The sequence below is a fragment of the Bos indicus x Bos taurus genome, chromosome 24 (genome assembly GCF_003369695.1).
Source record: "Bos indicus x Bos taurus breed Angus x Brahman F1 hybrid chromosome 24, Bos_hybrid_MaternalHap_v2.0, whole genome shotgun sequence".
Lineage (NCBI taxonomy): Eukaryota > Metazoa > Chordata > Mammalia > Artiodactyla > Bovidae > Bos > Bos indicus x Bos taurus.
This window is the reverse complement of record NC_040099.1, coordinates 27,439,875-27,584,053: the sequence shown is the minus strand read 5'-3', so window position 1 is coordinate 27,584,053 and position 144,179 is coordinate 27,439,875.

Here is a 144,179-nt window from a genome sequence, read left to right as displayed (position 1 = left end):
TGTGGAAGATGATTATGCTAAGTAAATACTCAAATTTAGCATCATTATTGCATATCCTCATAGGTATTTTTTTACAGTTTTCAAATTTAGAAATGTGAAGAACTGAGCATTTCAATAGCTCCTGAGCTATCTTTGGAGGTAGGCTTATTACTCACTTGAGGGAGAATTTTAAACAGAAGTTTTACCTGATTCTTCATTTTTAAGTGTGCGTCTGTCAACCTTCTCAAGAAGAAAAGAGTCTAGAGGTTGTTCAGAATTTGTTTGAGAAGAGAAAATACGGATACTGAAATGGCCTGCAAGCACTGAAGGAAGAAGACATCTGACCTCCATTGTGTCCTTATACTGATTTTCACTAATTATCATACAAATAGGGGCTTCCCAGTACTCTTGCCTGGAAAATCCCATGGGCGGAGGACCCTGGTGGGCTGCAGTCCATGGGGTGGCTAAGAGTCGGACACAACTGAAAGACTTCACTTTCACTTTTCACTTTCATGCACTGGAGAAGGAAATGGCAACCCACTCCATTGTTCTTGCCTGGAGAGTCCCAGGGATGGGGGAGCCTAGTGGGCTGCCGTCTATGGGATCGCACAGTCGGACACGACTCAAGCGACAGCAGCAGCAGCAGCAGCAGCAGGTGGCTCACTAGTAAAAATCTGCCCGTCAATGCAGGAGACACTGGTTCAATCTCTGACTCTGGGTGGAGAAGATTCCTTGTAGAAGGAAGTGGCAACTTACCATTTTCCTGGGAAATCCCATGGACAGAGGAGCCTGGTGAGCTACAGTCCATGGGGTTGCAAAGAGTCAGACATGACTTACCAAATAAGCACACACACACACACACACACACACACACACACACACAAAGACAGCAAATAAGTCCAACAAAAATAATCATATAGGCAGTAATAGTCTTATAAAGTAGTAATAATTTACTACTGTGCTGCTAGAAGCTAAACAAAGCTTAATTTCTAGGCCATAAGAAGAAAAAGTCAAAGAAAAATTACTAGATCAACTGGTTCACATAGTACTGAATAACTTCCAAAATATACATCTTTATTGTTGCTGTTTTATCCTTTTTAGAAGCCAAAAAATGGCCTGAGAAAACTAGAAGGCCTAACTTATCTTCAATAACTAGTATTAGCTCTTCTTATTTCTGACAATTTTGACTACACACTGGTGAATTTACTTGAGAAGCAGATGGTAGTTTTTAAATTCTAGCAATCCCCAAAGAAAAGAACGTATTGTTGATTTGAAGACTAATATTAAAGTGACACTGAGCCTTTTGTCTGACTGCCCTGCTGTGCTCAAACTTTCAAAGCATCCAGCACTGAACTCTGGTTAGTTATCACAGGAATCTGAGCTTCACCTAGACCCCAGCTCGTTCTCTCTCTAATCCAGTGGCTCCTTCAGACTTGCACGGCCTTTAATATTATTTCTGAAGTTTGGTTTCTTACCAAACTTACACGAAATATTTTTCAATTTATCCTCCCCATTTCCTCATACCTTATCCTCCATCATTATCAAAAATACCTAGGACTTGGTATCTCTGGATCAATTCAACTTATAATATTTACTATATTTTCTAATATTTTAATGAGTAAGTTATCTCTAATCAAAGTTGATTATTGCCATCATTGCTTTTCAGGGATATATCCGTATTTCAGAGAGGTTTTGAAACGAGCCATTTTTTCAAGAATTTAATTTTTTTTTCTCCTTTGGGAAGTTAGAAAATTCACCAGAATAAGCTGCCATATGAAATATCTTAATTTTTTTCAAAAGTAGATAACATGGTAGAGAGAGTTACAAATGTATTCTCAACAGAACGAACAATGGGAAATAAAGCACAGAAGTAAGGAAAATATAGCGGGACACTGGCTTAAGTGGGTTTATTTAAATGAAGCTAAATACAATGTTCCCCTTTCTCTATATCACTTTCTGAACATGCATTTGTGTGTGTGCAGGCATGCTGGAACAAAACTGGAAGAAAATCTGTATCATTACTAAGATACGGTTTGAGAAATATACTCATCTAAATATTTAACAAATATTCGGTGAGTACCTAAAATGTAGTTTTGGAGCTGTGGTAGTTTTGGAGCTGGTGAATCATTGGTGAAAGTTAGAAGTGCTTGATCTAACTGGTAAATTGGTGAAATTTCACAAGAGAAGATAGATTTGATCAAGTCAGTTTATATGAGACAATTTCCAAAAAGAGTTTTGGAAACAGTGAGAGGGGATATGTATGGATAATAAGATAAGGAAAAAGTTGCTTGTTTTCTTTTTAGACATTTGTTCACTGGAGGAATTGCCTTCACATTAGAATCTGTGCAGAGTTCTTTTTAGGCCCAGATAACAAAGTGTGCCCTTTTCTTCAGTTCATGAGGTTCTCACGGCAAGTATACTGGGGTGGTTTGCCATTCCCTCCTCCATTCCCTCTTGGCAGGAAAGCTATGGCAAACCTAGACAGTGTATTGAAAAGCAGAGACATTTCTCTGCCAACAAAGGTCCATATAGTCAAGGCTATGGTCTGCCCAGTGGTCAAGTATGGTTGTGAGAGCTGGACCATAAAGAAAGTGGAACACAGAAGTATTGATGCCTTCGAACTGTGGTGTTGGAGAGGACTCCTGAGAGTCCCTTGGACAGCAAGGAGATCAACTTAGTCAATATTAAGGGAAATCAACCCTGAATACTTGTTGGAAGAACTGATGCTGAAGTTGAAACTCCAGTATTTTGGTCATCTAATGGGAACAGCTGACTCATTGGAAAAGTCCCCGTTGCTGGGAAAGATTGAGGGCAGAAAGAGAAGAGGACGTCAGAGGATGAGATGGCTGGATGGCATCACCAATGCAATGGACGTGAATTTGGGCAAACTTTGGGAGATGGTGAGGGACAAGGAGACCTGGCGTGCTGCAGTCCATAGGGTTGCAGAGTCACACACGACTGGGCGACTGAACAACAACAACAGTGTGAAATGGAGTCAGAGATGATGGGTTTTCTTTTTATTTACGTTTGCACAGAAGAAATCTCGGCTTTGAAGTCTGTATAAAATGCAATGATACCTTAGAAGCTTGAAAATTTGTAGCTTTTGGAGTAAAGGTCATGATATCAACACCAGCTCTGTTAGCCTAGATTATACAAGGCTATTAAAAATGGTAAAATAAGTGCCAAGCCTCCAAACCACTTCCTAGAAGAGGTGGGTGAGATTTTCTGGGTAAAGGCATTTTAAATTTATAGTTGCTAAGAGACTTCCTTTGTTTTCACAGAGTGTTGGATTTGAGTTCAACTCTGTCTTACTTCTGAGTTTTAAAACATTTTAAAAATGTTTTAAACTAAATTTCATCTTTATTATCAGTAACATGAAGATAATTAACAGATACAGTCTTTAGGGATTGTTTTAGGACTACATTAGAGCAGGTAAAGTAATTAGTATGGTGATAAGAATAGTGTAAATGCCTTCAAAATTAAAATTTTTAATTATTAGTAGAGCATCATTTTAAAAATATGAAGTAAAATATTAAGAACAATAATTTCACTTATGGATTCATATTAAGCAAACATGGCTTCCCTGGTGGTTCAGCAGTAAAATAATCTTCCTGCAATACAGAAGATGTGGCAGGAGCCTTGGGTTCAATCCCTAAGTCGGGAAGATCCCCTGGAGAAGGAAATGACAACCCATTTCAGTATTCTTGCCTGGAAAATTTCATGGACAGAAGAGCCTGGTGGGCTACAGTCCATGGGGTTGCAAAGAGCCAGATAGGACTTAGTGACTAAACACACAACACTTATTAAACAGATATATCAAGAAACAACCTCTAAAGCATTATGCTGTATATAACTGACTCATTCACTTATTCAATAAAGTAATGTATTGAAGATATAAACATGGAATCTTCTCTTCCTTTTAGAGATATTATTGAACACAATATACATAGTAAACGATTATTTAAAATGAATTATGATTAATTACATGAGAAAGGTGTATGCAGAATGATAAAAAAAAAGGAACAAATTATTTCATGGAAACAACAAATTCCAAATGTGCCACAGATTCTGCTGAGGACTGAAAGCAAAATGAGACTGAACTGAATGAAAACATTTTATGAGTGTTAAAGGTACAGAGAATAATATATGGAGAAGAAAGAAGTTAAATATAAGCACTATAATAAACTTTAGGCTCTGCAAGTAAGCTGACTCCATTGGGGTAGAAATGGGAAAAGAGATATTAGATGTGTCAATGACTTATCTCTGCTCAGTTCAGTTCAGTTCAGTTGCTCAGTCTTGTCCAACTCTTTGTGACCCCATGAATTGCAGCATGCCAGGCCTCCCTGTCCATCACTAACTCCCGGAGTTCACTCAGACTCACGTCCATCGAGTCAGTGATGTCATCCAGCCATCTCATCCTCTGGCATCCCCTTCTCCTCCTGCCCCCAATCCCTCCCAGCATCAGAGTCTTCTCCAATGAGTCAACTCTTCGCATGAGGTGGCCTAAGTACTGGAGTTTCAGCTTTAGTATCATTCCTTCCAAAGAACACCCAGGACTGATTTCTTTTAGGATGGACTGGTTGGATCTCCTTGCAGTCCAAGGGACTCTCAAGAGTCTTCTCCAACACCACAGTTCAAAAGCATCCATTCTTTGATGCTCAGCTTTCTTCACAGTCCAACTCTCTCATCCATAATACATGACCACAGGAAAAAACATAGCCTTGACTAGACGGACCTTTGTTGGCAAAGTAATGTCTCTGCTTTTGAATATGCTATCTAGGTTGGTCATAACTTCCCTTCCAAGGAGTAAGTGTCTTTTAATTTCACGGCTGCAGTCACCATATGCAGTGATTTTGGAGCCCAGAAAAATAAAGTCTGCCACTGTTTCCACTGTTTTCCCATCTATTTCCCATAAAGTGATGGGACCAGATGCCATGATCTTCTTTTTCTGAATGTTGAGCTTTAAGCCAACATTTCACTTTCCTCTTTCACAATCATCAAGAGGCTTTTTAGTTCCTCTTCACTTTCGCCATAAGGGTGGTGTCATCTGCATATCTGAGGTATTGACATTTCTCCCGGCAAACTTGATTCCGGCTTGTGCTTCTTCCAGCCTAGCGTTTCTCATGATGTACTCTGCTGCTAAGTCACTTCAATCGTGTCTGACTCTGTGTGACCCCATAGATGGCAGCCCACCAGGCTCCTCTGTCCCTGGGATTCTCCAGGCAAGAACACTGGAGTGGGTTGCCATTTCCTTCTCCAATGCATGAAAGTGAAAAGTGAAAGCGAAGTAGCTCAGTCGTGTCCAACAGTGGTGTCTGACTCTTCGTGACCCCATGGACTGCAGCCTACCAGCCTCCTCCATCCATGGGATTTACCGGGCAAGAGTACTGGAGTGGGGTGCCATCGCCTTCAATATATAGCCTTGATGTGCTCCTTTTCCTATTTGGAACCAGTCTGTTGTTCCATGTCCAGTTCTAACTGTTGCTTCCTGACCTGCATACAGGTTTCTAAAGAGGCAGGTCAGGTGGTCTGGTATTCCCATCTCTTGAAGAATGTTCCACAGTTTATTGTGATCCACACAGTCAAAAGCTTTGTCATATCTCTGCTAGACTCCTGCAAACCCGTAAGTACAAAGGAATTTGAAGAATATAGTATTGCTTTTTAGTGAAATGGTTTGCCATTCAGAATATCTTTAATATGGCATATGATTTTTATAATAATATTTGGGTCCTGTAATGTATGGATGTGAGAGTTGGACTGTGAAGAAGGCTGAGTGCCGAAGAATTGATGCTTTTGAACTGAGGTCTTGGAGAAGACTCTTGAGAGTCCCTTGGACTGCAAGGAGATCCAACCAGTCCATTCTGAAGGAGATCAGCCCTGGAATTTCTTTGGAGGGAATGATGCTAAAGCTGAAACTCCAGTACTTTGGCCACCTCATGCGAAGAGTTGACTCATTGGAAAAGACTCTGATGCTGGGAGGGACTGGGGGCAGGAGGAAAAGGGGATGCCAGAGGATGAGATGGCTGGATGGCATCACAGACTCGATGGACATGAGTCTGAGTGAACTCCGGGAGTTGGTGATGGACAGGGAGGCCTGGCATGCTGCGATTCATGGGGTCACAAAGAGTCATACAGGACTGAGCGACTGAACTGAACTGAACTGAATTCCTGCTTGGGATATATAAATGACATTGATGATATGTGGGAAATTCTTTAGGTTCTAATTACATTACACAATGAGTATTGGCATTTAGAGGTAATGGTATGTACTTTACCCCAAAAGTTAAGCAAATGTACATTTATGAGTTCTGAATTTTAGGAATGTTATTTTGTTAAGTAAATATTGGTTGTAGCTTTAATTGTGGTATCTAGCTTACTTGTGTTTTTTTCATTAGCATAGCAATTTCATGATCCAGTGACATGGAGACCAGAATTTTATTTCCTGAATAGATTTCTCATAGACTAGAGAGTCTCTGTAAAGCATATGTAAACCAGAGTGGCCATTATTTGGTACATTTTATCTATGTAGATAGTAAATATGAATACCTTACAGGCACAAAATGACATTTTGACAACAATAGCAACTAATTTGCCTTGTAAATCTATGGCTATTTTTCAGTATCTGAGCTTAGGATGCTATTGATATATTTATATCAATTTTATTTATAAATTCAAAATTATGGATCCCCATGTTTAAGTTTATCATATTGGAAATTCAATAGCTTACATATCTGCCAAATATCTTCCCACTGATAGCCAGGTAGATATTACTTAAAAGTTTTGAAAATTAAACATTCCTTGTGCAGTATAAGTGCTAAATATAAAATCTGGGGGCTTCCCAGGTGGCTCAGTGGTAAAGAGGCCAGCTGCCAATGCAGGAATCTCTGGAGATGCAGGCTTGATCCCTGGCTTAGGAAAACTCCCTGGAGGAGGAAATGGCAACCCACTTCAGTATCTGTGCCTGGAAAATCTCATGGACAGAGGAGCCTGGTGGGCTACAGTCTATGGGGTCACAAAGAGTTAGACACAATTGAGAGACTGAGTATACATGCAAAAAACTTTCAGAATGGCATATATAGTAATGGGTTTATTATGAACAATGGCATTCACTTGATCTACTTTATTGAAAAATCCACCTTATTAGTGAGACTTGAGTTATAAACATTGTCATTGGGAGTTAGATAAATGCAAAACACATCACAAGGAATTATCTATGGAGATTCAGCAAAACTGCTGTTCACCTTTCTTGTTACAGGCAAAGTTCTTGAAATGGAATTTAGAGTTATAACAAAGAAGACTGTTTGTATGTTATATTATGAAACAATATAACGCCAAAGTATATAAACTATATAGCTAATATTTTATACTATTTGAATAACAGTAGAACCTTTTCAATTTTAAGACTGAAGAGCATGTTGATGTATGGCAAAACCAATACAATATTGTAAAAAAAAAACAATAAATAAATTAAATTAAATTAAATTTGTCTTAACTTTCAGCTTAAAAAAAAAAAAAAGACTGAAAAGAAAGAGAAGAAAACCTCAATGATAACTTAAAGCTAAAAATTAATTTTCAATCAATAAACCTTCACTTTAGAGTCTCAGATGACCTTACTACTGAATAATATTTTGATTTACAGGGAACATTTCAGAGGTTGCAGTATCATTCTTAGGTGTATATATATATATATACATACATACATACATGTATGATCTTAGTTCACAGCCATTCTCATATACATTCTCTATGTATATCTGTATTATCTATATACATATTTATACTCACAGAGAGAGATGGAAACAGAGAAAGAGAGGGAAAGAGAAAGAGGGAGAGAATCGAAACACTTTCGATTTCATTGTTGTGGTTTGTTTTTAAGCCTGTCTTAAAAACTGAAATGGAAAGTCCAAGGAAAACTGTTTTCCAGAATATGACTTTAGGAGGTACCCTTTGGTAAACTCCCTAATCCTTAATTCAGGGCATAGACTGCTCAGAAGTTATTTCCATAAGTGAACATGTATTTCACTACAGAGTCTAACTAGCCAACATTTTAAAAAAATTCAATTTAACCTGGAAACCTCATACTAAGGCAATTGAAGAGATATCCTTGGTCATATATGCTCTTCCTGCTGCTAAGTCGCTTCAGTCATGTCTGACTCTGTGCGACCCCATAAATGGCAGCCCACCAGGCTCCCCTGTCCCTGGGATTCTCCAGGCAAGAACACTGGAGTGGATTGCCATTTCCTTCTCCAATGCATGAAAGTGAAAAGTGAAAGTGAAGTCGCTCAGTCGTGTCCGACTCCTAGGGACCCCATGGACTGCAGTCCACCAGGCACCTCCGTCCATGGGATTTTCCATGCAAGAGGACTGGAATGGGGTGCCATTGCTTTCTCCGTGGTCATATATAGGATAGGTTTTATGATTTTCATGAAGGGTAACATGTCCTGTAGATCTTTTAATTGTAAATACAGGCATTTAAAACTTGGTCCACATATATCTGAACTGAGGACCAACTTATAAAGTATTGGTAAAGGTCTGGGTCTTCACCATTGCTAAAGGTGTACAGAAAATTGGAATAATATGAAACACTACGTTTCTCTATTTGAGACAAGAACTGTATCCACATAACCCCCTATTTCTTTACCAATTCTTAACACTCAAAGTAATTGATATCTGATAGATAAATATTAAATCTAAAATATTAAGTATTGAAAGAAAATAAAAAGGGGTAAAAGTACTAAGGAAAAAAAAACTCTGAATGCAAATAGGTAACAGACATTATGGTAATCCAAAATTTATAGGTAGGTTTACAAATAAATTGAATGTATAAATATGTAATTATTTTCATCAACTTACACAAAATTAATATTTTAAATATTTATGCAACATGAACTAAAGTTGAATATTAATAAATGAATTACATAAAAGCAATTTGTAATATGAAATTGTAAGGTCTCATATTCTTAAATACAGACAACCTATACCAGAGATTGACCTAATTTACTGGGTTTCTGAGGACTTAGTATATTTTCAGAATGATATTTCTTATTCTCAGATTGATGCTAACTCAAATTTCTCATATTTACAGAGTGTATAAGTATCCTCAAGCTTGAGAAAACAGGTAATCTGATACTCTTTCTGCAAGCTCTGTGGACATAAAGGGAATTCTCAGGTAATCATCAGGTAACATTCCCTTCTCTTACAGCCCTGATATGGCACATAGGTATACTGGAAACATGACACAGAGAGGAAGTATAAACATCTTCAGGCTGTATGGGATAATATGCTCTTATTTCTAACTTAAGTTGTTCTTTAGAGATTCCAGAATGTTAAAGCTGCAAGCCATGATTTGAAGAGTCTGATAATTTTATTGTTATGTTCACTGAAGTCAATTTCTCCATGAGGGATAGGAGAGATATTGTTTTTAATTCATGTATAGAATGAATATCTTTTTCTGTGATTATTCAGATAATGTTGCATTTCTTGAATTTCAAATGATTCTCTAAATTAAAGGCAAAGTTGTTATAGTAGTATATTTGCCATGGGCCATAACCATGATCATGGTTTCTCTCTGTAACTGTGTTATTTCAGATATCATCTTAATACAGGATGCAAATGGCATATGTTAATTAGATGTGAATTTTAGTATTGTCAATAATGGAAAATGGAAAAAATCTGTCATGCCATAATATGATATGCACAAGTTCCATGGATCTCTTAAATACAACTAGATAAAATAAATGTATACATTTCAATTAAAACAGCAATATATTGGCTCTATAACTGATGGTTTTCTAAGAGATTTTATCTTTACTTATCTTGCTATACGAAAGTTAAGCTATAGCTTTTAATATTTAGCCCAGTGAAAAGAATGTTTCCTGGCCTTTGGGTACTGAAGTGCTAATAGATTAAGGAAAGTAGGATTCAGGTTTTCCCCTGGGTATTTGGATATCAGTTACATGTATTCAGCGGCTTCTGGGACAGATATTAATAGAACATTGATCAATAGAGAATTAAATAAAGTTCCTTTCAGTTATTCTGAATGAAACCTTTAACATCCTCAAAGACTCCTTTTTGACTCAGCATATATAGTTGCTTGTAGTTCAGATCATCAGCCGCTCAGTCGTGTCTGACTCTTTTTGACCCCATGAATCACAGCACGCCAGCCCTCCCTGTCCATCACCAACTCCCAGAGTTCACTCAGACTCACGTCCATCGAGTCAGTGATACCATCCAGCCATCTCATCCTCTATCATCCCCTTCTCCTCCTGCCCCCAATTCCTCCCAGCATCAGTCTTTTCCAATGAGTCAACTCTTCGCATGAGGTGGCCAAAGTACTGGAGTCTCAGCTTTTGCATCATTCCTTCCAAAGAAATCCCAGGGCTGATCTCCTTCAGAATGGACTGGTTGGATCTCCTTGCAGTCCAAGGGACTCTCAAGAGTCTTCTCCAACACCACAGTTCAAAAGCATCAATTCTTTGGCGCTCAGCCTTCTTCACAGTCCAACCCTCACATCCATACATGACCACAGGAAAACCCATAGCCTTGATTAGATGAACCTTTGTTGGCAAAGTAATGTCTCTGCTTTTGAATATGCTATCTAGGTTGGTCATAACTTTCCTTCCAAGGAGTAAACGTCTTTTAATTTCATGGCTACAGTCACCATCTTCAGGGATTTTGGAGCCCAGAAAAAAAAAGTCTGACACTGTTTCCCCATCTATTTCCCATGAAGTGGTGGGACCGGATGCCATGATCTTCGTTTTCTGAATGTTGAGCTTTAAGCCAACTTTTCCACTCTCCATTTTCACTTTCATCAAGAGGCTTTTTTAGTTTCTCTTCACTTTCTGCCATAAGGGTGGTGTCATCTGCATATCTGAGGTTATTGATATTTCTCCCGGCAATCTTGATTCCAGCTTGTGTTTCTTCCAGTCCAGCGTTTCTCATGATGTACTCTGCATATAAGTTAAATAAACAGGGTGACAATATACAGCCTTGATGAACTCCTTTTCCTATTTGGAACCAGTCTGTTGTTCCATGTCCAGTTCTAACTGTTGCTTCCTGACCTGCATACAAATTTCTCAAGAGGCAGGTCAGGTGTTCTGGTATTCCCATCTCTTTCAGAATTTCCCACAGTTTATTGTGATCCACACAGTCAAAGGCTTTGGCATAGTCAATAAAGCAGAAATAGATGTTTTTCTGGAACTCTCTTGCTTTTTCTATGATCCAGCGAATGTTGGCAGTTTGATCTCCGGTTCCGCTGCCTTTTCTAAAACCAGCTTGAACATCAGGAAGTTCACGGTTCACATATTGCTGAAGCCTGGCTTGGAGAATTTTGAGCATTACTTTACTAGAGTGTGAGATGAGTGCAATTGTGCGGTAGTTTGAGCATTCTTTGGCATTGCCTTTCTTTGGGATTGGAATGAAAACTGACCTTTTCCAGTCCTGTGGCCCCTGCTGAGCTTTCCAAATTTGCTGGCATATTGAGTTCAGCACTTTCACAGCATCATCTTTCAGGATTTGGAATAGCTCAACTGGAATTCCATCACCTCCACTAGCTTTGTTCATGTGATGCCCACTTGACTAAGGCATTAGTCAAGGCCCACTTGACTTCACATTCCAGGATGTCTGGCTCTAGGTCAGTGATCACACCATCGTGATTATCTGGGTCGTGAAGATCTTTTTTGCACAGTTCTTCTGTATATTCTTGCCATCTTTTCTTAATATCTTCTGCTTCTGTTAGGTCCATGCCATTTCTGTCCTTTATCGAGCTCATCTTTGCATGAAATGTTCCTTTGGTATCTCCGATTTTCTTGAAGATATCCCTAGTCTTTCCCATTCTGTTGTTTTCCTCTATTTCTTTGCATTGATCGCTGAAGAAGGCTTTCTTATCTCTTCTTGCTATTCTTTGGAACTCTGCATTCAGATGTTTATATCTTTCTTTTTCTCCTTTGCTTTTCGTTTCTCTTCATTTCACAGCTATTTGTAAGGCCTCCCCAGACAGCCATTTTGCTTTTTTGCATTTCTTTTCTATGGGAATGGTCTTGATCCCTGTCTCCTGTATAATATCACGAACCTCATTCCATAGTTCATCAGGCACTCTGTCTATCAGATCTAGGCCCTTAAATCTATTTCTCACTTTCACTGTATAATATAAGGGATTTGATTTAGGTCATACCTGAATGGTCTAGTGGTTTTCCCTGCTTTCTTCAATTTAAGTCTGAATTTAAATCTTTCCAAATTTACATCTCCGGGTTCTCTTGCAATTTTCTTCTCATTTTAATCCCTTCCAGGCACCAATCCATGGCTTCATCTTAACGTAATAAACTAACCTCCTGATCAGTTTCTCTTTTTGTCCACCAGTGTTTCATCTGTCATCATTTTATTTCCCCCCTCTATATTCTTCCATTATTTAATCCATATGCCTCCTATAGTATAAGAAATTTTGATTTCATGTGTGTATACATGTAGATGGATAGATATAAATTTACAAGTATATGTGTATAATTAAATACATACAACGTTTTTTCATAATCATGTTTCCACTTAGAAAACATGCTCTCTCAAGTATGCTCATAACGATTCCTCCCATTCATCAAGGTACAGTCCTAAATAACTGAGGGGAGAGAGAAACGAGAGAGAGAGAGATTTTTAAACAACATCAAGAGGTCATGGTATTATGTTTCAGGGAGTCACCTGATTGAAGAGGAATGGCTCCAAGCAACAAGAAAAGCATTTACTCTAAAATACGATTATTATTAAATGTGTATTAAGCATTAACTATGGACCAGGTGATTCTAGGAACTTAGGAGAAACTATTTGGCCTAAACTCAAAGAACTAGCAAATAATAAAGACACAAATTGTTCTAATGAAACTACTTCTTTAATGATTCCAACAATTTAAGTTTAATCCCACTGATAAATCAACTTGATGCCTTGTCTCTTCTTGCTCTCTCCATCTCCCCGGGAATGAATGCCTTTCCTCACCTACCGTTGACTTTATGGTCATTTGTCCTGGGGAGAATTCATCACCGTTACCGAAGCCTTTGTTGTTACAGATGTGTCCAGCCCTTTGGCAAGTGTGCTCCCCTGCGGTCTTTGTACAGCTCTTGCTGTCCATCCTTGCATTTTTGGATGTTTCATTTTCCACAGGGATCTTGGTGTGTTATTGGATCTGCCTGGAGATAATTGAAATCAGTAGGAAAAACTGTGGAAACAAAAAGTTAATTAGCTCATTGATAGCTACAAAAATTTTTACCATAATCTCTATCTTCCTAACTCTATCACCACTATTCAAGTGAATTTACAGTGTTTGAAATATTTTCAGGCCATTCTGCGACCAGTAGCCGTTAAGAAAAACAAAGCAGCCATTTAATTTTTGTCAAAGTTCAATTTCCTATACCAAACCCATATGTAGACGGAATGTCATTTTAATATTGCTAATTTTATCACCTTTTGTGCAAAATTATATTATAAAGACTGTTCTTTAGCTATCTTAGAGACATATGGGGTGTAGAGAGTGAAAATTAATTTGTTTCTGAACGAACGTTTCTTTGCCCAGTATACTATAACTGCTACACTTAAAGAAAACTCTTCAAGTTTCAACTGTTTGGCATTACAATAGATTGTCTAGCGTTGTTGAGAGCATTTTCGAAGTTCAGCAGGAGCAGTGAAGTCAGGCTCACTTGAAACACAAGGCATAGCTCGGAAAGAGGTGTTATCAAAACACCTAGGATGTGAGAAGGATATCATAAAGTTGCTTCTAAAACTTTTGACTCTTAGGTGTACATTTCAAGTCCTTGGATGGCTCTAAGCTGTTGCCAAAGAGTTTTATGTGAATGGAAAACAATTACGAGGAGCAAGATACTGCAGCGTAGAGACTCCTTTTGAGGGTACATGGTAATGGCAGGGGGGCAGGGAGGTCCACGGGTGGGTGGGGCTGGGGGTGTGTGTGTAGAAAAATTGAATTGCTGACTCACATTGAAGCTTCTGATTATAAAATATTTTAAAATAAATGAGGATCTTTTTACAAGACACTTTAGCTTAAATTGTAACTACATTTATAATGAAAATAATTCATTCTGAGTTCTTGCGTCCATTTGCCCCACAAATATTCAATTTACACTGACCATATGCTAGTGAGTATTCTAGAAACTAGGGATATAGTGACAAAGCCCACAGAGAAGACAGCTAATCCTGTGAAATGTTCTGTCCATTTTATAATTTAGGAATGTTAAGCAGTTTCTAAGAACTTCTAAGAATCAGAATAAGGAGCACTGGCATTCTGGAAGTCATAGGGAAAATGTTAGCTATATGGGAAATTAAATCACACAACAACAATTGGATATTATAAAGAAAGAAAAATAGTACCTTAATTGAGATGGAGGGTAAAATGGCATTTACTAGAGGAGAAAAATATCAAGGGTAAAATACTGGAAATCACTATTATTTTGAATGATTATTTAACTCAAAAATCAAGTAGTATCACAAAACAGGTTGTTAGGGGAGATGGGTTATCTGGTAACAGAACTTTTGTCATTACTGGAAATGGCCAAGAGAAACAATGAAAAGATGAAAGTTTAGTAGGCCATAAGTTTTTACTTTTTTCTCGCTTGAAATCACCACCTACTTGAGAATAGAGTGAATTTAATAATTCTTATCAATATTTTCATTCATGTTACTCTCTCTGAAGAACAATGTGTCTTACTCTGCATCCGTATAAGTGAATATTTATCATTTTGGCAGAGTGATCATCTGAAATAACCTTTTCTCAGCTGGTAGACATATGCTATTTGATCAAAGACATGAAACAGATAGCTGCTAAGAATTTGAAGAATTCAGCGTCAGGCTTTTTGATCCAGTGTCAAGAAATCTTCATAAATGGTTTTTTTTCTATTAAAAAAAATGATCAATGTCAACATCACCATATCAATATTTTCTCTTCTTTTGGATTAACTTGAGTTCCTTTTAAGTTGAAGCTTTTACTCAGTAATAAGATATACAACTTTAAGTCCAGAAATATGCTAAAATATCAATGCCAAGAAATATTTTGAACTTGTTCTTTTTATACTGAAATTTTGTTTGATTTGTAATTTTTACCCTTTTTGTCCCTTTCTTAGTTGCTAGTAACCTCTTGCCTTGCATGACTTTTATCATGGATAATGTATCTTTTTCATATCATAGAAAACTGAACCACTATCCTGACTTAATTGACAGAATAATCAAGCTTTATGTTATTGCCTTATTACAGTTATGAAAGTATTTGCACTCATAGAATACAGTTTGCCTAGTTATCACCTTTCATCTAAATCTCTATACATATACCTTATATTTAACTTGTATTTTTGACATTCTGTGTCTACAAATTTAAAATTTTTTCAACAAGAATTGAGAATAAGAAACATTTGTGACAAACAGAAGGTATTGAAACATCATTACTGAGTTGAATGAAGTCTCAAAAATGGCAAGTCTTTGTTCTATGATCCTTAGTGGAAAAAATTAATGTGAAATTGTGGATCAATAATTAATGAAAATAAGCTATACAGCCATAAACCTATTGTGGTCTACTCTTCCAAAATTACTAAAACTGTATAGGCCATATGTTAGGCTGCTGCTGCTGCTGCTGCTAAGTCGCTTCAGTCGTGTCTGACTCTGTGCGACCCCATAGACGGCAGCCCATCAGGCTCCCCTGTCCCTGGGATTCTCCAGGCAAGAACACTGGAGTGGGCTGCCATTTCCTTCTCCAATACATGAAAGTGAAAAATGAAAGTGAGGTTGCTCAGTCATGCCCAACTCTTAGTGACCTCATGGACTGCAGCCTACTAGGCTCCTCCGTCCATGGGATTTTCCAGGCAAGAGAACTGGAGTGGGGTGCCATTGCCTTCTCCTATGTTAGGCTAGGCACCAAGAAAACAAAGACAAGATACAGTCCTTAATTTTAAGAATCACATAGTCTAACAGTAAGTACAAATGAATAATTAAAACACTTTATAGGGGGACTTCCCTGGTTGCCCAGTGGTTGAGAATCCACCATCCAATGCGGTTTCCGGGTCAGGGAACTAAGACCCTACATGCTGCAGGGCAACTAAGCCTGTATGCCACAATCAGAGCAGCCAGCTAGCTGCAATTACTGAACCCATGCTCTACAACAAGAGAAGCTGGTGTGCCTCAACCAGAGAAAGCCTGGGTGCTGCAATGAAAACTCAGTGAAAATAAAAAGTAAACAACAACAAAAAAGACACTTGATAAAAACTGCTACTTGTAGGTAAATACAGATATGACAATTTCCCCTGTGATGCAAATGTAGCAAATGTAGAACATGGCGTATGATTTGGGCATTGAAGGCAAGTTTGCATCTCTGTGAAGAGAGAAGAAAGATGAACTCCGGTAGCAGAAGTCATGTTGATAGAGGCACTGAGGTAAAATAGAGAATCTTACATGTTTCTTGAACAATTGAACCTGAGTTTTATACGGATTACTTGGAGGGATCAATCTTGTTGGATACATAGAGAAAAGGGTACATAGACTACATGCAGGTGCCAGGCTAATTAATCTGGATTTTGGAAATAAAATGCTGGTGATAGAATTAGAGCATCTAAAGAAAAAAAAAAGAGAGAGACATTTAACAAAATGCAATGAAGATTGGTATTTGCAAAGTATAATAAGCCTGTAAGAGATTCCTCACTCAGTCTCCAAAATTTGAATACAAATGTATTTCAAATGTTTGAAAAATACTAACCGTCATAGCCAAAATCCTAAACTTCACATATTTCTTAAGTGAAATTAAATTCATAGGGTTTTTTGCGGGGTGGGGGGAGGCAGCACCACATGTAGACTCTTAGTTCCCCAACCAGGAATTGAACTCATGCTCCCCGAAGTGGTAGTGCAGAGTCTTAACCACTAGGAAGTCCCTAGATATATAGATTTTTATATGTGTTTTCTAGTTTTAGTTTTTACTATCAGAGATGTAATACATAGCAGTTTCCTTATCAACCAAGAAACAGACACTGGGGTTTTCTAGGAAAATAGAAATAAAACTTACACCTGCCAGTGCAAAGACAAATATTACAAAAGTAAGTAGACGGCACAAAGCATTTACTATCAGTGTTCAAGATAAGAGGGTGTAGACCAATGCAGCATACCTTAGAGATGCGACTTCAAGTCACCACAATAAAACAAATATCACAATAAAACATGTGACAGGCATATTAGAGTTTCCCAGTGCATATAAAGTTGTGCTTATACTATACTGTACTGATTACGTGTGCAACTGCATTATGCCTAAAAATGCAATGTATCTATCTTAATTTAAAAATATTTTATTGCTAAGAAAGGCTAATCATTTCTGAGCCTTCAGTGAGTCCTAATCTTTATGAAACAGTAATTAAAATCTCTGATCACAGATCACCATAAAATACAACAAGGAGCGAGTCTGAAATGTGAGAATTACCAAAATGTGACACAGATATATGAAGTGAGAGAAATGCTGTTGGAAAAAACAACTTGCTGAATGTGTGGTTACCACAAATTTTCAATTTGTGAAGAATGCAGTATTTGCAAATCAAAGAGCAGTAATACGAGGAATATCTGTAATATAGACTTTAAAAACAGTGCACAGACAGATTTTATTGTGAATGCTTTGCTTGCCCTCACTCCCAAATACACAAAAATGAAAGAAAAGGTGAAAACTTGCAAACAACTTGAGAATATATTTATCAAGGTACTTTAAATTAGTAATTAAGCCATGGATTTAATTGGATATCAGAAAGAAAAAATAAGTACCTAAGACTGAAAAAAAAAAAAAAGTTGACTTTTTATGGTGGGTGGTGTTTTCTGCTTTTTTTTTTCCACATAGCACTCTATGCCAGAAAAGAATAATTTCTGTGACATGTTGAGAAAGAAAGTAGGCTTTCCATATAATGGATTAGAGATATGTCATCTAACTACCTTAATAATTTTTAATATTTTTTCCAGCTAATTATTCTAACTAAGGCAAAACTCAAAAATCAATCTATCAGGAAAGAGGAGACGTGATATTAAAAAATAGTGTCAGTGACTATTGGATTTATCAAAATACAAAACAAAGGCTAAAAAAGTTTGAGACATTATTTACATAATGTAAATATCATAATACTTCAAATACATATTGTGGTATTTAAAATTGTTACATATAATGTCTTAGTACAACTATTGCTAAAGCTTCATAAAAATTTTGGGAGTCCGAAATGATTTGGGGAAAGTGTGTGAAATGAAATAGAAAATTATTCCTTAAAGCAGTAAATGAAAATATAAACGTGGTTATATTAATTAAATCTGTAAAAGTAATACTAGAGAAACTAAAAGTAATATCTATCTATCTATCTATCTTTCCAGGCTCCAAATAAGACCCAACAAAGTACACAAGAGGATAACATAAAGAAAAACAATATATATGGAAATTCATTTTCAGTTAAAATCTCTAGAAAGCAACTAGATTTCACAAGGGGTAATCTCTCAGACTGTTAAAACACACCAGGGAAGCAGTAAAAGTAGTTTAAAAAAAAAAAGAAAGAAAAAAAATAGCTGCTTCACATCTTCTGGTCAAAGTAGTCTCCTGACTGCAATAGGGCCCTCTCCCCATTGCAATAAAACCTTTTATCAACATTGCAATAATTCCTTTAAATAAAGTATCTCTTTAATAAAACAACAACAATACAACAACATAAAACTTTAAACAACCCAAACACTAGAGAGCTGAAAATACAAATTAAGTGGACTAAATTTCAGAAAGTGACAAGCCCTTCATAGAAGAAAAAGGAAATACTCGGCTTATTCCAGGATGAGCTGGAATTCCAAGAAAAAGGAATCTAATACAAATGGGGTTAAAAATGCCAATTTTTTATTATGGCAAAGATTGTGATTTTGACAAAAATAGTTTAAAGAGGGTACAAGGCTTCCCCGGTGGCTCAGCTGGTAAAAAATCTGCCTGCAGTGTGGGAGACCTGGGTTTGATCACTGGGTTGGGAAGATCCCCTGGAGAAGGGAGCAGCTGCCCACTCCAGTATTCTGGCCTGTACAGTTCCATCTACTGTATATTGCGTAAGGTCAGACAGGATAGAGCAACTCTCACTTTCACAAGAATCATGCCAGCATTTTTTAAAGATCCATTTTGAAGCCGTTTTACTTGCTACTCAAAAAATTAATGTTCTATGATACAAAAAAGATATATCATAGAACTAAAAACAAAAGTCCAAGACATAAAGACTGGAAGAAAACAGGATAATACCTTTGCAGTGTTTGAATAGCTATAGGTATATTGGACAGAATAAGAAGAAAAAAAAAAAACAAACAATAAAGGAAAACCACAAATTTGTCTTCTCAAAACCAAAACATTCTATTGATCAAAAATAACAAAATGAATAGACAAGGTTCTGATTAGGAAAAAGTTATACTGATTAGGATACAAGTTCTAGTATATGAATCTCACAAAGCACTTGCATCTACTTTTTAATAAAGACTCACAAACAAAATAAAGACAAATTATTCAAAATGAAATAGGCTAATCAGACTTTCTTAATAGTTCAGGAATTACATGCAGATGTAGATGGGGAAACAATGGAAACAGTGAAAGACCATTTTCTTGGGCTTCAAAATCACTGCAGATGGTGACTGCAGCCATGAAATTAAAAGACGCTTGCTTCTTGGATGAAAATCTAGAGAGCTTATTAAAAGGCAGAGACATCACTTTTATGACAAAGGGCCTGTATAGTCAATGCTATGGCTTTTCCTAGTAGTCATATACAGATGTGAGACTTGGACTATAAAGAAGGCTGAACACTGAAGAATTGATGTTTTTTTAACTGTGGTGTTGGAAAAGACTCTTGAGAGTCACTTGGACTACAAGGAGATCAAACCAGTCAGTTCTAAAGGAAATCAACCCTGAATATACACTGGAAGGACTGATGCTGAAATTGAAGCTCCAATACTTTGGCCAACTGATGCAAAAAGCCGACTCATTGGAAAAGACCCTGATATTAGGAAATACAGAAGACAGGAGAAGAAGGGTATGACAGAAGACGAGATGGTTGGATGGCATTACCAACTCAACTGGACATGAATTTGAGCAAGCTCTGGGAGATGGTGATGGACAGGGAAGCCTGGCATGCTGCAGTCCATGACCTTGCAATGAGTTGGACATGGCTGAGTAACTGAACAACAACAATTAAAAAAAAATATTATATATATATATATAAGCACCTATAAACAACATTTAAATGCACAAAATTGACTGAGCAAAAATACTGATTGAACTAAAGGGAAGAATGTGTATGTGTGCTTGGTCTCTCAGTTGTGTCTGGCTGTTTGCGATCCTATAATCTGTAGCCTGCCAGGTTCTTCTGTCCATGGGATTATGCAGGCAAGAATACTGGAGCGGGTTACCATTTCCTCCAAAGAGTCAGACATAACTTAGGGATTAAACCACCAGGTGAGGAACAGACTCACGATGCCCACTGCATTTTTCTAGCCCAGGGAGGCTGTGACGCTGTGGTCACTATTATTCAAACTCAACTATACTGGCAGCGCAGAGAGAAGCAGGCTGTGGAGAAACTGTAGAATCAGAACAACACCGTTTTTAGAATAGTTTTGGAATATACACTGGTTCAAATTGAACAAATCAAGAATTCTATATCCACAAAACATGTATTCAATTCTCTCATTCCATGGGCCAATCATTTTAACACTTCATTTCATTAATTAATACTAATTTACACCAAATAGTCCATAAAACATTGATGTTTATTGGCATAATATTCATGAAAGAATGGACAGAGAACAGGCTGGATTGTTTCATTGAATAAAACGCATGTTTGCCACATACATACTCACCATATCTTTTACAAGAATCAGAGAGTTTTGTGACCCTGACCAAGAATAGTCAGGGTCTAGTCTCTTTAGACTAGAAATGCTGAATAGAGAGTTTCATTTCCTGATCTCATTGACAGTGAGAGAAACTCAGCATGATCAGTTCATAGGACCCTGATCCTCTGACCACAGGGATGATAACACATATCAAGCTAGGCCAACATGTAAAACTGAAACTTTGAAATCACAAGAATTGGAATGAAGACAGAGCTGAGAAAATGACACTGGGCCAGGAAATACTGTGAGACCACTTGCCAGGAAAACATACCAGTGTCTTAGGTTAGTATCCTTTCCTAAGCTTGATAATTCTGTTTATCTTTTGATTATGTGGGCTAATAACTTCCTTTGGCTGAGGTTTGGCAGGGTTGGTTTATTTTGCTTTCTTTCAAAAAGTACTTTGAAAAAGTAATTTCAATGAAATTATATTGTGCGTGGTTGTTATGTTTTTTTTTCAGTAGAATTCAATAAGAAAAAGAAACACCTAAGCCTATATTGATAAATATGTAATATCTGCCTTTCTGTAATTGTGATGACTTGCACTTCATCAAGGTCAGTCAGAACATGTGCACTAAATGTGTCTGCCTGAATTAGCTTTCACTTTAAATTTTATACTGATGTTGAATGGTAGCTCCCCATTTATTCTCTACATAGGAGCATAAAGGGGAAAAAAAAGAGAAAAATGTCTGAACTATGTAGACAGAACAGTGTTTGTTTAATTGATCTAGGGTAGTCTTTTGCAAGAATAGATGCTTGTAATTTAGTACACTGAAAAAACAGCAGTTCCTATATTTATCTTAGTTTAAATCAAAACCAAAATCCAATATAAACATATGTTAAAGAACAGAATTTATCTGTCAGTAAAGCATGTCATGCCTCTAATCCCTGAGGATAATTGTGATGAGCTATATAAGTGCAAAATACTGCCCCATTGCAAGAACAGTGATTGAAAATTTTCATGTCAAAATAGTTGGTAGATTTTGATCACCAATTTATGAAGCAGACTATTCAAGGAAGTTATCAGAGTATTAGGAATTTTAATGAGACAATGAAAATAAAATAAAAACACAATGAAAAATTTATCTAACACCTCTATACAATTCTGGATAAAAGTGAAGAGAGCTAAGATATGTGATACAGGTTTTGACATTGCCCATTGGGTAAAGATGTGTCGAGTAGATTATTTCATCCTCTTTGTTTATAAAATAGTGAAGTTAATTCCTATCTTATTACACATGCTGTTTTGATCTTATATTATGTTAAAGTGTCTTGAAAAATGAAACAATAATGAAAAATCATTGGCTACCTGATGTGAAGAGCCAACTCATTGGAAAAGACCCTGATGCTGGGAAAGGCTGAAGGCAATCAATCCAAGGGGTAGCGATGAGTTGGACACCACTTAGCAACAACAACAACAATAACAATGAAGAATCACCTCTGGAACAAGAACTGCAAAAATTAAAAACAAAAACATGTGTTTCTCTAAATATAATGATAATACTTTAAAAAATTTGATCAAATCAATAAATCAACCTTTTCAGATCTCTGGATGTTAAACAAAGACTTGTAAAAATCAGAGAAGAATTTATTCAAGAAAAATAGATGAATCTCAGTAAAACCACCGAGCTTTAGGGTATCTTGATACACTCTATTCTCAACCTCTGTCCCCAGCTCCAAGACACTGTTTCAACAAACCTTGGAACTATGGCCAGCATCCTAGCAGCTGTAGGAATTGAATGAGTTGAGATCCTCCCCAGAGAATTATTACTATTTAATCCATTTGTACTCATGGAAGTGGCTTGACAGATACATTTCAGGGTTTGTCTTTATTTTACTTGACTTAGAGCTCTCTCGGAGAAGGCAATGGCACCCCACTCCAGTACTCTTGCCTATAAAATCCCATGGATGGAGGAGCCTAGTAGGCTGCAGTCCATGGGGTCACTAAGAGTCGGATAGGACTGAGCGTCTTCACTTTCATGCATTGGAGAAGGAAATGGCAACCCACTCCAGTGTTCTTGCCTGGAGAATCCCAGGGATGGGGGGGGGCCTCATGGGCTGCCATCTATGGGGTCACACAGGGTCGGACACAACTGAAGTGACTTAGCAGCAGCAGCAGTGCTCTCTCTGTGCAAACAGCAGCTCTATCCCTAAGGTATTTGGGAAACATAATCAGCAGAAAGTGTTTAACATTGTAGCTGACTGAAGTGGCAACAAGAGTTAGGGTTAACAGGAGGGTGATCAAAATACTTAAGGAAAAACTGGGAATGATGAGTCTTGGAAAAGCTCCAAAAAATTTGCCGGAATCTAGAAGGCCACAGCATATACACAGCTGTAGACGTTTCTAGAAAAGATATGAGAAGGCCCTAGGAATTCACCTCTGGCTGATCTTGAGCCTCTGCAAAAGCAAGTGGTTAAGCTTAAGGCAGAGATGGAGGACCAACTCCCAGAACACACAGAATTCTCAGCAAACTCTGGGAGACTTACTAGTTCAGGACACTTAATGAAACATCTGTCCAATGACTAGCTGACCACCAGGCTAACTGAACACAGATTTCAGTGGCCCTGTATGACAAAGAGTTCAGACTTCAGAGAATTAGGCCAGAAAAGTCATTATTTGTTTAATTTACAAATAACAGTTATAGCAAGCTGCAATAAAATATCCTGAGTAAGAAAAAGAACCCTGTATTCAGAGTGGTCACGTTATGTTATTTAAAATCCAACTTTCAACAAAAGCATATGAAAATGCAATGAAACAAGAAAATATAACCCATACACAGAGAAAAATATAGTCAAAATAAACTGTTTCTAAAAAAGCCCAGACATTGGACTTTCCACCCAAAGGCTTTAAATCAGCAATTCTAAGTTTGTTAAAAGGACTAAAGAAAGCTATGTCTAAGTATTAAAGAAAAATGACAAAAATCTCTTGCCATGTAGAGAATATCAATAAAATGATAAATGTTATCTTTAAAAATCGAAATGATGGAGTTATAAACACAACTGAAATATTTATTACAGTGGTTTAATAGCAGAATGGAATCAGTAGAAGAAAAAAATGAATTTAATAACAAAGAATGGTTAAGAAAATATTTTAAAACTATAGAGTAAAAGAAAGAACAAAGAAATAAAAAAAAAAAACCTTGATATTATCTGATCTTCGGAGTAAAAAACCTGAGATAGTCATTTTAAGGCCTATACAGTTGACCCTTGAACAATGCAAGGGTTAGGGATGTCAATCCTTTGTGAAGTTGAAAATCCCCATATAACTACCACTGGCTCTTCACATTTTTACCTCCACATATTCAAACAACAGCATATTGTGTAGTACCATAATAGATACTTATTGAAAATAATCTATGAATGCATACAGTTCAAACATATGTTGTTCAAGGGCTGACTATATATATTTAGGTTTATGATACATTGATTTAATAGTGAGGGAAGAATTTCAATGGGGGAAATAACAGTCTTTGCAATAAATGGTGGTAAGACAACAGATGTCTAGATGTCAAAGAACACACTTGAACCCCTCCTCACACTATGCACAAAAATTGACTTAAAATGGATTATTCCCCATAATATAGTGCTACACTTGCAACATCATTAGAAACAAATATAAGGGTAAGTCTTCATGGGCTTCCCTGGTGGCTCAGTGGAAAAAAATCCCCCTGCCAATACAAGAGATATAAGCTCAGTCCCTGGGTAGGGGAGATCCCCTGGAGAAGGGAATGGCAACCCATTCCACTATTCTTGCCTGGAAAATCCCATGGACAGAGGAGCCTGGCAGGCTACAGTCCATGAGGTCGCAAAAGAGTTGGCTACAACTTAGCAACTAAACAACAACAAAAATCTTCCTGACTCAGATTTGTTAACAGATTCTTAGATATAACACCGGATAGTAAGAACCAGCAAAAGAAAAAACAAATATAACTTCATTAAAATTAGAACCTTTTGTCCTATAAAGAACAAAATCAAGAACATAAATTCAACCCACAAAATTGGAATAAAACTATGTATAATCAAATGTCTAAGGGACTTGTATGCAGAATATATAAATATATGAAATATGTACTTGTATGCAGATTGTATTAATACAAACAATAAAAAGACAGATAACCCAATTTAAAAGTATGCTAAGCATCTTATAAGAAGATATACTAAACAAAAGCACATGGAAAGATGGTCATTAGGGAAATTCAAATTTAAAAAACTCAAGGTATCACTTCACATCCACTAGAATATCTATGGAAAACAGTTTAGAAGTTTCTCAATTGGATAAACTAAGTTACCATATGAATCATCAAATCTAACATCATGTGTATAACTAAAAGAATTTAAAACATTTGCTTATCATTATATTAAAAAAATTAAAAAACTTTGCTTAAAATCCATATATGAGTATTTAGAGCAACATTATTCATAATAGTCACAAAGGTAGAAAAACCTACATGGCAATCAACCGACGAATGAACACTGTGGTATATCCATCCAATGAAATATTATGTAGTCAAAAAAAGGAATAAAACACTGATATATGTTGCAAAATGGATAAAATTTAAAAATATTATCATAACTGAAAGAAATGAGTCATAAAAGACATATTGTATAATTTTAATTTACATGAAATGTTCAGAATAGATAAATACATAAAGACTGTAGACAGTAGATTAGTGGTTGCCTAGAGATAGGAAGAGAGGGAATAAAAAATTGGTATGGGGTGGTGAAAATCTTCCATAGTAAGACAACAGTGATGGTTGCATAGTTCTATGGATGTTGCAATAATTACTTAATTGTGCAATTCCTTAGAGTGAACTTTATGGTTTATGAATTATATTGTAATAAAGCTGTTAACATGAAATCATACTGAACTCCTTGTCAGGTCCCCACCCCCACTCAGCCAGGGGGGGTGTGAATATCTTAATTTAGGAAATTGAAGTGAATGAATTTAAAAATAAAGGAAAATACTTACTGCAAATGAAAAGAAACAATTAGAGCATATACGTTTCTAGCAGTAATGATTAAGCATTTACATGTAAAAATATTGCCTCAAATTAAAATTAATATTCATTTATGTTAGCCAAAATTGATTATTTCATAAGTTCTAGGCAGTATGCATGATACTTTGCTTGCTTCTCTTTTGAGTCTTAGAATACTTTGAAATTTATTCTCTTAGTTTTATAGATAAGAACTTGAATGAAATTTTAACCTCACTAGTGTGTCTAAACAGTTCATAAATGGCATCATCAAGACAGGAACCCACATCAATTAATTGTAAAGGTAATACTCTTGCCTATGAACCTATAGCTTATTATTTTTATTCAAGATTAAATGAATAAGAAAATTTGTTCTCATCAATGTTATATTTATAGCTGTAATATACATATTCCAGGAGAATCATTGTTTGAAGTAGAGTTTAATTGGATTATATATGTCTATATCAAAGAAATGTTGAGGAAGATTTTCAGGATTTTTTTTTTAAACCATGAACTCTCTTCAACTTTCTTCCACTAGGGCTTCTCTGGTGGGTCAGATGATAAAGAATCTGCCTGCAATGCAGCAGGAGACCTGGGTTGGATCCTTGGGTAAGGCAGACCCCCTGAATACTGGCAATCCACTCCAGTATTCTTGCCTGGGAAATCCCATGGACAGAGGAGCCTGATGGACTGCAGTCCAGGGGATCACAAAGAGTCAAACATGACTGAGAGACTTTTACTTCACTCTTGAACTCATCATTCCTAGACTAACCAAGGTCACTTATCTGAAAAGTCATTTTATTTCAATATGTCTGCATATAATGGGAAGCAACAATAGGCCACAACAATAAGCATTAATCTGATGACAGATAGAAAGGAAAACCTCAAGTAAACAATTAGTAGAAAATAGATAAACAAATGTAGTAATTAAAATGGGAAGATGGCATTTTCAAAGTGAGTCAAGAAAAGGTAAGGGGTTTACCTGAAATCTAAATTCTTTAATGTCACTTTTCTCCAAGCTAACCGTTAGAGTCAGGGTTTGAATGTTTTATTTAAAATCTTCTTGCCTAAATTTTATTTTTTATCCTGTTTTAACTGTGGTCTCTTTGATCTGCTTCTTTATTTCCCTTGGAATAATTTACTCAAAGTCCCTTTGGTAAAGTGTCTCTTACTGATGGTCATAAAGCCTCTAGAATTTTAGACACAAGTCTTAGAGGCCATCTGGTTCAATCTCATCATTTTACAGGAGAAGAATTTGAAGCCAGGATAGGTTAAGACCCACCCAAATATTTTTCTTCAAATTAAAAGAGGCTTTCTTCCATGGACTTCTCTATGGAAAAGCCTACCCAGTTTGATTATAAATCTATTTCACCTATTGTGTTTGAAGTGTTTAATTTACTTGTATTTCTGAGATTTTTCTTGTATTCTTAAAGATTTTCTTCTTTAAATATGAGGTATTTAAAACTATCTTGTGCTGCTTTATTCTCATCTTAAATGACGAGTATATATACAAACTCATTATATGTCAGAACACAAGGTACAGGGTTGTTTTTGACCTCTTTGTACTCCTTAGTACTGAAAGATTCCAACCTTTCAATCTTAAGAAATCTTTGAAATCTAAGCATTAAGAGATTTTTAAAAATAATATTGTTGTGTGGGAGTGAGAATGGATATCCTCACTTGCCTTCTATCTGGCCAGTTGTATACAAAGATTGTAATTTATTCTCCATAATTTGAAGCAGTGTGAGGTTCTACTAAGGTCAGAGAAAGTACATGCAAGACTACACTTACAACTTACAACGTATATTGTGAAAATTTTTCAATACCCTGTAACACTGCCATTATATTTGCCCTCAAATTGACTCCCAACAGTTTTAAGTAGGACATCCATTGTTCAAATAGAAACTGTGCATAAATAATATGTCTGTCTTCTTCACCCATTTTATATGTGCATAAGGTAAAATTATATCTTATAACCCACATATGAAGGGCTTGCAAAAGTTAAATGAATGATTTTTACTAGTATTCAACTCAAAAACCTCCACAGCATCAGTGAAAGGCAAGAATGCTTTAAAAGGAATCCCATAAAAATTTGTTCAATTGAATTGTATTATAAAATCTTTACTCAATCTTGAAGAATTTTTTTTCTATTTTCCCCCTTACCTAAACTAGTAAAATCTATAATATCATAGTACAAATTCATTCACCCTCATTCTACATTCTGAAGTTTAAAGAGTACATAGATTTAGATAAAAAATAGCTGCATCATTCTAAGTTGCTGGAAGCACAACGTGCTCTGGACTGACCTAGAGCCACTACACTTGGAGTAGAGGGATGCCCGCAGTATTTGAACTTTATTTTCAGAAAGGAATCCAGAGTCACAAAGAGAAATAATATGACTTAAAAACGTACACTAAAAGAAGAGAAGCCCCTTGGGGAACAAAAGAGAAATAGGATTTTCTTATTGGAAGCTTTGTTAGTCTGTTAAACTAATTACAGACAAGTAGGTAGTTAATTACAGACACATAGACATGCACACAGAAAATGGACATGGTTTAAATGCAGTGTTCACGGCATTGTCTATAATTTACTGATTATATTTTATATGCCATGTCAATTATTATTAAATTTATATCCAGTGTTGCTCATTAAAGAAAGAACAAATGAATCAGCAAAAATCACCCCAAATAGAGTGAATCTAATGAAATCAATTATTTGAATGATAATGCAAACTATTGACTTCATTGCTCTTTCCTCCCTGGCTAAATTCTCTAGTTTCAAACTCTTATTTCTTATTCTCCATTATACGCTTAGTAGTTCAGCTTTCTTTCTCAGGCACTCGCTTCTCTGATGTCTTATATCCTAGAGTGAACACAATGCCTGTCCACTATGGCACTGTGGTGTATATTGATTTTACCGAGGCCCTGCCTGCTCTTTGACAACCTGCAAGCAAGATGTGTAGTTATTTCCACGATGTGTCTTTAGACCTTCTCAGCTCAAGACATTTTTGTCCTAACAAAGTGCAAGATTGAAGTAATCAATTAAAGTATTGTTAGAGAATGGGACTGTAAACTGTTGTCCTTAATTTTCCTGAAATTTCAAAGAATAAACCAGATGAGTATGCTTTCTAAAAGTTTAGATCAGAGAAAATGTTGTTTGCAGCAAATTATTTAGTGAGTCTCTATAAGTCATTATTTCAGCTGTTTGGACAGGTCATTTTTGAGAAAGAATAGACTCAAATTTTATTTTTTATTGCAATTCCATCATCTAATTATCCTGGAACCACACAGATGTATTCTCAATGGATTACTATTTTCCTGAAATTTTAATGCATGTTTATTCATTTGTAAAACAGCTCTACTTTTTCCTCTATATTCAAGATTCAAATGAATCTTTATAAAACTTCTAGTCAATATACAGTAGAAAACATAGTTTTGGTGGAACTGCAGAGAAAACCTGGACCACAACATGCAGGATTCTGTAGATACTCTGAAGACCTTGGACAGCCATGCCAGAGCCATGGAAAGCAACTAAAGGGTTTTTTAAGTGTTAGCTGTTTAGTCGTGTCCAGCTCTTTGTGAACGCATGGACTGTAGCCTGCCGGGTTTCTCTTGAATTCTCCAGGCAAGAATACTGCAGTGGGTTGCCATTTCTCTCTCCAGGGGATTCCCTATCCAGGGATTGAACCTGGGTCTCCTGTACTGCAGGCAGATTCTTTGTCATCTGAGCCACCAGGGATGGCTCAAGAGCTTAGTTATCCCACAGCATGTGGAATCTTCCCAGACCAGGAATCGAACCCATGTCCCCTGCATTGGAGGCTAGATTCTTAACCACTGGACCATCAGGGAAGCTCAAAAGAGTTTTTCACTTCAGTTCAGTTCAGTCGCTCAGTCGTGTCCGACTCTTTGCGACCCCATGAATCGCAGCATGCCAGGCCTGCCTGTCCATCACCAACTCCCGGAGTTCACTAAGACTCACGTCCGTCGAGTCGGTGATGCCTTCCAGCCATCTCATCCTCTGTCGTCCCCTTCTCCTCCTGCCCCCAATCCCTCCCAGCATCAGAGTCTTTTCCAATGAGTCAACTCTTCGCATGAGGTGGCCAAAGAGTTTTTAGTTATAACTAATTGATTTACAATTCATGCCTCACCATGGAGGACAGAATTAAAGGTAGCCTCATATAATGCAATAAAAAAAGTTAACTATAACTACAATGATTTAGATAAGTTTGTTTCCCGTATATCTGGATTTATAGTAAGGGGAAATACAATTGTTTTATCTGTTAGTAAAAACCTTACCTGTAACAGTATAGATAACGCTCTACGACTAAATATAGAAGGCTTAATTTTCCTTGGCCTCTGGGATGCAGAGTGTTTAAAAACACTGGTTTGGAATCAAATGCCAACTCTGGAACTCTACTGTTTGCAAATTCTATAACCCTGGGCAAACTATTCACAAGGGAAGGAAGGGTGGGGGTGAAGAGAGGCAAAATGCTACTGAAAAAGTCCTTATTGAATAAAAGATACACATTTTTTCAAAAAGTGTAATGCGCTTTCTGTAAAGAAAAAGCACTTCGGCAAAAACATTAAATTCTACTTAATTTACTTAATCAAATAGGGGTTTGTTTTAGAAATATCAAATAAGTTTAAAATTGAAATCCAAAGATATAGCATCAATTTATAGGAAATTTCCTTTTGTGGAATATCTCATTCTGCAAAAAATTAAACATGACTTTACATCAGTGGTGTCATATGAAAACATTCAGTGAGTCAACATCTATTTATTGATCTTCTAGTCTGTGTGGCTTGGTAGATTTGAAACTTCATAAACATGCATATTTTTGGCTGATAGGATAAAACTTCCCCAGTTTTATGTCTTAGTCATTTCCAATGCTGATTTTAATTATGTTTGAATTTATGGATTAAGCATTTCTTAATGAGTTCATGAAAGCGATAAGTTTATGCTTCCAAGAATGATATTTATGGCCTTGCAAGTAACCATAAAGCTTTCTTGCTAGAAATACAAGCAGTTTAAAGGAAAGAAGGATAACAAAAAACAACTCTCTCTTTTCTCAACTAAATCTGATCCATTTCTACTACTAAAAATGTTGTTATTGGTTCTGTATATGGACACATTTTTTTTTAACCAGTAGAGAAAGCTACTGTATCTGATATTGGATTGAAAAGGATGTTACAGCTTTTAAGGAGAAAAAAGAAAAGAGAAAGAGACACAAGATGCTTGTTCCTGGGGCTAATTTGCTGCCTCTAACCTTGTATTTGTTGACCCTCACCTTTTGTCCACATGTTCCTCACACCACGAGTACGCTCTCATAAATTTCAGTTCCCCGGCTTATTGCATTTGAGATGGTAACATGCCGGGAGCTATGGTGCTAAAAGTGCTGCCTCTCAAACAATTTTCCCCAATGATATTAACCTTGAATGCAAGACATGTAAGTGACTGAGAGTTTACAACACCAAATAAGTTAGAGTGCGTTTAGTCTAAACTCTTCATTTAAAGGGAAACTATACAATCACACTATTATTCCTGGCCCATTGATGACTAAACTATCACAACAAAAATGAAACCACTATGATTTTAGATGTCTTCATTTAGGAATTTGCTGTTAAAAAAAAAAAAAAAGAAAAGGTCAATCTAGTGGAGGACTAATTCAGATTACACTATATGACGCATACATATATGTATAAATGACACCGTACATATGATGGTCATTTACTGTACAGATGTGTGAGACATAAAATTTGGTCTGTATACACTGGCTGCTTCAAATTTGAGTCAATTAAACCCCACTGTTTTAATAATTATAGATGCCTTTACAATTATCTAAAGTAAATATTCTGCATTTTAATGACTTCATGTAACGTGTGAATATTAGTATTATGCTTTCATAGCTCAAAAATATATAGAAATCAACCAAATTCATTAAAAAAATTTATAAAATCAAAGCGGTTATTTTATAAACTAATAAATCATTCAATGTAAACTTTGAAAAATTTATAAAAAATTTTCCAAATACACATTTTGGAGGTATACTAAAACAAAAAATGCATATCATTTGCTTAGATTTCTCCCATCTGTACCAAGTCTCAGTCTCCCCAGCTTTAGAAGTGTTGATTGCTGATGGCTCACAGCTAAGTCTCTGCTTGGGACTAGTGTTATATAAGTGTGTGTGTGTGTGTGTGCATGTGTGTGCACATACTGCAATCAGTCACTCAATCATGCCCAACTCTTTGCAACCCCATGGATTGTAGCCCACAAGATTCCCCTGTCAATGGAATTTTCCAGGCAAGAATACCGAAGTGGGTTGCCATTTCCTACTCCAAGGATCTTCCCAACCCAGGGATTGAACCCATGTCTCTTGTGTCTCCTGCAATGGCAGTCAGATTCTTTACTTGGCCTCAGCCAAAGAGAACTAATTGGCTTGATTAAGGGTATGTGCTCTTCATGGGAACCCTGCATCCAAGGACTGGTTGACTTGATAGTACAAATAATCAAGGCTATTGCCACAATTCAGGACAACTCGATGTCATTCAAGTTTCAGAGCTTCCTGTGGGAATGACAGATATTTTTTCATTGCATTGCATTTCAACTTCTCCCCTCCGCCTGATCTTGTTAGCGTGACTCTCTCAAATATTATACCTTGGAGTACTCCACAATAAGTTTAATGCTTATCAGTCTCCTTATCAGAGTCTTTTTCCCCAAGGAATTCACCCTAAGACAGATGGTGATAGGGGTGGTCCAAGAAATTAAGCTTTATTTTATTTTTTTTTTTAAAATTTACTTATTTTTATTTACATTTTATTTTATTTTTTTAAATTTTATTTTATTTTTAAACTTTACAAATTGTATTAGTTTTGCCAAATATCAAAATGAATCCACCACAGGTATACCTGTGTTCCCCATCCTGAACCCTCCTCCCTCCTCCCTCCCCATACCATCCCTCTGGGTCGTCCCAGTGCACTAGCCCCAAGCATCCAGTATCATGCATCGAACCTGGACTGGCAACTCATTTCATACATGATATTAAATATGATTTTGCTGTAGGCTCACTCCATAGACAGCTGGCAAGTAGGGTCCCATGAATAGTGTCAGCTCTTGGGTGCCACAACAGAGCAGTTGTTAAACAAAGAGTTCCCTGTTAATGGAAAGGGATGAGATGTTAGGGGAAGATCATGCACTGACACTGGCTGTTGTAATATCCCAAGCATTTTAGAGGTTCTCCGAAAGAAGAGATAGTAGGTGGTATTGAGTGAAGTAATTTACAACAACAAAGACCAAGACTATGAATGACATTGTACAAAAGAACAGAGGGTGATTAATGAAAAAAAAATGTAATTCAAAATATGAAACACAATGTCTGTTTGCCAACACATATATACTCTTCTCCCCTTCTGCCAGAGAGTAGAGAAGCTAAAGATCAACTCCAGAGCTTAACTGAAAGGCTTGTATAAGTCTACAAAGTCATTCATGACCAAAATGATGGCCTTAATTAGACAGAAGAAGGTTCCTGAGAATTTCAATTGTTAACATCTGAGTTGAACCTGAAAATTTCAGATCTAAAACCTCCTTTTAGGGCAGGAGTGCCATGCTCCTCTCTCAATGGCTAGTGCTTTCTGAAGGTGAAGCTGAGAAGGCCCTCCACAATATACCCTAATCTCTTCTCCTAGACACCAATGAGTAACTACTTTCAAGTCACAACATAACCCCAGCTAGAGAAGTATTGGACCTACTAAGGAAGGAAATTGATGATATCCCAAGGTTGCTACAGAACCTAGCTCCATGTACAGTCAGGAATTGGACAGTATATAAAGAACTGGGTTCTAAAGGTGCTGGAAGAAGGGAGGGGGCAGAATGCAAAGGCAGATAGGAGTGTTCACAGGCATACTCTTTCAACCTGGCAAGAATCCTGAAAGATAGTAGCAGCACACCAGTAGCTTAGCTCCATAGCCACTATATAATTACTCTCAGGGGTGTCCTGAAATGCAGTGAGCGAGGGGAAATCCTCCTAATGAGTAGAGTTTTCAGCTGTGTCTGTAAGTATCCCTTTGTGGGGAAAAGAGATAGTCCAACTTTATAATATAGATTCATAAGTATATGTGAAATTCACTCAGTCGTGTCCAACTTTTGCGACCCCATGGACTTTACAGTCCGTGGAATTCTTTAGGCCAGAATATTGGAGTGGATAGCCTTTCCCTTCTCTGGGAGATCTTCCCAACCCAGGAACTGAACCCAGGTCTTCTGTAGTGCAGGCGGATTCTTTTCCAGCTGAGCCACAAGGGATAGTGGTAGATGGCTGGAGAAAGACTGGGTCAAGAAGGTCTAAGGAAAGAGGCATGTGGATACACTTAGGATTGCAGACAGTAAACTCAGAGCTTTGTATCACCTGTGAATGCCTTCCAAGGAACATCCACGATGGGGGAAGAACTAAAACTCAAGAGTGTGTATGTGCTCAGTCGCTAAGATGTGTCCATTTCCTTCTCCATCAGAATCAATCACTGTACTCACAACAATCTGACGACTTGTTATCAGCCAGCCTCAGTCTTCAGCTTCCCTAGTACTGATATGACGCAAGCATGAACAGAGTAGCTTTGTGAGCAGAGGTAAAGAATATACATTCCTAGCATGTATCACCAGCATGGGTTTCCATTCAATTCAATGATCATTACGTGGTTGGTATCCCTCAAATTTCAAATAGAATAATCTTAGGGGTGAAAGTTGGAGCAACCCTGAGTGTTAGTAATTTTATTACTGCCATGACAAAATACCACAAACACAGCAGCTGAAAACAACATAAATATTTTCTCTTATAATTCTGTGGCTCAGAAGTCTGTAATGGATCTAGCTGAGCTAAAGTTAAGGTACTGACATGATATACCAGTGCCCCTTTCCAGAGGCTCTAGGGAATACTCTGTTTCCTTGCTTACTTAGGCAGTTTTCAGAATCAGATTATAATCTTATGATTGTAAAAATAAAGTTCCTGTTTCCTTTGTGGATGTTAGCTTAGGTCTGTTCCTGACTTCTAAGGGGCCACCCACATTCTTGGGAATGTGGCCTTCTTCTTCCATATTCAAAAGTAACCATGGTGCATCAAGCTGTTCTCAGGCTTCTAACTTTTCCTGCCCCATTCTCCATGACAACATCTCTTTTACCTACCATTCTGCCTTCCTTTTCCTGTTTTAAAAGCCATGTGATTATTTTTGATCCACCTAGATAATTAAGGCTAATAGCCCTATTTTATCATCAGCTGATTAGCAGTTTTAATTCCATCCCATCTGAAACCTTAATTTCATTTTTCTCATGTAATGTAACTTATTCACAGGTGTAACACCAGAGGGTGAAGATGATGGGGCACAAAATCCTGTCTACGAAACTTAGCTTACTATTGCTCCCAGTGACTTACTCTGTTTCCTATTCTTCCAAGCTGGTCTCTGTGGACTTAGGTTGATTTCTAGAAAGAAAATCCTGTCACCAGAGGATTCAGCAAGATTCCCATAATGTTTCAAACTACTTTATTGGTTACTCCAATAAAGTGTGCAAACAACAAGGGAAAAGGAGCCGCCATCATAGCAGTGTAGTTGGCTCTAATGAAGAGGAAGAGGTAGAGCTACTGATAGACACTAAGGTCAAGTAAGCTTGATCTTATGCTTGGTACCTAGGTAATACTTGGAGGTGTATTTTTATACTCCTTGTCCAAAAGTGACAGTGTGTGACAAATGAAGTAGCCATGATCCAAGTATGTCATTGACTTGGACCCTTGAGGGATGAGAGTCTGTGTCATCAGTTCAGTTTAGTTCAGTTCAGTCACTGAGTCATGTCTGACTCTTTGTGACCCCATGAATCGCAGCACGCCAGGCCTCCCTGCCCCTCAACAATTCCCAGAGTTCACCCAAACTCACGTCCATCAAGTCAGTGATGCCATCCAGCCATCTCATCCTCTGGCATCCCCTTCTCCTCCTGCCCCCAATCCCTCCCAGCATCAGAGTCTTTTCCAATGAGTCAACTCTTCGCATGAGGTGGCAAAGTACTGGAGTTTCAGCTTTAGCATCATTCCTTCCAAAGAAATCCCAGGGCTGATTGCCTTCAGAATGGACTGGTTGGATCTCCTTGCAGTCCAAGAGACTCTCAAGAGCCTTCTCCAACACCACAGTTCAAAAGCATCAATTCTTCAGCGCTCAGCTTTCTTCACAGTCCAACTCTCACATCCATACATGACCACTGGCAAAACCATAGCCTTGACTAGATGGACCTTTGTTGGCAAAGTAATGTCTCTGCTTTTCAATATGCTATCTAGGTTGGTCATAACTTTCCTTCCAAGGAGTAAGCGTCTTTTAATTTCATGGCTGCAGTCACCATCTGCAGTGATTTTGGAATCCAAAAAAAGAAAGTTTGACACTGTTTCCCCATCTATTTCCCATGAAGTGATGGGACCAGAGGCCATGATCTTCATCTTCTGGATATTGAGCTTTAAGCCAACTTTTTCACTCTCCACTTTCACTTTCATCAAGAGGCTTTTTAGTTCCTCTTCACTTTCTTCCATAAGGGTGGTGTCATCTGCATAGCACCAGGCAATCATTTACAGCAGTGGATGGTAAAGCCAATCTAGAATGGATACTAGAGAAGAGGCATGATGAGCATCAGCAGAGTTTGTGAGATCAGCTCCAGCAGTGAAGTCTATGGATCAGTCACTAACATTCCTCTTAGAGATTTCCCTGCAAAAATTAATCAACCAGAATTCCAGATAAGATGAATCTATCATGTGTAGAAGTGGCTCTAATTGTTGCAACGTGGTGGACTCTGAGTATGTGCTGTGGTAGACCGACCAGATGCCTTTATTCTTCCACAAGGCAGATATGATTTCATGAGACTTGCTCTCAAATGAAGGGAACCGCCATATCTAAAGCTATCCTCCCTTACTGGGGGCAATCCATATTGCAACTGATAGTTCAATTTAGGGGTACAGATACCTTAGTCATTTTACCTCTTTTTGGAAAAACCCTGAGGACCTTCCCAGCTCCAGATATCCCCACAGGATTAGCCAAAGCTTTTACTGTGACTGAGTCATTTTTAAACTGCTCAGTTCTGCTTCCTTTACCCTCCTGGGTGTTAAGGTCATGGCTGTTTCTCAGAAAACTTCCTGCAAGCGAATTTTCAACTCAAAGTATAGTTTATCAGAAACCTCACTGAAGACATCTTGTTTGCCCATTGAAATGCTTTCTTAGTAGACTTTCCTTCAAATGTGGGTTCTGAAAAAAATGATTTATTTGCTTTGAAGTGGTGCTTTTTCAAAATAATCAAGGTCAGTTATTTTAACATTAAAAAACTATGTAAGCCAGTGGCAAGAAAACACACTGGGTATCAAAAATACGCTTTTAAAAATGTTTCCATTGGCCATAAATTTTGGCGATGTATACTTCATAGTGTTACTAAAAATAATTTTCATGCTAATTCCCTTTTGAAATAGATAGGGCTATCTTTAACAGCAAAACATTTTATATTGTGCTTTCATCGTCATTCCATTTATTAACATGACTCCTTAAGAAACAGAGGAGCCATTTAAAATCATTGCTGGCAAAGTACTGGGTAAAAATAATAAACATTAAAAACAGGAAAAATATGACTGGAACCACACTGCAAAACCAGCAAAAGACTTCTCACTTGTTAGTCAACGTGGTAATTAGATAAAAATTAGACACAGCGATAGGCACTTGGAATATGAATGCCTTACTAAGAGACATCTTTCTTATGTTCATAGAATATTCATAATATATCTGCAGGTCCCCCAAATAATATCACAATTCCTTACACAGGTACTCTGCTTTGACTATTTATGTGGCCTTGGAAAAGTCATCTAATTTTAATTCTGCTTCTGGGGGAAGCCAACTAGTGTTCTGCAAGGACACACAAGTAGACCTATGGAGAGGTCCCCAGCATGGGGAACTAAGCCTTCCTCCAGCCATGCATGGGTGCCATCTTGGAAATATATCCTCCAGACCCAATCTTTTCTTTAGATGATTGAAGATTCAGCTGAATCAAACCTTAGAGAGACAGTGACACAGAATCACCCTACCCAGGTGAAGTGTTCCTAAAGTCCTGAAGCACAAATACCAAGATAATAGATATTTATTATTTAAAGCTGCAACTGAATTTTGAGATAATGTGTTATGCAAAGACAAATAACAAATGTAAGCCAGTTATTAATAATCTCTGAGCCATGTGACAAAATTAGCTAGCCAAAATAATCAATGAGGAATACTCTTTAGGAGCTACAGAAATAAAATAAAACAAAACAAGTTTTTCAATAGTTGCATTCCAGTTATTTACATCCTTCCTATATTAAAATAGAATATATAAAAATCTTCAAAATACAAATTCCTATTTCCCTTCTTTTCCCTGCACTCTCTTGCTGTTTTGCAGATTATTTATATAGTTGAATATGTGGCTAATTGAACCAAAGATGTGGGTATGATCACCTTAAAGTCTACCTATCTTGAACAAAGGAAACCTCTTTTTAATATCACTAATTCAGAAAACTACTTTTTAAAGATTATGATGTGCTTAACTTGCCACTGGCCTCGCTGAAAACCATATGAGAATGTACGTTGCCTAGCACCAACCATTTCAACAATACAGGAAAAATAGTGGAAAAGTTCATGTCTAAGTATGTTGGATACATCATTATCTTCTTATACAGGTGAAAATGTATATAATGAAAACACTTCTATGATTTAAATGGATCAGAAAATTAGAACAATTTTTATGAATGAGAAAAAGGTTTACTTAGATTTCAAGTCATCCTTTTGTGACCAGGGCTTCAAAACATAATTTAAATTATTAGCTAGAATCAATATTGCTGGGAGAAATACCAATAAACTCAGATATGCAGATGATACCACCCTTATGGCAGAAAGTGAAGAGGAAGTAAAGAGCCTCTTGACGAAGGTGAATGAGGAGAGTGAAAAAGCTGGTTAAAACTCAACGTTCAGAAAAGGAAGATCATGGCATCTGGTCCCATCACTTCATGGCAAATAGATGGGGAAACAATAGAAACGGTGACAGGCTATTTTCTTGGGCTCCAAAATCACTGTAGGTGGTGATTGCAATCATGAAACTAGAAGACACTTTCTCCTTGGATAGGAGAGCTACAACAAACTTGGACAGCATATTAAAAAGCAGAGACATTGTTTTGCCAGCAAAGATCAGTCTAGTCAAAGCTATGATTTTCCAGTAGTCATCTATGGATCTGAGAGCTGGACCATAAAGAAGGCTGAGCACTGAATAATTGATGCTTTTGAACTGTGGTGTTGGAGAAGACTCTTGAGAGAGAGTTCCTTGAACTGCAAGGAGGTCCAACCAGTCAATCCTAAAGGAAATTAATCCTGAATATTCATTGAAAGGACTGATGTTGAAGCTGAAACTACAATGCTTTGGCCATGTGATGTAAAGTGCCGACTCATTAGAAAAGACCCTGATGCTAGAAAAGATGGAAGGCAGGAGGAGAGTGGATGACAGAGGATGAGATGGCTGGATGGTATCACTGACTCAATAGACATGAGTTTAAACATTTTCTGGGAGATGGTAAAGGACAGGGAAGCCTGGTATGCTGCAGTCCATGGGGTCTCAAAGAGTTGGACATGACTGAGCAACTGAAAAACAAGTATCTATATACAGCTTCTGCTTTATTGACTATGCCAAAGCCTTTGACTGTGTGGATCACAATAAACTGTGGAAAATTCTGAAAGAGATGGGAATACCAGACCACCTGATCTGCCTCTTGAGAAATTTGTATGCAGGTCAGGAAGCAACAGTTAGAACTGGACATGGAACAACAGACTGGTTCCAAACAGGAAAAGGAGTTCGTCAAGGCTGTATATTGTCACTCTGTTTATTTAACTTTTATGCAGAGTACATCATGAGAAATGCTGGACTGGAAGAAACACAAACTGGAATCAAGATTGCCAGGAGAAATATCAATAACCTCAGATATGCAGATGACACCACCCTTATGGCAGAAAGCGAAGAGGAACTCAAAAGCCTCTTGATGAAAGTGAAAGTGGAGACTGAAAAAGTTGGCTTAAAGCTCAACATTCAGAAAATGAAGATCATGGCATCCAGTTCCACCACTTCAGGGGAAATAGATGGGGGAAAAGTGTAAACAGTGTCAGACTTTATTTTTCTGGGCTCCAAAACACTACAGATGGTGACTGCAGCTATGAAATTAAAAGATGCTTACTCCTTGGAGGGAAAGTTATGACCAACCTAGATAGCATATTCAAAAGCAGAGACATTATTTTGCCAACAAAGGTTCGTCTAGTCAAGGCTATGGTTTTTCCTGTGGTCATGTATGGATGTGAGGGTTGGACTGTGAAGAAGGCTGAGCACCGAAGAATTGATGCTTTTGAACTGCAGTGTTGGAGAAGAGTCTTGAGAGTCCCTTGGACTGCAAGGAGATCCAGCCAGTCCATTGTGAAGGAGATCAGCCCTGGGATTTCTTTGGAAGGAATGATGCTAAAGCTGAAACTCCAGTACTTTGGCCACCTCGTGTGAAGTGTTGACTCATTGGAAAAGACTCTGATGCTGGGAGGGATTGGGGGCAGGAGGAGAAGGGGACGCCAGAGGATGAGATGGCTGGATGGCATCACTGACTCAATGGACGTGAGTCTGGGTGAACTCCGGGGGTTGGTGATGGACAGGGAGGCCTGGCGTGCTGCGATTCATGGGGTCACAAAGAGTCAGACATGACTGAGTGACTGATCTGATCTGATAGATATATAGATATAAACAGAGTATAGATTAAAATGCCATTGACTTGCTTTTATATGGTTATTACTTTTACATAATTGTTTGGCAATATACATTTGTAGCAAGTTTTCAGTAAAATAGGGGAAGCCATTTTTTTAGACACGTCATGTGCATGAGCCCTGGCATCTCTCTGTAACATGAACCACTGTAGATGCGCATGGATCCATTTAGAGGTATGGGTAGCATTGAACAAAACAAGGGGCAACAAAATAAGTGAGAAGCAGCTTGTGTTCTAATCTTGGTTCTTTCCACAATCAGACTTATTCAAACTATTGACCCTTCAGTTACTACTATGTTCAAATAATAATAAAATGATGGGGCAAAACATGATATTCTTCTATTGACACAAATTCCAAGTTAAGCCGTTGCTTACCTGTTTTGCTTTTAAGCAGTTAGATATAGGATCTCAGTACACTTAAATAAAGGAATCCAAATGGAAAAATAAAGAAATGGAATTAAACAATATTACATGATGGTATACAAAAAGAAAAGAAAACAAATCTTTATCAGGTTCATTGAAAGAAACTTTGAGAATAATGCATTGACTTCAGCATTAACATGCGCCAGGTACTTTGTTAAGAAGGAACAGGCAATCCACTTCAGTATTTTTGCCTGCAGATTCCCATGGACAGAGAAACCTGGTAGGCTACACCCCATGGGATAGCAAAGAGTTGGACACAATTTAGGGAGCAATTCAAAGATAAATAATATATGATTGATGCACTTATGTAACTCCTTATTTAGTATTAAAGGACAGATGTTAAGTAAAAGTGTAACAATGTAATAATATAGACCAAAGCTGTGTTATTGGTAAATTAGGTGGAATTCACATCTTGCTCTGAATGAGTCACAGCATATTTCATGAAGGCTAGGATACTTGAGCTATTTTCTCAAAAATGAATAAAAAATCACAGTTAAAGAAGAGGGAATACACCAGGTGAAATGAGAGCAATAGAGACCTATTTATGTTAAGAGAGAGGTATATGGAGAATTGAGAGTTTGGAATGAGTATAGGTTAGAAAACATGTCAGCGATGAGACAGCAGATGGGATTGCAATGTGTAGTTCAGGGAAATGAGAATACTGTTTGGTTTTTAAAATGATGCATGGGGCATGTCAGGAACTAAAGATCATTTGCTCCACATAAAACACAAACCTGTTCTGTCCAGTTTCCAAGAATGTAGGCCTGTTGTTCCCTAATTTTCTGATGCATCAAGAGGCAATAGAAACTTAATATTTTATTTCCTTATTTGTGAGGAAGTTAGTTGTGTCAGTCAATGTGCTAGTAACTTTCATTGCATATCAGCAAAAGTTTTATCATTACTGTAATTAGTATTATACAATAGGGAATGGAATAGGTCAGTTTTCATTCGAATCCCCAAAAAAGGAAGTGTCAAAGTATGTTCAAACTACTGCACAATTGCACTCATTTCTCAGGCTTGCACAGCAATGCTCAAAATTCCCCAGGCTAGGCTACAACAGTAGGTAAACTGAGAATTTCCAGATGTTCAACCTGGGTTTAGAAAAGGCAAAGGAAACAGAGATCAAATTGCCAACATCCTTTGGATCATCGAAAAAGCAAGAGAATTCCAGAAAAACATCTACATTTGCTTCATTGACAACACTAAAGCTTTTGACTGTGTGGATCACAACAAACTGTTTAAAATTCTTCAAGAGATGGAAATACCAGACACCTTACCTGCTTCTTGAGAAACCTTATCCCCAGGTCAAGAAACAACAGCTAGATCCAGACATGGAACAACAGACTGGTTCAAAATTCGGAAAGGAGTGGGTCAAGGCTGTATACTGTCGCCCTGCTTATTTAACATCTATGCAGAGTACATCTTGTGAAATGCCAGGCTGGATGAAGCACAAGCTGGAATCAAAATTGCCATGAGAAATATCAGTAACCTCAGATATGCAGATGACACCACCCTGATGGCTGAAAGTAAAGAGGAACTAAAGAGCCTCTTACTGAAAGTGAAAGAGGAGAGTGAAAAACCAGGTTAAAACACAACATTCAAAAAAACTAAGATCCCACCTGGTCCCATTATTTCATGGCAAACAGAAGGGAAAACAATGGAAACAGTGAGAAACTTTATTTTCTTGGGCTGCAAAATCACTGTACATGGTGACTGCAGCCATGAAATTAAAAGATGCTTGCTCCTTGGAAGAAAAGCTATGATGAACCTAGACAGAATATTAAATATCAGAGACATTACTTTGCTGACAAAAGTCTGTCTAGTCAAAACTATGGTTTTTCCAGTAGTCATGTATGGATGTGAGAGTTGGACCATAAAGAAGGTTGAGCCCCGAAGAATTGGTACTTTGAACTGTGGTGTTGGAGAAGACTCTTGAGAGTCCCTTGGACTGCAAGGAGATCAACCCAGTCGATCCTAAAGGAAATCAATCCTGAATATACACTGGAAGGATTGATAATGAAGCTGAAGCTCCAAAACTTTGGCCACCTGATACAAAGAGCCGATTCATTAGGAAAGACTTTAATGCTGGGAAATATTGAAGGCAGGAGGAGAAGGGGACAACTGAATGATTGAACAACAACAAGAACATCCTATCAAAATATAGGGCTTCCCAGGTGGTTCAATTCAGTTCAGTTGCTCAGTTGTGTCCAACTCTTTATGACCCCATGGACTGCAGCATGCCAGACTTCCCTGTCCATCACCAACTCATTGAGCTTGCTCGAGTCATGTCCTTTGAGTTGGTGATGCCATCCAATGATCTCATCCTCTGTCATCCCCTTCTCCCCCTGCCTTCAATCTTTCCTAGTGTCAGGGTCTTTTCCAATGAGTCAGTTATTCCCATGCAGATCAGTTCAGTTCAGCTGCCAAGGTGACTGTTCTTCGCTCGGTTTGGTTCTTTGCATCAGGTGACCAAAGAATTGGAGTTTCAGCCTAAGCATCCATCCTTCCAATGAATATTCAGGAATGATATCCTTTAGGATGGACTCGTTTGATCTCCTTGCAGTCCAAGGGACTTTCAAGAGCCTTCTCCAACACCACAGTTCAAAAGCATCAGTTCTGGGTGCTCAGTTTTCTTTATGGTCCTACTTTCTTTGTTACTCCAGGTATCTCTTGACTTCCTACTTTTGCATTCCAGTCCCCTATAATGAAAAGGGCATCTTTTTGGGGTGTTAGTTCTAGAAGGTCTTGTAGGTCTTCATGGAACCATTTAAGTTCAGCTTCTTCAGCATTACTAGTTGGGGCATAGACATGGATTACTCTGATACTAAATGGTTTGCCTTGGAAATGAACAGAGATAATTCTGTTGTTTTTGAGATTGCATTCAAGTATTGTATTTCAGACTCTTCCTGACTGTGAGGGCTACTCCATTTCTTCCAAGGGATTCTTGACCACAGTAGTAGATATAATGGTCATCTGAGTTAAATTCACCCATTCCAGTCCATTTTAGTTCAGATTCCTAAAATGTTGATGATTATTCTTGTCATCTCCTGTTTGACCACTTCCAATTTACCTTGGTCCATGGACCTAACATTCCAGATTCCTATGCAATATTGTTCTTAAAGCATCAGACTTACTTCCTTCACCATCCACAACTGGGCATTGTTTTTGCTTTGTCTCTTCATTCTTTCTGGTGTCAATTCTCCTCTATTCTCCAGTAGCATATTGGGCACCTACCAACCTAGGAAGTTCATCTTTCAGTGTCATATCTTTTTGCCTTTTCATACTGTTCATGGGGTTCTCATTGAATGAATCCTCAAATGGTTTGCCATTCCCTTATGGCCAGAGTGGGAGTGCCCCAGGAGTTGCTTGTGGTAAAGAAGACTGCCTGCCAATGCAGAAGACATAAGACATTGCCCAGGTCCAGCCCCAGCTGATCCAGAGAGTTAGAAGGGGAGACGGCTTCGGCGATCAGGATACGATAGCTTTAATTAAATATTAATTAGAGATATAAAGAGTAATAGAATGAGGATAGCTCAGAAGGAAAATTCAGTGGAGAAAAGAGGCTGAATAACTTGGTTTACATGGAAAGCTAATAAAATTCCAAGGCAAGGAATTTACCTCACCTATGTAGGCCGCAGGCATCCTCCCATTCTCCCAAAGGAGAGGAGACACTAAGGCCTCCCCGGTCAGATCTTAGAAGCCCAGGCATAATTAGTAGGCTTGATGAGCCTCCACATTCCATATGGGGGTTCAGCCAGAAGGTGAGAGAAAGAACGACATGGGAAGACCAGTCTTTCGAGGAACTGATCCCATTTTTTTTTTCCAGGGTCTGTTTTTATACACTGAGATGTTATACAAAAGTCACGTGGGGTCAGCAGTCCTGACTTTTACTAAAGTCAGGTGCTTCATACAGATGTATACAGAGGTCGTAGGGGTGTTACATCATTTTCTGGCCAGGGGGCCTGCTGACAATTTATGATCCTCTCCTTGTGACAGTGGTCAGTCAACCAGAAGACTTATTTCTCCAGGGGTGATTATTCTTAAAACAGACGCCACCTTCCGAAGGTACCAGATAAAGTTACATTCCTATAGGGTGAGGGTGTAGTGGGTTTTAATTAAGGAAAGAATTTGCTTAGCCTAAGGTCTAACGTGATTAGTATCAAAGGTTAATACTTATTTCTTCTATATATTCATTCATGTGTATAAGGGCAGGGGATGGGGAGACTTAGCAGTAAACATTGGCTCAACAAATGATAAACCCTTCACCAATACAATTTCTAATCAGCCAACTATACTTATGCTAATAGTTTTCTAACTTTTCTAAGGAACCTGTTTTTAGAAGGTTTAAAGCATCTCATGCCTCTCACGGTTGGGAGGCTGTGAGCAATCACATGTGGCCAGACAAGCCTGTCAGGCAGGCTAGAGAACCTTCAGAGGAGTTTGTAGGTTGAAACACTCCTATCACGCTCAGGAATTATTATTAACTGGAGCTCTAAGTTAACTCCTTCTCCGAAAGAGGGGGTGGGGGACAGCCCCCCGTAAGGTCAGAGGTGTAGGTGAGAGCACAAAGTAGTAAAGTAGGCAGACTCTGGTTTTGGGGGTAGATGATCGAGAATTTCCAGGGGGACTCCTGAGGCTCGATCCCACCTTTGCGTATGTTGAGCCTCCTTCCTCATGCCTTTGCCATGGGTGGAGGTCCTCAAGCCGGCTCCCGGCAAGACATAAGACTCTCTGGGTTCAGAAGATCACCTGGAAGAGAGCATGCAACCCATTCCAGTATTGTTGCCTGGAGAATCCCATGGATAGAGGAGCCTTGTGGCTACTGTCCATATGGTTGCAAACAGTCAGATATGACTGAATTGACTTAGTACATGTGCATGATAATATAAACATCTCTTGTATTTCATAATATCCCAATTTATACTTTATCAACAAACACAATTACATATTTGATAACAGCTATCCATGTTTCTAGGAAGTGCTTTGAAAGTCATCCAGGCTTCCCAGTATTATATGTGCTTTTAAATATTATTTTCTTTCAAGTGCAGAGACAACATTTCCAGATTTAAAATCATTAGATATGACCCATGTGATCCATTTCAGTAAGAAAACTCAAATTGAATCATAAAAATATTGGCAAATCCACAATTGTCATTGTTGTCTTAATTATATTAAGGTCGTGGTGTAAAATACATTGAATAAATGAGATTTCATCTGGTTTTTGCTTTTAAAAGAAATAACATCTTAATTATGCAATGGATATGCTTAATGATATACTAACAGCATGATGAGAAATCTTTCCCCAAAAAAGATAGGCATCTTAATGCAGATTTTTCCAAACATAGAATGTACTTGAAGGCAATTTAAAAAAACACTAGAGTAATCCAAGATGTGAGAAGAAATATGAGCTATTCATCAAAATATTAAACAAGGGTTAATTTTAGAGTTGAGGAAAAGGGTGGGGGCTAAAATTTGTATAAAGTAGAATTGGGAGTTCCATCTTTAGTTTAATTACTAGCAATACTGTTATTTGAAGCAACTCCAGCTGTGTGAGCTTGGTAAAGGCCTTCAGCAAACAAGTTCATTTCTCTTGTTTTTCTTTTTGAAAGAAGTAATACATTTATAGGTCAGAGAGAACGTAATTAATGTCAATGAAGAAATTAAAAATGAAAAAAAAAATAGGGTAGTAAGTGTCCTTTCCCCTAGAAGTTAGAAGCCTGGAAACAAAGAGCAAGAAAATTCGTTAGTTTTAATTACACTGTGGACTTTGTCCCTCATGAATTTCCTTCCCAATCTATACTGAATAAAACAACTGGTTGTTATATAAAAGCAATGGTTGCTTATTATGGTGTGTGTGTGTGTGTGTGTGTGTGTGTGTGTGTGTAGGTGACCGAGAAAGAGACAAAGAGACACTGAGACACTGACAGACAGCTGATATACCAGTCAAATAGTGCTCTACAGAGACTGCATGCATTACACAAATAACTATTTCATTCTCCACCTTCTTTTTCTAATTAGTCAAAATTCTGAAGAACCATCCCATTTATGTAGAAAGGGTATGAAATAAGAATGTTCTACTTTAGGGTAAAAAGTGCTTATCACTTTATACTCCTTAACAAATTTAACATGAACACACAGTGACCACTGGTGCTTTTTATCTATTATTAATTAAGAGTCCTTCCTCCACTAAAATGGAAGAATCTTTGCCAAATCTAAGGTTTACCCCTTCTGTCCAATTGCCAGTAAATTTAGGCCTGATTCATTATAGATGAAGATTATTTGACCTTCTGTTAACCCATTTATCAGAGAAGGCAATGGCACCCCACTCCAGTACTCTTGCCTGGAAAATCCTGTAGGCGGAGGAGCCTGGTAGGCTGCAGTCCATGGGGTCGCGAAGAGTCGGACACGACTGAGCGATCTCACTTTCACTTTTCACTTTCATGAATTGGAGAAGGAAATGGCAACCCACTCCAGTGTTCTTGCCTGGAGAATCCCAGGGATGGGGGAGCCTGGTGGGCTGCCATCTATGATGTCGCACAGAGTCGGACATGGCTAAAGCAACTTAGCAGTAGCGGTAATCCATTTATTAGCAGAATTGTTCCAGTTCCATCCTCAACTAGCTTCTATATTTCAATATGGTCCATTAAAAACACTCACCGAATGTTTTCTATGTGTTTGCAAAATCTTTACAGGAAATTGTAGTTTCTTTTTTTCTGATTTAATTATCAAATTTATTAATACTAGAGTCCCTCTTCACTTTCAGTATTATAAACAAAGGCACAGGAAACTAAATTCTCTACATTTTCAAAATTTTCTGTGATTTATATTTTCATTTTATAGCTGATCTTTATACAACTTTGGGATTTTCACAGAACAGACATGATGATTGTTCACTCTTCAAATGAGAAAGCGATGATTCAGACATGTTGTCACCCACTTTATCCAGATAAAAACTTGAATATTTGAGATTCAGCACCTAATGTGAGTGAAATGTAATGCTTCGAATTTACCCTGCATCTGAAAACAACTTAAGAAAATTCGCTTAAAGTTTCTAAACTTCGGTAAGTTGCTTCAGTCATGTCTAACTCTTTGCAACCCTGTGACTATATAGCCCACCAGACTCCTCTGTCCCTTGGATTTCCCAAGCAAGAATACTGGAGTGGGTTGCCATGACCTCCTCCAGGGGAGCCTCCCAACCCAGGGATGACACCTGTGTCTCTTATATCTCCTGCATTGGCACCAGCGTTCTTCACCACCAGCACCACCTGGGAAACCCTTCTAGTCCTTCTAAACTTTTTTCCTTATTTTATATTCAACCCAACTGACCTGTCTATATTCAGTAATGTTAGCCTGCCCTTCATTCACCTCTTTCTTTCCCTTTTATTTCCGTTGCTTACATTTAGTGCCTTCTTTTTACTATTGTCTGAGTAAGAGTCATATTTATCATGAAACTGTGGATAACAAAGAACAGTTCTTTTAAAGTTATAAAACAAGGGGATACATTTTTTTCAGAAAATGAAAATCAAATGGAACAGCAGCAGTAACAGAACTAAAGAGCATATTGGCCTTCTAAGAATTTATTTTCTAGTGTATTCCACTATTTACTCTAATCAGAGAGAGAAGAATCTGGTCTCCAGAAATGTTGGAGAGACAGTTTTGGCTGAAGTGATGGATCATTCAGTTCAAGAAAGGAAGTCTGGGGGAATGCTTGCACGAAGACATTGTTAACCCAGACAAGGAAGTAAAATCAAGTTTTAAGAAATAACATCACTGGTATAGCACTTACATGCTGCTATTATTGAGAAGTCATATTCCAAAGGACTTCATTTTTTTTTTTTTCGGTTAGGAATAAGTTCATAAATAGTCCAGTTAGAGACTCAGATATAACTCATGGACGTGAGGTATTTGATTTGAGTTATAGCTAAATTTATAATTCAAAAATTTGTATTTTGGATAAATTCTGTGCATTTCAAGTCTATCACCAACTGTAGATACTGGTCTTCCATTTCTACTGTTTACTCTTGGCATAAACTGCTACTTAGTAATCTGCCATATATTATAATTTAAGGCAGTATTTCAAATATTTTTTCTGGCAATATTGAGACATAACTGACATATAACATTGCATAAGTTTAAACTTTATAATGTGATGCCTTGATACACATACATATTGTGAAATGATTACCACAGTAGGGTTAGCTAATGATTACATCACCTCATACACTTGTTTTTCTGAAGTGAGAATTTGTAAGAGCCACTCTCTTTCAAGTATATAACACAGTGATGTTAACTATAGTCATGAGCTCTACATTAGATCCTCAGATCTTTTAAGTGGGAATTTATACTGTTTCACAAATATCTCCCCATTTTGCAAATCCCTCTGCCCTGGGTAGACACAATTCTATTCTCTATTTCTGTGACTTTGGCTACTACAGATTCCACGTATAATGAGACCACACAGTATTGGTCTTTCTCTGTCTCAGATTTCACTTAGCATGGTACCCTAAGGGCCCACCTATGCTGTCATAAATGGCAAGATATCTTTCCTTCTCATGGCTGAATTACATTTATATATGTATTATATCTTTTTCTATATATATGTGTTCTCACATCATTATCCATTAATCCACTGAATATGGGCGTATAGGTATGTCTTTGAGATACTGTTTTCAACTCCTTTGGAGTTACACCCAGAACTAGAATTGTTGGATCATATGGTAGTTCTATGTTTAATTTTTTGAGAAATCTCCAAACTGTTTTTCCTAGTGGCTCTATTAGTTTACATTCCTACTATCAGCCCACGGGAGTTCATTTGACTCAACATTCTTGCCAGCACTTTTTATAGCTTGTATTTTTGATAATGTCCATTCTAAAAGGTAGGAGGTAATATCTCATTATGGTTTTCATTTGCATTTCCCTGATGATTAGTGATGTTGAGCATCTTTTTAGACACATGTTGATCTTCTACATGTCTTTTTTGGAAAAAAAATTGTCTATTTCAGTTCTCTCATATTTTAAGTAGAACTTTCTTTTTCTTTTTTTTTTTGGTCCTGAGTTGTATGAGATCCTTCCATGTTTACATCATTAACTCTACATGTTATACGGTTTGCAAAAGCTATCTCAACTAAAAATAAGTTCCTTATACACAGATAACTGGAATGTTAGGTTCATGAATCAAGTCAAATTGTAAGTGATCAAACAGAAGATGACAAGAATAATCATCAACATTTTAGGAATCAGTGAACTAAAATGGACTGGAATGGGCAACTTTAACTCAGATGACCATTATATCTACTATTGTGATCAAGAATCCCTTGGAAGAAATGGACTAGTCCTCACAGTTGAGAAGAGTCTGAAGTACAATACTTGGGTGCAATCTCAAAAACAACAGAATTATCTCTGTTCATTTCCAAGGCAAAGCATTCAGTATCAGAGTAATCCAAGTCTATGCCCCAACCAGTAATGCTGGAGAAGCTGAACTTGAATGGTTCCATGAAGACCTACAAGACCTTCTAGAACTAACACGCAAAAAAGATGCCCTTTTCATTATAGGGGACTGGAATGCAAAAGTAGGATGTCAAGAGATACCTGGAGTAACAAGGAGAGTTGGCCTTAAGTACAAAAAAAAAAAAAAAACCAAACAGGTCAAAGGCTAACAGAGTTTTGCCAAGAAAACACACTGGTCATAGCAAACACCCTCTTCCAACAACACAAGAGAAGACTTTACACATGGACATCACCAAACGGTCAATACCGAAATCAGATTGATTATATTCTTTGCAGCCAAAGATAGAGAAGCTTTATCAGATCAGATAAGATCAGATCAGTCGCTCAGTCATGTCCGACTCTTTGCGACACCATGAATCGCAGCACACCAGGCCTCCCCGTCCATCACCAACTCCCGGAGTTCACCCAAACTCACGTCCATCGAGTCAGTGATGCCATCCAGCCATCTCATCCTCTGGCGTCCCCTTCTCCTCCTGCCCCCAATCCCTCCCAGCATCAGAGTCTTTTCCAATGAGTCAACTCTTGGCATGAGGTGGCCAAAGTACTGGAGTTTCAGCTTTAGCATCATTCCTTCCAAAGAAATCCCAGGGCTGATCTCCTTCAGAATGGACTGGTTGGATCTCCTTGAAGTCCAAGGGACTCTCAAGAATCTTCTCCAACACCACAGTTCAAAAGCATCAATTCTTCAGCGCTCAGCCTTCTTCACAGTCCAACTCTCACATCCATACATGACCACAGGAAAAACCATAGCCTTGACTAGACGAACCTTTGTTGCCAAAGTAATGTCTCTGCTTTTGAATATGCTATCTAGGTTGGTCATAACTTTCCTTCCAAGGAGTAAGCGTCTTTTAATTTCATGGCTGCAGTCCCCATCTGTAGTGATTTTGGAGCCCAGAAAAATAAAGTCTGACACTGTTTCCACTGTTTCCCCATCTATTTCCCATGAAGTGATGGGACCGGATGCCATGATCTTCGTTTTCTGAATGTTGAGCTTTAAGCCAACTTTTTCACTCTCCTCTTTCACTTTCATCAAGAGGCTTTTGAGTTCCTCCTCACTTTCTGCCATAAGGGTGGTGTCATCTGCATGTCTGAGGTTATTGATATTTCTCCCAGCAATCTTGATTCCAGTTTGTGTTTCTTCCAGTCCAGCGTTTCTCATGATGTACTCTGCATAGAAGTTAAATAAGCAGGGTGACAATATACAGCCTTGACGAACTCCTTTTCCTGTTTGGAACCAGTCTGTTGTTCCATGTCCAGTTCTAACTGTTGCTTCCTGACCTGCATACAGATTTCTCAAGAGGCAGATCAGGTGTTCTGGTATTCCCATCTCTTTCAGAATTTCCCACAGTTTATTGTGATCCACACAGTCAAAGGCTTTGACATAGTCAATAAAGCAGAAATAGATGTTTTTCTGGAACTCTCTTGCTTTTTCCATGATCCAGTGGATGTTGGCAATTTGATCTCTGGTTCCTCTGCCTTTTCTAAAACCAGTTTGAACATCAGGAAGTTCACGGTTCACATATTGCTGAAGCCTGGCTTGGAGAATTTTGAGCATCACTTTACTAGTGTGTGAGATGAGTGCAATTGTGTGGTAGTTTGAGCATTCTTTGGCATTGCCTTTCTTTGGGATTGGAATGAAAACTGGTCTTTTCCAGTCCTGTGGCCACTGCTGAGTTTTCCAAATTTGCTGGCATATTGAGTGCAGCACTTTCACAGCATCATCTTTCAGGATTTGGAATAGCTCAACTGGAATTCCATCACCTCCACTAGCTTTGTTCGTAGTGATGCTTTCTAAGGCCCACTGGACTTCACATTCCAGGATGTCTGGCTCTAGGTGAGTGATCACACCATCGTGATTATCCGGGTCGTTAAGATCTTTTTTGTACAGTTCTTCTGTGATTTCTTGCTATCTCTTCTTAATATCTTCTGCTTCTGTTAGGCCCATACCATTTCTGTCCTTTATCGAGCTCATCTTTGCATGAAATGTTCCTTTGGTATCTCTGATTTTCTTGAAGAGATTCCTAGTCTTTCCCATTCTGTTGTTTTCCTCTATTTCTTTGCATTGATCGCTGAAGAAGGCTTTCTTATCTCTTTTGCTATTCTTTGGAACTCTGCATTCAGATGTTTATATCTTTCCTTTTCTCCTTTGCTTTTTGCTTCTCCTCTTTTCACAGCTATTTGTAAGGTCTCCCCAGACAGCCATTTTGCTTTATTGCATTTCTTTTCCATGGGGATTATCTTGTTCCCTGTCTCCTGTACAGTGTCACAAACCTTATTCCATAGTTCATCAGGCACTCTATCTATCAGAGCTAGGGACTTAAATCTATTTTTCATTTCCACTGTATAATCATAAGGGATTTGATTTATGTCATACCTGAATGGTCTAGTGGTTTTCCCTACTTTCTTCAATTTAAGTCTGAATTTGGCAATAAGGAGTTCATGGTCTGAGCCACAGTCAGCTCCCAGTCTTGTTTTTACTGACTGTATAGAGCTTCTCCATCTTTGGCTGCAAAGAAGATAATCAATCTGATTTCGGTGTTGACCATCTGGTGATGTCCATGTGTAGAGTCTTCTCTTGTGTTGTTGGAAGAGGGTGTTTGCTATTACCAGTGCGTTTTCTTGGCAAACTCTATTAGTCTTTGCCCTGCTTCATTCCGTATTCCAAGGCCAAATTTGCCTGTTACTCCAGGTGTTTCTTGACTTCCTACTTTTGCATTCCAGTCCCCTATAATGAAAAGGACATATTTTGGGGTGTTAGTTCTAAAAGGTCTTGTAGGTCTTCATAGAACCGTTCAACTTCAGCTTCTTCACCGTTACTGGTCGGGGCATAGACTTGGATTGCTGTGATATTGAATGGTTTGCCTTGGAAACGAACAGAGATCATTCTGTCGTTTTTGAGATTGCATCCAAGTACTGCGTTTCGGACTCTTTTGTTGACCATGATGGCCACTCCATTTTTTCTGAGGGATTCCTGCCTGCAGTAGTAGACATAATGGTCATCTGAGTTAAATTCACCCATTCCAGTCCATTTCAGTTCGATGATTCCTAGAATGTCGACATTCACTCTTGCCATCTCTTGTTTGACCACTTCCAATTTGCCTTGATTCATGGACCTGAAATTCCAGGTTCGTATGCAATATTGCTCTTTATAGCATCGGACCTATACAGTTAGCAAAAACAAGACCAGGAGCTGACTGTGGCTCAGATCATGAACTCCTTATTGCCAAATTCAGATTTAAATTGAAGAAACTAGGGAAAACGACTGGACCATTCAGGTATGACTCAAATCAAAGTCCTTATGATTATACAGTGGAAGTAACAAATAGATTCAAGGGATTCGATCTGGTAGACAGAGTGCCTGAAAAACTGTGGACAGAGGTTTGTGACATTGTATAGGAGGCAGTGATCAAGATCATCCTGAAGAAAAAGAAATGCAAAAACGCAAAATGGTTGTCTGAGGAGGCCTTACAAACAGCTGAGAAAGGAAGAGAAGCTAATGGCAACGGAAAAAAGGAAAGATATACCCATTTGAATTCAGAATTCTGAAGACTAGCAAGCAGAGATAAGAAAGCCCGTCTCAGTGATCAAAGCAAAGAAATAGAGGAAAACAATGGAATGGGAAAGACTACAGATTTCTTCAAGAAAATTAGAGATACCAAGGGAACATTTCATGCAAATATGGGCACAATAAAGGACAGAAACGGTATGGGCCTAACAGAAGCAGAAGATATTAAGAGGCTGGAAGAATACATAGAATAACTGTACAAAAAAGATCTCAATGACCCAGAAAACCATGATGGTGTGATTACTCACCTAGAGCCAGATATCCTGGAATGAGAAGTCAAGTGGCCTTAGGAAGCATCACTCAGTTCCAGTTGAGCTATTTCAAATCCTGGAAGATGATGCTAAGAAAGTGGTGCACCTAATATACAACAAATTTGGAAAACTCAGCAGTGGCCAGGGAACTAGAAAAGGTCAGTTTTCATTCCATTTCCAAAGAATGTTTAAACCACAGCACAATTGCACTCGTCTGCCACACTAGCAAAGTAATGCTCAAAATTCTCCAAGCCAGGGTTCAACAGTAATTGAACCAAGAACTTCTAGAAGTTCAAACTCAATGTGGATTTAGAAAAGGCAGAGGAACCAGAGATCAAATTGCCAACATCCAGTGGATCATCTAAAAAGCAAGAGAGTTCCAGAAAAACATCTACTTCCACTTTATTGACAATGCCAAAGCCTTTGACTGTGTGGACCACAACAAAATGTGGAGAGTTCTTCAAGAGATGCGAATACCATACCACCATACCTGCCTCCTGAGAAATCTGTATGCAGGTCAAGAAGCAACAGTTAGAATTGGACATGGAACAACAAACTGGCTCCAGATAGGAAAAGGAGTACATCAAGGCTGTATATTGTCACCCTGCTTATTTAATTTTATATGCAGAGTACATCATGCGAAATGCCAGGTTGATGAAGCCCAAGCTGGAATCAAGATTGCTGATAGAAATATCAATAACCTCAAATATGCTGATGACAGCACCCTTATGGCAGAAAACTAAAAAGATAAAGAGCCTCTTATTGAAAGTGAAAGAGGAGAGTGAATAATTTTGCATAAAACTAAACATACAGAATACTAAGGTCATGGCATCTGGTCCCATCACTTCATGGCAAATAGATGAGAAAACAATGGAAACAGTGAGACTTTGTTTTGCAGGGCTCCAGAATCACTGCAGATGGTGACTGCAGCCATGAAATTAAAAGATGCTTACTCCTTGGAAGAAAAACTAAGAGCAACCTAGACAGCATGTTAAAAAGCAAAGACATTACTTTGCCAGCTAAGGTCTGTCTAGTTACAGCTATGGTTTTTCCAGTAGTTGTGTATGGATGTGAGAGTTGGACTATAAAGAAAGCTGAGCATTAAAGAATTGATGCTTTTGAACTGTGGTGTTGGAGAAAACTCTTGAGACTCCCTCAGATGTAAGGAGATCAAACTAGTCAATTCTAAAGGAAATCAGTACTGAATATTCGTTGGAAGGACTGATGTTGAGGCTGAAACTCCAGTATTTGACCATCTGATGTGAAGAAATAACTCTTTGGAAAAGACTGATGCTGGGAAAGATCGATGGTGGGAGGAGAAAGGAATGACAGAGGATGAGAAGGTTGGATGGCATCAATGATTCGATAGATATGAGTTTGAGTAAGCTCTGTGCGTTGGTGATGGACAGGGAAGCCAGGTGTGCTGCAGTCTATGGGGTCACAAAGAGTCGGACATCACTGAATGTCTGAACTGACTGATACAGTTAACTAATATTTGCCAAGGGAGATAAGAATACTCAATGGATGAAGGATAGTCTCTTTTGTAAACGGTGCTGGAAAAATCTAGATTATCACATGCAGAAAATTTAAATCGGTTTTCAATTTTATACCCCTTCACAAAATTATCTTGAAATAAAGACTTGAATTTTGAAACTCTAAGACTCCTTAAACAAAACATGGGGGGACAAAAAGAAAAAAACTTTTTGACATTGGTCTTCACAATGATCCTAGTGTTTGATATGACACCAAAATCACAAGCAACAAAAGCAGAAATGAGTAAGTGGGACTACATCAGACTGAAAAGCTTTTGCAAAGCAAAAGAAACAATGAACAAAATGAAAACTATAGAATGAAAGGAACTATTTCAAAGATTCTTAATTTAGGAATTCAAAATCAAATATCTACAAATATGGTGAATTCTTTTGAAATGTGTCTTTTTTCTAATGACAGATTGTTAACAAATGTCAACATATAATTATTAGATTATTCTCTATTTAACTTGTTATTCTAAACTCTAACTTATTTCCTGGTAGTTTGGTTGAATGTAAGGTGCAGAAATACATGATTGTATTTGGAATTAGATTGCTTCAGTTGAAATCTTAGCATCTGTCCTTCACTTGCTGTGTGACCTTGGATATCTATTCAAATTCTCTAAGACTCAGTTTTTTTTTTTAATCTTTTGTAAAATAGGGATACTAGTAGGGTCTACCTCATAAGATGAGGCGGAGAAGGCAGTGGCACCCCACCCCAGTACTCTTGCCTGGAAAATCCCATGAACAGAGGAGCCTGGTAGGCTGCGGTCCATGGGATCACTAAGAGTTGGACACGACTGAGTGACTTCACTTTCACTTTCCACTTTCACGCATTGGAGAAGGAAATGGCAACCCACTCCAGTGTTCTTGCCTGGAGAATCCCAGGGACGGGGGAGCCTGGTGGGCTGCCATCTATGATGTCGCACAGAATTGGACACGACTGAAGCGACTTAGCAGCATAAGATGAGAATTTAAAAAGGTTAATTAATGCAAATTGTTCAAAACCACCTGGTATAACATGCAAGTAACAGATGTTAAAGATTAATTTTTATTATTAAGGTTTTTTATAGTTAAAAACAGACCTATATTTATATCTGTTTATACTATTGTTGGCAGATAGTTTTAAAGAGCCAGAGTAAATATTTTAGACTTTGGGAACCATATAATCTCTTTTTGCAACAACTTAACTCTGCCTTTGTAGCAGGAAAGCATCCACACGCAAAACATAAATGAATGTGCATGGTTATATTTCAGTAAAACTTATCTGCAAAAACAGTCACTGGATCAGATTTGGGCTGTAGGCTATGGTTTGACAACCATAGTGTCTGTGCTTAAAGAACCAATGTAGTGAGTCATGATTTAACAGGACTTATTTAATACATCCTTAAGACTGTAAATTTGTAACACATGTTTAAAACTTCCAAGAAGTTATTTCTTTGCTCGCAATCCTCCATGTAGTTTATTTTTGTCTAAAATTCCATGTCAAGGTATATAGTTTCCTCAGCAAAGGATAGAGGCCATCACAAGGAGAAATTGAATTTTTGTTAAAAAATTAACAATGTCACACAGCAGTTTGTCCATTGTATATTCGGTGCATATTAATAGCATTCAAAGCATCTCCTAGGATTAGTCAACACATGAGAAATAGCACAGAACAACAATAAAAATGTAAATCACCCTCTTTTGGCGACTTATCCCTTTGTGTATAAATGAAACATTTCCCCCCCCCCCCCACCTTAGGTCAGAGAAAAGTGAAATTATAAAACAAAAAAGAGGTGGAGGGATTTAGGAAATTGATATCCACTAATGCAGAAAGATATTATGAAATGCTATTGCAAAACTTGTTTAGGTAGAATAACTACATTCCTTTAACCTGGGCCAGCTGCTGCATAACTTACTGAAATGTGAAAGCCATGACAAAATACCAAGGGGTGATTTATCAACACACTTGAGAATTTGTGATGGAAGGTCTGGAGGATCAATTTAACAGAGGATTTTGGTAAGACATGAAAACTGATGATTCTTAATATAAAGATATGAATGTTTCAAATAAGAATAGCAAGATTACATCAGCTGCTAGCAAATATGAATACATTTCTTATGAGTTAATTTGAAAAAAAAGATTATGTATTTTATGTATTGAACCAGTGGACAAAGAAGTTTACTTTCATTTCTATTGCATTATTTTCTACTTACTGTCTCTAATTTACATTATGCAATCCAGTAGTAACACTTCCATACATACCAAATAAATCTAAACTACCTGACATTTATCCCAACCCCATGTACTCACAGTTTCTTCCATCCTTCCCCTCCTCTTTTCCTCTTTCTATCCTTTCTTTTCTCTCTCTCTCGTGGAGGCATGGGATAGACTTTATATTACCCAGAAATCCTATATCGAGGAATTAAAGCATCGCACAGAATGATCTTCTTGAAATAATTTCAGATGAGGGTCAAGTGCTTCCTTTCTCCAAAAGGTAATATTGTTTTTTCTTATTTCACACGTTGTCTTTTTAAACAGGCTGTTTAGCATTAGTATTCAGAAGCCAACCAGGTGCAACAAGCACAGAGTACAGTACAAGGCTCCAAAGACATATTAGAGTTTCTGAATAAGTTTCTTCCCCGGATTATTTTAAACATTAAACATCTGTGGAAGAGTTGGAGAGGTGCTCAATCTACTTATTCATCCACGATATATGTAATTGATTTTAAGGTGAAACATTCCAACAGATAGCTTTTGGGACACTCACTCTTAGATGGGGTGATATTATGTATGCTGCAATGCCTTGAATATCATCCAGATTATTAACATATGACACATGGCTCATCAGCATGATATGAAATGGAGGCAAAACTTTTGAGTGTACTACCTAATTTAATTGAAATTTAATGAGATAACTCATTGGAAGGTAAAATTCTCATTATCATTATCATGCTTTACTTCTCAAGCATAGTGTTACACGTGGTACAGACAACACATTTCAGAGTCTTGATTTTTTTTTTTAATGTTGAATAAATCTCATAAGAGTTGCATGCACTCAGAAACCGCATATCCTCTTACACTAGTGAATGTTCCCTCTTTGTCTATCTATCTATATACAGAGAGAGAGAGACAGACAGACAACCTGAGAATGTAGAATCATAGCAGGACGTTCAGAGCACAACTTATGGGATATGGTGCAACCAGATTTTAATAGCTACTATGTTCCTTAATAGCTCTATATTCTTGGACAAGTAATGGAACCTTTCTGAATTTGAGTTTCTACATCTGGTATAAAGGGGATAATGACAATCTTCATAAGAATTAAATGAGCTTTGCTAAATGCACTCTTTGTAACAAAATAAATATTCAAGAAATGTTTGGTACTGCTTTTTGCATCATACACTGGTATCATGACTATTTGTCATAAATGCTGTAGTCAGAGTGTGGGAGGAAATATGGAGAAGGCTGTAGGATGGATATTGTTTAGAGTAACTGGACCTGAAAGGGTGTACTAGCCCCTAGTACTAGTAGGTTCCTGGAAGCGACTGCAGCTGCAGACTGGGAGAAGAAATCTAGTGAGGGTGAAAGTACGTAATATTCCTATACTTAATAATGTCTGTCTTCACAAAATAAAAGTGTTACCAGAGTATCACCCATGAGTTTAGCATCCCAGCATTTAATTCCTGGAGTACCAGTCTAGAATATCTGCCTGCCCACGTAGGCTATGGCTGTCTTCCTAGTAGTGTTCTGGCTCAAAGTAGGTTACTGCAGTTATGGTGATAGAAATTGTTTAACGATAGGCAGAGACAGAATTTTAAAAAGACAAGTGATGCTAAAGGGTTTGGATCTCAGTTAAGTTAATGGGGATTCACTATACTATTGTGAACTGATAAATGACTAGATGGAATAAAATGATTGGTCTAGCAGAAGGGTGGAAGAAGATAGGTCAGAAGATGGAGTGGATCAAGGTAGGGAATATATCAAGAATCTGGGTGAAAAATTAACTTGGGAAGGAATTTTAAAAATAGGATATTTAATAAATAATAAGAAGCTGGATTCATCATGAGGCAATTTGTTAAGGACTAGAGCTTCAGGCAGCAGGTTAGGATAGGTTGGGGAAGCAGCTTCAGAGGCTAGATAGAGGACTTCCCTGGTGGTCCAGTGGTGAAGAATCCACCAGCCACTGTAGGGGACACAGGTACGATCCCTGGTCTGAGAAGATTCCGCAGGCTGTGGAACAACTAGGCCTGTGGGCTACAACTACGGAGCCCTAACTCTAGAGCCCAGGAACCCCAACTACTGAAGCCCACGTGGTGCAACTGCTGATTAAGGATATAATCAAAGATTAGTGGAATCTAATTGAGAATCAGCAGTGAAGCCTCATATTTAAGGTTTAAATTATTTCCAACAAATTTTCAAAAAATAATTCAGCAGGGAAAATTAGTTTCTTCAAATAATGGTTCTAAGACAACTGTATATCCACATGGAAAAAAAAAATTATACTATATACAAAAATTAGCCACAAATGTATTATAAATCTAACATAAGAGCTAAAACCATAAAACTCTTTCAGATATATATAGGAATAAATCTTCATAATCTGTGTTAAACAAAACATCCTTAAATATTATATCAAAACCAAAAGGAACAAAGAAAAAATTGGCTTCAACCAAATGAAGACCATTGTGCCTAAAAAGACACCATCATGAAGTGAAGGCACAATCCATGAAATAGGAGAAAATATTTACAAATCTTATATCAGAAAATAAGTTGTAATTATATAATAACTACTACAACTCAAAAATAAAAAGGCCAATGAGCAAAGGATCTGAAGGAGTTCTTTTTCCAGGGAAAACAAAGAAAAGGACAATAAATACAAGAAAGATGTTCAATTTCATTAGTCATTAGGGAAATACCATTTAACATGACAAATGAGATACCACTTCATAGCCAGTAAAATGGATATAATAAAAATGGAAGATAAGAAGAAATGTTGACAATGGTGTGAACCAACCAAAACTCTGATACGTTTTTGGTAAGAATGTACGATGGTGCAGCCACTTGGGAAACCTCTGATAGCTCCTCAAAGGTTAAACCTTATGACTCAGTGAATGTACTCTTTTGCATGTATCTAGGAATAATTAAAATATTTGTCTATACCACGTCTTCAGCACAAAGGAGCATTAATCATTGTAACCCAAAGTAGAAAAAGCCCAAATTCCCATCAATTGATGAATGGATACATAAAACACAGTTTCTCCAGACAATAGGCTATTATTAAGCAATAAAAAGTAATAAAGTATTGGCTACAGTAAAATGAACTTTGAAATGATCATGCAAAATAGACAAAGCCAGTTGCAAAACAACATATATCTTATAATTCCATTTATAGGAAGTATCTAGAATAAGCAAATTTACAAAGACAGAAAATCAATTCACAATTTTCCCAGACTGGGTTGGGTGAATTTGGAAGGAAATGAAAAGTGGCTACTAGTGATCAGAGGATTTTGTTCTTTCTTTTGGAGTGTTGGAATTGTACTAAAATTTATTTTAGTGATGATTGTACAACTCTGTAAATATACTAAAACATCCACTGTATTGTACACTTTAAATGAGTGAACTGTATAGTATGTGAATTATCTCAAACTGATAAAAATAATCAGTAGTAGTATACGTACTACTGTATTGCTATCAGCATGAATAATATATTTGAACAAACATTATTACGGTGTAGATAATTCTCTGTATTATTTAAAAAGCATTACTTATTATAGTCCTATACAGTTCAGTTCAGTTCAGTTGCTCAGTCGTGTCCGACTCTTTGCGACCCCATGAATCACACCACGCCAGGCCTCACTGTCCATCACCAACTCCTGAAGTTCACTCAAACTCAGTCCATCTAGTCAGTGATGGCATTTAGCCATCTCATCCTCTGTCGTCCCCTTCTCCTCCTGCCCCCAATCCCTCCCAGTGTCAGAGTCTTTTCCAATGAGTCAACTCTTCCCATGAGGTGGCCAAAGTACTGGAGTTTCAGCTTTAGCATCATTCCTTCCAAAGAAATCCCAGGGCTGATCTCCTTCAGAATGGACTGGTTGGATCTCCTTGCAGTCCAAGGGACTCTCAAGAGTCTTCTCCAACACCATAGTTCAAAGCATCAATTCTTCCGCACCCAGCTTTTTTCACAGTCCAACTCTCACATCCATACATGACCACTGGAAAAACCATAGCCTTGACTAGACGGATCTTTGTTGGTGAAGTAATGTCTCTTATATTTAATATGCTATCTAGGTTGGTCATAACTTTCCTTCCAAAGAGTAAGCATCTTTTAATTTCATGGCTTCAATCACCATCTTCAGTGATTTCCCCATCTATTTCCCATGAAGTGATGGGACCAGATGCCATGATCTTTGTTTTCTGAATGTTGAGCTTTAAGCCAACTTTTTCACTCTCCTCTTTCACTTTCATCAAGAGGCTTTTTAGTTCCTCTTCACTTTCTGCCATAAGGGTGGTGTCATCTGCATATCTGAGATTATTGATATTTCTCCCCACAATCTTGATTCCAGCTTGTGCTTCTTCCAACCCAGCGTTTCTCATGATGTACTCTGCATATGAGTTAAATAAACAGGGTGACAATATACAGCCTTGACATACTCCTTTTCCTATTTGGAACCAGTCTGTTGTTCCATGTCCAGTTCTAACTGTTGCTTCCTGACCTGTATATAGGTTTCTCAAGAGGCAGGTCAGGTGTTCTGGTATTCCCATCTCTTTCAGAATTTTCCACAGTTTTTTGTGATCCACACAGTGAAAGGCTTTGGTATAGTCAATAAAGCGGAAATAGATGTTTTTCTGGAACTCTCTTGCTTTCTTGATGATCCAGAAGATGTTGGCAATTTGATCTCTGGTTCCTCTGCCTTTTCTAAAACCAGCTTGAACATCAGGAAGTTCATGGTTCATGTATTGCTGAAGCCTGGCTTGGAGAATGTTGAGCATTACTTTAGTAGCGTGTGAGATGAGTGCAATTGTGTGGTAGTTTGAGCATTCTTTGGCATTGCCTTTCTTTGGGATTGGAATGAAAACGGACCTTTTACAGTCCTATGGCCACTGCTGAGTTTTCCAAATTAGCTGGCATAGTGAGTGCAGCACTTTCACAGCATCATCTTTCAGGATTTGGAAAAGCTCAACTGGAATTCCATCACCTCCACTAGCTTTGTTCATAGTGATGCTTTCTAAGGCCCACTTGACTTCACATTCCAGGATGTCTGGCTCTAGGTCAGTGATCACACCATCGTGATTATCTTGGTCCTGAAGATATTTTTTTTACTGTTATTCTGTGTATTCTTTCCATCTCTTCTTAATATCTTCTGCTTCTGTTAGGTCCATACCATTTCTGTCCTTTATTGAGCCCATCTTTGCATGAAATGTTCCCTTGGTATCTCTAATTTTCTTGACGAGATCTCTAGTCTGTCCCATTCTATTGTCTTCCTCTATTTCTTTGCACTGATCACTGAGGATGCCTTTCTTATCTCTCCTGTCTATTCTTTGGAACTCTGCATTCAGATGCTTATATCTTTCCTTTCCTCTTTTGCTTTTCACTTCTCTTCTTCCCAAAGCTATTTGTAAGGCCTCCTCAGACAGCCATTTTGCTTTTTTGCATTTCTTTTCCATGGGGATGGTCTTGATCCCTGTCATCTGTACAATGTCACGAACCTCGGTCCATAGTTCTTCAGGAACTCTATCAGATCTAGACCCTTAAATCTATTTCTCAATTCTACTGTATAATCATAAGGGATTTGATTTAGGTCATACCTGAATGGGTTAGTGGTTTTCCCTACTTTCTTCAATTTCAGTCTGAATTTGGCAATAAGGAGTTCACGATCTGAGCCACAGTCAGCTCCTGGTCTTGTTTTTGCTGACTGTATAGAGCTTCTCCATCTTTGGCTGCAAACAGTATAATCAATCTGATTTCGGTGTTGACCATCTGGTGATGTCCATGTGTAGAGTCTTCTCTTGTGTTGTTGGAAGAGGGTATTTGCTATGACCAGTGTGTTCTCTTGGAAAAACTATGTTAGCCTTTGCCATGCTTCATTCCGTACTCCAAGGCCAAATTTGCCTGTTACTCTAGCTGTTTCTTGATTTCCTAATTTTGCATTCCAGTCCCCTATAATGAAAAGGACATCTTTTTTGGGTGTTAGTTCTAAAAGGTCTTGTAGGTCTTCATAGAACCATTCAACTTCAGGTTCTTCAGTGTTACTCGTTGGGGCATAGGCTTGGATTACCATGATATTGAATGGGTTGCCTTGGAAACGAACAGAGATCATTCTGTCGTTTTTGAGATAGCATCCAAGTACTGCATTTCAGACTCTTTTTTTGACCATGGTGGCTACTCCATTTCTCCTAAGGGATTCCTGCCCACAGTAGTAGTAATATAGACTTATATGACTATGTGTGTCATGCAATGTGAAAGTGCACTCAGTCGTGTCTGACTCTTTGCAACCCCATAGACTATAGCCCTCTATACTCCTCTGTCCATGGAATTTTCCAGGTAAGAATGTTGGAGTGGGTTGCCATTTCCTCTTCCAGGGGATCTTTCCAACCCAGGGATTGAACCCACATCTCTTGTGTCTTCTGCATTGGCAGAAAGATTCTTTATTACATGGAAAAATGAATATAAGTCTGCTTCACTATTTTTTACACTGAAATTATTCTAATAAAATATTATTTCTTGAAACCCATGTATACTTATGAGTTCAAAAAGAAAGAAGATTATGACTGAAGAGTCATCTAAAGACAAAAAAAAAAAAACAAAACACAGTTTGAATAACCATTCTTCCCCATACATTTCTTATGTTCAAAGGTATGAAAACAATATTGGCTCTGAGGACAGAATTGACTCTAGGGCCCAGGAAGAGAGAAAGGGAATACATTATGAAACACCCCTGACTAAAATAGAACAACAGAGCCAGACGGCGTATGCCTAGATGGATCTCAGTGATAATTAATTACACATGCAGTGTTCAGTGTTTTCCTTCCTGACAAGACAAGAGCAACACTATTGTATCTTACCGAGAGAAATTAAGGCCAAGAAAGCTGACCCTTTAACAGTCTCTCTGATGTGTCATGTGTAGCCAGTGTTCTCTGTAATGAGCACGACCAGAGCAGGGCAGGCCTTCAGCAAAAACAAACGTATCATACAAACTGAAGAATATATGCAGATACATTTTAAGGATAGCCACAGCTAGTATTTCTGACAATGATCTCTTTTCTAGTGATGTTGCACTCACTGTGTTACTTGGGTGTGTGTTTTCACCTTGAATTGTTTGAGATGTTTCTGTAAACTAAAATGACATTGTGCATTCCTGGGCCACTGAAAGATTAATATGTTTGATAGATGAAATAAAACTGAAATGATGTTATCCCAGATATGTGGAATCGAATTCCTTAGATTGGTACCATTATGAACAGCAACATTATTATAATATACTGACTACACAGTAAGAAATGAAATCTGCAAATTGCAGCTTTAAAGTTTCCAGTAGTCTAACTGTTATTATAAAGGGCTTTCTTCTTCCTGGTACTGACATAATATAGCTCAAAATGTGAGTGTATTAGGTTAAAGGGAATGATTCTGATTTTGTATCCTTGTTTTGCCATTTGTAAACTTTTTAACACAGGATGCTGTATTTCTGGGTTTTGCTTATTAATTTGGATATCATGCTGGTAACATCTAATTTATAAGGTTATCCAGAGGATCAAGAAAGATATTGCTAGTTTCAAATACTGTGACTTTCCCATAAAATAGGAGGCATTATTTTCAGTTACATGCAAAAATATATTTTGGAGCCATCAGGCTGGGAAACTAAGATTTAGTGACAAATAGACTAAATCAAATATAACTGTTCTTTAAAAGATTATACAGATAAGAACATTCCTGTAGCCCTGTTAGATGTTGATCATGACATTCACTATGGGATTTGGCAAGGGCCGGTATGCTAATAAGTATATATCAAGTTGTTTATTTTTGGCACCCGCGTATCTCTCTTATTACTTTCTATTACTGAGACTGTGCAAGTGAAGGAAATCGTTCAAGGATGTCAGCTGTACTCTTACTGCTCACCTAAGCCAGATGTTATGCTGCTCCATCTGTTCACTCATTCTCTGCCACGATATGAAAAACAACTGGGGACCATGAGGTGACATAGTAATTAACCTTGTAAATGACATTAAGATCACAAATGAAGTCAACACTTGGTTTTGTGACTTTCATCAATTAGCAGCAATTAATCTTAGTTGCCTTGCATAATCTCCCTTTAATATTTTATAATTTGCTTAATGGTGGATGCTGTAAAATCATGGTTCTTTGCCCCACTTTTCTTGATATTTGGACTTCTCTTTGTGTTATAATGAGCTTTGCAAATATCGCTTTTTGTTTGCAATTGTTTGGAACAATTCTTTTTATCCCCTTATGAATTATTAATTTGCTTAAAAAGCTATAGTGATTTCTCAGTGTCCATTGAATAATGTTAAAAATAGTTAACTATGCACTAGCATTATTATGAGTCCTTTATCAAGCCTAAAAAAAAAGATTCTTTAAAAAGATCCTGAAACAATAGTTAACTTATAGAAGTGAAAATTTATACAACTGAATAAAGAAAAACTGATAGATTTAAGAACAGATTAAACACAGAGGAGAGAATTAGTGAATGAGAATATGTAATTTGAATACGAATCAGTGAAGTTGTGTATGTTTAAAATATACACAATAAAATATAAGCATTTCAATAAACCTATAAGAACAAGAGAATAAAGAAAAAAATGACATAAAAATATTGAGAAACTTGTTGACAAGCATAAAATAAAAGAAATGTTAAAAGGTGTCCAGAGAGAATGAGATATATCCCAGATAAAGAAAGGGAATACATTATAAAATATTTTTGAAGAAATAAATTTTAAATCTGAAAATTTTAGTGGAAAATATTTACTTATAAATATGTGAATATCAGATATCTCAAATATAAAGAAAATGACAACTAGCAGCTCAGAGAAAAGCTGTTGAAAATGAAAATATGGAAAAAATTTTGTAAGGAATCAGAAAAAAACATCACATACATGAAAACAAATTTATGAATGATGGCTAAGTTTGAACTAGAAAAAATAGAGAGAAAAATATAATGGAATTCTAAATTTAAGAGCTTAAAGAAATGAAAGAAAACTAGAAATCTATTATTGGGACTAACATATTAAAGATGAAAATATCACATTGAAAATATTAAGTAAAAATATTTTTCAAAAATCTAGTCTATAAAGGCATTCTCAGCATAATGTTGAGAGATTTCATTTCCAATAGACCTTCATTTTAAAAATTGCTTAAAGAAAATGCTTAAGTTGAAAGAATTTCTTTACAAAAATATTGATGGTTGATAGCTAAAGTTATGGCAGGGTTATAGGTGGTTATAGTATACATAAAAATAAATATAAAACAAAATTGATGGCTTTAAGAATAAAAATCTTAATTGTTCAAAGTAAAAATAAAGACAATTCAGTAAGGAGTTATACAGAACAGTGGGCCTTCCCTCATAGATCAGTTGGTAAAGAATCTGCCTACAACACAGTAGACTCCGGTTCCACTCTTGGGCTAGGAAGATACCCTGGAGAAGGGAATGGCTCCCTACTTCAGTAGAATTGCCTGGAGAACTTTATGGACAGAGGAGTCTGGCAGGCTACAGTACAGGGAGTTGCAAAGGGTGGGACATGACTGAGAGACTTTCACTTTTACTTTATATAGAACAGTAAAATGCAAAATAAGAAGAGAAGACATGAGAGGAGGAAAAAGTAATGTACTATTGTGAGATACTAACACTGTTAAGAAAAGTATTTTATTTCAAGGTAGATGAGAAAACCTAAAGATGAATATTTCAATATTTCAATCCTTAGGGCAACCAATTACTAAAACTGAAAATAACAGGTATAGCCAAACAAACAAACAAAAATTCAGAGATAAAATGTATTCCTAACACTATACAAATAACAAAAATGAAATTAGGAAAAGAAGTATAGAGGGACAAAATAGTACTTTCAGTTCAGTTCAGTTGCTCAGTCGTGTCCAACTCTTTGCGACCCCATGAATCGCAGCACGCCAGGCCTCCCTGTCCATCACCAAATCCCGGAGTTCACCCAGACTCACATCCATCGAGTCAGTGATGTCATCCAGCCATCTCATCCTCTGTCGTCCCCTTCTCCTCCTGCCCCCAATCCCTCCCAGCATCAGAGTCTTTTCCAATGAGTCAACTCTTCGCATGAGGTGGCCAAAGTACTGGAGTTTCAGCTTTAGCATCATTCCTTCCAAAGAAATCCCAGGCCTGATCTCCTTCAGAATGGACTGGCTGGATATCCTTGCAGTCCAAGGGACTCTCAAGAGTCTTCTCCAACACCACAGTTCTTTGAAAAAGCCTCAATTCTTCGGTGCTCAGTCTTCTTCACAGTCCAACTCTCACATCCATACATGACCACAGGAAAAACCATAGCCTTGACTAGATGGACCTTTGTTGGCAAAGTAAAGTCTCTGCTTTTGAATAGGCTATGTAGGTTGGTCATAACTTTCCTTCCAAGGAGTAAGCATCTTCTAATTTCATGGCTGCAGTCACCATCTGTAGTGTTTTGGAGCCCAGAAAAATAAAGTCTGACACTGTTCCCACTGTTTCCCCATCTATTTCCCATGAAGTGATGGGACTGGATGCCATGATCTTTGTGTTCTGAATGTTGAGCTTTAAGCCAACTTTTCACTCTCCACTTTCACTTTCATCAAGAGGCTTTCTAGTTCCTCTTCACTTTCTGCCATAAGGGTGGTGTCATCTGCATATCTGAGGTTATTGATATTTCTCCCGGCAATCTTGATTCCAGCTTGTGTTTCTTCCAGTCCAGCGTTTCTCATGATGTACTCTGCATATAAGTTAAATAAGCAGGGTGACAATATACAGTCTTGACGTACTCTTTTTCCTATTTGGAACCAGTCTGTTGTTTCATGTCCAGTTCTAACTGTTGCTTCCTGACCTGCATACAAATTTCTCAAGAGGCAGATCAGGTGGTCTGGTATTCCCATCTCTTGAAGAATTTTCCACAGTTTATTGTGATCTATGCAATCAAAGGCCTTGGCATAGTCAATAAAGCAGAAATAGATGTTTTTCTGGAACTCTCTTGCTTTTTCTATGATCCAGCAGATGTTGGAAATTTGATCTCTGGTTCCTCTGCCTTTAGGGTAACTTTAAACCTAGACATATCAATAAATATATAACAAAAATAAATTGCATGAAAATTCCACTTAAAAGCTAGAAAATCCCAGTTATATAGACTATCAAGAACCTATTTCATGCTCTTTATAAGAAACAAATGTTAATATAAATGAGAATGAAAATTAAAATGTAGCGAAGGATCCAACTGAAAATACTATAAAGGAGCTAAAGTGCTTATGACTATATTAATATAATAAAATTATTTCTATACTAAGATTTTAAAGAAATAAAGGGAAACATTTTATGATTCTTACTATTTAAAATAATATTATATGTATAAGCATCTAAAAACAGCATTTAAGTGCACACAAAATATTGACTGAAACTAAAGGGAAGCAAGTGTGTGTGTGCTCAGTCGCTCAGTCATGTCTAGCTCTTTGCAATCCTATAGACTGTAGCCTGATGGGCTCTTTTATCCATATCATTCTTGCTGTATTCAGGCAAGAATACTGAAGTGGGTTGGTTGCCATTTTCTCCTCCAGGGGATCTTCCTGACCCAGGGGTCGAACCGATGTCTCTTGAGGCTCCTGCATTGGCAGGCAGATTCTTTACCACAGAGCCACCTGGGAACCCCAATTGGGAAGAATAAATCTAAATGAAATAATTTAATATTTCTCTTTCAGAAATTGATAAATAAGTGAATAAAAGCATCAGGAAATATGTTAAGTATTTGAAAATAACTGTAAAATAAACTTTTATTGATAATTTTATTTTAGAATATTTTACCTAATAAATACAGAAATCAATTATTTTCAAGTATACGTGGAACTTTCCCTAAGATAGACAAGATGCTAGATTGTAAAACTAGAAACAGTATACATCAAATAATTGCATTCTTACAAAGCACATCTCCAACCACAATGTATTAAATTACAACAGTAAAAATCAGTAACAGTAAAAATCCAGAAAACTACAAAAATTTTGAAATTAATACAAATGTAAATAAACAACAGCTACAAGAATAAATTTTATTAGGAATTATAAGATGATTTAAGTGGAATTGTAATTTTTAAAGCTACTTATAATGCCTGATGTAGCAAGGTTGCTCTGAGATGGAAATTTATAGTTTTATATGTATGTATTGTAAGACTTCCCAGGTGGTGCTAGTGGTAAAGAACCTGCCTGCCAATTCAGGAGATGTAAGAGACACAGGTTCATTCCCTGGGTCTGGAAGATCCCCTGGAGAAGGGCATGGAAACCCACTCCAGTATTCTTGCCTGGAGAATCCCATGGATAGAGGAGCCTGGCAAGTTACAGCCCATAGGGTTGCAAAGAGTGGGACACGACTGAAGTGACTTAGCACATGTATGTATTAGAATAGAAAAAAAAATCTGAAATCAACAATCTAAGCTTTCACCTTAGGAATCTGAAAAATGAAAAGCAAACTAAACTCAAGGCAAGCAGAAGGAAGGGTATAAATGATTAGGAAAAAATCAATGATGTCAAAAACAGAAAATACTAGCTAAAATCAATTAAGACAAAATTTGATTCTTTGAAAAGATCAAGCAAAATTTGCAACCCTTTTCCAGGAATAACTAGGAAAAAATATAGAAAATATAGATCAACAATTGGACATTGGTATATGCAGATGGTGACTGCAGCCATGAAATTAAAAGACGATTATTCCTTGGAAGGAAAGTTATAACCAACCTAGACAGCATATTCAAAAGCAGAGACATTACTTTGCCAACAAAGGTCCATCTAGTCAAGGCTATGGTTTTTCCAGTGGTCATGTATGGAGTCGGTGATGGACAGGGAGGCCAGGCAAGCTGTGGTCCATGGCATCACAAAGAGTCAGACACGACTGAGCTACTGAACTGAACTGGACTGATACATAGTAACACTGATAAAACACAACAATACACACAATGACATGGGTAAAATTTATAAAAATGTTGATTGAAGAAGTCAGACACAGAAAAAAATATATTATGATTCCAAGTATAATTTTTTTTTAAGTACAACTCTGTTTCAAGGATGCATATTTATAAAGAAAAAATACAAGTGACGATGGTGGTCATCTTTGTGGAGAGGAATGAATGTGACTAGGGAAGAAGGATGGCATCTGAGGATTTGATAATGTTCTAATACTGTTTTGGGTTATGGTCCTATGGATATTCACTTTCTGATAAATCACTGAGCTGTACATTTTTATCATTCTTAGCGACATACATAGCACTTCATAATAAAATGTTTAAAGAAAATTCATAGTTTATATTGAATACATACAAACTGCCTTTCAAACTAAATATTTTCTCTAAGTAGACTCTACAGTTGCAAAACCAGTAACAGCTGTGTGTACATATTGACTCCAAATCAATAATCTCTTTTATATGGTCTCATTTAAAATAACACCTTCAGTTTTAATGTTACTAAACATAAGGTATTCAATCAAAGTTAAGATGTGTGTGTCTGTGTGTGTACATGTTTTGAGCACACACTCTTGGTTCACTGTTCTTTTCAAAACTAAGGACTGTTACCTATTTGACCATTTAGAGGGCTCTAATGAATGAATTTGAATCTATAAATATAATCATGTACATGTATTAACTGTAGTAAGGCATTTATGTGTGTGTGCCTGAATAAATTACCTGTCAAGAACTCAACTAAGTTTAAAGAATCAAAGGCTGCTTCCTAATGAAAGTTCAGAGTTATGAGGAACATTTAAAACAAATGTACCAAAAAAGCAACTGTTTACATTAAGGATAAACTATCAATATTCCTGGGAATGTCTGAATAAAAGCTATATGCATAATTTCAGATCATTATAGTAAGCAAATCAGATTGAGTGAATAAACATAGTGAATGCTATATGTCTTAATGTCTAATAGCTTTCATATGTGAGAGTCAGACCATTATTCTTACTGTTTTATATTCACTAATTCTCAAAGTTAAAATTTCCCAAGAGAGAATTTGTAATCTTCTAACAGATTTAAGGCAATAAAGACTCAGAGGAAAATGTGTTATTTACATCCCTAAAGCAGCAAGACTGACGTTTAAATCCTCGTCCACTTTCAAAGACTTTTTATTGTCTTGAAAATGAAAGTCACTCAGTCATATCAGACCCTCTGCCACCTCTTGGACTATACAGTCCATGGAATTCTCCAAGCCAGAATACTGGAGTGGGTAGCCTTTTCCTTCTCCAGGGGATATTCCTAACCCAGGGATTGAACCCAGGTCTCCCACATCGCAGGTGGATTCTTTACCAGCTGAGCCACAAGCGAAGGCCAAGAATACTGGAGTGGGTAGCCCATCCCTTCTCCAGCAGATCTTCCTGACCCAGGAATTTAACTGAGGTCTCCTGCATTGCAGGTGGATTCTTTACCAACTGAGCTATCAGGGAAGCCTTTCATTCTGTCCCTGGAGAAGGAAATGGCAACCCACTCCACCCCTCTAGCCTAGAAAATTCCATGGATGGAGGAGCCTGGTGGGCTACAGTCCATGGGGTCGCAAAGAGTCGAACAAGACTGAGCAACTTCACTTTCTTTCTTTGTTTCATTGTCTATTCTATCTTTATTATCACTTTCCATAGCAATACTTTCATATATCTATATCCACTTCATTCTTTTATTGGATAAATATTGTGTAATATAAAATGGAAATTCACAGCAATCTCCAAGGCAAATATGTGCTCAAGTTCTTCCACAAGGAGATTCCACTTGAGTAACCATTTACATTTCTCTCCCTCCTGAATAGCCAACGGAACAATTTATACCTGTACAGCTACACTAGAGCAGTTTTAGGGTTTTTTTTTTTCCCCTAGTGGTGATTTGACAATACTTCACTTGTATACTCAAAGCCAACAGAGATTTGTGAGTCTGTATATCTGTTCTAGCATCTTCTATTTTAAGGGTTGAATTGCCACTTGGGTAAATCACTCTTAGTCTTCAATAAGACAAAAGAAAAGAGTATTTGCTCAAAAAGCCTCACAATTTCCCTTGTGGTTTATGAAGATGCTGTACAGAATTTAAAAACTGCATTGGAGAAAAATGCAACTTAATTCACAATGAGCCTCCTTCATGTGAAAGAACAACCTCAAAAGGAATGATGTTTGTTGTCTTTTTCTTCTTTCTTTAAAATAACTTCTGATTAAATCTAGGAAATACATATCTAGTTAGATAGCATATGATTGTTGTTGATGTTCAGTGACTAATTTGTGTCTGATGTCATGCGATCCCAGAGACTGCAGCAAGCCAGGCTCCTCTGTCCTCCACTATCTCCTAGAGTTCACTCAAATTTATGTCCATACTGCAGACAGCATACTGTTTATGACAAATCTTATGTTACAGTCATCTGAAAATTCCAATGACTATGATGATAGAAATTTCTCTAATCACTTATTCCTTCATTTTAATAAAGACAGTCTTTTTTAAATAAGTATTATAAGGGTAACTTGTTTAAACTGGATTGGACTTTTTCTGGTCATCTTTGAGAATAATTTATCTTGTCTGTTGCAGTGGGGACTGCAGATGGTGACTGCAGCCATGAAATTAAAAGACACTTGCTCCTTGGAAAACAAGTTTTGACCAACCTAGACAGCATATTAAAAAGCAGAGACATTACTTTGCCAACAAAGGTCTGTCTAGTCAAGGCTATGGTTTTTCCAGTGGTCATGTATGGATGTGAGAGTTGGACTATAAAGAAACTGAGTGGGAAAAAATTGATGCATTTGAACTGTGGTGTTGGAGAAGACTCTTGAGAGTCCCTTGGACTGCAAGGAGACCCAATCAGTCCATCCTAAAGGAAATCAGTCCTTAATATTCATTGGAAGGACTGATGCTGAAGCTCCAATTCTTTAGCCACCTGATGCAAAGAGGTGACTCATTTGAAAAGACCCTGATGCTGGGAAAGACTGAAGGCAGGAGGAGAAAGGGATGACAGAGGATGAGATGATTGGATGGCATCACCGACTCGATGGACATGAGTTTGAGTAAACTTCAGGAGTTGGTGTTGGACAGGGAGGCCTGGCGTGCTGCAGTCCATGGGGTTGCAAAGAGTCAGACACGATTGAGTGACTGAACTGAACTGCAGTGGGGACAGTGTTCTTAGGTTCTGTTTGGCTACCTATCACCTTTCTCTCCTAAAGGTAGCTCTTTGCTATCTTTCATAGCTATTAGCTGAGAGGCAGCCCTGGGAAGTTTTTATGCACTGTTCCCTAACCTTGTCATGGTTGTTTATTTATATCAAAAGAAAGGAAATATGTTCCAAAGTCACCCAACCATAGATATATTAAGAAACCAAAGGAAATGGTTATGCGAGAGCTTTGTACCACAGTTCTGATTGCCTATATTGGTGTGTTTGAACAAGAAATAAACTACAGGTCATCAGGAATAGAAACAGAAACGCACTCAGAAACAAGTTAAAGATGGAATTGACAGTTGGGTCAAGTTAATATATCTCAAATACTGCAGTTAGGAGAAAGAGATACAAACACCTCTGAAAGTTTTACCACTAGAATTTTGGCGAATCATCAATGAGTGTTTAGCTATTGGACCATTTGGTTTGTCGAAAAGATTTACTAGACTTTATGATGTCTCTTATTATAAATAGACATAATAATGCCAACTTATGTTCAGTGAGATGAAGGAAATATCAAGGGTAAAATAATGGAGTGTTAATAACCTCCTTTTGATAGGATGCCCTGAAAAGCTTTTGTAAGGAGCTGATATTTGAGGCTATATTGATGGATAAAAAGCACTGATATGCAGGAGAAGGCAAAAACAAGTCTAAAGGGCCTGGGACTTTAAAGGACTTGCAATACATAAGGAAAAGCAAGAGAGCAAGTGTCTGGAGAGTGGTGATCAAGGGGCCCAGAATATCAAAGAAGGTTGAATAGGTAGGCAAAGGCTAGATAATAATGATCCTATTTAGGGTATGCTTAATAGATTTTTGGTCTTCTCAGGTGGCACAATGGTAAAAGACTCTACCAATGCAGGAGAGGCAGCAGACCTGGGTTTGATCCCTGCATCAGGAAGATCCCCTGGGAGGAGGAAATGGCAACTCACTCTAGTGTTCTTGCCTGGAGAATCTCATGGACAGAGGAGCCTGGTGGGCTACAGTCCACAGGGTCACAAAGAGCTGGACACGACTGAGCGTACACGCACAATAGATCTTTATGTTAAGGAAAGGAGAATTCACTGAAAGATTTTAAGAAAAAAAAAGTCACAATAGCAAGTCTAGCTGCTAATTATTTGCTTAAAGCATTTAAAAAAATTATTAGAGTATATTTGCTTTATAATGTTGTGTTAGTTTTTGCTGTACAGAAAAGTGAATCAGTTATACATTTTTCATATTTACAGAACTTAATTTTTATACCTAAATTTACAATATGTATAAATAATACATATGTAAAATAACAGTGTGGTTCTGGCATTATTCTCTAATTTATCTGGGTAATAGTGAAACTCTTAGAAGAAACTGTGTATGTTTGGGTTCTTGGAAGGCTCTCCACTGTGGCGAAAACAGTTCTGAACTTCCATTGATTTGTGCCCAATCTAAGTGCCGTTGTGGGCCATGGAATTTCACTGGCCATATTCTTTCTAGAATTCTATCTGTGATCATTTCTCAATAGCCTGTAGATTTAAAAATTTTATTTTTGAAATTTTAATCATTTTATTTCAAATGCTCTAAGTATTTATAGTTCCATTTACCTTCCTGTGAAGTGGTGAACATCTGGATATATGATTATTGTCTAACTCAAATGCCTTATGCTACTATCCTCTGAAGATTCTAATGCTAAAGGCTTTATACATTCAGAAGTATACAATGAATGCCAATCAAAATCTCAAGGGACTTTTGTAAAGATACAGAGAAACAATTATTTTTTTTTGTCTCATCTTTTTTTTTTTAATTTTATTTTCTTTTTAAACTTTACATAATTGTATTAGTTTTGCCAAATATCAAAATGAATCCACCACAGGTATACATGTGTTCCCCATCCTGAACCCTCCTCCCTCCTCCCTCCCCATACCATCCCTCTGGGTCGTGCCAGTGCACTAGCCCCAAGCATCCAGTATCGTGCGTTGAACCTGGACTGGCAACTCGTTTCTTACATGATATTTTACATGTTTCAATGTCATTCTCCCAAATCTTCCCACCCTCTCCCTCTCCCACAGAGTCCATAAGACTGTTCTATACATCAGTGTCTCTTTTGCTGTCTCGTACACTGGGTTATAGTTACCATCTTTCTAAATTCCATATATATGCGTTAGTATACTGTATTTATGTTTTTCTTTCTGGCTTACTTCACTCTGTATAATAGGCTCCAGTTTCATCCACCTCATTAGAACTGATTCAAATGTATTCTTTTTAATGGTTGAGTAATCCTCCATTGTGTATATGTACCACAGCTTTCTTATCCATTCATCTGCTGATGGACATCTAGGTTGCTTCCATGTCCTGGCTATTATAAACAGTGCTGCGATGAACATTGGGGTACACGTGTCTCTTTCCCTTCTGGTTTCCTCAGTGTGTATGCCCAGCAGTGGGATTGCTGGATCATAAGGCAGTTCGGAGAAACAATTTTTAAAGGTTAACTAGATGAACAAATAAGCAAAGCTTGCAAAGATAAGCAAGAAGATTATATTACCCTAGCAGGATTGAAAGACTAGTAATACATGCCCACAATAAAGAAAGTATAGTTGAATATTTGTCATATTTGTGGATGAAGACAGATATTTTATTGATATATCAACAAAAGAAGTCACAAAACAAAATGGTTGAAACAAACAAAGTTTAGCATTCCTTAAACAAATATTTATTGATCAACAATTATGTACTGTTCTGAATGTTGGGATTCATCAGTGAATAAACTATACAACGACCCTGCCCTTATGGAGTCTATGTTTTGGTACAGATGGAGAGAATAGTTAAAAATAAAGAGTAGTAAAGACAGACTTCATTGATACACTGAGATTTGAGTAAGAACTGACAAAATGTATACTGAAAATAATGTGCATAAAGTCAAAAGCGAAATGAGATTCTACAAAAATTGTGACAAATAAATTAGATAATTAGTTAACATCATACAATTATATAATTTAAGTGGGTTTCCCTTGTGGCTCAGCTGGTTAAAGAATCAACCTGCCATGCAGGAGACCTGAGTTCGATCCCTGGGTTGGGAAGGTCCTCTGAAGAAGAGAAAGGCTACCTACTCCAGGATTCTGGCCTGGAGAATTCCTGGAGAATTCCATGGACTGTATAGTCCATGGGGTTGCAAAGATTCGGACATGACTGAGCAACTTTCACTCACATATAATTTAAGTAGACAAAAGTTTTCATTAAATTTTAATGCATGTATATTAAAATAATGATTATTTTAATCTATAATCTCAGTCAAGGTTTAAAGCTTGATAAAGTGTTGTGTTAGTCTCTTCATTGTGTCTGACTCTTTGCAACCCAATAGACTACTGCCTGCCAGGCTCCTCTGTCTGTGGAATTTCTCCAAGCAAAAATACTGAAGCAGGTAGCTATTCCCTTCTCCAGAGGATTTCCCAACCTAGGGATCGAACCCAGGTCTCCTGTACTGCAGGCAGATCTTTACCATCTGAGCCACCAGGGAAGTTTAACAAAATGGACAGTCAATACTGTGACTTTTTTTCTTATTTAGTTGACTGTAAATGCACATCGCCACATCTTTTCTGGAAAAACAAGTAGTCAATATATGCTAGCATATATTTAAAATATCAACACTCTTTTACTAGTAATCTGACTTACAGAAATTTATCCTAGACAGTAATTGAAGAGATTGTCAAAGATTTATGCACTGAGAAAACTGCTGCAATAGTTAAAGTAATAATGGGGGAAATCTGAAAAAATTCAGAGTACCTAAGAAGAAAGAAATGAAAAATAATTTTTGGTTCATCCTTTTATTCTAACCCACTCTGTAATTAATCATTACTATAGAGATTTACTACCACCACCAGTCTATTACATTGCCATCATTTAATGATAAGTGATAATCTCCTAGATGTTTTCTTTGTATGTACTGTGCAATGAACTCCATGACCAAAGCACTCTCAACAGGGAAAACGGAGATCTTTACAAAATTAAATCCAACATACTCACGACCTTGTATAAAATACTCTAAGCCCTCTGGTTTGTTTTTAGAACAAGGAACAAGTCATAGATACACCCTACTTCATCTTTAATATATCCTATAATTCCCTACAGTCCCGCCCTGACCTGCTACTCAACTTACACTCACACCACATTTCCTTCTTCTATTCGGAGTTCTGGTAATTCTTGCAGTATTTCAGCTTATTACTCAGCTATAAAAAGAATGAAATAATGCCATTTGCAACAACATGGATGGATCTAGTGATTGTAACACTGAGTGAAATAAGTCAGGCAGAGAAAGACAAAAGTCATTTGATATCGCTTATACGTGGAATCTAAAAATGAGTACAAATGAACTTATCTACAAAACTGAAATAGAGTTAGATATATAGAAAATAAATTTATGGTTACTAGAGGGTAAGGGGTGGGGGAGGATAAACTGAAAGATTGGGATTGACGCACACACTACATAAAATAGATAACTAATAAGGACCTACTGTGTGGCACAGGGAACTCTATATTATATATGTGTAACAGATTGACTTTGCTTCACCTGAAACTAACAAAACATTATAAATTAACTATATCTTTATAAAAATTTTTAAAGGATCATGCATACCTCTGGATATAGCATATACTGCTCACTCTGGCATACAGCAGGTACTCAAATACTTTAATGAAAAAAAAAAAAAAACCTAACGAATGAGTGCACAGTCCATGGGGTCACAAGAGTCGGACATGACTTAGCGACTAAACCACTGCAATGAATGAGTGAAAAAATTAGTGTAGTTCATAATGTAATAAAATACAAAGAATATAATCCCACATTTTAAGTCATAGTGTCTGAGATAATATAACTGATGACTTGAAGGGGTGTATTTGAAATAAGAACTAAATCTTGTAGAAAGTCATAGACACATTGATATTGATGATATAGTACAATATTCAATAGACACCAATGATCAGGTTAAAGGAATCAGAGTTCAGATATGAGAGTGAGATTGGGTATGTAAATGTTGGATTCCTCTTCTTGGGTGAGATTATTTCAGCTGTCAGCAGTTTAACTCAAGATGTCTTTTTAAATTTCTGATTGTGTTGCAGACATTCTGTTTGGTCATGGAAAAATAAAGCTGAAGAAGGCACATTCCCTAATATATTTTAGTCTAATAAGAAGGCTATATTATAAAAAGAGAAAGAATATTAGAGTACAGAAAATGAATGCAGTACCTGAACATCATAAGGAAAATAGAAACTGTTATAAATATAGGACCAGGAATATGTATCTATTTTCCTAATTTAAGTACACTCAATTTACCAAAATCTAGAAATCTTGCTGAATATAAATAATTTCTGGATTATAAGAGTTATGAATATATAACTAGCTCTTAACTTATTTTGAAAAGTCAAAATGAAGTGCTGTGATTTGATCACAGAATTTTTTTTTCCTTCAAATGTCTAGTCTTTGGGGGGATTTTATTAAGTACAAAAGACAAGGTCAAAAGAAAAGCTAAGAAGTGCCAAAGAAATTCTTTGTGCTTGATGTCAGAAAACTTACTGAGCCTTCTCCCCCAAAAGAATATGCTGACACATTTGAGCTGAGGACCTGGAAACTGGGGACTACAAATAAGGAAGAATGTGAAAGTTCTTTTCTTTAAGATTTATCTTTCCTTTAAGGCATGATTAATCCATCACATATTTGACACACTTTTGTATCTATGTGTCATTATCTAAAGCAATGGTCTTATGAAAAACACATGGGTCACTAACTTAGTCAGTGAGTGTGGACAGATTTTGCTCAACTAGCTGAGTGACCTTGCACAAACCATTTAGCTACAGCGTGCCTCAGTTAGCCAGGTGTGAAAGGACATTTCTGTAAATAACTCCGCAGTTCATTCCTGCTCCACAAAACAATCTGTAATAATACATTAAAGAAAAAATGTAAATAATAAAATATACAACTTGAGTCAGTATTAAAATATTTACCTAAAAATTGAGAAAACCGAAGAGATAACAGTGCACAACAAAATAGTTTCTCAAAAAGCTGAGAGTAAGAACTATCATGTTAAAATAATAAAGAAATTTAAGAAATACAAATTAACTCATAAAATAACCCCTATAATTGTTCCTATTTAACACTATAAAACACAATGATTCTGGGCAAATTAAACTTCCCTTCAATACATTAACATTGTAGAAGAGAAATAAAAGCACTGGAAAAAAAAATGAGGACTTAAATAATGTTCCTATAGGTTAAATCATTTCAATTATTCTTTATTAATGTTTAAATTTAAACAGATATTTCTTTACAGTTTCTAAATTATGTTCACATATACTGGTATTCCTCCAGTTTTACAGAAGAAGAAACTGAGGTTCAAAGAAGCAAAATGATTTGTTTATTGTCAATAGTAAACGGAAAAAACAAAATTAAGTTCACATGTTAAAGTTACAAATTTAAGTTTTCTCTCTATTTTCAGGGTTAATACTTCCATTTCATAAAGGAAGGACAAATTTTATGTCACTAATATAGTCAAGGATGTTTCTTTCAAAACAAATACATACAGCTGACCCTTGGAAAAAGCAGCAAAGCATGGAAAATCCTTGTATAAATTAAAGTCAGCCCTCTGTATCCACAATTCCTGCATCTGAGAATCCAGCTAACTGTGGATCTGGTAGTACTGCAGTATTTATTATTGAAAAAAATATAAGCGGACCCACACAGTTCAAACTTGTGTTGAGGGTTACTTGTATATTTCAACTGATATAGAGTACATTATACACACTATATCCATTAATATGGCTAAGTCAAATAAACGACAGTAATAGGAGAGGGCTTCGCTGATGGCTCAAATGGTAAAGAATCCACCTGCAATGTGGAAGACCTGGGTTTGATCCCCGGGTTGGGAAGATCCCCTGGAGAAGGGCATGGCAACCCACTGCAGTATTCTTGCCTGGAGAATCCCTATGGGCAGAGGAGCCTGGTGGGCTACAGTCCATGGAGTCGCAAAGAGTCCGACACCAGTGGGTGACTAAGCACTGCACACAGCACAGCAATAGCAGAAAGCTATAATAAATTAATTCCAGGGCTCATTAAGAGAGGCAGAACATTTTATTATAAGCAGTGGCCTCAACATTTGCTTTATGACACAGCACAGACTAGTATCCTGTGCACTTTTGCCCTCTATCCCACCAAACACAGAACTACTACTTCGTATCTGATCAGATTATAATATAATGTAATATGCAGCCCTATGTAATTTTATCAGCTTTATCTGGAAATAAGAGTCAATGGGCCTGCCTGGTAGAGTTTACTTTGTCAGTGAAGGAAGAGTGATAAGTCATAACCAGCGCGGTGTGGCCTTCACAAATGTACACGGCCCGCGCCACACAGTCCAGCCTCCGTCCCGAAGAAGTCACAGAAGATGGCTGCTTAGATGTGAAACACTGCGAAAATAGCTGTCTCTGTATTTCACAAGGAAAGATAAGTTTTCTCTGAGAAGGGATTCTAATATTAGTATTTGTCACTGGTCTCTGAATGGGTTATACACTTTTGAAAACAGTAACAATGAATCAACCTGGTTTTTAGTTGAGATTATCCAGGGATACTGTGCCAATAATTTGCTGAATGATCACAGGCAATCACTGTTCTTTGCTACATGAGCAAACGGGAGTATGGTAACTATCAGATATACCAAGTTATCATGAGGAAACTGCAGTGTACTAAATAGAAGATTGCCTTGAAAATTACTGCGCTACATATACATCAATATGAATTCTTACTATTTCTTCCTTATCAGCACTCTAATAACGCTGTTAAAAGTGTAAAATGGTACAGCAACCTTGGAAGACGGTTCGGCAATTTCTTACAAAACTAAACATACTCTTACCATACAATGCAGCATTCACACTCCTTTGATATTGACCTAAAGGAACTGAAAACCTATATTTTCACAAAAACCTGCACCTGGATGTTTTCAGCAGCCTTATTCAGTATTTTAAAAACCTGGAAGCAGTCAGGATGCCCCGCAATAGGTGAATGGATAAACTGCGGTTGATCCAGGCAATGGAATGTTATTCAGCATTAAAAAAAAAATGAACTGCCAAGCCATGGAAAGACACAAAGGAAGCTTACATTTATATTACTAAGTGAAACAAGCCAGTCTGAAAAGGTTCCATACTGTATGATTCCAACTGTATGACATTCTGGGAAAGGCAAAACTATGGAAACAATAAAAAGATTAGTTGTTGCCATGGAGCTGCTGGGGCAGAAAGGAATAGGCAGGGCACAGATTTTTAGAGCAGTGAGTATACTGTATGATATTATAATGATAGATATAGGCCATTATATAGTTGTCAATACCCGTAGCGTATACAACACTAAGTGAACCCCAATGTAACCTATGGACTTTGGGTGATTATGATGTGTCAATTTAGATTCCTCCTGGTTTAAAAAAAAAAAAAGTGCACCACTTGATGAGTGATATTGATAAAAGGGGAGGGTATGTATGTGTTGGGGCAGGAGGTTTTCTGGAAATTTTATACCTTCCTCTCAATTATGTTATAAACCTAAAATTACTCTAAACATTAGTCTTAAAAAAAACACTATCAGAGACTTCCCTGGTGGTCCAGTGGTTAAGAATCTGTCCTGCAATGCAGGAGATCTGGATTCAATCCCTGGTCAGGGAACTAAGGTTCCACATGCCTTGGAACAATGAAGCCCACTCCCGACAACTACTGAAGCCCACGTGCCATGACTAGAGTATCTGTATGCTGCAGTGAAAGATCCTGCATGCTGCAGCTAAGACCAGATGCAATCAAATAACTTATTTTTTTAAAAAAGACAACCTATCGAATGGAAGAAAATATTTAAAAAAATACTACTACATTATATGAATGAAAATACAATTATGACACATGAATTGGGCAATTCTATTAAAAGCTGAGCTGTCTTTTAAACGGTAGTATGTGTACAAACAACCCCGTGCCGTATAAGGCATTGCAGTTCATATTAATAGTCAATATATTAAAGCTTTACTACATGGTGGTCTGTGTGATAAACAATGAATGTCAGTTATATCACTAGATCTTCTCCTACAAACAGGGTGCTAATTCAGTTTCATTACAGAGGTAATCAGGTCTTAGAGAAATAAAGCTACTTGCTCAGTCACCAGAGTCAGAAAGGACTAAAGTGCTTTCCTGAGGATTTAGTATGCCAGACTCCATGTGCTTAACCACTAATAGTGGTATTTTATACAAGTTAACTATATGATTCAGAGAAGGCAATGGCACCCCACTCCAGTACTCTTGCCTGGCAAATCCCATGGATGGAGGAGCCCGGTAGGCTACAGTCCATGGGGTCGCTAGAGTCGGACACGACTGAGTGACTTCCACTTCTCACTTTCATGCATTGGAGAAGGAAATGGCAACCCACTCCAGTGTTCTTGCCTGGAGAATCCCAGGGACGGGGAAACCTGGTGGGCTGCCGTCTGTGGGGTCACACAGAGTCAGACACGACTGAAGTGACTTAGCAGCAGCAGCAGCAACTATATGGTTTTTGAAAAAAAATTATCAAGTGCAACATTGTAATCAGGAAAACATATTTTATCCCTTTCTCCTTACTTCTCAGTCTCTGCTGTTATATATGTTGGTTTCCTGCTGACTGCTACTGGATACTGGAACAAGGAGGGATTAGAGGCTGAGAATCTTGAAGATACAGGTCTTTGTTGATGTAACTCTCCAGAAAAAATTTTCATCTCTTGGTCAACTTTTTCTTGACTCAATCTCCAAAAATTTCCCCTCTGGTTCCTTTCACAATATACCACTTTCTATTTAAAAATAAGATTTGTCTCCTTTTCTAATCCACTGTAGAATAGCCATAAAGATTTTTCCAATCTGCCTTTTTTCCTCCAAGATCTTTGGAAATTTTGTTAAAGCTTAGTGTAGATGGCAAAAAGTGAAATAATTCTATTTTCAAAGTGAAAATATTCTCCCACAAGGAGATTAACAGTAACGTCTGCCTCTAGCATTTATTGGAGAATAAATGGAGTTGTTACTCATGTTTGAGTCACTCCACGTGCTAATGTGTGAGTTTGTCAAGTGTATGAATCATAAAATAACAACCATTTGTAACAATACTTCACTGAATAAACTATTAAACTATCCTCTAATGATAAATCTTTCTTTGAAATATGCGAGAACATTAATTCATGAGTCCTTGTACTGTTTAATTCCTGAACTCTTACAAATTGGTTGTAAGTTAAGCATCCTTTATCAGTTACAAATGTAAAGCATTTGTCAAACTTGATGGAAGTGCCTTCATGTAACTGTGCATTTATTACTATTTTTTTACATAGATCTAAAATTTTGAAATGATCTTCCCATTTTCATGATAGGAAAATAAGCATTTTTTTTTTACTTACATACAATTAATACTGATCTTTTACATGTAGGAGCTTCTAAATATTTTCCACATTTTATAAAATATTATTACATTTTTCATCTTGTGATCAATTAAGTATGATCCATAATTAGAATATTTGGAAACACTTTTTATCTTCCAAACCATTAGAATTTTCAGTTATTTTGAGAATTAAACATTTAACTATCCAGTTATCAAAGAAGCTAAAATAATCTGATATTAGTTTGAAGTTTTATTTTATATATCAGGATTATATTCCCTAAATAAGAAATTGGTGAGAACTGAGATCTTGACAAGAGTGAGTCTTCCAATCCATGAACATGGAATGTTTATTTATTTGTTTTGATCTTCCTTTATTTCTTTCTTCAGTTTTATAGTTTCCACATATATATTCTATATATATTTTGCTATATTTATACCTAAGTACTTCATTTTATGATGCTATTTTAACATTTTAAAAATGTTATTTTTAAAACTCCAATTTTCAACTATTGACATAAAGGAAAACAATTGAATTTTGGATATTGACCTGTATCTTGTAACTTTGGAATATTTGCTTATAGAAGTTTTGTTTTGATCCAGTACATTGTTACTATTATTATGATCTAAAGAGCTAATTTTATATCAATAATTAATACTACCAGTAATTGATTTTACCTTGCTTTGATTGGAAGAGGGTGTTTGCTATGACCAGTGTGTTCTCTAGCAAGTGGAAAGACTGATGCTGAAGCTGAAACTCCAATACTTTTTGGCCACCTGATGCCAAGAACTGACTCATTTGAAAAGATCCTGATGCTGGGAAAGATTGAAGGCTGGAGGAGAAGGGGACAACAGAGAATGAGATGGTTAGATGGCATCACTGACTCAGTGGACATGAGTTTGAGTAAATTCCGAGTTGGTGATGGACAAGGAGGCCTGGCGTGCTTCAGTCCATGGGGTCACAAAGAGTCAGACATGACTGAACGACTGAACTAAACTGAACTGAATGCCATTCTTCCTTTTTTTATGTAGATTTAAGTGTCTGATCTAATCATTTTCTTCTACCTGTAGACTTTCTATTAATATTTCTTATAGGGCATGTGTGCTACAAATGCATTCCCTCAGCGTTCAGTAAAATTTGGTTGGAAACAAGAATTCCAAGATGATGATTTTATTTATCAGTTCAGGTCAGTTTAGTCACTCAGTCGTGTCCGACTCTTTGCGACACCATGAATCGCAGCACGCCAGGCCTCCCTGTCCATCACCATCTCTCGGTGTTCTCTCAAACTCACGTCCATCGACTCGGTGATGGCATCCAGCCATCTCATCCTCTGTCGTCCCCTTCTCCTCCTGCCCCCAATCCCTCCCAGCATCAGAGTCTTTTCCAATGAGTCAACTCTTCGCATGAGGTGGCCAAAGTTCTGGAGTTTCAGCTTTAGCATCATTCCTTCCAAAGAACACCCAGGGCTGATCTCCTTTCGAGTGGACTGGTTGGATCTCCTTGCAGTCCAAGGGACTCTCAAGAGTCTTCTCCAACACCACAGTTCAAAAGCATCAATTCTTCGGCACTCAGCTTTCTTCACAGTCCAACTCTCACATCCATACATGACCACTGGAAAAACCATAGCCTTGACTAGATGGACCTTTGTTGGCGAAGTAATGTCTCTGCTTTTCAATATGCTATCTAGGTTGGTCATAACTTTTATTTATAGACCTTTATATATTCTACTCAACTCTCTCACTTGTGTGCTTTATAGAGATGTTCAATGTAATTCTCATACCTATTAGTAGTCTCATTCCCTCCTGGCTGCCTACTTTCAAAATTTTGTCTTTGTCTTCAATATTCTTCAGTTTAATATGATATACCCAGGTACAGAAATGTTGGTATTTATTCTGCAATGTTACATTGCTTGAACTTCCTGCATTTGTGGTTATGTATTTGTCATTAAATTTGAAATAGTCTTTGTAATTATTACTCCAAATATTTTCTTTGTTCTATACTTATTCTTCTTCTGGTATTCCAATTATGGATATTACATCTTTTGAGATTGTCACACAGTTGTTGGATATTTAGAGCTTCTTTCTTTTTACTTGTCAACATTTCAGTTGTAGGCATTTCCACTGACATATCATCAAGCTTTCTGATTCTTTCCTCAGCTATGTCCATTCTATTGATGAGCCCATCAAAGTATCCTTCATTTTGTTACAGTGTTATTTCCAACATTTTTTAGACATTCAATATCTCTCTATATACTACCCATCTGTTCCTACAAGTTGTCTACTTTTTTTTTTTTTATTAGTCTCTTTAACTTTCAGAGGTGTTTTCCCTCTACATAGCTTTCTCCCCGCTGCTACTTACTTGCTTCCCTAGCTATATCATTCTCAATTTATGTCCTTGAAGTCTTTACCCCTTTAAACTGAAATTTTTCTTTTTAGGTGAAATTTTTCTCTTTACATGAAAGCTGGAAGAATCTGGAGTAAGCAGGAATTGCCTACCACTAGCTGAGATAACAGTTTGTAAAAATTCTTTCCCATGGAATGTAGGACTTTGTTACATGAGTGCTTGGTGGGGTTCTTGGTGGTGAATCACAAAAGTCATGGAGTTTTCTTAAATATGTACTATCTAGGATTTTTTTCACACTTATACTAGTCCACAGCCAGCCTCTGCCAATTTTATCAACATGCCAATTAAATGCTTCTACCAGCTTACATCTTTAGCCACTTTTATTTTATGTTAGCACATCTTGGTTTTATCTCTCTGAATGCCCGTCTCTTCCAATTTGAGGTGATAGGTTTTTTTGGTGTCTTTAGTTCCCTGACAGGCCCAAGAAAATTATACATTTTTCACTTTGTCCAGAAGTTTTCTCATAGAATGGTAGTGATCACCACATATATCTGTTTACACACTGGAGTTGAAACAAGTAACTCCTGCTAATATTTTTAATGACTTTTAACACTGTAAAGAATGTGCATTGTAATGACATAATTCTAATAAGTAACCTCCTGTAGCACCACAGTCCTGTAATAGGAAATTAACTTTCCCTAGGTAATTCATATCATAAATTATTTCTTCATGGTCTAAACTTAATTTCCAAGCTTGCTCCTTCTGGTAATATCTAAAGTAAATGCCCAAGACTTTTGTCATAAACTTACACTGGGAGGTAGGGCTAACAGAAAATATCATAGATCATGTATTTTGCCATGTTGTACACAAGCAACCACAACATAAATTGTGACCCCATGGGCTGTAGCCCACCATGCTCCTCTGTCTATGGAATTTTCCAGGCAAGAATACAGGAGCAGGTTGCCATTTCCTCCTCTAGGGATCTTCCTGACCTAGGGATTTAACCCACAAGTCCTGCACTGGAAGGCAGATTCTTTTACCACCGTGTCTGTGGGAAGCCCTCTATATGGATACCTTAAAATACCCATGTCTATATGGATACTATATAAGTATTTTTAACATGAAATGTTAAAACCTGAATTCATCACCATTTCCCACATAAGGAGAAAATACAGAACAAAGTAAAAACAATGCAGACAAAAAAAAAGAAAACAAACATTATAATGCTCTTTGTTTCAGTGGATAGTAATGTTATTTACCTATCTGTGCAAAGCAGAAATCTGAGTTTTTCTTGAGTTCTTTCCTTCAGATCTCCACATCTGACTAGCCACTGTGCTTTACAGACTTGACTTTTAAGTAATCTTGACTTAATTCCACCCCTATGATCTGTGTCCTATACCAAGTTCCCATAATATCTTGTCTAAAGAATCTTCAATAGTTGCTCATTGTTCTTCATCTAAACCCAAACCTTGTAATTTGAACATGAAGGGCAGAAAAATCTAAATATTGCCAACTTTATAATACTTGAAAGAAAGTGAAAGTGAAGTCACTCAGTCATGTCCAACTCTTTGCAACCCCATGGACTGTAGCTTACCAGGCTCTTCCGTTCATGGGATTTTCCAGGCAAGAATACTGGAGTGGGTTGCCATTTCCTTCTCCAGGAGATCTTTCGGACCCAGGGATTGAACCCGGGTCTCCCACACTGTAGGCAGATGCTTTGTCATCTGAGCCACTTGATTAAACTACCCTTGTCTTATTCCTTTAATGGCTATACTATTTTCTGTTTTGGATCCTTACTACAAGCCATCCCCTCTTTAAGAATATTCTTCCCCATTTTCAGTTAATTCAGACTAAATTATTCACAGCTTACCTAAGATAACTCTTTCTCAAAAAAAGTTCCACTGAACATTTAGTCTTGATGTGGTCCTTTTCACATATGCCACCATAGAATCCTGTTAGTATGCACTAAAATTGTTTGAAATAACTGATTACATGTTATTCAATATCTGTATCCCTGTTGGAGTTACTTTCCAAGAGAGCAGGGATTATATACTTATTTTTCATTGGTTTAATGTTAGTAAATAGCATAGACTTGGCTCATAACAGTGTATAGGGGCTTCCCTGGTGGCTCAGATGGTAAAGAGTCTGCCTGCAGTGTTGGAGATGCAGGAGACATAGGTTCAGTCCCTGGGTCGGAAAGATACCCTGGAGAAGGGCACAGCAACTTATTCCAGTATTCTTGCCTGGAGAATCTCAAGGACAGAGGAGCTTGGAGGGCTACAGTGCATAGGGTTGCAAAGAGTCAGACATGACTGAAGTGACTTAGCACATGGTAGCACAGTGTAAAATAGAGCATTAATATACACTATCAGTATTTCTTAAATAACAGTGATTTTATTAAAACAAATAAAATTATAATTCATTTTTCTGTAGACAATTTCTGACACATACTGAAGTGTCTACATTCTAGCCAGGATTCTAATAATTAGATACAAGATGATGAAACTTTAAGTGATTTAGAACGGCTATACAGGGCTTGTAGTACACCAGTGATGATAAACAAAATAAATTGCATTTATATGCCAAAATCATTTTAGTTAGCACTGAAAGGTATATTAAAATTTCCTTATGTTTATGCAGAATTATATAAGTGAAGGAAAACAATCATATAGATATATATAATTCAGTTCATTATATTTTATACAATATATTTACATGCCTATAAACTATAAATAAAACCTATGTAGATAAATATATATTCACGAATGTGACACATTAATATAAAATAAATATAGTATATTATAATTATATAAAGTTTATATAATAAATTTGCATTCTCTATAGTTACTATTAGTATCTTTTATAATATATAAAATATATGTATAATAAAAGTTTTTGTTATATAAATTAATATATATATACTTATATAGAATTTACATGTTTGATTGAGATTAGACACATTTTACATATTTTCCCACTTTATTAGATATGATTTAGTCTAATTTCTCTGAGCATCTCTTTGAGACTCATTAATTTGAGTCAAAGCAGAGACATCACTTTGCCGACAAAGGTTTGTCTGGTCAAAGCTATGGTTTTTCCAGTAGTCATGTATGGATGTGAGAGCTGGGCTATAAGGAAAGCTGAGCATCAAAGAATTGATGCTTTTGAACTGTGATGTTGGAGAAGACGCCTGAGGGTTCCTTGGATTGCTAGAAGATCAAACCAGTCAATCCTAAAGAAATCAGCCCTGAATATTCATTGGAAGGACTGATGCTGGAGCTGAAATTCCAATACTTTGGCCACCTGATGCGAAGAAATGACTCATTTGAAAAGACCCTGATGTTGGGAAGATTGGAGGCAGGAAGAGAAGGGGACAACAGAGGATAAGATGGTTGGATAGCATCACCGAATGGATGGACATGAGTTTGAGCAAGCTCCACGAGTTGGTGATGGACAGTGAAGCCCGGCATGCTGCAGTCCATGGGGTCGCAAAGTCGGCATAACTGAGTGACTTACCTGAACTTGAGACTCATACAAACTACTGCTTTTCTCTAGCTCTGTTATTTCCATTTTTCAATTTAAAAAATGATTTGATTTTCAATATAATTAAAGTAATTTTATGACATGTTAAAATTTTAATTTGATAATAAAGAAAACATCTAAGCCCCTAAGACTCTTTAAATGTAATATTTTCAAATATATTGTCCATTTAATTGTTTTTAACCCTTAATGTAACAAATCAACACATATAAGACACATCTGATTTTTAGCTGATACCACTCCCAGAATACTACTACAAAGTTTTTAAATCTCCAAGAATAAAAGTAACTTCCTCAAGAAGTACTGCTAGAGAATATCTGGGATTTTATCTTTTGAGTTTTTTATTAGGCTCCCATTGAACTTTCATAAAAGCTTGAATTCAGGCTGCATTTTCTGAACTCATTTTTCCTGGGAAGTGAAATGCCATTGAACTGTCATTTGACCAAAAATTTGATCTTTTAGTTGCTTCATAGTGGAGAAGAGGTTAAGTAATATCACATTTCTCCATGTTTTTCTTTGGATAGCATTTATTCTACTTCCTTCAGTAATCTCTGTGAGATCCTTAAATTATTATTGCTTATTTCTAATTCTAATATTTTTAATACAAACTCTAAGTAAATGTTTGACTTTTTAGTTATTTTTCTGAGATCTTATGATAAATTTAAATAACATGATAAAGAGTAAGTCTACATGAGTAAAAACTGACATTCTCTACATAACAGAAAATTAATCTGAAGTAGTTACATACAAGTTACATACAATATAGTTTTCTTTTAAAATATATGATTTAAATCATATTAACTGTAATTAGTAACAAATGGTTTATCAACAAATTGCTAAGTTACTATTCAGCCTGTTTTAATAAATTTTAAAATATTAATTCAAATTAAAGGAGATTGATAAACAGTTTTAGCAATTAGCAATTTTAGCAATAGTTTGCTTTCCTTGGTAGCAAATCACTCTTTCTCACAAAATTATTATTATGCTTTTTATAAACACAATTCCAAAAATTCTTTGCTACTATTTCCATTGAGGAGTCCTCAGTGGAATTCTTGGTCTCTGGGAAGAAAGCCTACATGTGAGGAGTCTACCTACACTGAAATGATAAGATTACTGCTGTAACAAATACCTAAAAAATATGGAAATGACTTTGGAATGCAGTAGTGGGATTAGACTCAGAGAATTTTGAGAAGCATAAGAGTAAAAATCTAGATTGTTTTGAATAGACAGTAAGAAATATCCTAAAGTACTGCTATGAGGGTTCTGAAGTCAGTGAGAAAAATGCTTCCGGAAATGGTAGGAAATAGGATCCTTGTTATATAGTTTCAGAATGCTTAGCAACATTGTGTCCTGGGGTTATACGCCAAGCAGAATGTGTAAGCAACAAATATGGTTATTGAACTCAGAAGATTTTCAAAATGTTAAAGATACTGCTTACAGTAAAACAGGAGAGTGGAAAGAAAAATTCAGAGACTTGTTAAAGAAAAATGAACCAGAACTTCACAACTGGGAAATATTCAGTCCATTCAGATGACACACTAAAATTTGGAAACTGCTTCAGAAAATGTGACAGTGAAAAAACAGTGGGTGTGGTGGTAAACAGTTTCATTAACACATCAGAAAGATCAAGAGATCAGAGGACTCAGTCTCAGAAGGATCTTCAGAATCTCACAGATCACCTAATCAAGTCGGAGGCACTCTAGACATTTTAAGGTCCATCATCCATTTCAGCAAAGCCAAAAGTCAAAAGGGATTATTTCAGAAAGATCTGTGGAGCAGGCTTTTTCGAATGGTGTGACTCCCTGTTAAATCCACACAAAATCCACAAGTCTCTTGAGAATTGCTTCTCAGCCTTTTGGCTAAGATCAAATGTAGTATGAGGGCTTCCTAAGTGAGACAGTGGTAAAGAATCTATCTGTCAATGCAGGAGATGTGGGTTTGATCCCTGGATCAGGAAGATACCCTGGAGAAGGAAATGGCAATCTGTTCCTTGCCTGAAAAATTCCATGGACAGAGGAGCCTGTCCCCAAGGTCCCAAAATAGTTGAATACAACTTAATGACTAACCACCACCACCAACAAGCTCCCTTGAAGGGTCTAGGGAAGAATCTTTTCTTGCCTCCTTCCTAGGTTCTAGTGGTTGTTGGTGACCCTTGGTGTTCTTGCTTTGTGTCTTATAAGGACCTCTCAGTTCAGTTCAATCACTCAGTCGTGTCCAACTCTTTGCGACCCCATGGACTGCAGCAGGCCAGGCCTCCCTGTCCATCACCAACTCCCAGAGTTTACTGAAACTAATGTCCATTGAGTCAGTGATGCCATCTAACCATCTCATCCTCTGTCGTCCCCTTCTACTCCCACTTTCAATTTTTCCCAGCATCAGGGTCTTTTCAAATGAGTCAGCTCTTCTCATCAGGTGGCCAAAGTATTGGAATTTCAGCTTCAGCATTAGTCAATCAATATTCCAATGAATATTCAGGGCTCATATCTTTTAGGATGGACTGGTTGGATCTCCTTGCAGTCCAAGGGACTCTCAAGAGTCTTCTCCAACACCACAGTTCAAAAGCATAAATTCTTCAGTGCTCAGCTTTCTTTATAGTCCAACTCTCACACATCCACATGACTACTGGAAAAACCATAGCCTTGACTAGATGGGCCTTTGTTGAAAAGTAATGTATCTGCTTTTTAATATACTATCTAGGTAGGTCATAACTTTCCTTCTAAGGAGTAAGCGTCTTTTAATTTCATGGCTGCAGTCACCATCTGCAGTGATTTTGGAGCCCAGAAAAATAGTCTGCCACTGTTTCCACTGTTTCCCCATCTATTTTCATGAAGTAATGGGACCAGATGGCATGATCTACATTTTCTGAATGTTGAGCTTTAAGCCAACTTTTTCACTCTCCTCTTCCACTTTTATCAAGAGACTCTTTAGTTCTTCTTCACTTTCTGCCATAATAAGGCTGGTGTCATCTGCATATCTGAGGTTATTGATATTTCTCCCAGCAATCTTGATTCCAGCCTGTGCTTCCTCCAGCCCAGGGTTTCTCATGATATACTCTGCGTATAAGTTATATAAGCAGAGTGACAATATACAGCCTTGACGTACTCCTTTTCCTATTTGGAACCAGTCTGTTATTCCATGTCCAGTTCTAACTGTTGCTTCCTGACCTGCACACAGATTTCTCAAGAGGCAAGTCTGGTGGTCTGGTATTTCCATCTCTTTCAGAATTTTCCACAGTTTATTGTGATCCACCTCAAAGGCTTGGCATAGTCAATAAAGCAGAAATAGATGTTTTTCTGGAAATCTCTTGCTTTTTTGATGATCCAGCGATTGTTGGCAATTTGATCTCTGGTTCCTCTGTGTTTTCTAAAGCCAGCTTGAACATCTGGAAGTTCACGGTTCACCTGAAGCCTGGCTTGGAGAGTTTTAAGCATTACTTTACTAGCATGGGAGATGAGTGCAATTGTGTAGTAGTTTGAGCATTCTTTGGCATTGCCTTTCTTTTAGATTGGAATGAAAACGGACTTTTCCAGTCCTGTGGCCACTGCTGAGTTTTCCAAATTGGCTGGCATATTGAGTGCAGCACTTTCATAGCATCGTCTTTTAGAGTTCGAAAAAGCTCAACTGGAATCCCATCACCTCTACTAGCTTTGTTCATAGTTATGCTTCCTAAGGCCCACTTGACTTTGCATTCCAGGATGTCTGGCTCTAGGTGAGTGATCACACCATTGTGATTATCTGGGTCATGAAGATCTTTTTTGTACAGTTCTTCTGTGTATTCTTGCCACCTCTTCTTAATACCTTCTGCTTCTGTTAGGTCCATACCATTTCTGTCCTTTTTAAGGACCTCTACTCATCTTATAAGAACTGCGGTCATACTGTTATTAGAGCCCACTCTAATTTAGCATAACCTCATCTTTAGTAATATATCTTCAAAGGTCCTATTTCTAAATAGGTCACATTCTGAAAATTCTGGGAAGGAAATCAATCCCAACACTATACTTACTAATCAGTTAATTTTAAAATAAAGAGATTTCCCTGAATTATCTGGGTGAGCCCAGTGTGATCACAGAAACCCATAAAAGTAGAGCTTCTCTCAGTTGAGACCAAAAGACAAAGTCAGAGAGATTTAGCAGAAGGTAAAATTAGAGATTCCTAGTGACTTTGCTAATTTACAGACACATGGAAGACATGAGAAGGAAATCTGTTCTTCTAAAAAAGTGCAATAAGCTTCAAAGTGAATTGTCCTTTGGAGCCTCAAAATAAGAGCCCAAGTCAAGCGACATGTTGATTTGGGCCTCATAAGACCTTTAGAACAATACTAATCAAGCCTACATGAAAGTCTGACTTATAGGACAGGGAGATTAGTAAATGCCTGTGCTTTTATAATGCTAAATCTGTGATTATTTGTTATGGTATTAATGTAAAACTAATACACTCTTATTTATATTTATTTATATATAAAATTATTCATATAATTTTTAAAAGAAAAATAATGCAATGGATTAAAGATGGCCATACATTCTGTGCTATTCTGTTCATTGAGAAACTTACTAGAATACTCATCCCCAGGGAAATAGCCTCCATGTTAGAAGTCTACATTGAATGGCCACACTGAGGATAACCAAAGACCAAAACCACATGGAGACAGACTAGAGAATAAGACTGTGTGAAAAGATAGGCTAAGGAGACTTGAGGACAGAAATATGAAAGAAGGAGTCACGTTGGAAGTGGAGGCTCGTCCTCAGTTACCCGGAGCTAATACCAGGTAAATGTACCAGGTGATGCACCTCATAGCTGAGCCTTCCCGAATTCCAGCCTTAGAAAAGCCCAAGCAAAATAACAGATTGTTAAGGCCACTAACTTTGGGAATAATTTGTTATGCAGTAATAGACAACCTGAACAGACCCTATTTTCTTAGCCAACTACTCTGCTCGTGGTCTGAACTATACTTTTACATACATTATCCATTGGTATCTGTCTGTTACTTTTTTTCAGAGGTCTACAGTAAGTGAAGTTACTAAAGGTAACTTCCCCTTATATAAAATCTCTCCATCTATCACCAGTTAGAAAATAACTTTGGCAGTTTTGCAGCTATTCTGACAAAAGGTACTAAAAGAATGATTGCATAACAGGCAGCTTTAGAAGTTAGAGGTGGTATCTCCCTAAAGACAGAGATGTCGGGAAAACTTGGAGCCAGTAAGGTTCTACCCTCCACTGCCTACAAACATCTGCTTACTTTCCAGGGTAATAAAGTAGAGAGGAAAATTTACTTAATATGTAATTTCTTCAAAGAGGAGGAGGAACAGAAGTGCCAGCTGCCTTTTATCAACGCAAGAGTGTTCTAACCACAGAGGTCCTTTCCTGTGGTGCGTGTGTGTCCTCAGTTGCTCAGTCGAACTTGACTTGATGACCTCATGGACTGCAGCCCCCAAGTTCTTCTGTCCATGGGATTCTCCAGGCAAGAACACTGGAGTGGATTGCCATTTCCTTCTCTAGGGGATCTTTCTGACCCGGGGATCAAACTCACATCTCCTGCATCCCCTGCATTGTAGCAGGATTCTTTTACCCAGTCAGCCTTCAGGGAAGCTGACTACATATGCACGACAGTATCTGGCTTTCATCATGTTGCTCTAGGGGCTTGGGTTTTGGGGAATCAACACAAAAGTATTGCTCTAACTGCTGCATTTTCTGATAAGTAATAAACTGCCTGCCTGTATGATCTAAGTCTCCTGTCCTGTGTCAGAAAACATATATGACACTGTGCAGGCTAACTCGGTAGTAGGTACGAAGAATAATGTCTTAAACTTTTCACTGTTTCTGACTTGATGGCAATGTAACCAACACTACTATCATTAACTAAGTCAATATATTTATTTTTTTTAATTTTATTGATGTATAGTTGATTTCAAATGTTACATTAATTTCAGGTGCACAGTAAAGTGAATCAGATATATATATACATATATCCACTCTTTGTTAGATTCTTTACCCATATAAGCATTACAGAATATTGAGCAGAAAGTCAATATATTTCTAATTGCAGTACCCGCATATATTCTGACCCCATATTTTCTAAGGGAAATGTTTAAATATTTATCAAAAAACAATATAATAAAATCTTGAAACCTTGATAGAATGAAAGAATTTCAGACAGCACTTAATTACGCAGCAACAAATTGATGATTCCCCTTCACAATCCACCTACATCCTTTTTTTGTGTGTCAGCACATGTTGAAAAACAATAGACGACTATGACATTTGCAGGTACTGTAAATGGATGGCAATTAGACATTAATATTAAGAAAATAAGGACAACCAAAGCAAAGGAATCTGGATCATAACTTTAGAAACAAATATCCTAGGACTGTACTTCTGTCCATTTGTTTTCGCTGAACTGGAAACTGTGTCTGCAAAACTATCCAAGGCTTTTACTACTCTCACTTTCACCATTCTCTGGTAGTGTCTATATGCACACATGACCGCCCCTACATGCTGCTGATGTACAAATCTTCCTTTACCAATGAGTCCTCCCCTGACTCAAGCTTTTCCCTTCTAAAAGCCTACTGGAAATCACACTCTAAAACATGTCACAGATACCTTAAAGTCAATATATCAAACACTGTTCTCATTAGCTCCCTCCTTCAATACTTACCTTTCCTTTTTGTGCCTACTTTTTGATGAACAGCATCATTGTTCAACCATTTTATCTATCTAAAGAGCAGAAAGTTTTATTTAACTGTGCCCCTCCTTTGTTATCTTCACAACCATTTCCTTAACATTTGACAAACTAGCAATTCTAAAGTCAATTACTCCATTTCTTCTTTCATTTAATAAGTATGGACAATCTAAGTTTCAGGCACTGTTCTATATTATGAAGTTACAGTATTTTGATGTTATATTTTAGGGAGCAGAGAAACAATAGCTAATATTAACAAATAATCAACATTATTAAGATTGATGCTATGATAGATTTTTTTTCCACAATATATTCTTAGGTGAAGTCGCTCAGTCTTGTCCGACTCTTTGCCAACCCATGGACTGTAGCCTGCCAGGCTCCTTTGTCTGTTGGATTTTCCAGGCAAGAATACTGGAGTGGGTTGCCATTTCCTTCTTCAGGGGATCTTCCCAACCCAGGGACCAAACCCAAGTCTCCCACATTACAGGCAAACTCTTTACCATCTGAGCCACCAGGGAGGCTTGTTTTGTAAAATTGAACTTAAGAGGGCAACATATTTTCTGCAAAGGAGATTGTGCTGTGAGAGCAAACAATAGGGAGATTGACATACTTTTGGGGGATCAGGAAGATATGCCTGACAAAGTGATGAAGGAAAGCAGGATGATTAAGAGTAGATAAAAAAGATTTTAGATGAATATAAGGTAAATCTTTTAAGATGGGAAGAATAAGCAAGTTACCCTATTTATCACTCAATTTCCTCATCTTTAAAATGGGTATATAGAAATAACTGAATACTTGTGAGGGCAAAATGAATTAGTGCATATTAAGTACATGAAAAAATGTCACATATGTAAGCATTGCTGCTGCTGCTGCTAAGTCTCTTCAGTCGTGTCTGACTCTATGCGACCCCATAGATGGCAGCCCACCAGGCTCCCCCGTCTCTGAGATTCTCCAGGCAAGAACACTAGAGTGGGTTGCTATTTCCTTCTCCAATGCATGAAAGTAAAAAGTGAAAGTGAAGTCGCTCAGTTGTGTCTGACCCTCAGCAACCCCACGGACTACAGCCTTCCAGGCTCCTCCATCCATGGGATTTTCCAGGCAAGAGTACTGGAGTGGGGTGCCATTGCCTTCTCCATGTAAGCATTAGGTGTTATCAATGCTATTATTATTAAATATGTGGTATATGAAAGCCACTATGCAGAGTATGCATACTCCAGTATGCAGAGTATCCGGAGAAGGCAATGGCAACCCACTCCAGTGTTCTTCATGACTGAAGCGACTTAGCAGCAGCATGCAGAGTATCATGAAAAAAAAAAAAAATGTATGTATAATTTCAGTAGCTGTTCTTCTCCACAGTCAATAGATCTACATTTTTGAAGGCTTCTTTGAGTCAAGGCAGCCTTCAGAAAAAATTTTTCAATTGGACAAGTGCAAAGCCCCAGTCTTCATGGTCAGAAACAGTAACCTAAAAGTAGGGCAAGAATGAATGCTTTCTGAGAATTTTTTTTTTAATCCTAAATTGATTAAACCAGTCAATCCTAAAGAAAATCAACCCTGAATACTCACTGGAAAGACTGATGCTGAAGCTGAAGCTCCAATATTTGGCCAGCTGATGCGGACAGCCGACTCACTGGGAAAGTCCCTGATGCTGAGAAATACTGAAGGCAGAAGAAGGGAATGACAGAGGATAAGATGGTTGGATGGCATCACTGATTTAATGGACATGAACTTGGGCAAACTCCAAGAGATAGTAAGGGACAGGGAGGCCTGGTGTGCTGTAGTCAATGGGGTCGCAGAGTTGGACACAATTTGTCAACTGAACAACAACAACAACAACAACAATCAATTTTAAATTCAATTTCAATTTTAAATTAAATTTAATTAAATTCTAGAGTTTTAAATTAGATCACATGCACACACACACACATACACAAAACAAAGCATATTTTTTTCTACCTGGTATTACCTGAGATTCTGCTAGTGAAATAAGAACTTAGCCAAAGGCTTTCTTTTCAAATAATAGTTATGTTCCTGGCCTGTCCATCCATTGGTCTGCCCATCTATTGTATTAAAGGCCTGGATGAATTTATTTATAGCCATAATCTTTTCTTTGGATAATAGCTAAAGCTAATGGCTTATCACCGGTACAACCCCGACAGTCTATCTTTCCTGATTCCTTAGGGTAGCTTTCCCCTGCACATCATCACTCTGTAGGATCTCTGAACAGACATCATCCTTAAAATCCCATTTGTACCATTTGGATCAGGTCAGGAAGAGTAATAGCTCTAATCTTCTTGGAGTGATATTATTAATCTTGAGCAGGTGAACTCCAAGGTACTTTCTCTAACCTACACATTTAGAAAGCAGGAGCTTTAGGGCTGTAATGAATAAAGCTAAAATGGAAGCCTGCAGCATGAGCGGAAATGATTGCAAGATTAAGCTGTCCTTCAGGTCTGTACCTAACCCTTGTTTACTCTGTTAAATCAAGAGCTTTGAGAAAACTAAAGAGAAGTATTAAATGACTTTCCATTGAAGTGAGTCCTAATATTATTCTATTATTAATGGTATTCATTTTTTAACAGAGACTATATAGAAATAACAGTTAAATAAAGTTGAACATGTTAGTCGCTCAGTCATGTCCAACTCTTTGTAACCCCATGGACTGTAGCCCACCAGTCTCCTCTATCCATGGGATTCTCCAGGCAAGAATACTGGAGTGGGTAACCATTCCCTTCTCCAGAGGATCTTCTCACCCAGGGGTCAAAGCCAGGTCTCCTGCATTGTGAGAGGATTCTTTACAGTGTGAGCCAGCAGAGAGGTCCAAAATAAAGAAAAGCATTATTAAGTAGTATAAAGTTAAGTAGCATTAGAATATTAAAAATATTCTAAGACAATTACAATGTCTCTCTTAAGAGTTTGCCTTTAATTTGTTCATAAATATGTTGCTATACTGACAAATAAATAAATATATTTTAAGCTAAAAATGTATGATTCAGTTTACAATTTGCTTCTTCTCCCTTTCACTAAAAAACTAAAAAACAAAAACCCCTCTTCCTTACTGTTCGAAAGCCACCTCTCTACATGCAATAGAATGCGTTAACTTCTCTCTCTGCTAGTACACACCTGACTCCTCAGAATTTTTTTGGGAAAGTACATTTCATTTAATTAATATTATTGGGAAAATAACATTCACCACAGGATGTCCCTGAGCTTTATTTAGAAGTATGAATTTAATAAAGCCACAACCAGGGGCTTGGGAATGGAGAAAATGAAGGAGATGTTGGTCAAAGGGTATAAATTTCCAGCAATATGATGAATAAGTTCTGGAAATCTCATGCACACCATGGTGTAGTTAACTGTCATATATTGAATAGTTGAAATTTTCTAAGAAAGTAGATCTTAAATATTCTTACCCCCATAAAAGAAGCATAATTATGTGAGGTGGTGGAAGTGTTAGCTGATGCTACAGTGGCAATCATTTCATAATACATATGTGTCCATTTACACAAGGCTATGGTTTTCCCAGTGGTTATATATGGATGTGAGAGTTGGACTATAAAGAAAGCTGAGCACTGAAGAATTGATGCTTTTGAATTGTGGTGTTGGAGACTCTTGAGAGCCCCTTGGACTGCAAGGAGATCCAACCAGTCCATCCTGAAGGAGATCAGTCCTGGGTGTTCATTGGTAGGACTGATGTTGAAGCTGAAACTCCAATACTTTGGCCACCTGATGCAAAGAGCTGACTCATTTGAAAAGACCCTGATGCTGGGAAAGATTGAGGGCAGGAGGAGAAGGGGACGACAGAGGATGAGATGGTTGGATGGCATCACCAACTGAATGGACATGAGTTTGTGTGGACTCCGGGAGCTGGTGATCAACAGGGAAGCCTGGCGTGCTGCGGTTCATGGGGTCGCAAAGAGTCGGACACGATGAGCAACTGAACTGAATTGAACTGATGTGCATCAAATCATGTCGTAAACTTTAAATTTAGAGTTATATGTCAACTATATCTCAATAAAGCTGGAACAAATAAGTAAAACGTTTACAAATATATATTCACACGACATATAAATGTATGATACAAAGCTTTCTTAGATATCTTAAATGTATGCAATCTATTTTCTCTTTACATGCATTTTAATTATCTATTGCTTTCTATTTTTTAAAAATTGTAAAAAATTTCTTCTAGCCTTGTTTATTCATATTTATATGATACATTTTTGTCTGTTATGTTTTAGGATTCTAAATTAGATCAGGCCATGTCTGTTTTCACATATGATCCTATCAGTACATGCAAGTTTTTACTGAAAGAAAATAAATTTTTAAAAATTATGTTTTGTTAAAATATAATTTAATTGAGAAAAATTGGTTCTATTCCTGGAGTCAAATGTTTTTCTGTTCTTTATTTCTGTGGTATAAAATGTCTTTTATCTTTGAGATCCTCACATTTTAAATGGGGTTATATATTTCTCTTATTGAATTCCTGAAAAGAATCTAGTGAAATATGCCAAGTACAAACTGATGATCACCATATAAGCCATTTCAGGAGGCAAAAATATGGACAAACATAGTTTTACTTCTATGGATAAATGTGGTGTGTGATTTCTTATGACTTAATAATAGCTCATTCTTTTATTTAAGTGAATCTTCAAAGGAAGATGACATAATCAGTAAGGTAATTTTAGTGACAAGTGTTCGTCAAACAAACTCAGATTTTTCTGATCTGCTGGACAAAGCAAGCTCAGATTATCAAGTTCGCCTTCAAATTTGTTAAACCCTTTGATACTGTTTGATATTATGGTATAGACATACCTCAGAATTTGAGTCTAGACACAGAGTATGTGATTTTGTCTGCATAGGTAGATTTCTTACTTATTTTGCGCACGTGTGTGTAGCAAGAATAATAGCTCGGTGAGCCAACAGAATGTCGTCCTGAGATTATCCAGTATAAAGTCATTAACCTAGAGTGGGCTGTTCTTCACTGTGTCAATGTTTAGTGTGCTTTGGGGGACTATCAAAGCTATGCGGTTATAGCCCCAGCACTCATTATCAAAAAATTCAAACTGCTCTAAACTGTGGGATCATTAGAGTTATAAAAGGAAGTAATATTAAGAAGACCAGGGACATAGTATCTCATTTAGGACACTTTTTCACCAGACAAATATCAAGATAAGAAGTAATATCTATCAGCATAAGAGAACAGGTAACCTAAAATAGGTACTTTCATGTTTAGACAATTTTTCCTCATGCATGAAAGGGAAAACACTTGTATGCAATTAATAGAGAAAATAAAAATGAATACTTATAAAAGGGATTTAATTGTAGACTTTATTCCTTTTTAAGGCAAGTTTCACCACATTTATTCTAATGTTGTGATGACAAAAGATTATAAAACAGCACTATGCAATGATAAGTGTTATGACATGAGTGTTTGCATTCATCTCTGATAGAAGTGAAATATTAATTTAGAAATATTAGAAAATTTATAAATATTCATTACCTCAATTGTATCCATTTCAAAATTAATTTGAAATTCAAAAATGATTAATTCCTAAAGATGTTCATACAATATTAATAAAGAAAAAAAAAGAGAATGACTTTAATGGCTACATGTGATGGAAATCTCATGCTAAATACTTGCATATATGATTTAATATTATACATCAATATAAAGGTTCTCATATAGAAAAAAGGTAGAAGCAATACTAGGATTATTACATAAACTTTATAATACATTCACAAAATATCAATATCAGGGAATAAATTAAAACTAGTAAGAACAAAATTAAAACCTGCTACTGTATATAGAATATGAGCAATATTCAATTTATTATTACACTTATTGATTCTCTAAGTTTATAACAATAAATGACATTTTATAATCCAAAAGAAAAAAGAAAAATGTAACAACAACAACAAACCTTACATTATCCTTATCCATATTAAATTATGAAGCCCAGGCTCAAAGCTAAGAATAATTCTTTATTCCTCTCTTTTCTTAAAACGTCATACATAAATCAAAAGTAAACTACACAGTCTCTGTTTTAAAACTATATGTTTAACAAAACTACTCTCTGCACATCTACTGACATTTTGTTAATACAATATAGCTTTCTGTAAAGTCAGGGTTCTCCACATAGTCTCCCTGTTTTGAGTTTGTTCACAGTTTAATCTTTTCTCTATACAAAACCCAGCGCTATCTGATACTATTGATGGAATAATGACACCCCCTTGATTAATACTCTATAACTGCTTCTTTAAAAATAAAAATCTTTTTATCATGGTCTGGAAAGTCCAGTGGGATCTGTATCCAGCTGACCTTTCCAATCTCATGATACCATTTTACAGTCTTCCTCTGGTTCACTACTGTCTGGTCCTACCAGTCTTTGTTCAATCCCTGGATCAGGAAGATCCCTTGGGAGAGGAAATGGCAACCCACTCCAGTATTCTTGCCTGGAAAATTCCGTGGATGTGGAGCTTGGTGGACTATAGCCCATGGGATTTTAAAGAGTTGGACATGACTGAGCACACCCACAGACAGACAGCCTTCTTTATGTTCCTAATTGTCACCCCCTTTTCCACATCAATACCGTGTATCTGCTCTACTCAGAATATGCTATCTCTGGCTGGCTTATTGTGGCAGCCATGAGAACTGATTTCTCAGACATCCAACCAGAAGGAAGATCTGACAAAGCTTCAGCCACTATTCTCTAAAATGTGTTATCACCAAGGTCCCCTTCTTCCTATAGGTTGCTCCTGGCCAAAGGATGGACATGGCAAGGATACGTGGGCAGGATGCTCCCTAGGAGGCACAGAGATTCTCTGATGGTTGACCTTGGTTCCAGGACTCCACATGGCCCTGTCAAACTTTTCTTAGGCTGCAGGGAAATCAGGATATTTTCACTTTCAATCTTTCCTTCCTCTGACTTGATTGGGGATCATACTTGTAATGCAGTCTGATGACTCTTCTAGACTTGCCTAGACTTACCTCAATTTCTCTCACAGGCATTTTCCCTACAAAAATTTTGGAAAATTTAATATCATCTGGGCATTTGCTTCTCAGAGAATCTTTCACTGATTATTCTGTGTCCCATAATCTATTTGTTTTCTTTTAAACAGCACTTTTCAAAATGCAAAATGTTCCAGCCTATATCTTTATTTTTGTATCAAATTTTACATCACTACAATTTAGCTCCCATGAGAGCAGTGATCTTTTAGTCTTGTTCGCCAATATATCACCTTAGTGCCTGATATATAGTAGACATTTGACACATATTTGCTAAACTAGTTTATACCAAAAGTGAAAGTTGCTCAGTCATGTCTGACTCTTTGCAACTCTGTGGCATATAGTCCATGGAATTCTCCAGGCCAGAATACTGGAGTGGCAGCTTTTTCCTTCTCCAGGGCATCTTCCCAACCCAAGGATCAAACCCAGGTCTCCTGCATTGCAGGTAGATTCTTTATCAACTGAGCCACAACCTGTAACTAATTTGTGATCAAGTGTATACATTGTGTTAGTTGCTCAGTTGTGTCTGACTTTTTGTGACCACATGGACTGTAGCTTGCCAAGTTCCTCTGCCCATGGAATTCTCTAGGCAAAATCACTGGAGTGGGTAGTCATTCCCTTTTCCAGTGGATCTTCCTGATCCAGGGATCGAACTCAGCTCTCTTGAACTGCAGGCAGATTCTTTACCATCTGAGCCACCAGGGAAGGCTGTAATGTAAAAATGAGACTGTTATTATTCAGTCGCTAAGTCAAGTCTGACTCTCGGCAACACAATGGACTGCAGCATGCCAGGGTTCCCTGTCCTTCACTATCTCCTGGAGTTTGCTCTGAGTTCAGTTCAGTTCAGTTCAGTTGCTCAGTCGTGTCCGACTCTTTGCGACCCCATGAATCACAGCACGCCAGGCCTCCCTGTCCATCACCAACTCCCGGAGTTCACTCAAACTCACGTCCATCAAGTCAGTGATGCCATCCAGCCATCTCATCCTCTGTTGTCCCCTTCTCCTCCTGGCCCCAATCCCTCCCAGCATCAGAGTCTTTTCCAATGAGTCAACTCTTCGCATGAGTTGGCCAAAGTACTGGAGTTTCAGCTTTAGCATCATTCCTTCCAAAGAACACCCAGGACTGATCTCCTTTAGAATAGACTGGGTGGATCTCCTTGCAGTCCAAGGGACTCTCAAGAGTCTTTTCCAACACCACAGGGAGTAGGCGATGCTATCAAAATAGTTAAAGATTATGTAGCAGTTGAATAGATCAACAAAATATCCCTATCTATTCTGCTGCCTTACTTTCAATTTCCTTATATCAACATAGAATTAATCTCATGACACTGATCTATATAGGTGAATATATGTGGATCTATGTGAATATTTTGACAGTATCTAAGTCACCTCTTCAAGCTGAAGTTATATCTTTAAAACTAAAGGGGAAAATTAAAATGAGGATTCTTTCAGTCTTCAATTTTCCAACATACCTGGAACATTTTGCACTGATTACCACCACCACCACTTCTCAAAAAAGTGTCTTTCATGTCCATGCTGTAACACTTTCATGTATTCAGTTCTGTAATCCTCCTCTATTGCTGGCTCTGTTTGATCCTCATTTGTGCATGTGACATACTGAAACTCAAGTTTAGGTCTTAGCCCTCTCTCAGTTAACTCATCTACTACAACTTCAACCATCACACTTACGTAGGCATTTCTAAATTTTACCTCCTGATAGTATATATCTCACATAAAATGTGTATAAATATTTAAATAATGTCTAGTATAAATTTAAGATCCATTTTTAATTTAAATAATATTTAATACAATTTTAATTTCATACTATTTAAATATAAAATATCTAAAAATTTTAGGTTTATGCTACAGAAAAAGCCTGGGCTTTATAAGGACCTCATTAAAATTATATGTCTATCACTCAGTAATTCTATGAATTTGGGCAACTTTTCCAGAGCATCCTGAAGTCCAAGTTTTGTCATTTAAAGAAACTGATATAATGAGGACCACCTCACTGAAGTTTTAGTTTTTGTCATGTATTACACGCTTAATGGTATGCTTTTGCTAATGCTATTATACACATATATTCTGGGATGCATGACAACTCTTTCACAAATGTTTGCATAATTGTGTAAATTTAAATTCTTAGCTTTGTACTTTTAAATGCAAAATATAAATGGAAATAAATTATAATAAGTGCAAAAAGATCAAATATATGAGTGAATTTGTTGATAAATAACTATTTTTTTCTCTTATTATGGAAAATATTACAAAAAAGAAACTTAGTAAGTTAACTATTTTCTAGTCATAATCCAAATCTCTGGCAGCCCTGTGGGGTTTACAGTTGAGTGACACTACCTCATCTGGTCCACAATGGTTTAAACTTAATGGTTGAGGAAACTGATGAAGTGCTAGCTTACAATTTTTCATAAACAAATGGACAGAAACACTTACACCACATGTCACATTCAGGAAGTATATGATGTAGAGTTACCATATGTCTCTGCAGTTATCCAACACTGAAGGTTACTAAATTCATTGTTTCTTCCACACTTTGCTCTCTTCCCTTGGTTACACAATCTTGCCAACATGGGGGCTTCTCAGGTGGCTCATTGGTAACAAATTTGCCGATCAAGCAGGAGACTTATGTTCAATCCCAGGGTCAGGAAGGTCCCCTGGAGAAGGAAATGGCAACCCACTCCAGTATTCTTGCCTGGGAAATCCCATGGACAGATGAGTCTGGCGGTCTACAATCCAAGAGGTCACAAAGAGTCAGAGACAACGTAGCGACTCAATGTGAAAGCACTAACTTCACAAATTGCTGGAATACAAAAGATAAGTGTGCACTTCTTTCAGGAAACTTACTCTTTTTCAAAATGTGCAGCTGTTTTACTAATTTAGCAAGATACTGAAAATATGCATCTGTGCCGGTGCTAAGTCACTTTCAGTCGTGTTTGACTCTCTGGGACCCCATGGACTGTCGCCTACCAGGCTCCTTTGTCCATGGGATTCTCCAGGCAAGAATATTGCAGTGGGCTACCATTTCCCCTTCCTATGCATCTGTAATCCTTTGATTTAAGCATAAATGTTAAGTTTATCAGAATATAAACTAATATATTTACGCCAGTGAACCCTTTCTTTTTTTTTTTTTTTCTTCCAATTTTATTTTATTTTTAAACTTTACATAATTGTATTAGTTTTGCCAAATATCAAAATGAATCCTCCACAGGTATACATGTGCTCCCCATCCCGAACCCTCCTCCCTCCTCCCTCCCCATACCATCCCTCTGGGCCGTCCCAGTGCACCAGCCCCAAGCATCCAGCATCATGCATCGAACCTGGACTGGCAACTCGTTTCCTACATGATATTTTATATGTTTCATTGCCATTCTCCCAAATCTTCCCACCCTCTCCCTCTCCCACAGAGTCCATAAGACTGTTCTATACATCAGTGTCTCTTTAGCTGTCTCGTACACCAGGTTATTGTTACCATCTTTCTAAATTCCATATATATGCGTTAGTAAACAGTCTTATAGAATTGGCCTATGCAGCTCTGAAAGAAAGGTTTCCAAATAGATTGCAATTTGTGTACTTCCCACCAACAGCATAGAACATTGATAAATATAAATTCATGTTCCCTTTCTCTTTATTAATGATGCAACGGTAATGTATAGTAGGTTCAGGATAGATATATAACGCATTTAGAGTAACTTTAGATTCCATGTAAGAGAATTACTTAATGCTGTTAAACTAATTAAGAACTTATTTTCAACATTAATTCTTAGACACTTTGAGGAATCCAGAATATTTTGAAACATAAACTTCTGAGTCTGAAGCCAGACATAGAGAATATTTTTTTCTAACCACTATTAGGTTGAAAGTTCAGTCTTCAACAAGGGGTTCAAATCCAATATAATGTATTGGAAAGTTCTATGTGGGATGCCACACATATTGACTATAAGAAGTAAGTTAATGCTTTTCTTTTGGGATATTATATATGGAGAAAGCATAAAGCATTCATCTCTCTTTATGTTTCTTAAATAGACCCAAAGCATCTTTTCTTTATTTAAATGTGATGATATAATCTTACAAAATGACACAAACTAGTTGTTATTTTTACTGATTACTATTACCATAACTTTAAAAATGTTAAACATATAAGTTTCCCACATATAGAGTGATAATATGTCAAAATTTTAGCTTATTAATAAGGGAAAATGAAGATGAAAAGGTTGAGGCAAAGAGTTTGATAAACTGATCTTTTGCTATAGATATAGGTATGAATAAAGATATCAGCTCAGTTCAGTTCGGTCACTCAGTCATATCCGACTGTTTGTGACCCCATAGACTGCAGCACAGCAGGCTTCCCTGTCCATCACCATCTCCCTGAGTTCACTCAAACTCACGTCCATCAAGTCGGTGATGCCATCCAGCCGTCTCATCCTCTGTCGTCCCCTTCTCCTCCTGCCCCCCATCCCTCCCAGGATCAGGGTCTTTTCAATGAGTCAACTCTTCGCATGAGGTGGCCAAAGTACTGGAGTTTCAGCTTTAGCATCATTCCTTCCAAAGAAATCCCAGGGCTGATCTCCTTTAGAATGGACTGGTTGGATCTTCTTGCAATCCAAGGTACTCTCAAGAGTCTTCTCCAACACCACAGTTCAAAAGCATCAATTCTTCGGCACTCAGCTTTCTTCACAGTCCAACTCTCACATCCATACATGACCACTGGAAAAACCATAGCCTTGACTAGACAGACCTTTGTTGGCAAAGTAATGTCTCTGCTTTTGAATATGCTATCTAGGTTGGTCATAACTTGATATAAATCCTGCAGTAAGATTATCAGGTTAAATTTAAGACAGATTAATCTATCATAGAAAAATAAAACAAAAGTTTGGGGTTATTTTGTCTAATATAGAAGAAAAATGAATTTTACTACTTTGCATATGTTGACATCTAACTTTATAAAAGCTAAGCATTAATAAATACTCTATACTAATAGTTACTTTTTTAGTCAGATTATTCTTATATGGGTTTATTAAGAAATGTTCTAGTATGGCACTATAGGAACAAACCATTATTTATGTATTGGCTTTCTTGCAAATTTTATATGCTAAGTCACTTCAGTCACATCTGACTCTTTTGACTCCATGAACTGTAGCCTGCCAGGCTCCTCTGTCCATGGAGTTCTCCAGGCAAGAATATTGGAGTTGGTTCCCATTTCTTCTTCCAAGAGATCTTCCAGACCCAGGGATTGAAACGGTGTCTTCTGCATCTCCTGCTTTGCAGGCAGATTCTTTACTGCTGAGCCACCAGGGAAGCCCCCTACAAATTTTATATACTTTTTCTTAAAATTGGTTATTGATTGTTTAATAAAGATTAATTCAGTATCGTGCATTGAACCTGGACTGGCAACTCGTTTCATACATGATATTATACATGTTTCAATGCCATTCTCCCAAATCTTCCCACCCTCTCCCTCTCCCACAGAGTACAAAAGACTGTTCTCTACATCAGTGTCTCTTTTGCTGTCTCGTACACAGGGTTATTGTTACCATCTTTCTAAATTCCATATATATGCATTAGTATACTGTATTGGTGTTTTTCTTTCTGGCTTACTTCACTCTGTATAATAGGCTCCAGTTTCATCCACCTCATTAGAACTGATTCAAATGTATTCTTTTTAATGGCTGAGTAATCCTCCATTGTGTATATGTACCACAGCTTTCTTATCCATTCATCTGCTGATGGGCATCTAGGTAAGGCTTTCCTTGTGGTTCAACAGTAAAAAAAAGAAAGATTTATTCACTAATTTCTTAATAAGTAACTATTTTATTGAGCAGACTGTTAAACAGAATAATCCTATTTTTGGTACACATGGGTAAAAAACATATAAATTTAGTTAACATATCTTTCAACTCAATATTGTGACAAAATTATTTTAAGTACTTCAAATCTCTCCACTGAGATTAATTTTTCACATCAGACATATTTTCATGTCCTGTGAACAGAATAGGAAATTGTCTTTGCTTAAAATTAGTATGAAATTTAGGCTGGGAGTGGGTCTGAGAGGTAATTTCATAGGCATGCAGTCAAGGGTGTAAAAGGAAAACATTTATTTTTACCTATAATTATAACCTGGTGGCTCAGAGGTTAAAGCGTCTGCCTGGAATGCAGGAGACCCAGGTTCGATCCCTGGGTCGGGAAGATTCCCTGGAGAAGGAAATGACAACCCACTCCAGAACTCTTGCCTGGAGAATCCCATGGAGGGAGGAGCCTGGTAGGCTACAGTCCATGGGGTCACAAAGAGTCAGACACGACTGAGTGACTTCACTCTCATAACTCAATAAATATAACTCGGTAATTCAATAATTATTTCCCAATAATTTCATTTAACTCTTAAACACATTTCCACTGGTGGTTTTTAATAACTTAGCTATTTGTCAATAAAACCATTATTTAATTAAATAATATTTAGTGAGTAATAATATACAGGTGTGTATTAAATAAAGTACTTAAAAATCTACATGACTATTTATATACATAAATAATCAAAATATAAAATAAATGCCAGAATACTAATAAAAGTAAAATTAAAGCCATGAGTTTAATAAATATATTTCTTGCAGTGGTTGATAAAGTCTTTTGCAAAAATTTCAAATTTATTTTCTTACTTCTTGGTGAGGGATACTGATATATAGTAATTTTAAAGTATATTTACTTTTTGGTTAATATTTAAATGAATGATTGTTTTTGGAAAAAATAAATGTACCAATAATACTTCTCCTTGAACTCTGCCTCCTTTGTCACTCTATTGTGAGCAAGAGGAACAGAGAGGAGTAGAATTTTTTTTTTTTTCTTTAGTTCATTCCCAGTCTTCACCGTAACTCAAGCAAAGGTTCATTGGCCAAGTTTTTCTGAATCTTCTCAGTTTTAGAGAATTTTCCCCCGCTTAAAACCTAGAAAAGTGTTAGTGGCTCTCATCTTCCTTTACTTTCGCATTCTGAATAATTTCATTTAATCTCATAATCACTGACTAGTATAACTGAAAGGGAGTATTCTTTTAAACTTTAAACTTTTTGTTTTGTATTGGGATGTAGTTGATTAACAATGTTTTGGTAGTTACAGGTGAACAGCAAAGGAACTCAGCCGTACATATACATGGATTCATTCTCATCTGAAAATGGATTTTATAATAATATTTTCATAAATATATAATTTATATGACATTATTTTAAAATAAAGCATAAACTATATTTAGTGTAATAAAATGTGGTAATGCATGTACTTTGACTGCTGTTTTTAACCACAGTTTCTATCATTCTTAATGTCAAATAATTGAACAATCATCACTGAAAATGAGAACAAGGCATGGAGGTCTACAAGCATTCTATTAATACCAACTCATCCAATCACTAATGTAACAAAATGTATGTATACCTGTGATGGATTCATTTTGATATTTGGCAAAACTAATACAATTATGTAAAGTTTAAAAATAAAATAAAATTAAAAAAAATGCAATTTCTTTATATATGTATGTATGTATATGTTTTTTTCTTTGACCTTCACCGTTTCTCCCCACCGGCACCAAGCCTTCTGGCAACTATCCACTTGCTCTTTGTATGAGCTTGATGTTTTTTATTTTAGATTTCACACATAAAAGAGATCATATAGTATTTGATATATTTCATATCTGTCTGACATATTTCATATAGCATAATGCTCTAGAGGTCCATTCATGTTGTCATAAAATGATAAGACTTAATTCTAAGATTGAAGAGCATATATATATATATATATATACACACACACACATATATATACATATACAAACTTTCTTTATCCATTTATCAATCCATGGATACTTATGATGTTTCAGTGTCATATCTTGGCTATTTAAATAATGCTGCAGAGAAGTAAGACAAGTTAGGTGATTCTAAGTTTAATTTTGGAAATTAGGTGTCAAAATATCATTGTAGATAATTTAGTCATCTTCCTATAAAATCAAGAGAATAAATAAAAACACTAGTATAAATGTTTAAACATTTAAAACAATAAAAATAATAAATATCAAATTGTTTATAAAGTTGTATTTTATTTTTATTTATTTTATTTTTGAGTCTTTTATATTATGGAGAATTTCAAACATATAAAAAGTAATCAGGATATAATAGACCCTTGTTCTGCCTCAATTTAAAGTTTATTCTATACCACCTATAGCCCCACATTCTCTTCTCATATAATTCTGAGACAGCTTTTCCATTCATCCATCAAATTTTAGCACGCATTTTTAAAGAAGTACTCCCTTTGATTAGCTTAAATGTAAATAGTATTAACACACCTGAAAAAATTACAATATTCCTCAATAGACCAAATTTTCTAATTCCTATTCTAATAGTTATTCAGAATTTCTATTCTCAATTATTCAAAATCAGAAAATATTTCATGTTCTTTTATCCATAATGAAAATGATTTTTATATTTAACTTTCACCTTCATTTTTCTCTATATATTCAGATACCTTCTTCTACAAATTAGTTTACAAATTGTAATGTAACTAGTCAATGTATAAAAAGTAATTGACCACAATAGGATGTACAAAAATCATGGTACATCCTTTGTGAAGGAAAAGATAATCAAGTCATAGATTTTAACCTCTTGGAAACCAAAATATATTTTTTTAAATGTCTTCCCATATTTTTAATAATTTATGTGATTGCTGTATACAACTTAAGGCAAGGCCATTGGCTTAATTTTCACTTAATTACTGTCCTAATTCATAACTTCTTGATACCCATAAAACTCTGTCTCACATTTCCTCCAGAGGTTTTTGCTCCCCCTCATTCTAAAGTAATACACAGAGAGTTTTGTTTTTCCTGGAGCTAGAAACATATTACTGTAATAGTACAGTACTGCCAAAGGTGACATTCAGAGAAAGAAGTTGATGCAACTAGAGCTATATACATCTTGTGGTGAGCTTGTGAGCATTTAGGGTTTGAAAATGCTCTTCTTAATGGTGTCCAGTGATGTTAGATTTCAAATGTAGCAAATTGCAATATACAATGAATCTTATATTGTGCTCTAGGCTATAACTGATAGAGTTTAGTTTACCATCATAAATAGTTTGAATTATACTTTCTAAATGCATTTTTGTCTAATTTCGTACCTTAGGCAAACCATCTGTGAGTTGCTGCTGGTTCCCCACCCCCAACTAGACTTTATCTTCATCAAGTGTTCACTGAACACAGGTAATATATGACACATTTTTTTCTATAAATATGACACAATATTTTTAGTGACATGGAAGAACACAGGTAATATATGACACATTTTTATTTTTATAAAACTGACACAATATTGTTAGTGACATGGAAGATACTTATAAAACCTTGTAAGATAATACAAGGGTCTGGTTTGACATTGCATAAAATTTAAAGTCTGATATGTAACAAATTGAAGAATTTAGAATTTAAACTTCACGTATAAATTAGAGATTATTGATTTAGTGAATTTTCAATAACTATTACTAACACATTGAGATTTTTCGTACTGAATTTTAGCTTATTTATTGCTAATCAACAAACTGAAGTTTTTTGTTACTCAAAATGACTGTGTTGAAGAACATTCTGTAGATGACTCAGTCTCCATATACCAATGGAGACAATAAATTTACTAATATTTATTAGTGTCCACTTAGTACTATGATGCTTAATGCTTGGAAGAATTTTATAATTCCATTGAGGAGGCAAACTGAACAAAAAAGTGAAAGCATTAGTCGCTCAATCGTGTCCGATTCTTTGTGACCCCTTGTACTGTAGCCTGCCAGGCTCCTCTGTCCATGGAATTCTCCAGGCAAGAATACTGGATTGGGTTGTTGCCATTCCCTTTTCCAGGGGATCTTCCTGACCTGGAGATCAAACCTGGGTCTCCTGTCTTATAGGCAGATTCTTAACTGAGCAAAGCTACTAATAATAAAAGTCAGTGAATGATATACTCAATATATATGTACTGATTTGGGGGAGTGTATATGCTATGTATAAATTATGCTCCTTATGCCCTTGGAACCTGTTTCTAGGGCATAAGGAGCATAACCATAAGAATCAGAGGGTGTGAACAGAGAATCATCAAAATCCACATACCTCATAAAAATTTGAGTACATAAATAATATTAGAGATCAGAGTGGTATAGAGTATCTCAAATGTACTCAAATACCCATAATCAGAACAGAGTAGGCAGAAACAGATGGCTTTCACAGCAGAGGAGGGAGGAAAAGGAAAACAAAAAATCATTAAAATACAGCTATGTGCTAAGTTCCTTATATACTGGATCTCATTAAAACTTCCCACCAATATTTGAGGCTAGAAATAGTAAATTATTTCCCTAAGCTCATACAACTAGTAATAGTATATAGTACACAAGACAGAAAATTTTAGATGTTTGACTACAAAATAAATGTCATTTTCATGACATTATATATATTTTTTCATCCAGTGACCATGCAAACAATTAGCTAAAAGGAACTTCACTGAAACTAGTACAGATAAGAAGAAGAACAGGAAGTCATAGGCTTATCCTTGAACTTGAGGCAGCTTTCCATCTCATCCTCAATTGCCTCATCCTTCTCTTTGAGATCCAATCTTGACCTCCTGTGTTTAATGATGACAATTAAATCTGGCTGTCTTGATAGTTATCTGAGAGATGAAAGCATCATAGTTCTCTGCCAGAGAGACATTTATTACTGGGAGGTTCATATGAGGGTATTTAAATAAGGAGTTGATAGTGTGTTCTGCTGTAGGCAAAATTTAAAGGAGAGATGATCCATAAACACATTTTAAATGAACAAAAACATATATTCTCAAAAGGGGAAGGTACTAATTTTTCAAAAATCTCTATGAAGCAGGGACCTTCAAATTAATATATATCACATCATCACATAATAATATAGGAGAATAAATCTTTTGAATCCACCCTTACTGAAAAACCGTTTTTCCTGTGGCAAAACTGTAATTCACACTCTAGTGAATTTCCTCTCTAGGAATGCTATATAGTGACTTTCCCAAGCAGAGCTCAAAATGTCTATAGGAATTTCATCTTATTAATTCTCACACCCCTGTAAGGCAGGTGGAAAGAATTGCTGTCCTCATTAAATAAACTGTCAAGTTAGGACACTGTGTATTTAAATGGTTATAAAGACCACAAGATTACAAAGATCTTTGAGTAACATTGAGGATATCTGACTTGATTAATCCACTAACCGCTCTACTCCTAACTTTATAAATTTATATTGACTTTTTTATCCCATCAAACATTTGTCAGTAAATATCTACTGAGTGGTCAGGTTTAAAACCTGCTAACCACTGTTCTCTTTCCTCACCTTCATTGATTCCATGGTTTCTGTTTTATACCTGTAGCTTTACATAATAATATGTGTGGTTTATTTCAACCTTAAAACTGGCCTTGTTTAATTGATAAATTATATAGCCACTCTAGTTTTAAGGGACTTGGCTTGATCAATGCTGTATCAGAATTTTAAGATGTTTCCTTTGAAAATTAAACTCAGATTCATGTTTAACCCAAAGTCATGGTGTCTTTAAGCATAAAGATCATATACACCAATGTTATTTTACTATTATGTACATGTAATATCATAATCTACATTTGATTAAAGGGTAAAAAGTTAAGTAAGTAAACCTAACCTAGATTGATTCATTTCTTTTATTTCTATTTAAATCATTTCACAGCCTCTTCAATCTCTGCTGGCATCTAAAAATCAATGAGCCAAGGATTCTACAGCCCATTGGCAAGCCCTATCACTCTTCAGAATTTCTGAATAGGCAGAATGATTAATTCATTGAAATTTATTGCCCAGGAAGTATCAGAGGTGGCAGATGCTTTTCTCAATAGTGATTTACATTGAGAAGGAAATGAAAATCCTGGCTATTTTAATTATGTGAATGCACCACTAAATCCAAGATGCTTTCCCTTGTAATTTCTTTAAGGAGCAAAAGTGCTCTCAGCCTGTTTTTCTTTGTTTTGTTTTGTTTGTTAATGACATAAATTTTTGCCACTTCTTTTCCTTGTCTTAATGGGGTAGATATCCCCAAAGATTGCTGCCTTGGAAACTGATTAATCTCTTGTCATTAAAGCTCTTTACTGACATTACAGAAAAGCTGTTGGGATCTCTTCATTAACTTAGAAATTGGAAACTTCAGATGAGTACAACTAAACTTCAATCCTAACACGATCCTCAGGGTGTATTAACAAGGTAAGATTTTCCAGCATCTCAGGACTAATAGTTTTTTTTTTTTTTTTTAATTCAGATATGTTTTCATCACACAGATTTTGCAGGACTGTATACATTTGGCTTAATAATACTCAAAACTGCTAATATTAACTTCTTCAGAATATTATACAAGTTGAACTCATTAGCAGTAACTTATTCCTATAATTTTTTCAGTGATTAAAAGTGATGTGGTTCTTAAGAGACTTTCAAAGTTGATTCAGTCTCCTTTTTCTAAAAATTGTACTCAGTCTAACCAGATATAAGTATTATGACTACAGAATTTTCATTTAAATCACCATATTTCAGCCTTTCAAAACAGATTTTTTTACAAAAATTTCCTTACAATTTATTTTTATTCCTAAAATACGCTAGTTATCAGTCACACACTACCAGTGCTCTTACATAACTGACTCTATTCCATTAAGCTAAACTGTGACATGAAAATAGTGCTCTATTAATAGTGCTTAAAATTCCATTTAAATATAAGCACATAAATATTGTGCCCTATCAACTCTTGCTAGTTTTTCCTGATTTAATAGATTCAGATGTCCAAAAAGGGATGACTAATCTTCTATAAAATTTTCGTTGGTTCAAAACACATATATTATCACCTTGTATACCAATATTCCCCTTTCCTTTTCCTCTTGTTTGACATGAAGAAATGATAATAGCTTTATATTCAGTTACTATTCTCTTTCCAAAATGTGAAATTCAATCATAACAAAGAAAAAGAAAAAGGACTGATATAATTCAACTTCACTATTTTTCATTGTGTGTCTTAGCAGGCCTCCAGAACTGATTAATTTAAAATCAAAATATGCATCAGAACTTATATCATTAAGTCTTTATATATTTACTTTAAACTTATTTATTTCTCTGAATTTTTATTTCTCAATGCAATTCTGTGGAAAAGTGATTAGAAAGATTAGAAGTAGAAAAACATTTAAAAGATAAATAACAACATACATATCACTTGATTTTCAAAGCAAACAGACATTTTTATGGAGCACTTCTTCGTGCAAAGAGCTAACTACAGTGAAATACATTATGCAATTTATTTTCAGAAACTATGACTAGTACTCTTGTAAGCACATAAATGCCTTTCCATTGAAATGCAGAGAAAGTGGGGTGGTTACTTTCTATTGAGGGTACATAAGAATATATTCAGGAGTGCATTCTACAGTTCAGCTTTGGAAATACAAATGTGCCAGATATAGATGTGGAAATTGTTTGAATGAGACCTTATGATGCAGCAAGATATCTTCAGAGAATGGTAAGTAGGGCTATTCCTGGGTAGTGAATTGATGATGCAGCAGAGGTAAGTTGGAATTGTATTATAGTGGCCATGTTTTTCTATATTATGGTACCTGGACTTATTTTGAGTGAATAGTTCACAGGTTTATTCAAGGTATCAGGGATCCTACATAACCGTGGATGCACTATGCATTTGAAGATGTAAGAAATCTAGAATTCACTTAATCTAAGCTCATACTCCAGAAGAAAGTAAGGTAGACTAATTGAGGAAACCAATAAATCTCAGCTAGTTAGTGACAAATCTCTCTTTTACCTACAGCATCCAATGAAGATACATATATCTAATCAATATTCTTATGCATAAACCTAAGCCATGTTAGAGAAGAGGGAGAGGAAAATGCCCTTTTTAGGACAGAAACTATAGAAGCAATATCTTTGTAATGTAAAATCTTCGCCACGTAAAAGACCTTTAAATCTTTCAGAATCTTAGTTTATTTTCCTCATATATGAAGGATGGATATTTGTAAAACCATGTGTTTGTACAATAGTAAGAACAAAAAATACATGAAAATATGTAAAATAGAATAAGATTTAAAGTCAGCAACTGCCATTTTATTAAAATATCAAAAAAATTGAGATAGGAGGTTTCCTGAGTGAACTCTTATCTTTATCAAGTTGACACTGAGTTTTATACATGGCTCCCTAACTTTACTTCTTAATATATTTAACATCTTACCAATTAAAACTATTGAGTTTTATTAAGTAGTAAGTGTTGTCCCCAAAGAATGAAAATACCTACTAACTCAACCAATACATTATTGTAAAGTAATTAACCTCCAATTAAAATAAATACATTTATATTGAAAAAAATTATCCAAAAGTTTTCTCTTGTTCATATTTTAGGCATATTATTTATAATAAAATATATCATAATAATCTTGAAATTTTATGTGACTTCAGTGTTAATCTCTTGTCATTATTGTGTTTAATATGCAGCTAATATTAATACATATAACTTCCCAGAATTAAATACATATATAATATACGTATATTTCCATGAATTTTCTCAAAATGTATTCCAGATTCTAAATTTTTTAAGTGGCTCTGTAGAATTATAGTTACTACTGTCTACAGCATAAGAGATAAATCCTCCAGCTTTTGAAATAATACAAAGGATGCTGATTATATATAGTCAAGTTTTCCAGATGTGATTAGTTTGGTTCTATTGCATTTTTAACTCCTGTTTGAACTATTTTCTTCATCAGGTATATATTACAGATGTAAACTGTGTTCACTCCTCCCAATGCTGTTGGTGATGAAGTATAGCTAAACTTCTTTGTATAAAAAACAAAACATAAAAAACATGTTTTAAATGTAGATATCTTTGGAAGCCAATAGAAAACCCTGTATGGAATTGAGATTCAATTTGTTTGTGAAAAAACTCCCTCTCCTTCTACTTTTCCTTCTCTTCTCCAACAGGTTGGTGGTGGTTTAGTCGCTAAGTCATGTCTGACTCTTGCAATCCCATGGACTGTAGCCTGCCAAGCTCCTCTGTCCATGGGATTCACCAGGCAAATTAATGAAGTACGTTGTCATCTCCTTCTCTAGGGGATCTTCCCAAACCAGGAATGGACCCAGGTCTCTTGCATTGCAGGTGGTCTCCTGCACTGCACATAGGTTCAGTTCAGTTCAGTCACTCAGTAGTGTCCAACTCTTTGCGACCCCATGGACCACAGCATGCCAGGCCACCCTGTCTATCACCAAATCCTGGAGTTTACCCAAACTCATGTCTATTGAGTCGGTGATTGCATCCAACCATCTCATCCTCCGTCGTCCCCTTCTCCTCCTGCCTTCAATCTTTCCCAGCATCAGGGTCTTTTCAAATGAGTGAAGTGCAATTATTCTCCTGTTGAAATTATTTGGGATAAACAACTCAGGAGAGAAGAGTCCCATTGTCATTAACTATGTGTCTAGTAATTTCTGAGATTCAGGCATTTGCACAATGGTGTGCATGTATGAATGTGTGTGTGTGTATGCATGTGTATGTACCTAGGTATGTGTGTTCCTATGTGTTTTGGACAGACAATGGGTACTTCTGGAGACTGCAAGAGTCCATTTTTTCCAGCACCAACAATAAAAGCATATAATAGCAAATTGTAGGAAAAGAACAACCTTTCTATCCATAGGCTAACATCACTCTAAAGTAAATATGTGATATACTCCTAGGTATAAGATGTTTCAAATTTCCTTTAAGATCATTAAGCTTCTGGAACATCTTATAAAGCAATTACAAACACCTACAGTATAAGCAACACACTATAAATGAGACTAATCTTCTACTTGAAAATCTTAGGGCCACTGAATTTTTATTAAAATACTGACTCAGACATAGGAAGGTTTAGAAGAGAAATGTTATCTTATGGCATTATACCAAGTCTAATATTTAAGGAAATTGCTAGTGTAATCTATCAAAGAAACAGAAAGCAAAATCAACCAACTAAACAAAAGTGAAAGTCACTCAGTCGTGTCTGACTCTGCAACTGCATGGACTATACAGCCCATGGAATTATTCAGGCCATAATACTGGAGTGTGTAGCCATTCCCTTCTCCAAGGAATCTTCCCAACCCAGGGATCAAACCCAGGATTCCCGCATTGCAGGCAGATACTACCAGCTGAGCCCCAAGGAAAGACCAAGAATACAGGACTGTGTAGCCTCTCCCTTCTCCAGCAGATCTTCCCAACCCAGGAATCTAACCAGGGTCTCCTGCATTGCAGACAAATTCTTTACCAACTGAGCTATCAGGGAAGCCCACCAAATTTAAAAACAAAAACTCTCCAGTATTATAATAAAAATTAGTGAATATATCCTAATGTTGATTATCTCATGTAAACCAGAAACAAATGAACAAATCTAAACACCAGTCACAGTAGCAACAAAAAAAATAAATACAGGTTTATCTGCACTTACATATTTATATGCTGATGTACAGTGAAAAGTAAAATCATTAGTTAGTGGCTCTGTATATCTCACCTTTTGTAATAGTTTACATTTATATCCTTGCATGCATGCATGCTCCTTCCCTTCAGTCGTGGTTAACTCATTGCAAAACTATGGACTGCCAGGCTACAAACCTGTAGCCTCCCAGGCTCTTCTGTCCACGGGATTCTCTAGGCAATGCTAGAAGTTGCCATGCCCTCTCCAGGGGATCTTCCCAACCCTGGGATTGGATCTACTTCTCTTGTGTATTCTGTACCTCAGACAGATATTTTCCCCACTGAGTCACCTGGGAGCCCACATTTATATCCTTATGTGAACTTCACAATTATGTATCTGAAAGTTTCAGGCTCCTTATACAGTTAGCCAATTTTGGGGTATGTTGTTATTTAAAAAGTAACAGTTCTGTGTTATATATACAGTTGTTGAAAATTCTTTAGGTAGTCTTGGTATTTAGAATGAACTTTGCCTTCCTGAAGAATAGAAAAGATATGTTGAGGAAAACATGGATAATCTCAGAGAAAAATTATAGCATTATTGTACTTGGGCACTTCACGACTAAACTAAAGTTGACTGAAACAGAAAAGAATATGATTGCCCTGATGAAAATAAGAAATCTTTAATTAGGTTCAAAGGGAAGTGGTAGCAATCAACATAGCAGCCTGACAATTGGGATTCTGTCAGAAGATTGTCTCTATTACTCTAGAGTGACAAGGAATCTGGAACCGAATGACAGCAGATGGCAGAAAAATAATTTTGCAAGAAACCTATCTTTAAACTCTAATTAAGCATAATGGCGAGGATAAGCAAGCATAACCTGCTGAGAAACAAGGGATATGTGTTTTCATTCCAACTTTATCTTTCTTTGGGATGTTTAAGTAAATCAGTAGTACTCTTTGAGATAAATTAGGTATTTATTTAAACATGTGTTTTGCTAACACCTTAAATGGACAAAATTCTGCTAATACTCTGCCAATAATAAACAGTTTTATAATTAAATTGTGTACATAACTATTTAATTTCTAAAATGTTTAAACTACCCAAAAGAATGAAAATAGTATTTGAACCAAGCATATTGTACTGTGGGCTTCCCAGGTGGCACTAGGGATAAAGAACCCACCTTCCAATGCAGGAGACATAAGAGGAGAGGGTTTGATCCCTGGTTCAGGAAGATTCTCTGGGGGATGACATGGCAATTCACTCCAGTATTCTTGCCTGGAATCCCATAGACAAAGGAGCCTGGCAGTCTACAGTCCATGGGGTTGCAAAGAGTCAGACATGACTCAAGTGACTTAGCATGCACGCACATATTCTATTGTAAAAATTTTAAACTGTGTCTCTAACATGGTATGTGATATAAAGTGTTGGACTTGAAACTTTTCTTCAAAAGTGATAGTTTTACTTGTTAAACGAAATAAGACCAGCCAGTTTCCAGAGGTTATTCAGAGTATTCTTATACTTCAAATCACAGGATTACTTTTAGTAATGTTTATACTAATGTTTATAGCTAAGAAATTCTCTGAACACAGTGAATTAACCTGAATTATCAATTATTAAAAAAACTTACAAAAATAAAACAAGGAAATAATAATGAAGAAAGAACAAAAATGAATTAGCTTGTTAAATTCACCCAAGAATCACTTTTAAGAGAAAAGCAATAAAGTGTACATGAAAATAAAAGAAAGTACAAGCACACACAATCAGAATTTTAAAAGGTGAAACAGACAAATGCAAGAGAAATTCAAAAACGTTTAAGAGTAATATGATAAATTATATGAAAGTATATTTGACTATTAAAATATGAATAATTTGCTAAGGACTCATTCACTAAAATTTATCAAAAAAGATAGAAGCCGAAAATGGAACATTAAAATAAAAATGCACACAATTAATCCTAAATAAGGAGAAGAGAAAAACTGGAACAAAGGGGAAATGGGTCTGTTAGGAAAAAGCAGCAAAATGATAACTTAAGCACAACACAGCATCAGTCATGTTTATATAAACCTCTAAACTCTCAAGAAAAGACCAAAGTTATCAGACAAGACAAACAGGAGCATCTAATTATAATTGTCAAAAAGAAGCATGTTTTGAATATAAGGACAAAGATAGGTTAGAAGCATAAACATTTTAAATTGTATGTATATAAACATACATATATGTTTATATGTACATATTCAGAAACTTTTGTCATAAAATAAAAATTCAGTAGTGTCCTGCATAAGTTTAACAGTTGGCTCTCTGGGGAGAAAAATAAATAATAATAATCCCCATTTATGTAGATGCTATAGTTCTTAACAAAATAAAGCAAATTGGGCAATACATAAGAATATATACATTATAATCAAGTGTATTTATCCAAATCATACAAACTTGACTTATTTAAAAAATAATTGATGTAATTCACTATCTAATAACACAAAAGAAAATATGTATGGTGATAGAAATAGATGAATAAAAAGCATTTGAAGATATTCACCATCTATTCATAATTAAAAATAAATATGCACATAAAGCCAAACTCTCAGCAAACTGAAAATAGAAGGGAACTGTCCTGATTCATTAAGGGCATCTGTGAAAAAATCTATAGCTTTCCATATACATAATACTTAATGCCTGAACACACTATCCCTAATAGCAATAATAAGGCATGAATGTCTGCTCTCACTACTTTTCTTCCTAATTACACTAGAGGGCATAGCTAGAAAAATAAAGTAAAATAAAGACTAAAAGATTTGAAAGGAGAAAACTTTCATTATTCACAGATGACATGAAATATTCATAGAAACCCTAAGATACTAGACATTGAAAATAAATCCATCTAGTTCATATTATACTAGGTTGATATACAAAAAATCAACTATATTGCTATAAACTGGCAACAAATAATTAAAAATAAAAATTTAAATTACCATATATAATACTTTAACAAATGTGAAATACTGAAGGTCAGTATAACAAAATAACTTTGAGGTGACTTCACTGAAAATTATAAAATGTCACTGAAAATTATTTTTCAATAAATAAATAGACAAATATGATGATTTTGTGGAAAAGAAAGTTCTATATTTTTAAGATGTTAATTTTACTAAAATTGCACTATGAATTTAACATGGTTTATTCAAATTGCCAGCAGGTAGTTTTGTTGAAATGAACATGGTGACTCATGCAAAGCACCTCAACTCTCCAAAACAATTTTTAAATTAAGGAATAATGTTGGAGGATTTCTACTGTCTAATTTGAAGACATGCATACTGTAAAGCTGTATCAATCAAGTGGATGTGGGGCACATTCTACCATATGCAATTACAACTCAAAAGATGGTTTAAAACTTGATAATGTGTAGTGGGGCAACAACAACAAATTACTGCTGTTGACTTAACAACAACAAGTAGGGCAATAGGAAATTTTAGGAGTCACAGCTTGGGTAGGGGAAAGACACTGAGATTCAAGTGGTAGACTGGCTTTAGAAAGAACACAAATGTCAGAATAAACATGTTTGGGTTAAAAGGAAACCATTATAGGATTTTTAAATTTTCCTTATGACTTTGGTGAAGGGGTATAAGAAGACTGTGAAGACAGGATACAATACAGTAGAAATATGAAATAACAAGAAGAGGAGGGTAGAATATTTGAACAAAACCAATGGTCCACTTTAACTTTATGCGTCATGGACATAACATGAAATTAGTCAGCTGGTTGCAGCCACAGTGAGATTGTAAGTACAGTTTTAGCATTAAAGAGACATTGAAAAGTAACCTGTGTACAGTTATCATTTGTTTGTTTGTCAAGTGAATAAACAGAGTAGAGAGAACTGACTTTAGAAAGAAGCACCATTTATCCATGGGAGTCATTATACTCATGAAATAGGCACTGTACAATCTAATCTGGCTGTTCAAGGAAAGGGCCTCATAAATGAGGTGAAGGAATGAAGGAATTTGTTGGAATCAATCAGTGGGACATCTTACTGCAGTCTAGTTGGAAAATTAGTAAAAGCAGCTTTAAAACATAGGTGATGAAGTACAGTAGAATATTTGAATTTGAAAGGGATGAGAATGGAAAGGTTAATTACAACTTGAAACCATTCAATTCTAAAGGAAATCAGTCCTGAATATGCATTGGAAGAACTGATGCTGAAGCTGAAACTCCAATATTTTGGCCACCTGATGCAAAGAACTGACTCACTGGAAAAGACTCTGATGCTGGGAAAGATTGAAGGCAGGAGGAGAAGGGGACAACAGAGGATGAGATGGTTGAATGGCATCACCGACTCAATGGGCATGAGTTTGAGCAAGCTCCGGGGGTGGACAGGGAAGCCTGGTGTGCTGCAGTCCACGGGGTCACAAAGTGTTGGACCCGACTGAGCTGAACTGAACTGAACTTGTGATTAATCAGGTCACAAGGCTGTGACTCCCAAACATGCTGGATGAACAAGGAGGTAGGCTATACCCTTTGTCCTTCAGTTTCTTCTTCTTCCTCTCTTACATCATCATCTGCTCATATTATGAGCATAATAACTCTGCCTAAACCTTTGTTCTTTTGTGCTGATTAAATGAGACAAGGAATGTCAAGCACTTTGCACATTGTCAGGTATTTGTCAATCTTCTTAAGTGTTAACCATATTTTTAATCTTTTTCTCCTCTGCTTCCTCTCCCACCCCATCCACTTCCCTCTTCTTAGTGTCAGTACTAGTATTTCTAGATATAATGACAGCAATTGTTACTATTTTTTGTCATAATTATGCTACTTGTATATATTGCTTAAAATTTGGCAATATTTCTACTAAATTTATAGTATAAGCTAATGTCATTACACAGAACACATGTTTGGGAGCAAGTAAATGTATTTCTTTCACTTTAGTGTACTACAATTGCTCATTTATTAGTGTTGCCATATGTGCACTATATTTATATAATGAAGCTTGTTCTTAAAACTACGGGGAAAACACTACATAATAATCAAGAATGACAAGTGATATGGACTCCACTATTTTAAATATTAATAGTGTGTCATTCTTGTTAATATAACAGCTACCAAATTATAACAATGTTAAAGAAATATCTAAAATACATTGTAAACTTTTGGATTATCATGTGATTTTTTTCCAATGCTAATTCTCTCAAAGATTATAATGTGATAGATATCTTTTGGGATGACTTCCATTATGAACAAGATATTCACTGATAAATGTTGTCAGAGTCAATATTAGCCAAGATATTGCAAGATTCATACTCAAAAGAATTTGATATAGTATATTCAATGAGGTAGTAAATATAATTTACTGTAGCCAATATTTACATACATATGGTCAAGCATGTGTACTAAGTCATTTCAGTTGTGTCTAACTCTTTGTGACCCTACGCGCTGTAGCCCACCAGGATCCTCTGTCAGTGGGGATTCTCCAGGCAAGAATATGGAGTGGGTTGCCATGCCCTCCTCCAGGGGATCTTCCTGACCTAGTGATCGAACCTGAGTCCCTTATGTCTCTTGCATAGGCAGGCAGGTTCTTTACCACTAGCGCCACCTGGGAAGCCCTAAGTATAGTCAAGAATAGGTCAATTAACAAGGGAAATGAGATGCAATAGCAAGGAATCTTTAGAACCCCTACCCCTGAAGTAGCAAAGAAAGGATAATAGTTACAAGAGCCCAACTGAAAGGTGATAAGACCTTGCTGCTACTGCTGCTGAGTCACGTCAGTCGTGTGCAACTGACTCTGTGCAACCCCATAGACGGCAGCCCACCAGGCTCTCCCATCCCTGGGATTCTCCAGGCAAGAACACTGGAGTGGGTTGCTATTTCCTTCTCCAATTGATGAGACCTTAATTACTTCCAAAAAGAAGCTATAACTAGAAGAAAGACACAATTGCCAGAATCATGTGAGATAGGGAAGGGCAGGAGATTATAAAACCCCTGAGCTTTTTTCACTGCCCTCTTTCTTCCCACTAATGTCTTCCATTGGCCTACTCCCAAAAGAAACTAAGGTGTTAGATAATTCAGGAGATGGAGCCCACAGCCATCACCTGCAGCATAACAGAAACAGGCAGAGAAAGGCACAAGATGTTAGTGGGGGAAGCAAACAAACAAACAAAGACAGGGGCTTCCCTGGTAGCTCAGGCGGTAAAGAATCTGCCCTCAATGCAGGAGACTCATGATGGATCTGGGTAGAAGGGCATAGAAAAGGGCATGGCAACCCACTCCAGTATTCCTGCCTGGAGAGTTCCATGGACCAAGGAGCCTGGCAGGCTACAGTCCATGGGGTCCCAAAGAGTCAGACATGGCTACACAGCTAACACCTTTTTTCTTCCACTTTTTAATCTTACATCATTCCAATGTGGCATGCACAGAATTTTCTTTTTACCTTCGTTATTCTAGGAAGCATGCTATTTTTATTTGACTAACCAGTGTTATATGTTCATTATATCTCATTAAATTTGGAAAATATACATATCAAAACTGATTTATAAATTTCTCTGCATTATAGCCTTAACCTAGGAGGAGTGACTGTGATGGATGATACCCAGTAATCTATATATCTAATTGTTCCTTGTTCTTTGTCAATGGCTAAAGGACTGGTTAGATGCAAAGGAACAAGACTGAGAATCAGTATAAATGTATTGGGGGGACTAATGTTGTACATTTCCTTACAAACTCCAGCACATGAAAATATCCAAATCTATATACATGTTCATCAGAAGTTCTTTATTGAAAAAACATGTTCTGTATAATTAGAGGACGATCACTCTGTGGATGTCAGACCTCCACCTTATGTCTACCACAGAGTGTGATAGTGTGATGGTTTACTCTGCTCATGTATAAGGCAGACATGGTATAAGACTGGAGGCCAGGCAGAGTCTGGGAGACACAGACATCCCCTAACCAACTCCACTGAATTTTCAATTTGCTTATAGCAGCAACCAATGCTATGCTTAGCTGTGGTACCATATAGAAAGGAAACCTACTCTCTGGGGACAAATTAATGCCATTACATCATATTTTGACTAGCGGTTCATTCTTACATAATAATTACGTAATAAAGATTTGTATTGTATTTCTCTGATCTTCATAATTCATCCAGAAACTCCATCTGAACAATGCATTTCACTCTATAGTAATTCTAGCCAAAGAAGTCATTACCAGCCAAAAAAGGGTATCGATAGATTGATGTTCATGAGATTCATTGATTTAATCTCAACATAGCTACACTAATAAAATGAGTTAATGATACTTACTATATGGTGCTAGTTGAGAGACAATACATTTAGACTCAGTATTATCTGAAAAATGAGATATGTATTTCTAGCCAGGTACCTACATATAGACCTTTCTTTCTCATGAGTCACATAAGTGTGGAGGAATCAAATTGTAATGTGAGTACTTCTTATCACCTAATGATGCACTAGAGTTTATTGCTTCTTGTTCTTTTCATTCTGGGCTTTTTGGGTCTGGAAGTTTTCATCACTCAGAAGAATCTTTCTACACATATTCCAAATTTGATACACAAATTCTCCATTCCAGAACCTGGAATTTGCACAAAGAAACCTGGAGATTGGGGACTGCTGAAGTTGGCTGAGGACTGTGGCTATGCTCGAAAGAAAATCTCAACTACTGCTGTTATAGAGGTTATGGTATAGCTCATCACCTTCCCTTCTGAAAAGTCCTATCTTTTAGTTCCTTTCCTTCCTAAAGTTAATACTGCCACATATTTAATGTGAAATCTAATAATCTCTCAATAAATATATGTTTTTGCTTATAGAAATCTGTGAGGTTTTTGCTTCCATATAAAAGAATCTTGGGGCTTCCCTGGTGGCTCAGTGGTAAAGAATCCATCTGCCAACACAGGAGATGCAGATTCAATTCCTATGTCAGAAGATACCCTGGAGAAACAATGGAACCACTCCAGTATGCTTGCTTGGGAAATGCCACAAACAGGGGAGCCCAGCAGGCTACAGTCCGTGAGGTCACAAGAGTCAACAACAAAAAGAATTTTAACTGGAAAATAATTAGAATGTATCTATGCTTTTGCCCATTTAAACTATCTAAGTATTATATCAAATAAGAAAATATTTGCGAAGTGCAAAGTGCGTTATGAAGTAATAAAATAATTATTGTGTTATATTAAAACACTGATGTTTGATAATTAAAACAAAAGAAACTATATTGGCATTCCATATTGTTGTTGCAATAAGAGATAATTTGTTAGAGAAATAACCTATAAATCCCACTAAGTAATGTGCTAACAGTAGTAATTAAATGAAAAATATAGCATATTTGATTTTTTGAAGAACATATTTTTATGCACCATGTTTAAATTATATTGAGTAAAATTGGGCTTCCCTGGAGGTGCAGACAGTAAAGAATATGCCTGCAATGTAGTTCATTCCCTGGGTCTGGAAGATCCCCTGGAAAAGGGAATGGTTATCCACTCCAGCAATGAAATTAAAAGATAATAGTTATGACCAACTTAGACAGCATATTAAAAAGAAGAGACATTACTTTGCCAACAAAGGTCTGTCTAGTCAAGGCTATGGTTTTTCCAGTGGTCATGTATGGATGTGACAGTTGGACTATAAAGAAAGCTGAGCACTGAAAAATTGATGCTTTTGAATTATGGTGTTGGAGAAGACTCTTGAAAGTCCCTTGGACTGCAAGGAGATCCAATGAGTCCATCCTAAAGGAGATCAGTCCTGGGTGTTCATTGGAAGGACTGCTGTTGAAGTTGAAACTCCAATATTTTGGCCACCTGATGAGAAGAGCTGACTCCTTTGAAAAGACCCTGATGCTGGAAAAGATTGAGGGCAGGAGGAGAAGGGGACAACAGAGGATGAGATGGTTGGATGGCATCACCGACTCCATGGACATGGGCTTGGGTGAACTCCGGGAGTTGGTGATGGACAGGGAGGCCTGGCGTGCTGCAGTTCATGGGGTCGCAAAGAGTCAGACATGACTGAGCGACTGAACTGAACTGAACTGATCCATTCCAGTATTTTTGCCTGGAGAATTCCACAGGCTCAGAGGAGCCTGGCGAGCTACAGTTCATGAGATTGCAAAGAGCTGGACACGACTCAGCAACTAACACTTTCACTTTTCACAAAATTAGTTGATAATTAAATTAGTTGAATTAAATGAAATTGCAGGGCAGTTTGATCCAATGACAGCTCTAAATAGCACTAGATGCTATTTGAAAATATTATTCATAAGAAAATAATTTGAAAATAATACTCAAAATAATCCTTTGTATATTTATTTGTTAAATTAGTAAAATGCTAGATAAAAATGAGTTATTTGGACATATACTGTATACAACACAATATCTCAATTTAACATAAAGTTTTTATAGATAAGAAATAAAAGTATTAAGTTGACTTTATTTTGATTACTTTTCCATTAATTGGTCAATAAATATACTATTTTTTATTTATCTTTCTCATCTTTAATACCCATACATTCAATAGGTTCATCTTTCTAGATTCCATATACATGAGTTGATATATGATACTTGTTCTTTTCTTTCTGACTTCCTTCACTCTGTATATAATAGGGTCTAGATTCATCTCCCTCATTAGAACTGACTCAAATGTGTCCCTTTTTATAACTGAGTAATACTCCATTGTGTATATGTACCACAATTTCTTTATCCATCCATCCTTTGATGAACATCTAGGTTGATTCCATGTCCTGGGCATTGTAAATAGTGCTGGAATGAATATTGGGGAACATGTGTCTTTTTCAGTTATGGTTTCTTCAGGATATATGCCCAGTAGTGGAATTGCTGGGTCATGGAGATCAGCCCTGGGTGTTCTTTGGAAGGAATGATGCTAAAGCTGAAACTTCAGTACTTTAGCCACCTCATGTGAAGAGTTGACTCATTGGAAAAGACTCTGATGCTGGGAGGAATTGGGGGCAGGAGGAGAAGGGGACGACAGAGGATAAGATGGCTGGAAGGCATCACCGACTCGATGGATGATGGATGTGAGTCTGAGTGAACTCCGGGAGATGGTGATAGACAGGGAGGCCTGGTGTGCTGCAATTCATGGGGTCTCAAAGAGTTGGACACGACTGAGCAATTAACTGAACTGAACTGACTGATGGCAGTTTTACTCCTAATTTTTTAAGAAATCTCCATTCCCTAGTGGCTCAGTTGGTAAAGAATCTGCCTGTAATGCAGGAGAACTGGGTTTGATCCCTCAGTCTGGACGATCCCCCGGAGAAGGAAATGGATGCCTAATCCCATATTCTTGTCTGGAAAATCCCAAGGACAGAGAGGCCTCGTGGGCTACATTCAATGGGGTCTCAAAAGAATCAGACATGACCCAGTGACTAAACCATCCATACCATTCTCCATAGTGGCTGTATCAATTTACATTTCCACTAACAATGCAAGAGGGCTCCTTTTTCTCCACACCCTCTCCAGCATTCGTTGTTTGTGTATTTTTTGATGATGGTCATTTTGACTGGTGTGAGGTGATACCTCATTGTTGGAACTAATGAGAAGAATAGGAGGAATCAATACTTTCCTAAAGTTTCTAATGAAACTCTGAAGTTCCTTTGCAGATGCCTGTGCCTTTGAAAAATCTGTGCTCCAGATACTCATACAATATGGAAAACACATTAAAAGCAACGGATATTTGTGCAAAATATATTATAATTAACTACTATTATCAACTTTACAAGTTGTCACCTCCTTAAAAGTTAATGAAAGAATTTATATTGCATGAAGCATTTGCTCTTGGAGAGACACAGAGAAAGTTGTCTATTCAAATCCTTCAGTTTCCAAGGTTCTTCACAATGGAAGTCTTGGATCAATATCACTTGAAGCTACCAATTAATCCCAACTTGATTAAAATTTAAAATATGGGATAGAACAGAGTTCTCGTGTGACATTGTAATCAATGTCTTTATTGATGTGAAAACGAAGAAAGTGAAATTGGCATTATTTATTCCTTCTCTGGGCTTTTCTAGAGCAATGATAAGTTCTTTATGAGTATATTATCTCTTCTGACATTCAATATGTCTCAAGCATGTTCTCCTTGGGGAAACAGATATCTCAGTCTCTAGAATACAATTTATGTCTTGAATTAGAAAAACAACTTTGAGATAAGAAGTTCATAAAGTTTCCAATAACTTAAGTGCTTGTATTATATGTGGTGCTGTATCAATCAGGATCCAAATTGGAAAATAGGAACTGTCTTAAGCATTTAGAACAGAAATAGTTAAAGACTTGAAACTGTTAATACAACGTGGCATTTGTTTTCCTCTTCTACTCATATATAATCTTTGCTTAATATATATTAATGTGTCTGCCTTCATAAAAGTGATTTTAGTCTTGCCTTAAAAAAAAGTGGGTACCCAAAGTTCTATTTGTCCTTGCATCCATCTTGGACAGTTGATTCCCTGAGAATGAGAAATTATGCCCATCAGATTTTATTGTGTCATTTCCAGATTTGGTCAGGCTTCTTTAGATGTAGGATAACCCAACAACTTAGGCCTTAATTTTCTGTCCTTTATTTTTTCTGCCATTATTGGGTTTCTATAGCTTTCTATTTTTCTTATTAAATATTTAAGTATAAAGGGAAATAAAAGATTTATATGTATTAAGAGTTTCCTGTCTCTAATATTTAACAGAAACCGAATTTTCCACCTGAAGAAATTATGGAAATGGATCTATATAATCAGAAAAGTTATTTCTATTTTTTTTTTTTTTCTGTCTACCTATTGTTTCAGAAACATAAGGAGTCCAATACTGCCGGGTATGCATTCACTTTCCAACTTCATAGGTCCATTTTTTTCCCTTAATCCTCTGGTGGGAACATTTTGACCTTGAGAACTGAGAATTTCAAACCAGTAAAGTCTAGTTTAATGAATGAGAAATAAAAATGATAGAGTCCATTTCAGTTTGACTCCTTGGCTATGGAAGAAACATTTCTGTTTGAAAAAATGAGGTCTTTGTTTTCCAAGTTGAACCCTGGGTGAAACAGTGATATGACCATCCCAGTATGGATTACGGAACTGAGGAAGTAGTCAATAGATAGGACCATATGCAGACTGGATACACTATAACATATTCATACCAAAATTCCATTTATCAACTGATCTAAATGAGTCTTCATTATAATCAGTGGAACCTGGTGACTTTTCTTTTTGTGTTCCTAGGGGTTGGCATCAATCCAGGCTGTTTCTTAATCCCTGTAGAGTTTAGATATTTTCTGTCCCTAATCATACCCACCAAGGTTACAGGTAGCTCAAAGTCCCTTAGGGAAGGCTTGAAAGAAAAATTCTATACATACTCAAGGACTTATTTAAGGGTTCTTCCTCAAAGAAGGAAAGATTCACCTTCTTCTTCAGTGTCCCCTTCAATTATGATGCTGTAGGAACAGGTTATGATGGAAAGATTTATGTCTGAGAATTGTTACAAAAACTCAAGCTAGGTTTCTGTCACCATAACTAAAATATCCCAATTACACAGATCAAAGAACACTTTAGTGTCTATCCTCATAGTGGGTGAGCCCATTGTCAACTCGGTACTTCTGTGAATTCTTGATGCCTATGAGGCAATTTCAACTTCTTCATCTCTAAATGCTAAATGCTGTCACTCACCCATTGTTTCAAGCTGCTATAATTTTTCATTAAAATCAGGGATGCTGTTTTAATAGCCGCATTTCCTACATCAACTTCATCCTTCAAAGAATAGTTACTTGTAGAACTATTCAAGTATGCATTCACCAGCATGAATTCCTGTACTAACATGGAATGTATTAGTGAGGAGAGTGTCCCAATAAAAACATTCCCTTTCATTGAATTTCTTCCTCTGTATTGCATAAAGAAAAAATCAAACATTTAAATCTTATTGAAAGTAGGCCATTGCCGAAACAGATTTTCATTAAAAAAACAAAAACAAACAACAAAAAAAAAACAGAAAATAAACTGTTAAAACCACTTCTAGTTATATAAGCTAGAATATTAAGACTGGAGACTTGGAGAAGTGCACTCGTACACATAAATTAGGCTCAAACCAATACCATACTTCTTCCATCTTAGTCTAAAACCCTGGTATATATCCTCATGCATATTTCCCTGATTCCTGAGGATTTAAATCATCTTTGAGCTTGTAAATGTATGTTTTCTCTTCTTGGAGAAGATATAACAGGTCTTGCTTTGGAACATGCTGGGATCTAACTCTAGTTACAGACTTGGATGCAATGAGTAGTGTTAGGCGTTCTGCAAAAGAGTAAGTATCCTTTTGTAAGACAACAATTGAAAGATAAAGTCATTACTGATCAGTTAATTGCTGGAAAGATATTTTTTTGCAGACAGTGGAGAGGAAACTGCTTCTACTAGGAATGATCTGGGATACCAGGGTATTTAATGTTTCTGTCTGAGTCAGTTTGGGGTGCTGTAAGATAATACCATAGACTGAGTGACTTAAAAATATTATTTCTCACAATTTGGGAGGCTAGAAGTCCAAGGTCAAGGTGCAGGCACAGTTAGATTCTTGGCAAAGGTCCTTTTCCTTATTTATATAGAGTCCTCATCTCCTTATATCCACATGTGGAATAGAGGGGGAAAAGGCTAGTTTTATTTTCTCATTTTTCCCCCTTTAAAGAATATTTATTTTTAACTGAGGATAATGGTTTTACAATATCGTGTTGGTTTCTGCCATACAGCAACGTGAATCAGCTACAGGTATGTATATGTCCCCTCTTTTTTGAACCTCACTCTGTTGTCCCACCCCATCCTAGCCCTCTCAGTTGTCACAGAGCACTAGTTTGAGCTCCCTGCATCTTTTTCTCTTTCTAAAAGAACACTAATCTCATCATGGAGGATTCACTCCCAAGACACATTTACCTCTCATAGGCCTACTTCCAAACACCATCACATTAGGACTTCAACATAGGAAGTTTAGGGATACACAGATACTTAGTTCAAAACAACTCTTGTCTCAATCTATTAAAAATTTTTCATCTGAAATCTCAACTTGCCATTCATTTCCAAGGTTAAAATGAAATGCATACTGAGATTGTGAATTTAGTTTCCTTAATAATTCTGCAACCTACAATTCAATTTGAGCTCTAATTCATTGTCAGGTTGTTCTGCGATGCCAGAGGTAAAACATTTTATTTTAAAAAACCATGTCCATAGAACTTCTTCTCTTGATGTCCATCTATTCTTTGAGCCAATATTCCAAAATCTTGAGGTTATCATGTCTTTACTTATAGATTTCTAGCTCATTCAGAAGCAACCATCCCATGCCACAGTATTTGTACCCCTATTTTGATAAGACATATGATTATTACATTCTCTACTTGATATAACAAAACATTGCTTTCATATACAGCAATCTATTTAACAATTCAAGTAATCTTATTTTGGTTGAGATCCCTGGGAAAAGATTCTGAGCAGAGTTTAGTGTTCAAGATATTTATTATTGAGTAACTGTGGAATAAATAAATAAATAAATAAATAAAATAAATATAATTTATTATATTACAACTGTGGAAAGGGTGAAAGAAAGGACAGAGAGATATTTTGAACAGTGAAGCAAGCCTAATGCAGCCTTGATCAACTATGTAGGGAAACTCTGGAACTTAAAAGACTCTTCAGCATCATTCCAAAGTGGGCTAAGATAGTAAAGCCTTTATCTATCCATTTTTTTCAGTCACTGGATGCCAGCTCCTCATGGAAATGTTGTAATGGTTTACAGAGTAACTCTCTGCAGCGGAAACAATTCATGAACAAGTTGAGCCCCAGAAGCCATTTTCAAGTAGTATTCTGAGCAGCTTAGCATGTCTTTTTTTGAAGGCACTCTGAGATGCATACCACAACATGCACCATATTGAATTGTTTATCTGAAAATATGTCATTGTAACTTGAGAAACAAATGAGAAACTCAACTTCAGAATCTCATTTGAAGGTCTGCCTGCAGGCACCACTTTGAAAGTGAAAGTGAAGTCACTCAGTTGTGTCCGACTCTTAGCGACCCCATGGACGGCAGCCCACCAGGCTCTTCCATCATGGGATTTTCCAGGCAAGAGTATTGGAGTGGGGTGCCATTGCCTTCTCCAGGATGACTTTAATGCCATCTTAAAAGGATTGTCCCACTCAGATTCAAGTCTGCTCTCAAGATATTATTTGTGCAAATGACATGACCACACACCCCATCACCATCAATCCATTTAGAACTTAGCATTCTTTTGTTAAATAATAGATAAAATTCTACTTCTTCCAGGAATCCATCTTCAACTGATGAAGATGAAGAAATTCTTTTCCCCACCTCTAACATTTTTTGAAATTGTATCCCTCCACTTAATATTCCTCATTCTGCTTTCTTATTTTTTCATGCACATACACATATTATATTTGTATGTATATACACACAATTGTGTAAATGTACTTATAAGTATACTAAATGAATACAAACAACCATCTATGTACATATACAAACATATATATAAACAAATACATATATATACAAACTTGTATATATATATGAATAAATATATGTTTATATGTATATTTCATATGTGGATATTAATCTCATATTATTGAGTGAATATATAGAAAAAAATACTTTGAAAATGAATAATAATTGATATAGCTGTAAATCACTCAGTTTTAAACCTGAAGGGAACTTTAGGTATCATCAATTGTACCAGTTAGGATCCAATCAGGAAAACATAAATTATCTTATGATTTGAAAACATTGGCTATGCAAATGGCACTCCACTCCAGTACTCTTGCCTGGAAAATCCCATGGACGGAGGAGCCTAATAGGCTGCAGTCCATGGGGCCACCAAGAGTCGGACACGACTGAGCGACTTCACTTTCACTTTTCACTTTCATGCATTGGAGAAGGAAATGGCAACCCACTCCAGTGTTCTTGCCTGGAGAACCCCAGGGACGGGGGAGCCTGGTGGGCTGCCGTCCATGGGGTCGCTGAGGGTCAGACGCAATTGAGTGACTTCACTTTCACTTTTCACTTTCATGCATTGGAGAAAGAAATGGCAACCCACTCCAGTGTTCTTGCCTGGAGAATCTCAGGCACGGGGGAGCTTGGTGGGCTGCCGTCTATGGGGTCGCACAGAGTCGGCCATGACTGAAGCGACTTAGCATATAGCATAGCAAAACATCATGTACGTAACAAGTAGCAGATGACAACTGCTGCTGCTGCTAAGTTGCTTCAGTCGTGTCCAACTCTGTGCGACCCCATGACGGCAGCCCATCAGGCTCCGCCGTCCCTGGGATTCTCCAGGCAAGAACACTGGAGTGGGTTGCCATTTCCTTCTCCATTGCGTGAAAGTGAAAAGTGAAAGTGAGGTCGCTCAGTCGTGTCGGAGTCTTAGCGACCCCATGGACTGGAGCCCACCAGGCTTCTCCATCCATGGGATTTTCCAGGCAAGAGTACTGGAGTGGGGTGCCATTGCCTTCTCCTTACTAAAGTTTTTGTTCTGAAGAATAAAAGGGAGAAGCAGAATTGGGAAACCAGAATTACACTGAAGATGAAATCAAGGCAGGCTGTCCACTGGAAGATGAAGGTATAAAGGAGACACCACTTCTCTTGCTGGTGTTTCCCAAAGGGAAGAAAGGAAAAAATTACCCCAGCTTCTCCTACCACTCTGCTCTTCAACTTTTGCCACTGCCTCTCATTCACCGATTCCATGTAGGAGCAAATGGGAAACACATACTCAAGGCCTCTAACCCACTTCCCAAGCATACACAGAAGAGCAAAGAATGACTCTAAGGACAAATAGGCCCAGCATCAGCAAAAAAGTTAATGTCTAAATGTTAACACTGAAAAGCACAAAATATGATTAAATGATTTATGTGTTTTACAGTTCTGCAATATGCATATGAATATGTATAAATATATAAGCATTAAATATATGTGCATGTGATTCAACTATACTTTCAAAATTGTTTTCCCAATAGTACATAAATAAAACTCTGTCATTTTGAAACACAGCCAGCATTAAATAGAACATTACTGGTGTTCTGTATTCCACTTGGGATATAAATGAAGAACTTGGATAGTGTTCAGAAAAGTGATACACGAAATAACTAAAGTTGAAATAAGTTCTGTGAGTCAAAGTTATTGGATTTATATATAATGTGAGAATTAATAGGGGTATTATATGAGATTTAGCAGCATAGCACCCATAAGTTCATGGAGAATTAGAAAATAAAGAAGAGTTTTACTTTAAATACATGTAACGAGCCACAGAGGCATATGTCTTCATGGTCTTTAAAAAGTGGTCTCCATGAGCCCCTGCTTGTACTTAGGTAAGGAACTGTTCCCACTGAACAATGAGGGCAGTGAGACCCCAGAAATTAAGTGATTCCCTTGAGGCCTTGCTGCTAGTAACGAACAAAGGGAATGAATAAACTTCTACTTCCTAAAAAAATTGTTCTTTATTCTTCTCTTGTTAAAAATATACATGGCTTTAGGAAGATGGTAACGATGACCCTATATGCTAGATAGCAAAAGAGACACAGATGTAAAGAACAGACTTTTGGACTCTGTGGGAGAAGGCAAAGGTGGGATAATTTGAGAGAAAAGCACTGAAACATGTACATTCCATACGTGAAACAGGTCACCAGTCCAGGTTCGATGCATGAGACAGAATGCTCAGGGCTGATGCACTGGGATGACCCTGAGGAATGAGATGGGTAGGGAGGTGGGAGGGGGGTTCAGAATGGGGGACACATGTACACCCATGGCTGATTCATGTGAATGTATGGCAAAAACCATTACAATATTGTAAAGTCTCCAATTAAAATAAATAAATTAATTTAAAAAAGAAAAAAATGTATACATAGCTTGTTTAAAAATACAAATTTCCCAATGCCCGAAATGTGTAAATATATACATATATACACACACACACACACACACACATATGAAGAGAAACAGAATAGAGAGTGATGTATAAAAATAAATTAAAATAATCTGTCCAGAAATAAGCATAGTTACTCTTTTGCTATACTTCTTGCCAGTTATTTTGAATGCAATGTGTTTTGGGTGTGGTACATGGATGGCTTCATATCTGATTTTATTGTTATGCACAATATCATAAGCTCTGGCTCAAGTAATTTAATATATTTCTGAACATAATTTTAACAGGTGCATATATTAGCATAATTAATGCTAGCTGTTGCAACCGACAAACCATTAAACCTTTGTGGCTTAACACAATAAAGGTTTACCTGTTTGTCAGTTCAGTACAGTCTGATGGTGTTCACCATAGGGAAAACCAGGCCTCAGAGGTTATCATAGTGAGGATGAAAGCAATCAAGGGAAATACTGTCTGTCATGAGTTTCAAGTCAAAGATACTGCCACACTTGACTTCTGCTCCGAGGAATTTGGCCGAACAACTTACATTACCCCAACTTCATTACTCAAGAAGCTCATACAAAGAAGAAGCACATTAAACATCTGATGAAGACTCACATATCAGTTTCTACTGGTATGTGATATTCAATTTTTGGCAATAATAGTCCTACTCTTACATCTACTCTTTCAAAGCATATTTACATATAACCAGTATTCTTGCCTGGAGAATCCCCATGGACAGAGGAGCCTGGCGGGCTACAGTCCATGGGGTCACAAAGAGTTGGACATGACTGAACAACTAAGCACAGCACAGTACACACACACACACAGACACACACACACAGACACACACACATATATATTTGTGTGAATATATATATATATATATTTGAAATGTTAGCCTCTTTTTTTTAAGCCACCTCCTTCTTCCCTTGCTCCCACTTTAAAAACCCAACCCTCTTTATTTAGGATCAACAACCAAGAATGGATTCTTTTTACCTATATGACTCCATCTCATATTTCTCTGCACATTGCCTTCAGTGCTGTGGTCCTGTTGACCTTTATTCTCTTCTTACAGACACCCTACTAGCTACCATCTTTAGGATTTATACTAGTTTTTCCTCTTTATTTGACATGTTCATTCCTTGATTACTACATGGCCTGTTGTTTTTCGACATGTCACACAGAGAATATATTTTTTCTGCCAACACTCTCTGTAATCAAACAAGAGCAATCTCTAAAGCCAAACAATCACCTGCTATCACATCAACTTATCTGAATTTTCAGCATATATTTTCCTATTTGTTTTTAGATTTATGATGTTTGTTTTCTAAAATTTCTTTTCTGCAGTCATTAATTGTAAAAATTAGGGTTTTATTCTGTTTTTTCAGGATGATATTATGGTTTTCTAATTCTGCAGTATTCAATTCAAAGAACCATATTTTTTCTGTTTTTGTCCTTGAAATTGTGAAGATTAAAAAGCAAACAACAACAACAAAAACAGATTCAAACTTACGGATATTGGGACCAAGTTGTCCAATCTCAGTAGTGAAGTGTTTTTGAGGAAATATATCCAAGCCTAAAATAAATAAAATTCCAGCATATACTTTTTCCTGATAAACATTAAAATTGATACAATCCATAAGTCTCAATAACATTTCTACTAATCTCTCCTTTTCTATTCTTCCTTAACTAACTGTCCTTGCTCTGATTCTGTGTCTCTCATTTTTAATCTCCCAAATACCTTTTTCTCTTTCTCTCCCTATCTACCTATATATTTCTCTATTTGTTCTTTCAAATTTTATGTTCCTGTCTTCTCTGCTCTGACTCCAGTTCCATACTTTGGAAAATCTAAAACACTATATGGAAAAGAAAGACCCTTTTAATTAGTCAGGTTAAAATTATTGCAGATATTCTTAATATCATTTTTGTTTCCTTATATCATACAGCAAATTGTTTCATGAATCCTGGAATGCAAAAGTAGGAAGTCAAGAAACACCTGGAGTAACAGGCAAATTTGGCCTTGAAATACGGAATGAAACAGGGCAAAGCCCAACAGAGTTTTGCCAAGAGAACGCACTGGTCATAGCAAACACCCTCTTCCAACAACACAAGAGAAGACTCTACACATGGACATCACCAGATGGTCAACACTGAAATCAGATTGATTATACTCTTTGCAGCCAAAGATGGAGAAGCTCTATACAGTCAGCAAAAACAAGACTGGAAGCTGACTGTGGCTCAGATCATGAAATTCTTATTGCCAAATTCAGACTTAAATTGAAGAAAGTAGGCAAAACCACTAGACCATTCAGGTATGACCTAAATCAAATCCCTTATGATTATACAGTGGAAGTGAGAAATAGATTTAAGGGCCTAGATCTGATAGATAGAGTGCCTGATGAACTATGGAATGAGGTTTGTGACATTGTACAGGAGACAGGGATCAAGACCATCCCCATGGAAAAGAAATGCAAAAAAACAAAATGGCTGTCTGGGGAGGCCTTACAAATAGCTGTGAAAAGAGAGAAGCAAAAAGCAAAGGAGAAAAGGAAAGATATAAGCATCTGAATGCAGAGTTCCAAAGAATAGCAAGAAGAGATAAGAAAGCCTTGTTCAGCGATCAATGCAAAGAAATAGAGGAAAACAACAGAATGGAAAAGACTAGAGATCTCTTCAAGAAAATTAGAGATACCAAGGAAACATTTCATCAAAGATGGGCTCGATAAAGGACAGAAATGGTATGGGCCTAACAGAAGCAGAAGATATTAAGAAGAGATGGCAAGAATACACAGAAGAACTGTACAAAAAAGATCTTCATGACCCAGATAATCATGATGGTGTGATCACTGACCTAGAGCCAGACATCCTGGAATGTGAAGTCAAGTGGGCCTTAGAAAGCTTCACTACCAACAAAGCTAGTGGAGGTGATGGAATTCCAGGTGAGCTATTTCAAATCCTGAAAGATGATGCTGTGAAAGTGCTGCACTCAATATGCCAGCCAATTTGGAAAACTCAGCAGTGGCCACAGGACTGGAAAAGGTCAGTTTTCATTCCAACCCGAAAAAAAGGCAATGCCAAAGAATGCTTAAACTACCGCACAATTGCAGTCATCTCACATGCTAGTAAAGTAATGCTCAACATTCTCCAAGCCAGGCTTCAGCAATATGTGAACTGTGAACTTCCTGATGTTCAAGCTGGTTTTAGAAAAGGCAGAGGAACCAGAGATCAGATTGCCAACAGTCGCTGGATCATGGAAAAAGCAAAAGAGTTCCAGAAAAACATCTATTTCTGCTTTTTTGACTATGCCAAAGCCTTTGACTGTGTGGATCACAATAAACTGTGGAAAATTCTGAAAGAGATAAGAATACCAGACCACCTGATCTGCCACTTGGGAAATCTGTATGCAGGTCAGGAAACAACAGTTAGAACTGGACATGGAACAACAGACTGGTTCCAAATAGGGAAAGGAGTACGTCAAGGCTGCATATTGTCACCCTGCTTATTTAACTTATTTTTTTAAATTTTATTTTTAAACTTTACAATATTGTATTAGTTTTGCCAAATATCAAAATGAATCCGTCACAGGTATACCCGCGTTCCCCATCCTGAACCCTCCACCCTCCTCCCTCCCCTCCCCTCCCCTCCCTCTGGGTCGTCCCAGTGCACCAGCCCCAAGCATCCAGTACTGTGCATCGAACCTGGACGGGCGACTCATTTCATACATGATATTATACATGTTTCAGTGCTATTTTCCCAAATCTCCCCACCCTCTCCCTCTCCCACAGAGTCCATAAGATATTCAGAGTACATCATGAGAAATGCTGATTGGAAGAAGCACAAGCTGGAATCAAGATTGCCAGGAGAAATATCAATAACCTCAGATATGCAGATGACACCACCCTTATGGCAGAAAGTGAAGAGGAACTAAAAAGCCTCTTGATGAAAGTGAAAGTGGAGAGTGAAAAAGTTGGCTTAAAGCTCAACATTCATAAACGAAGATCACGGCATCTGGTCCCATCACTTCATGGGAAATAGATGGGGAAACATTGGAAACAGTGTCAGACTTTATTTTTCTGGGCTCCAAAATCACTGCAGATGGTGACTGCAGCCATGAAATTAAAAGACGCTTATTCCTTGGAAGGAAAGTTATGACCAACCTAGATAGCATATTCAAAAGCAAAGACATTACTTTGTCAACAAAGGTTCGTCTAGTCAAGGCTATGGTTTTTCCTGTGGTCATGTATGGATGTGAGAGTTGGACTGTGATAAGGCTGAACACTGAAGAATTGATGCTTTTGAACTGTGGTGTTGGAGAAGACTCTTGAGAGTCCCTTGGACTGCAAGGAGATCCAACCAGTCCATTCTGAAGGAGATCAGCCCTGGGATTTCTTTGGAAGGAATGATGCTAAAGCTGAAACTCCAGTACTTTGGCCACCTCATGCGAAGAGTTGACTCATTGGAAAAGACTCTGATGCTGGGAGGGATTGGGGGCAGGAGGAGGAGGGGACGACAGAGGATGAGATGGCTGGATGGCATCACTGACTCGATGGAAGTGAGTCTGAGTGAACTCCAGGAGTTGATGATGGACAGCGAGGCCTAGTGTGCTGCCATTCATGGAATCCCAAAGAGTCGGACACGACTGAGCGACTGAACTGATCTGAACTGAAAATATGTTTTAAAACTTAGAATAATTTTAGATTTACATTAAAGTTGTAAAGATAGTTGAGCGAGTTCTTTTATATCCCTTCATTTATTTTTTCTGAATGTTAACATCTGTCATGATACATTTAGCAAAACTAAAACTCATCATTGTAAAAAATACTATTAATTAAGTCACATACGTTAAATGAATTATATCAGATCTTGCACTAATGCAACTTTATTTTTTTTTCCTCCAAGGATTCAATCCAAGTTTTCACATTGCATTTCATCATCATTTTTCCTTAATTTTCTCAGGTCTGTGAAATTTTATCAGTTATCTTTTCTTTTCTTTTATTAACAAATTTTGAGGACAACTGAACTTCCCTGATGGTTTCACAGTAAAGAATCCACCTACTAATGCAAGAGACACAGGTTCAGTCCCTGGGTCAAGAAGATCCCCTGGAGGAGGAAATAGCAACTCCTTCCAGTATTCCAGTATTCTTGCCTAAAGAATCCCATGGATGGAGGAGCTGGTGGGCTCCTCCGTCCATGGGGTAGCAAAGAGTTCGACCCAACTTAACGACTGAGCACTTGCACATGTGGACAACTAGTCAGACATTTTACAAAATATCCCTCAATTCGGGTTTGTGATTGAGTTTGTTCTCATAGGGTATGATGCCGGGAGCCGGCATATTGCATATTGAGTGCAGCACTTTTCAGGATCTGGAATAGCTCAACTGGAATTCTATCACTGCCGGTAGCCAGCGTGAGGAACTCCGCCCATGACAAAGGTCATGAGGAAGGAGGCTCGGCATACGCAAAGGCGGGATCAAGCCTCAGGAGTCTCCCTGGAAATTCTCGAGCAATCTACCCCCAAAACCAGAGTCTGCCTACTTTCTGCTTTGTGCTGTCACCTACACCTCTGACTTTACGGGGGGCTGTCCCCCACTACCTCTCTCTGAAAAAA